This window comes from Podarcis gaigeae (genome assembly GCF_964106915.1).
Source record: "Podarcis gaigeae genome assembly, chromosome: 4".
Taxonomy (NCBI): Eukaryota; Metazoa; Chordata; class Lepidosauria; order Squamata; family Lacertidae; genus Podarcis; species Podarcis gaigeae.
This window is the reverse complement of record NC_139677.1, coordinates 88,228,557-88,372,735: the sequence shown is the minus strand read 5'-3', so window position 1 is coordinate 88,372,735 and position 144,179 is coordinate 88,228,557. Positions and strand designations below refer to the sequence as shown.

At 43.9% G+C, this 144,179-nt stretch overlaps 1 protein-coding gene across 1 annotated transcript; it reads right to left on the bottom strand.

Moving 5' to 3' along the window:
- Nucleotides 1–42,873: 42,873 nt before the first annotated feature.
- TRPC6 (transient receptor potential cation channel subfamily C member 6) lies at nt 42,874–107,626 on the bottom strand. Its single transcript, XM_083736384.1, has 12 exons — nt 106,434–107,626; nt 66,794–67,568; nt 65,564–65,743; nt 64,209–64,373; nt 57,904–58,117; nt 54,884–55,117; nt 51,266–51,530; nt 49,518–49,713; nt 48,686–48,889; nt 45,361–45,444; nt 44,753–44,828; nt 42,874–44,314 (listed from the first exon to the last, which is right to left on the bottom strand). The coding sequence occupies exons 1-12, from the start codon at nt 106,577–106,579 to the stop codon at nt 44,160–44,162; spliced, it is 2,694 nt and encodes an 897-aa protein (XP_083592510.1). The 5' UTR covers nt 106,580–107,626; the 3' UTR covers nt 42,874–44,159.
- Between the last annotated feature and the right edge of the window lie 36,553 nt (nt 107,627–144,179).

Below are 144,179 nucleotides of genomic sequence, written 5' to 3'. Positions count from 1 at the left end.
CCCCAGCCACTCTGGGTGGCTTCCAACAAAATATTAAAATACAATAGTCCGTCAAACATTAAAAGCTTCCCTAAACAGTGTTTCTGATGAAGGATTTTGAAAGCTCTGAAGACTCACAGATAGCTTTATATTTGCATTTTCCCAATGAAAAGATACCGTGTTTGCTAGTTCTATTTTCTGCACCCTGAGAAAGTGGCATGTCAAACATTTGTGTGTGTGCGCGCACACATACACACACGTCTGAGAACGGAAGAGACGCGGGAAGAGTTCCCTGCAAAACGCTCATAAAAGTTGCAGGAATAGGATCCGATCCAGATTGTTTATCTATAAGCAGCAGCCAATGTTTTATTGCTGGGAGGGGAAAGTGACAGTGGCAGTCTATTTACAACACAGGGAATTTGTACCTGATTTTATTGCTAACTGAATTATGGCTATAAACTTTTAAGGTCATGTTGTTCCATGCGTTTCCTCTGGGAATCACATGCTGGTCATTTGTAGCCCGCTCTTCATATAGCTTCCTAAAAAGATATGCTCATTTTTAGGAATCAACAGAGAACCTCCTTAAAACTCCGGTCTTTTGCATTTTGAAACTTGCTCTGTTCAATCCATTCCACTGAATTTAAAACAAAGAGTAGAAGGCAGACAATCCATGCATATTTTTTTTTTATAAAAAAAAAAATATGGATAATTTTTATGTTGTGAACTGCCCTAAGATCTATGGATGAAGGGCGGAATTCAAATTTAATAAATAAATAATAAACAAACTCATTAAAAGTGTGGTTAACAGAAGAAAGCAATGAGAAATCTGTTTATTTCTAGTAGGGAAATGAAAACCATGCCCGTCTTCTCCACTATACAGAGAAGTTTAAATTCATAGAATCACAGAATTGTAGAGTTGAAAGGGGACCCCAAAGGTTCTCTAGCCCAACCCCCTGCAATGCAGGAATCTCAGCAGGCAAACTCCCATCCTATTTAAAACCATATTAAAGGTAAAGGTAAAGGTACCCCTGCCCGTACGGGCCAGTCTTGACAGACTCTGGGGTTGTGCGCCCATCTCACTCAAGAGGCCAGGGGCCAGCGCTGTCCGGAGACACTTCCGGGTCACGTGGCCAGCGTGACAAAGCTGCATCTGGCGAGCCAGAGCCGCACACGGAAACGCCGTTTACCTTCCCGCTGGTAAGCGGTCCCTATTTATCTACTTGCACCCAGAGGTGCTTTCGAACTGCTAAACCATATTACCTTTGCAAATTACATTAGTTATTTCCGATTTTGCATCTATACATATAAACTACCGGATGAAAGTTCTGTGTGCGTTCTGATTTTGCTTTACTGACACAATTCCTTCTTTCTTTTCGAGTTGGGTGGTTGAGGTCTAAACTGTCATCCTCAGGCTTGCTTAGGAGACACTGGCCAGACCACAAGGCAAACAAACACCTCTGACTCCCAAAACCTTCACAGCCAGGCTTGTAGTTCCCACAAACTCTACTCATTCAGCTGCCGGGAGTCTAGAGGCCTGCTAGGGCTCATCGCAGATACCTTCCCAGGTAAGAATGGATAGAAGTGTCGATCTCAGTTGCTCGCAGTTTCTCATTTTTCCAATCTTATGTTAAGTGCCCTGAATTTCTACAGCCGTTTGCAATTTAGTGGTCTGTTCCACCCTGCCCTATTTTCCCAGTACAGCGGTACCTCGGGTTACAGACACTTCAGGTAACAGACGCTTCAGGTTACAGACTCCGCTAACCCAGAAATAGTACCTCGGGTTAAGAACTTTGTTTCAGGATGAGAACAGAAATCGTGCGGCGGCAGCGGGAGGCCCCATTAGCTAAAGTGGTACCTCAGGTTAAGAACAGTTTCAGGTTAAGAATGGACCTCCAGAACGAATTAAGTTCTTAACCTGAGGTACCACTGTACAACTTCTGATTTGATCCTGGAATGTCCTGGGGGGGGGGGAGCCGCCGGCCCAGATGTTTGCAGTGGTGCTGTGCTCTTGCCCGAGGCAGCTGACTCGTGCGGCACCAAAAGATGCACATCTTGATTTTCATCAGGGGAATGTTGGAAGGCATGGTTCCACGTCGGATGGACTGCAGGGGGAGGGGCAGCACTGACATGATTGAACATTCCTACCTGGAATAATCTCTGGCAGGCAAGCAAGCCCTGATAAGAAGTAATGCCTCTCCGGCAATTTATGTAGGTTTATAAAAAGACACATTCAGAACCCGGCTTCTCGGCTGCTCACATTTGCATTTGTTGGTCAGTCTGATGTTTCGCCCCTCCCACAGCAGGAAGGATGCCAGACTCTCACCTTTCCCCTCCTGCCCTTCCGTTGCCCCCTGATTTTATCCAGATGCCTAGAATGGGAACTGAGAGGCTGACCTCCCCTCTCCTCCTCATTCTCACTCGACCCAGACTCAGACCTCTGCTTATCTGCTGATTGCCTAGCAACCCTCTGGCTGCCTTCCAGCTCTTCCTCTTCTTGAGAGCTAATAGAGTCTTCCCTGGGGAGGAGGGGGGGTCGAACTGCTATTTCCTGATTCTGTCAGCCAGTTCTCATCTGCAGAGCTGGTCCCTCATTCACTTAGTTCAATCTCTGAGTCTAACTCATCGCCTGAGCTCTGGGGGGGGCCACGTTCCTGACACTACCTTTAAAAGAGATGTAAGTCCCTGGACTGTATATAGTCCAGTGCTCAAATAACAGGGCAGGTCAGACAGTTGGATTTGATGGCTTGTAAGTCTCCCTAAAATTGCATTATTCTGTATGCCCAGCATTATTAACTGATTGATTGATTTGACTGATTGAATGGATTTATCAAATTTGCATTCTGCCCTCCTTCCAAAGTAGTCCAGGTCAGCAAACACATGCACATTTTTTTTAAAAAAAAAACCACCATTCTTTTTCAAATTAATAATGTTTATTCATTTTAGTATAGCTATGTAATAATAAAATGGAGAGGGGGAAATGAGTAGCAAAGTCGTATTAGGAAGAGAGGGGAAAGACCAGATAGAAATAACACATTGCAATAGAAAATTAAATGAATGTAAATATGTTATATGGAACTATATCATCTGCCACTTTGTTGTTCCAGAATTGTCTGGGCACAGACCTTCTGATAAATTTGTTTTGATATTATTATTTTTTTAAAAAAAGATTCCTGTTTTATGTTTGCTTTATCTGCAAGACTGTTACCCTGGTTTTTTTTAAAAAATTTTTAAAATTTTCAATGCAGAATCGTAACAAAAATTACAAACATTGAATCCAAAATAATACTATACCAACAAACAAAAAACGGAACATACAAAAAAAAACAGAAAAGAAAAAGGGAAAAAAAGCAAAGGAAACAAAACTAAACAAAAATGAAAAAGCACACATCTACAGAAAAAAACCATATCATTATGTACACATATTGACTTCCTTCCTTTGTTCTAAGACCTCAAAATATTTACTCTTACTATATTGTTGTGTCTGGTTAGATTACTTCCATCTTTGTACTTTTTTTTATACTTTTTTTCTTTAACCCTGTAAAGCATCATTCATTACATACCAATATACTTACTCCAGAACAATGTTTTTTCATATACTCTTTAGCACAACTCCATTCTTTTAATAATTTCTGGTCTGATTGTCCCCTTATGAATGCTGTGAGTCTTGCCAGATTTATGTATTCACAAAATTTAATTTGCCAATCTTTCACTGATTGAATTTTTCTCCCTTTCCAGTTTTTTGCTATAAGCATCCTGGCAGCTGTTGTTGCATAAAGGAATACTTTCCTTTTATTGTTGGGAATATAATTTGTAATTAAACCTCAAAGGATTGCCTCCGGTTTTTTACTGAAAGATATTTTAAACATCTTTTTGAGTTCTTCATAAATTTCATTCCAGAATTGTTTAATAAGTCAGCATTCCCACCACATGCGAAACATTGTTCCTATTTCTTTTTTACATCTCCAACAGGTATTCGATTTTAATTTGTAAATTGTAGCCAATTTTCCCGGAGTTAAGTACCATTGGTACACCATTTTCATAAATTTTTCTCTTATTGTATAACATGCCGTGAATTTAATATCATGTTTCCATAATTTCTCCCATTGGTCCAGCCGAATTACATATCCTATATCACATGCCCATTTAATCATAACTTCTTTTACTTCTTCATCCTTTAATTCCCATTCTAATAATAAATTGTACATTTTGGATATATTCTTTTTTGAGTTTTGTAGTAATACTTTTTGTAATTTTGATTCTTTTTTTTTCCAAATCCTATTACTTTATCCTGATTAAATATTTGTGCAATTTGGTGATATTGTAACCATGTAGCACAGTATTGGGTCACCTCTTCATATGGTCTTAGTTTTAATTGGCCCTGTTCTTCCTTTAGGAGCTGCTGGTATGTCGCCTTTCTTCCTATAGTATTTTTCTTTTTAACCGATATTACTTCTAACGGTGAGACCCACCATGGGGTTTTCGGTTCTAACAACCTTCTATCTCTCACCCAGACCTTGTATAATGCATTTCTAATTACGTGGCTTAGAAATTCTTTATGCACTGCCACTTTGTTATAAATTAGATAGGCGTGCCAACCGTTACCCTGGTTTTCTTCAGCCATTCTGTAATTGTTGAGGGATTTGTACATTTCGAAGAATAGGCAATACAGAATGTTTTTGTCGTCATGAGAGTTTGCATTAGTCATAATACAAAAATCATGCTAAAACAGTTAAAATATTATACAAACTGTTACCTGTAAAAGACATTATTTCAGCCAGCTGACACCACTGTTCATTCATAGACATCAGCGCCCTGTGGTCTCAGAGCAATGGTGTTTTGCTCCATTAATAACCAGCCCTTGTGGATGAGGGAAATTGTGCAAAGTGCAAAATACAGGCAAGCCAGAAAATGATTTTAGACGCAATGCTTCTGAGGGTCAAGCCTCTCAGATTTAAATACGAGACTGTTGTGTGCCATTTCTGACATTAAAGCCTGTCTTAATGGCATCGTTAATGTTATAGGGTTCATTTGTTTTCATAGTGGCGTCCCATTTATCTGGTGTATCAGGGACATAAAAAGCAGGAAAAGAGTGCCTAGTAAACAGGTTCCTCTGTATGTAGTGAGGATGCCATCTGCAATCAACAATTTCCCATTGCAGCAACAATCCGATAATGATTCATCTTGCAGGAAAGGATGTCCTTGATATTGCCAATCTTGCTCTCTAGCAGGACCTTTTTCAGCCTGAGGGGCACATTCTATCATGGCCAACCTTCCAGTAGCCACATGCCAATGGTGGGTGTGATCAGAGGCACAATTGGTGCCATGTACTGGTTGGACGCAGAGGAATGGTGGGAGGAACCAGCTGGGGAACTACCAAGGGAAGAAGGCTCAGAGCCCAGGGAGTGGTGGTGGAACAACAGTGAGTGGCCAGAGGGAGAAGAGGGAGAAGGCAGAGAAGAGGAGGTGTCGGAAGCTGAGGAGGTAATAGGGCCTAGTGTGTTGGGAGAGTCTGTGGTAGAGAGAAGTGCAGAATCAGAGGCAGAAGCAGAAGCAGAAGCAGGAAGGTCGAAGAAGGGAAGCCAAGAGGCAGAGACGAGTCAGGCTGGCGGAGATTCACGTGAGTCTCCCCTTCCTGCTGCGACAAGCTCTGCTCCCCATTTGTCTCCCAGAACCAGGAGAGCCATGAAAAGGGTGGAGGGGAGATGGGTGATGTGCAGGTGCAGCCTCCAATTGCTGGGGGCAGGGCGGCCCTGGAGAAGATGGGACATAGACAGCTGTGGGAAGGCGGGGACCTTCAGATTCAGCAACTGCTTCATGGGGGCAAGACATACCAGGGATGAGTTGCTGCGCTCATTAGCTCCTGTGCAGCTTGTGTTTTTGCTAGTAACGAGTTAACTCCAGCTTGCATGTTGTGATTTACTGTTGCTCATTTCTGCCAAATGGTGAGAGGAACGGGTGTGGCTTTTCTCTTTGTACTTTAGGCTACATTCCAGCCATTCAAAAGTCAAAGGTTTCTACACACTCACACCCAAGTCTCCATCAGCCTTCAGCCAAGCAGGCAACACACAATGTAACACTTCAAACACACATTCCAACAGGGTAGAAACACTTAAGGTTGTGGAGCAGGATCAGTGAGGAGTGTGACCTGAGGAAGGAGGTGTGGCCTGGGGAGGGCCCTGGGGGCCAGAGAGAAGGCTTGGGGGCCACATTTTAGTCCCAGGCCTGAAGATCTCCACTCCTGGTTGAAAAAGAGCTTCTGCAGAAGGAGGGAGAGTTATAGAATCACACCAAATCATTCTAAGTCTATCCCTTTGCTCACCCGCCAATAACTTTGATCTAGTAATACTTGACTCTCACTCCCTAATTCCCTAACAATCCCCAGCATGACATTGCATTGGCGTGATAACCAGACTTTCAATGGCCTGCGTGCTGGGCACTTGGCTTGATCAACTGGCAATTCAAAGGCTGGATACATATAAACTATTATCCAAAGAGCAGGTTGGTGCATAGCCTGGACCTCTCTTTCCTGCAGCAATAAATGTGCACAAGATGACATTGGCATCACCCTGTTTGGCTGACTGGTGGCTATGAACTTCTCTTGCACGAGACTTCCAACCCAGTCATTTGTCAGCTTGTGAGCATTATATAACACAAAGAGTCTTACTAGTCTTCACGGAAGAAACACTTCGTTTCTGCAAAGCCCAAGAAAGCATTTCCAAGAAACCGAAGGCACATTGCTATCATTCTTCTTAAGGCTGAACAATACAGTCTCCTGGAACAACTAGCATCCTCCCCCCGCCAACCAGCAGAGGTTTTCAAATCACTAGAGCAAGGCTACTCAAAAAGCAGTCGGGAAAATGAAGCCAAACTCAAGACAGTAGAGTAGACCAGCTGCTAACATACCCTGTCTGGAGATTGCTTCAGGAGGCAAAACAAGACATGAGGAAAACTTAGCATGCTCAGATGCTGTTAATCTTTAGCTGGGCATCACTGGGCATGTGTTTGTGTGAATCCCTCTGCAATACAAAGTATAGAATTTACACACAGGTCCCACTTTACAGAAGTTCGCCATGCGAAAATTCACTTACTCAGACATGAGCCAATTCACCTAATTCACAACTTCTGTGGATTGAAACAAAGCCATCTTTTGAAAATCGCACTCCGCCAGATTTTGGAATACAGTTCTCCAGCCAAGTAGAAAAATGCATGTTATTGGGTAAGTGTGCCTAAGAATGAATATATGAAAATAACATGCAAAAGTGCATTATACCAAGTGGAAATTGCTTTGCCAAAATGTGTGCATTAGGCAAAATTGCATATTGAATTATATTATGAGAAAACTGCACTAACATGCTGATAAATTTTTATGAGGACTTTTTTTAAAAAAGGCAAAGTGAGAAGGAAATGTGGAGACCCACATTTAAGACTAGGGAACTGAGAAACTTAGAGAAACTGAAACGGACAGATTTGCCCATCCATTCCTGGTGATTAATTTCCTTTCCCCCTTTTCCTCTTTAGCAACACATAAGTGGCCACTCAAGTCCCTGACCCCTCATTTCCTATGTGTTGGCAAGGCATTGCTCTGTTGCCCTGCCAATGAAGTATTTCGAAGAGGTCAAAACCAAAAGAGGGCAAAAGCTATAACATTCCAACAGATTTCAGCAGAGTGATTCATGCAGGCAAGGAGTATAGAATGTAGAAGAGAGGGGAAAGGAAGAGCAGGGTAGGAAATCTTAATGTTCGCCACTAGACACCACCTCTTTTGCAGATGAGGGTGCAGTCGAGAGACCTTGTTTCATGAGGGCAGAAGAGTGTTGGACTTCTGTTTCTTAAAAAGCAGGGTCTTCCCTTCCCCACATGCTCAACAGCTTTTGAAATGCGGGCAACTTCAAGAGCAGTTTGTGATGCTGTGCGAGAGAGGAGGAGGAGGAGGAGAAAGCTAGACAGAGCGGAAGAAAAATGTGACTTCCTGCTGGATGCTCAGAGCACAGGAAATAATTAGTCCATAGCCCACCCAAATGGAAGGAGTCAATAAGCAGTGGGAAAGAGTAAGAATGAATGGGAGACAAGGAGTTTCATAAAGGGTGTGCGCAATCAATACCAATCCTTTGTACAAGGAAAGAAGGACTCCAGGACAAGGAGAGTTGGTTCAATAGCTGCAATGTATGGCAGAATAAAGGGACGCGGGTGGCACTGCGGGTTAAACCACAGAGCCTAGGGCTTGCTGATCAGAAGGTCGGCGGTTCGAATCCCCGCAATGGGGTGAGCTCCCATTGTTCGGTCCCAGCTCCTGCCCACCTAGCAGTTTGAAAGCACGCCAGTGCAAGTAGATAAATAGGTACCGCTCCGGCGGAAAGGTAAACGGCGTTTCCATGCGCTGTTCTGGTTCACCAGAAGCGGCTTAGTCATGCTGGCCACATGACCCGGAAGCTGTACGCTGGCTCCCTTGGCCAGTAAAGTGAGATAAGCGCCGCAACCCCAGAGTCGGTCACGACTGGACTTAATGGTCAGGGTTACCTTATGACAGAATAACATTAGATGACATTGCCATGTGAGAGTCAGAACATTTGTGTGTGTGTGTGGAAGCTCCATCTGTGTATATCTGAAGAGGAGGAGGATAGAATAGCTTTAACATAAAGTGGGGGGATGGAGGGGACACCAACCCTATCCCAGAAAGCCCAAGAAGTGCAGACATTTTTTGCAGGGTGTGTCCATTTTCCTTCCTGCAGCCAAATTCCAATGATTTTGAGGAAATAAAATGTCCCGTGTCGTGTCCAGAAGTAGAGCACTTAAGTCTGCTTCCCTGGTTTAGCATTTAATTTTAAGGAAACCCGGGACAAATCTTTATCCCAATACTTTACACTGACTGGGAATAAAAAGGCTATCTAGGATATTTTATGTCGGGGACATTTGTTTGCTTTTTTTACAGACAGAAAACTGTAGTTGGAGCCAAACTACATGTGACCTTAGCCACGAAGTTCTTTCCTTGAGTGCAAGAAATTTTTCTGCCACCCTCTCCCCACAAATTGTCAATGTGGGGCCCCCTATTCCAGATTCGGACCCTAGTGTTTCGGGGGTGTATCTTTACAGCTGTATCAGACCCCTCTGAGCTTGCCATCTGAATTTTTAAAAATAGAAGTATGCCATTAATTTCAGGCTCCAAACTTGAATTCAGTCTCCCACATTTCCACATCTGCATGTGAGCTGTTTATTTATTCCTCTATTTATTAAAATGCCTCCTGGAAATTCATTTGCATGTTGGTGTGAATTTCTCCTAACTCAGACGTAGTGCTTGAGTTCTGAATCCTCTTTAGAATCTCTAATGGCTAATAAAAAGCGAACGGATAAAACTGCAGAAATGTAAACACTCTCCTTTGCCTTAGTAGCTGATGACGACTTGGAAGACAGCTTGATGCAAGCCAAGTATTTCATCACCCTTGTTACAAGCCACTGTTGAGACAGGGAGAGGGGAGAAGCAGCGATAAGTGCTGAAAGTCTCGTTCGTCAATCTGAACCCTTGGCAAAGAAGGTAATCCCAGATGTTTTTCTTTAAGATAAGATTCCCTTCACTTAACATGGAGCGGGGGCGGGGAGCAGATATATTGCAATGCAAATTCTTGCGATTGAATTGCATCACGCAAATCTGACATCTGAAATGACAATATCTGTACACCAGACAGCAGACATTTCTAGCTATCAGACTGCTTTGTCAGTGATCTTAAGATCTCCATATTTGAACAGAGGAATTTAAATGTGCAGCTCCGGCGTGCAAGTCACAATTAGTCAAGACGTTCAACGCACTTTATAGAGATAATGTAGTCCTTTCCCACTACAAATGTTACTTGTTTGTGCTGGCTAACCGAGAGGCGAGGTCTGAGGTTGAGGGTGCAGTATGGAGGCAGTCCATAAAAGTTGAAGCTGGATGCAGGGCAGGTAGTCGGGTGAGGTCAGGAGCTCCGGCAGGAAAACAGGATAGGGTTCAGCCAGGAACTGTCAACCAACAAAGTTGCTCCTGCAACTTAGGGCTGGGGCTGGCTGGCTTTTATCTGCTCTGAGGCACAGGGCAGCCCTAATCCTCAGGTGACTCGCCTCTCCTGGCCTGGAGGTGCGCACTCCTCCTGCAGAAACTTAGTTCCCTCCATCTCTCTCTGCCCTGAGCCTCTGCAGCTCAGGAGAGGCTGGAGGGTTACCAGACCCAGAGGCAACCTCAGCTTCCTCTGACGGGGCTGAGAGTGGAGCACCTGCAGGCAATGGGTCTTCCACCCCCTCAGAAGCCAGTGCAGACTCAGCTGGTGCCTGCACCTGAGGATCCAGCACAGGTGAGGACCTTTCAGGCCCATGCTCCAGCCCCGGCTCAGCTGGTTCTGGAGGCGGGGGATTCCTGTGCAGGCTGGGATTCTTCAGGTTCAGCGTCTGAATCCAAATTCCAGACCATCACATTTTTTATAAAAGATGCACAGTACCTGGGGCTGTGCCCTGCTCCCATTGCTCACCAACCAACCCCCCTTAGATCTCACCATTTCTCCCTTGACAAAACCCCCCACCCCTTACAACTCACCCCAACCCCCTCCCACTGCATTTCACGAACTCCTACTCTTACAACTTGCAAGAAACCTTGCCCTTAGGTTTCCACTCTGCCCCCTGCTTATACTGCCAACCTCACACCAACAACACCATTTTGGCCTCAGCAGTGAGGAGGAGAGAAGCAGCAGGTGGAGGCCGAGCAGGCCTGTTGCTAAGGAGATGCCACAGCCTATTGTGGCTATTCGTTTACAGCTCACCTGGGCTGCCTGGCCATGTGCCTGCCTGCCTGCATCTCTGCCTTCCATTCCCTCTTCCTTTCTGCATGCCAAGCAGATGAGCTTTTTTTGCTACTGATTCCCACATTTCTGCTTTAGTGCTATTGCTCCAAACTATAAGTTTGTGGAATTCCTTGCAGGGGTATGTCCTGGTCAATGGAATCCTATGAGTGTACAGCTTGAGAGAAGGTCCGTAGCTCAGTGATAGAGTATCTGCTTTGCGTGCAGAAGGTCCCAGGGTCAACATCCAGCATCCCCAGGCAGGGCTGGGATTGCCCCTTGTCTTGAACTCCAAAGAGCCTCTGCCAGTCAATGTAAATCAGGCATGTCCAAAGTCCGTTTTGGGGGCCTCAGCAACTTTGGTTGGCCCTCACACATGTTCACGTCATCAAATCCGGCCCTCTTTGAAAAAAGTTTGGGCACCTCTTAGCCAGATGGACCAAGGATCATCTGCCAAAGTTCAAGATGATATATTCAAGAAAAGAATTAATTTCACACCACGGGGACTACCATAGTAGTATCTCTTTATCTCATGCTGAACACAAGGAGAACTATAGTACTTAGACTTCATAGAAGTGCCAGGGAAGTAAAGTGATTGATGTTCCTCCTGGATTGATTCTGCTAGAACAGTGGTAACCACTGTGGTCTCCTTCAGATACAGCTCCCATCATCCCTGACCTTTGGCTATGTTGGCTGGGTCTGTTGGGGGTTGTAGTCCAAAACCATTTCTCCAGCTTAGTTAATGAATACTTGTGTTGAATTCTATTTTATTTTCTTCCCCTTCATAAATATTTACACTGTTTCCCAGATGTTGGCTTTCCCCATAGATTACAGCGATCTGGTGTGCACCTGGCACATTGATTCAGGATGCTGGATGCTGCAAATCAGAGAGATACTGTGGCAATATCCATGTTGATCATTGCTCAACTAAATTTTCTGCCACTTTGGAAAGTCTCCCATCCAAGTACTAGCCAGGCCTGATCCTGCTTAGCTTCCAAGATCAGATAAGATCAGGTGTGTTCAGGGTAGTAATGCCATACACTGGCACAGTGGTAGGTAATGTTCTTAGTCAAGAAGCCCTCTGTAGTTATTGCAAAAGTGGTTTCTTTGCAAATTGATTTCATTAGGCCCAATGGAAAATTACTTGTCCACCAACCAAAGTTCAGCTCATCACCTTTGAAGAAGACATTCCCAGTCCAGAACAGTGAAGCTGGCAACATTTCCTTTGTATTCACTCAGCCTGTGGGAAAAGTTTGTAGCTGGCAGCTCCCAGCTGATTGCAAGCAGGCGTGAACTATAATCTCCATCTCTCATGAGATGCTATCTTGGCTGATTAACACCTTGTCAGAGTGGAATGGCCAGCTGGATGAAAGCAGTTGTGAATGTAAGACTGAATGGAGGAGGGATCATGGCCACCTTTGTGGAGGCAGTTATTAGACCACTCCTAAAGAAACTCATTGGACCACATTTGACTGCAATGACAGCTAACTAGTTACTGATCTCAATTTTCTGGCCAAGGTGCTCAAGTGGGAAGTGGTGGCCTGACGCCAAACATTCCAGGTTGACGCAGAAGATCTGGATTCATTTCAATCCAGCTTCTGACCTGGTTTTGACTAGAGCTCTACGTAAATATAGCACACCGAACTTCTCTTACTAGAAGATTTCCTCTTGACATGAAGAGATGCTGGCCAAACTGAGAACTGAGTTTGGTGGCCATAGCAGGGGCACCGACTTATAAAAAATATTGGGGGGGCCTATACCGGGGTCCTGCCCCGGGAAGTTTTCTAAATTTTAGATGAAAATTAGTGAGTTTTAAAGTTTTTTTAAAGTATTTTAGAGTCATATGATCAACATTAGAACCCCGAAAACTCGACTCTCTATAACTCCACACTCCGGGAAACTCGACAAGCCTGAAACACTTTTTGGCTTTGAAAAAAGAAACAAAACATAAACACGCACGGTATTTTCGTAAAAAGCTAATTTAATTTACAGTAACAATTATGCTTATAGACTATTACAGAGCAGTGAATATATAGCTCTGAAAAGACTGAAATGATATTTAAATAAATCCTAAACTATCATTAAAAGAATAAAACATAAAATATTGCTGTCACACAGTAATAGCACTTTGATTAATAAGTGAAATAGCTAATTTAAGCTTACTTTGAATAAGGCTGAGGGTTCATTAAATAAAAATAATATCTCAAAGTTAATGCTTTAATACAGTTAATAAAGTTAATACAGTATGCCTAATACTGTATGTAAATACTGTAATACTGTATGTAAATAACGGGCTTTAATTGGGTCTTACACCCTAAAAATATTTAAGTATTTGAAAATAACTAATACAGTACTATAGTAATATAGAAATACAGTACTAAACTAGTACTAATATTTCGAAACTGAAAAATTAACATTCTGTATGTATTTAATTCTCTATTTTATAAAGATTTTTAATATCTGACAGTGAGTTTGGAGTAGCCCAATGCAAAAATCCTGAGGATCCATGTGGATCCATGCTTTGTAACCACGTTTTTGCACCACTGTGACCCTAGGCAACAGTGGGTGCATGATTTTTTTGGTGCAAGATGTAGCCATGGACATGCTATGTGATCTGATGGTGAATTTGGGGTGACCCAATGCAAAGATCCTGAGGATCCAGGTGGATCCGTGCTTTGTACCCACGTTTTTGCACCACTGTGACCCTAGGCAACAGTGGGTGCGTGATTTTTTTGGTGCAATATGTAGCCATGGACATGCTATGTGATCTGATGGTGAATTTGGGGTGACCCAATGCAAAAATCCTGCGGATCCAGGTGGATCCGTGCTTTGTAACCACGTTTTTGCACCATTGTGGCCCCAGGCAACAGTGGGTGCGTGATTTTTTTGGTGCAATATGTAGCCATGGACATGCTATGTGATCTGATGGTGAATTTGGGGTGACCCAATGCAAAAATCCTGAGGATCCATGTGGATCCGTGCTTTGTCACCACGTTTTAAATGGGGAGGGAAGGAAAAACACAGAAGGGACAAGAAGCACAAGAGGGGTGTGCGGAGAAGCAGCTGGCTAAGAATGCAGGGGAGGAGTTTAACGGGGTGGCGGGGAGGAAAGGAAGGCAAAAGTCCCCCCCCCAAGCCAGCCCTCTCTCTCTCTCCCACCTGTTTTTCGGCTGCCTGCGAGTCCCTAGAGCACGAGTCCCTAGAGCACGGAGAGGAGGAGGTGGTGGGCTGGAGCCTGCATGCTGTGTGACTAGGAAAGAATTAGAAGGAAGGACTCGATCCTTTCCTTAACCCTCTGCTTGCCAGGAGGGCAGGGGATTCCCTGCTCTTTGTTGAGTTTGAGCAAACGCAGCAACAGAAGCGGGTGGGCAGTAAGACCCTGAGGCAGAATGCAGGAAAGCAGCAGCTTCCGCCTTCCCTCCGCCCGACCGCCCGATCTGATTTTTGCCTGATTTTTGCCTATTTTTGCCCCTGCGCTCCGGCGAGTCAGCTCCAGGGACCACACATTCGCTCAAAAACACGCACAGACATTTCCCCTTACTTTTTAGGAGAAAAAATCTGTGTGTTATAGAGCGAAATTTATGGTAATAATTTTATTAAATTATTGGGGGGGCAGAGCCCCCCCAAACGAATTTTTGAGGGGGCTCGGGCCCCCTCAGGCCCCATGGAGTCGGCGCCTATGGGCCATAGCATGCTGATTGATGGTTGTCGTTTAAATTTTTATTATTTCCCATGAAAAAAGGCAAAGAAGAAAAAAGCAAACGAAGAATAAACAAAATTAAATTAAAAAGATATAAACATAAAATTACACCTGTGTTTCTTTCCTCCACCTCAATTCGACATTCTTTATATCATAAAACCTTGTTACTGTATCACTGTGTCCTATACATGATGGTTCATTCCAGCCTAAGATTAATTTCCCCAGTTATACTTTAGAGTCAACTTTACATACTTAGTTGACTGTTGTTGCTGTTGAAGAAGTAATGGAATGGAAAGGAATCTCCTGGGAAAGGTTATGACTGGCTGGCTGGAAATCTGAACACGAAATCACTCCATATGGCAGTATTCTTTTGCAGGGCTTTTGCATTCTGTTCCATACGTACAGCTGTTTTATGATTAAACTGTTGCAAGTGGTTTTTGGGGCGGGAACATACTTTTATAATAAATATCTCTATAAATAAAGGCTTGACACTGAATCCACATTTATGTATATTGTTTGCAATTTTACTTTTTTAATTTATGGAAGCCAAAGAGAGAGAGATAAGGACAGAAAATCTATTCGGTTTGATTCATTAATCCGAAAGGGTGTGTTGCTTTTCATTTTCATAATTCAACAGGAATTTTAGTCCAATATCTTTATACATCATCAATACATATCTCTCAGGAAAATAGCTGCAGTCATCACTTTTAGACTTTATAGCTCCAGAGGGCAAAACATAATTCCATTTGTGATAGACTTGCATCTCACACAAATACATCCTAATGAACCTTGCTGGATGTGAGGCTGAACCATTCAAAGTTAGTTCTATCACTCACAAAGTTTTATTCTAAACACACACAAAAACCACCTTTAAACAAAACATATTAAACTCACATTTAATTGTCATTTGATTAACAGTTTCAAAGTACAGTGGTACCTCGGGTTACATACGCTTCAGGTTACATACGCTTCAGGTTACATACGCTTCAGATTACAGACTCCGCTAACCCAGAAATAGTGCTTCAGGTTAAGAACTTTGCTTCAGAATGAGAACAGAAATCGTGCTCTGGCGGTGAGGCAGCAGCGGGAGGCCCCATTAGCTAAAGTGGTGCTTCAGGCTAAGAACAGTTTCAGGTTAAGAACAGACCTCCGGAACAAATTAAGTACTTAACCCGAGGTACCACTGTAGTTCTATAGCAACAACAGTAACAATAAATACAAACAGTGCTATTTTTCTAGAGAAAGAGGTGCTGGAACTCGTTCTCTTAGAACAGCAATGGTGCCTACCTGAGAGGTGCTGGAACTGAGTTCTGGTGAATTCCAGCTGGGGGGGAAAGCCCTGGATACAAACATATTAACAACATTCTTCAACCTCAACCAACATGGTCAATGGTCAGAGATGATAGGACCTGCAGTCTGGCAACATTTGGAGGGCTAAAGTAGTAGATGAAATGTGGAAACATATTGTGTTGAACACAGATGTAGAAAGCCTTTGAAGCAAATAAGTGTTAGTTATTTAGTAACATTTTGTTCCTTCTGGAATGACTGCTATGTGCAAATTGAAATTCTAGCAGCTATGAACAGTAGAGCATTTTCTCAGGCTTTGTATCCTAAAATGCTCCGTATATGTTACCTTGATGCTGCTTCAGTGAGGCCCTCTAAAATTAAACCAGCTATGAATGGTTACCTGTATTCAGATGGAAAAGCAAAGTCTAGGAACTAGGAAGAACTCATGAAGGCAGAGATGTGATCATCGTTCCACCTGCTGATGTGCTAAATTCAACCCAGCACCTCTCAGGAGAGAGTGAATCTCAAAGAAGATGGAGAGTCAGATGTAGAGAGTCCACATTTTTCACCTTGGGAAATCAAGCCACGAGCTTTGCGGAAGGAAAGGGAGATAAACATTTTAAGCATTCCATAGTAATTCACCTCGCTTCCTTGAAAAGGTTGACATTGAGAGAAGCCCAGCAGGGTTAGAAGGAGGAGATAGAAATAGGGGTAACCAACATGGTTGTTCAGATGCTGCTGGGTCTCATCTCCCTTCACCCCAGTTGGCTCAGCCAATGGTCAAAGTTGATGGCAGTTGCAGTCCAACAACATATGGATGGCACCATGCTGGGTACCTAAGCTGGAAGAGACGGCACAGGTATTTTGGTTGGGAGTTCTGCAGGGTGGCTAGCCATTTTGGCCAGTCCTTGGGGAGGTAGGGTTCACATGCCAGCAGTGGGTGTGGCCCCTGCCAAAGTTGGTGGGGTCTTGGGAAGGCCAGAAAAAAATGCTTCTATGGAGCCAGGGTGTGTAGCTGCCCTGATGAAAAGTGAGAAGGGAGGGGTGGAATTAATGACCTAAAAGGAGGAGAATTCTGGCCCAGAAATGGAAGCAAGAAGAAATACCGACGAAAGAAGAATGGCAGACAAAATTAATGGACTACGCAGAATTGGATAAAATGACAGGAAGGATTCAAAACCTGCGGGACCAAAGAGATTTACAGAAGATTGGAAGAAATATACGAACTATTTGAAGAGCAACTGTATCCAACAAATTACGCTATTAGGACTGCAAGAAGTTTTGTAAGGAGAAATATATGAATTATTGCAAAGAAGAGAAAGAAGAGAGACATTAGTTATGATATTTAAATGTAACAGGGAAAGTAAGAAATGTAAATTAAGTGAAAAGATTGGAAAAATTTCAGATGTGATTGATGGAAGTAAAAAAAATAAGATATAAAAGTATGTTTAATAATTGTTGAAAAGGATATGTTAAAAAACTAATAAAAACATATATTAAAAAAATAAATAAAAGGAGGAGAATTCAGATATTAACTATTTCAACCCAGTCCTGTGAACTGAATTCAGAAAGGGCTGCCTAAAGTCAAGGGGCATGCTTAAAATGGCAGTGAGGCTAAACTCCTGGCTAAGCAGTGTAAGTATCCATTTCCTTGTAGTACATCCCATGCCAATAAGGTATGTGTGTATAAATATATCAACCACATGAGGCAGGGAAATCGCACAAGCCTTTCATACCCAGTTGTTGCCCAACCAAGAGGAAGTACTACAATTGTGCTGGAAACACACACACACACACACACACACTGCCTGTATAGTAGTTGCTCCCATACCAATGAATGTGAAAGTCACCACAATCTCTCTGTGTCCAGATTCTTCTCTTGTCCTATAATTGACCCACAGTAGGTAAATCGGTCAGGTGCTCATTGGTTCTGTGCAGTGCCACAATCTCCCTGCTTTCTGTGGTGTGAGCTTAGCTCAGCAGTACATCATCTAATTGCTACAATGGCACCTTGGGGAGGGGGGGTTGCCGCCTGCCTCAGCCCCAACTATGCAGTATGGCTTGCATGGTGAGGCTAGGAGAGAAATTTGATTCAGTTCACATTTAAAGGTGAACCTAACCCAATTCACACTTTCTGAAACAAGTTGCAAACCAAAACACAGCAGTCTTGCAAAATTCGCACTTCTCCGAATTTTTGCAGTGCAATTCTCTGGCTGAGTAATGTGTACAAAAATGCATTTGCAAGGGAAATGTGTGCATGTGAATGCATATACTAGTGCAAAAATGCATTGCACCAGCGAAAGCTTTTAAGTCCCATTTGAATAAATAACTACCTAGAATAGCTGCAAGTAACTTGTCTTGCTGATTTCAGCAGGACATACATGGCTGTGTAGATTGAAAAGGACAACTCTCTAACTTAGAAGACTTTGCAGCAGCTTGCATTAAGTCTCATCCTCCTGGCCTATTACCCTTCGTTTTCTAAATATATCTCTTGAGGAATTTGTACTCTGGAACCTGTCCTAACGCCATTCTTGGCAGGGTCAAATTACTAAGATCAGTCATTCTTGTTCTGAGAAGAAGAAAAACCGCAAAGCAACTTGCAGTGGCTAGAACAGCCCTCACCTACTGGGTTCCCTCTCCTACAGCACAGGAAGTGGTAGCTGGGGCTGATGGGAATTGTAGTCCAAAACATCTCAAAGGACACCAGGTGAGTGGAGGCTGTGCTAGAGACTATGTGTCTCTCTTCCCAACCACTGTGCATGCAATGCTTGTTGCAGAACGGGCAGCAAGGGAGTAATAATAAATAATAATAATAAAATTATTTATACCCCGCCCTCCCTGGGCTCAGGGCGGCTAATACCAGGTATAAAAACAATTGATTAAGATACAACTTAAAAAGATTAAAATACAACATTAAAATGCAGCCTCGTTTCAGTAGAAACTCAAATCCAAAACGTTTTGGGGATGAAAACGTCAAATCTTCACCAAGGCCAACTATCCAGGCTGGTCCTATGTGGGCTAGAAAAAAGCCAGGGAAGTCCCCAAATAGGAGTTCCATCACAGAAGGAGAAAGGAAAAAGGAAAGGGGGGGAGAATCAAGTTGATTCCAGTAGAAGTTCAGTAGAAGAGAAGAGTTTGGATTTGATATCCCGCCTTTCACTCCCCTTCAGGAGCCTCAAAGGGGCCAACAATCTCCTTTCCCTTTCTCTCCCCACAAAAAAAACTCTGTGGGGTGAGTGGGGCTGAGAGACTTCAGAGAAGTATGACTAGCCCAAGGTCACCCAGCAGCTGCATGTGGAAGAGCGGAGACGCGAACCCGGTTCACCAGATTACGAGTCCACCGCTCTTAACCACTACACCATGCTGGAGTAATCTGGATATATTATAATATATTTTTTTTTCAAAATTTTTATTAGGTTTTTTTAATAAAAGAGATACAAAAATGAAAAACAGCATTGTTTGTTTCTTTACAAAATTTCATAACATCTTTGGACTTCCTCGCGTCATCCGCTCGCACTTACATTGTTCATAAAATTTTTCAAGCAAATTACCATCTTATTTGTAATCTTATAACCAATCATTACAATATAGTCTAATAATACTCATCTAATTTAGTGATGGCCAATTGTTTATAATCAAGCATCCTTCTTAGCATTCCATCAAATTACAATAATTTTGTAGATAAATCTTAAATTTCTTCCAATCTTCTTCAATCCTTTCTTCTCCCAGGTCTCGAATTCTGCCAGTCATTTCCGCCAGCTGCATATAGTCCATCAGCTGCATCTGCCATTCTTCCAGCGTGGGTAGATCTTGAGTTTTCCAGTTCTTTGCGATGAGTATCCTTGCTGCCGTTGTTGCATACATAAAGAAAGTTCTGTCCTTCTTTGACACCTTCTGGCCGACAATACCCAGAAGGAAGGCCTCTGGTTTCTTAGTGAAAGTATACTTAAATACCTTTTTCAGTTCATTATATATCATTTCCCAGAAGGCCTTCACTTTAGGGCAAGTCCACCAGAGGTGAAAGAATGTTCCTTCATTTTCTTTACATTTCCAACATTTATTGTCAGACGAGTGGTATATTTTGGCAAGCTTAACTGGGGTCATGTACCATCTGTATATCATTTTCATTATATTTTCTTTCAAAGCATTACATGCAGTAAAGTTTAGCCCAGTGGTCCACAACCTTTCCCATTCCTCAAACATAATGTTATGCCCAATGTCCTGTGCCCACTTTATCATAGCCGATTTAACCATTTCGTCTTGTGTGTTCCATTTCAACAGCAAGTTATACATTCTTGAAAGTACCTTAGTCTTAGGTTCTAACAGTTCGGTTTCCAACTTCGATTTCTCCACCTGGAACCCTAGCTTTTTGTCATTTTTAAAAACTTCTTTAATCTGAGCGTAATGTAACCAGTCTCGCACTTTATCCTTCATTTTTTCCATACTCTGCAATTTCCAGTTATTTCCATCTTTTTCTAATATTTCCCAATATTTTGGCCAATTGGCTTCCATATTGGGTCTTTTTCGAGCCTTATTATAATATAATCCCTGCATTACATTAACGTCACATTCTCATAGCTAATTTGATGGTTTCTTTGACAAAGCTGCGAACACCTGGTCACTTTCCCCAGCACAATTGGGGTAGGCCAGGGACCACCAACCAGGTGCCCTCTAACTCGCATCAGCCTCAGCTGGGGATGGGAAAGCAGTTCATTTGCATCACCTTTTTAATACAAGCCTATATACTCTGCACTTCCCAAACCAACAGGTTGACTGACACAACATATTCTTTGAAATTCGCACCTCTGAATTTTGCGCTGCAGTTGTCCAACCCAGAAATGGGTGCAAGATGCATCTATAATAAGGAAGGTGTGCCCCCAAATTGTTCATATGGATTTGGGCCATTTAAAACACTGCGAGCCCTTGCGGGGGGGGGGACAGAGGCTTTTTGTTAGGCATTTTAGGTACAGAAATTCAGAAAGAGCAGAAAAGACTTTTTATGTACGTGACAACAGCAGCAAGAGTACTATTCGCCCAGAGATGGAAAGAAGACAGTTCCTTCTAGAGAGGAATGGCTGATAAAGATGATGGACTATGCAAAAATGGCAAAACTAACTTGGAGACTCAGGGATCAGGATGAGAAGAAGTTTAAGAAAGATTGAGAAAAACTTGTAAGTTGTTTAAGAGAACACTGTAAATAATTAAAAACTTTGGCAGGATTAGAGCATAGCTGTCAACTTTTCCCTTTTCTTGTGAGGAATCCTATTCGGAATAAAGGAATTTCCCTTTAAAAAAGGAAAAGGTTGACAGCTATGGATTAGAGCAGGGGTCTGCAACCCGCGGCTCCGGAGCCGCATGTGGCTCTTTTACACCTTTGCCGCGGCTCCAGGGCGGATACTAGCGAGGGGAGGAGGCGCATTGTGCACCCTGACACACCCCACTGTGGCGGGTGCTGTACTGGCTGTGACGTCGCATGGGGGCGGTGCATGCGTTAGTCACGCACCGTCTCGACGTCACCTTCCTGCCCACCCACTACATTGTAAGGGGCATGTACGCTGGTCACTGCATTGAAAGGGGGCATGTACGCTGGTCACTGTTTTGAAGGGGAGTGAAGAACACACACACAAAGGTAACTTGTTAATTTAACGTTTATTTCTATGAGGAGGAGTAATTCTGAGGGGTCAAACAAAGAAATAATAAAAAAGTGACAAAAAAGTTATTTTTATAATGACGAGTTTGCGGCTCCCAGTTTTTTTTTTTCTTCGGAAACGGGTCCAAGTGGCTCTTTTTGTCTTAAAGGTTGCAGACCCCTGGATTAGAGTAATACTTGTAATATAAAAAATATAAAGGAAAAGGTAACAACATTACTAACAAATTAGAAAAATTGGATAAGCGGAATGAAAAAAGGAGTCACAATGGAAACCGAAAGAGGATGGTGGGAAGTCAATGGATCCAGAGAATCCTATATGTAATGGTGAATGATATGTTTTAATGGGAATTTTATCAGCAAAACGTAATAAAAAATATTTATGAAATAAAACACTTCGAGCCCATACAAAACCATATTTAAGATTTTGAAAATGTGACTTTTTTGATTTTTTATGAACTGACTATGAGTCATGGGAGTGGGTAGTGTATGTGAATTCAGCAGTGCTTAGTTTGTTTTTTGCTTTCTTAGTTTGTTAATAATGTTTTGTGGTTTATGAGTGCTGGAATGCTTTGTGAACTTTATCATATGACTTTTTTGTAGTTGTGCTGTTTGATCGGTTTTTGTTTAGTTAATAGTGCTTTATAGAAGGTGGTTATTTAATTTGATCAATAATTTATACAACTTACGTTGCAATTAGGGATGCGGGTGGTGCTGTGGGTTAAACCACAGAGCCTAGGACTTGCCAATCAGAAGGTCGGCGGTTCGAATCCCCGCAATGGGGTGAGCTCCTGTTGCTCAGTCCCTGCTCCTGCCGACCTAGCAGTTCAAAAGCATGTCAGAGTGCAAGTAGATAAATAGGTACCGCTCTGGCGGGAAGGTAAACGGCGTTTCCGTGCTCTGTTCTGGTTCGCCAGAAGCGGCTTAGTCATGCTAGCCACATGTACACCGGCTCCCTTGGCCAATAAAGCGAGATGAGTGCAGCAACCCCAGAGTCGGTCACGACTGTACCTAATGGTCAGGGGTCCCTTTACCTTTACCTTACGTTGCAATTATGATTATTGACCATGTTATTACTTATTATGTAAGCCACTTTGGGACTCATGGAGGGAAAAGCAGAACAGAAATATAGTAAATGAAAATGGAGAGAAACCTAAACTGACAGATACCTGACAGATTGACCCACATGGAGAAAAAGCAGGTTTGGTGGAAGCTGTAGTGCACAACAGCTGGAGGGCATATTCCTTGGTTTCCTGAGAGGAAATGGGGGGGGTGAATCTCAATTGAATTTCCTCCCAGGAAGGTCAGGAAAGAAACCAGACACCAAAAAGACTTCTAATGAGAAACCAAAGAAACCAAAAAGACTTCTAATAAAATCTGCAGCACTGTTCCTTCAAAATTTACAGTTTTGTAGTTCTGACTTCAACGTGGACAAGAAATGAAGGGGGAAAAAAGCCCAGTACACCAAGTTAATAATATCACATATTTTTAAAAAACCTGAATCTGGTGTTAAGCAGGTAACTGTTTGCTTTTTGCACCTTTCAACGTTAGCTGAATAAATAATCCAAAGGAAGCACACGTTATTTTATATTATGATTTTAGAGCTGTTTCTAGATTCTGCTGCACAAAGACACCCACTGTAATATGCCAGCTGTTCCCCGCCTAGAGCAAGGTCAGCAGGATCCAGTTACTCATGACTTGAAATCTGTCCGCTGGCTGTTTCATATAGATTTAAAGCTCACTTTGGTTTGTTTACAAGTTCTTCCTCAACATCGCTCCAAAAGAACTATGGTTTCAATGCGAGGAACTTAAGCATGTTGTAATAAAATTATCCTGCTGGAATATAAGAGGCTTTACAATGTTTACTTGACAAGATTGCACCATAAGTATATATAACAGCCTTTCCGAACCTGATGCCCTCAAGATGTTTTGGATAAGAACTTTCCCCTACATTCATGACATGTTGCTTTCCCCTGCTTAAGGAATCAAATTGATACGCTTGTGGCATCAGTAACCAAATCTTGAATTGCCACTTGCACCTCAGGCCTATTTGCACACCAACATCATTTACACCAGAGGTGGGGAATCTGTAGCCCTCCAGAGGTTGCTGGACTCCAACTCCCATCAGCCCATGGCCAGTTGTCAGAGAAGATGGGAATTTTAGTTCGGAACATCTGGCAGGCACCGAGATGGAGGAGACTGATGTATAACATTCACAGCAAGTGCTAGAAGGATGTAAATGTCAGAGGGAGAATCTTTTTTGTACTCCTGTCCTAATCATGCTTACCCAGTAGTAAGCTGCAAGTGTGCAAAGCTTGCAGTTTTGATGGTGCATATTTACAAGGCAGAGGGCCTTCTCAGTGGTGGCGCCAGCCCTGTGGAACACCCTCCTATCGGATGTCAAGGAAATAAACAACTACAGTGGTACCTCGGGTTACATACGCTTCAGGTTACAGACTCCGCTAACCCAGAAATAGTACCTCGGGTTAAGAACTTTGCTTCAGGATGAGAACAGAAATCGTGCTCCGGCAGCACGGCAGCAGCAGGAGGCCCCATTAGCTAAAATGGTGCTTCAGGTTAAGAACAGTTTCAGGTTAAGAACGGACTTCCGGAACGAATTAAGTACTTAACCCGAGGTACCACTGTATCTGACTTTTGGAAGTTTTTAAGGTTTGCGGTTTTATCTTGTTTCTAATACACTGTTGGGAGCCAACCAGAGTGGCTGGGGAAATCCAGCCAGATGTGGGTGGGGTATAAATTATTATTATTATTATTATTATTATTATTATTATTATTATTATTATACAACCATTGCACCAGTTACAGATAGGTAGCCGTGTTGGTCTGCCATAGAAAAAAAAAAATCCTTCCAGTAGCACCTTAAAGACCAACTAAGTTAGTTCTTGGTATGAGCTTTCGTGTGCATGCACACTTCTTCAGATACACTGAAATAGAAGTTTCCAGACCCTTCTATATAGTGAGAAGGTGGGGAGGGGTATGCCATCAAATGCCAACAGTGTCCTTCAGCTCTCTATATTGGACAAACAGGCCAGACCTTACGCCAAAGAATAAATGGACATAAATCGGACATCAGGAATCACAAGACAGAGAAACCAGTAGGAGAACACTTCAATCTCCCAGGACATTCTATACAAGATCTCAAAGTAGCTGTTTTACTACAAAGGAATTTCAGAAATAGACTGGAAAGAGAAGCTGCTGAATTGCAACTTATCACCAAACTTAAAACCATGGAGACACCTGGTCTGAACAAAGACCTTGGATTCTTATCTCATTATACATGACAAAGCCATTTTTTACCTTCTCACCCCTTGCTTTTTCCTGTAAGACCTATTGCAGTCATTAAGAGTCGTCAACCGGCTCATCACAGCTATCTGCCAATCACCCATTCCCACCACCCTTCTGAGTAATACCCCTCCCCACTTTCTCACTATATAGAAGGGTCTGGAAACTTCTGTTTCAGTGTATCTGAAGAAGTGTGCATGCACACGAAAGCTCATACCAAGAACTAACTTAGTTGGTCTTTAAGGTGCTACTGGAAGGAATTTTTTTTTGTTTTAACCATCGCACCAGTTTGACAGAAATGACTGCTTCCTGATAATTCTGGGAACTGTAGTTTCGTAATGGTGTTAAGAATTTCCTGACCTCCCTCACACGCCTCACAAAAAATAGACTCTGGGAAATTACTGTTAGAGCAGTTTAGTGAATCATTATAGAATACCACAGAAAGAGCTTTCAAAAACGGTGTGGACATTATTGTTTCCTGCTCTAACAGGGGTTGGACTAGATGACTTTTGGGGTCCCTTCCAACTTTTTTGGGAAGTAGGTTTTACTCACAGTTGACCCAGTGAAATTAATGAGCATGACAATGGCCTCATCTGCACTATGCATATAAAGAATGATCATTTCACTTTAAGCAGTCTTGGCTCCACCCACCCCCTCTATAGTAGTCATCATCATCATCATCATCATCATTCTCGATTTGTCAAGGGTGCTGTGCAGTGCTATTTTTATAGAAAAAGAGGTGCCAGAACTCACCACGAACACCTCCCTTGTTCTCTTAGAATGGCAGTGGCGTCCTTCCTTAGTGGTGCCGGAACATTCTGGTGAATTCTGGTTGGAAAAAAGCCCTGGTACTGAGAGTTGTTATGAGGCCTCAATTCCCCTTACACAGCTGTAATTCTCTGAGTGGTTTAGGAGCCAATCACTCTTCCCAGGGAACTCTGGGAATTGTAGCTGTGTGAGGGGCAATGGGGTCTCCTAACAGTTCTCAGTTCCCTTAACTAACTACACTTCCCAGAATCCTTTGGGGGGAAGCCATAGCCATGACTGTCTAAAGTGGTATCACACTGCTTTAAATGTATAATACAGATGTGGCCTAAGTTAGGTCCATTAACGTCATTAGGTCTACTCTTAGTAAAACATAGTTGAATACCACCCTATGATTTTATTATCAAAGATGCACTTATGCATAGATATTTGGGGGGAATCAGCTCTCCCATAAGGCAGTTTTGCTTTCTAAATGCCACGTTTCACATCCTTAAGTAAGAAGAATCCAACCTGATGAGAGTCCATGTTGGCACCTTCCATCTTTATCTAGTACACATTTGCAGGATGCAGAAGCTCTTTGCCATTGTTCCCAGGAGTCACATATGTTGCGATTTTCTTATTTATTTAAAAACATTCATATGCCACTGACTTGACAGAAGACCTGTAAGCAGTTTCCAAAGAAAGAATTTAAATATTCATTTCTTTTTTTAAAAAAAAGATAAAAGCAAACGTGAAAAACAAGCAATTAAAAAAACCACATACCTAATTATTTATGTATATTACAAGGCAGCAGCTGTGATCTGCATACAGTTATGCATCCAAGAGGCACGGGATCTGGGGTCCAGAAAACTATATAAAAAGATTCTAAGCCAGGAAATCCTTTGAGGATCAGGGCTTTTGGCTGCTATTGGAAAGGAAAGTGAGGCACGACTGCCCCCGTGTGGTGCGCTCAATTCCTTGACTTGTTACAGTTCCAGGGGATAAGAGGCCTTATGAGAATGTTTCCAAATGAACAAGAAAACTCTTACTGCTGAAATATGAAATATTTTGTCTCTGTTTGTGATGATGGATGAGCCTCACTAGTTGCAATCCGGAAGCCAAATCAGACATACCCAAATTATCTTTCCAGACGTCCACTGGAAGTCTGCTCCAGAGTCCAAATTGTTCCTTACTATGCAAGCTGCTGTGGTCTGTTATTTAGCATGCCAGTGTTACACAGCAGTGCAAAATCTCAGCCCTGGCCTAAAGAGACAGGCACACCCATTACCTGTCACACAGCCCCGCTGTTGTATCAGGCGCCGAGAATGAAGTATTGTGTCTATTAAATGCATTACTTCTTTGTTTCTATCACATCCTCCAGGAATCAGGAAACAGAGCTGTTCCATGTGGTCTGGAGGCTTCCTGCCTCAGATTCAGGAGGGGGGGGTGCCCCTGTAGCAACCTCTGTGAGAGGTTGCAATATGTACATTTTGAGGATAAAATCACCCAACTTGGTAATGACTTCACCAGGGATTATTTTTCAGCCGGAACTCAGCAGAACTCAGTTCCAGCACCTCTCTGGTGGGTACCAAAGCCATTCTAGAAGATGTTCATAGTGAGTTCTGGTAGGGTTGCCATATTTCAAAAAGTAAAAACCAGGAAGGGCACCCTGAAAGTTGCTGAGCTTTTATTAGAAAGACAGTTTCTAGTTGAGCTGTTGTTGTTTTTACACAAACGCTGAAGAAACATGATTTTATGATTGACTTGCCTAAGATCCAGGACACTTCCCCCCTGACGTCAATTCCAGCTGCCTTTGAAATCCTGGTAATATCTGGATGAATGGCAGCCTGAGTTCTGGCACCTCTTTGTCTAGAAAAATAGCACTGGACTTTGCTGTCTCAGGCAGTTCCTCCTTAAAAAGCCAACCATGGACCTAATGGTGCATAACCAGGGCTTTTTTTATTTTTAAAAAAATGTTTAGGGTACTCTCGTTTTCCTATTCGTATTAAAATACTGTCCCTCAATGAGGCCAAACTTGTTGTTGTTGTTTAGTCATTTAGTCGTGTCTGACTCTTCATGACCCCATGGACCAGAGCACGCCAGGCACTCCTGTCTTCCACTGCCTCCCGCAGTTTGGTCAGACTCATGTTTGTAGCTTCAAGGACACTGTCCAACCATCTTGTCCTCTGTCATCCCCTTCTCCTTGTGCCCTCCATCTTTCCCAACATCAGGGTCTTTTCCAGGGAGTCTTCTCTTCTCATGAGGTGGCCAAAGTATTGGAGCCTCAGCTTCACGATCTGTCCTTCCAGTGAGCACTCAGGGCTGATTTCCTTCAGAATGGATAGGTTTGATCTTCTTGCAGTCCATGGGACTCTCAAGAGTCTCCTCCAGCACCAGAATTCAAAAGCATCAATTCTTCGGTGATCAGCCTTCTTTATGGTCCAGCTCTCACTTCCATACATCACTACTGGGGAAACCCTGGCTTTAACTATACGGACCTTTGTTGGCAAGGTGATGTCTCTGCTTTTTAAGATGCTGTCTAGGTTTGCCATTGCCTTTCTCCCAAGGAGCAGGCGTCTTTTAATTTCGTGACTGCTGTCACCATCTGCAGTGATCATGGAGCCCAAGAAAGTAAAATCTCTCACTGCCTCCATTTCTTCCCCTTCTATTTGCCAGGAGGTGATGGGCCCAGTGGCCATGATCTTTGTTTTTTTGATGTTGAGCTTCAGACCATATTTTGCGCTCTCCTCTTTCACCCCCATTAAAAGGTTCTTTAATTCCTCTCCACTTTCTGCCATCAAGGTTGTGTCATCTGCATATCTGAGGTTGTTGATATTTCTTCCGGCAATCTTAATTCTGGCTTGGGATTCATCCAGCCCAGCCTTTCGCATGATGAATTCTGCATATAAGTTATATAAGCAGGGAGACAATATACAGCCTTGCCGTACTCCTTTCCCAATTTTGAACCAATCAGTTGTTCCATATCCAGTTCTAACTGTAGCTTCTTGTCCCACATAGAGATTTCTCAAGAGACAGATGGGGTGATCAGGCACTCCCATTTCTTTAAGAACTTGCCATAGTTTGCTGTGGTTGACACAGTCAAAGGCTTTTGCATAGTCAATGAAGCAGAAGTAGATGTCTTTCTGGAACTCTCTAGCTTTCTCCATAATCCAGCGCATGTTTGCAATTTGTTTTTTTTTAATAAATATTTTTATTAATTTTACAGAATAAAAGAAAAACAGATAGAAGAAAAAAGAATATAAAGATTTCATAGATCTTTTGTCAAGACTACTGGACTTCCCCACGTCCTCCAGACCTTGCATTATTTAAAATACAAACCTCAGCAATTTATCATCTTGTTTCATAACTTATTGTAACTTTCAGTTTATCATGTTATCAAGTTCAAAATGTTGTACACCAATTCTTATATATTTTAATCAAAACACAATAAAGTTATTTCCTGATTCCACCTCAAACTTCTTATACCTTGGTTTTCATTTAACCTAATTGCTATTGCTGGGGTTAGAATTTCCTAAAAAGCGCATTTTCTTAACATTCATACAACTTATAATGTTTTTGTAGATAGTCCTTAAATTTTTTCCAGTCCTCTTCCATTGCGTCTTCTCCCAAGTCTCGGATTCTGCCAGTCATTTCAGCCAATTCCATGTAGTCCATCAATTTGGTCTCTGGTTCCTCTGCCCCTTCGAAATCCAGCTTGCACTTCTGGGAGTTCTCGGTCCACATACTGCTTAAGAATTTTAAGCATAACCTTGCTAGCGTGTGAAATGAGTGCAATTGTGCGGTAGTTGGAGCATTCTTTGGCACGTCCCTTCTTTGGGATTGGGATGTAGACTGATCTTCTCCAATCCTCTGGCCACTGCTGAGTTTTCCAAATTTGCTGGCATATTGAGTGTAGCACTTTAAGAGCATCATCTTTTAAAATTTTAAATAGTTCAGCTGCAATACCATCACTTCCACTGGCCTTGTTATTTGCAGTGCTTTCTAAGGCCCATTTGACTTCACTCTCCAGGATGTCTGGCTCAAGGTCAGCAACCCCACTACCTGGGGTGTACGAGACATCCATATCTTTCTGGTATAATTCCTCTGTGTATTCTTGCCACCTCTTCTTGATGTCTTCTGCTTCTGTTAGGTCCTTTCCACTTTTGTCTTTTATTATGGAAATCTTTGTACGAAATGTTCCTTTCATATCTCCAATATTCTTGAACAGATCTCTGGTTTTTCCCATTCTATTGTTTTTCTCTATTTCTTTGCATTGCTCGTTTAAGAAGGTCTTCTTGTCTCTCCTTGCTATTTTTTGGAAATCTGCATTCAATTCCCTGTATCTTTCACTATCTCCCTTGCATTTTGCTTGCCTTCTCTCCCCCACTATTTGTAAGGCCTCGTTGGACAGCCACTTTGCTTTCTTGCATTTCCTTTTCATTGGGATGGTTTTAGTTGATGCCTCCTGTATAATGTTACGAGCCTCCATCCATAGTTTTTCAGGCACTCTGTCCACCAAATCTAAATCCTTAAACCTGTTCCTCACTTCCACTGTGTATTCATAAGGGATTTGACTTAGATTGTATCTTACCGGCCCAGTGGTTTTTCCTACTTTCTTCAGTTTAAGCTTGAATTTTGCTATAAGAAGCTGATGATCTGAGCCACAGTCAGCTCCAGGTCTTGTTTTTGCTGACTGTATAGAGCTTCTCCATCTTTGGCTGTAGAGAATATAATCAATCTGATTTCGATGCTGCCCATCTGGTGATGTCCATGTGTAGAGTCGTCTCTTGTGTTGTTGGAAAAGAGTGTTTGTGATGACCAGCTTGTTCTCTTGGCAGAACTCTATTAGCCTTTGCCCTGCTTCGTTTTGAACTCCAAGGCCAAACTTGCCAGTTGTTCCTTTTATCTCTTGACTCCCTACTTTAGCATTCCAATCCCCTATAATGAGAAGAACATCCTTCTTTGGTGTAATTTCTATAAGGTGTTGTAAGTCTTCATAGAATTGGTCAATTTCAGTTTCTTCAGCACCAGTGGTTGGTGCATAAACTTGGATTACTGTGGTGTTAAAAGGTCTGCCTTGGATTCGTATCAAGATCATTCTATCATTTTTGAGATTGCATCCCAGTACAGGTTTCACCACTCTTTTGTTGACTATGAGGGCCATTCCATTTCTTTTACGGGATTCTTGCCAACAGTAGTAGATGTGATGGTCATCCGAACTGAATTCGCCCATTCCCGTCCATTTTAGTTCACTGATGCCCAGGATGTCAATATTTATTCTTGCCATCTCACTTTTGACCACATCCAACTTACCCAGGTTCATGGTTCTTACATTCCAGGTTCCTATGCAATATTTTTCTTTACAGCATTGGACTTTCCTTTCGCTTCCAGGCACATCCGCAACTGAGCGTCCCTTCGGCTTTGGCCCAGCCGCTTCATCAGCTCTGAATCTACTTGTACTTGTCCTCCGCTCTTCCTCAGTAGCATGTTGGACGCCTTCCGACCTGAGGGGCTCATCTTCCAGCGTCATAACTTTTATATGCCTGTTGTCTTTATCCATGGAGTTTTCTTGGCAGGGATACTGGAGTGGCTTGCCGGTTCCTGCTCCAGGTGGATCATGTTTGGTCAAAACTCTCCACTATGACCTGTCCATCTTGGGTGTCCCTGCACGGCATAGCTCATAGCTTCTCTGAGTTATTCAAGCCCCTTCGCCACAGCAATGCAGTGATCCATGAAGGGGGAGGCCAAACTTAGATTCACAAAATGTTTAGGGATATGCGTACCCATGTGTACCCCCAGAAAAAAGCACTGTGCATGACTATTTGCTAGCCACTAGTACCCCTCTTTTTGGGGGGTGGGGAGGAGGAAGTAGGGAGAGTAGTAGCAGAAACAAATTCAAGAGTTCCTGGATTGTACTGGCTACAGCATGCTGATAACATGAAGCTTTATTTCTGCACAACATCTGAATCTGCAAAGGCTGCAAAAGCTCTGGATCTGTGCCTGATTGCAGTGGTGGACTGGAAAAGGGCCAAGAAACTTGAGTTTGAATCCTGGGAAGGTGGAAGCTCTCTGAATAGGTGGTTCCTATATCTAGAAAATAGGCTAAAAGGGAGCAAGTGTGTAGCTTGAGGACATTCCAGAAGACATCTTTGCCATTAGAGGGTCAAGTGGCTAGTAGTAACTTTTACCAGCTTTGCCTGACACACCACCAGTGTAGTCCATTGAGGCTGGATTATGACAGTGTGCTCTCTATGTGGGGCTGCCCTTGGGTGTAAAGGGTAAAGGACCCCTGGACGGTACACATTATAAGGTTAGGAAGTTGCATTGGAAAAATTTGGAGGAGCGTGAATGTCAAAAGATGGCTGTGTTTGAGTTTGCACACTGTTTTAGGAATTGCAAATGAGATAGATCCATCTTTAAATGAGAACTGCATCATATTTGTTCTCCATCCTTAGCTCTGAGCAATTTTGCTCTGGAGGCTGCATCTTTATTCCCAGAAACACACGGGCCTTTACTGTAGCTCAGAATTTCCAGGAAGGCTATCTAATAGAGAGAGGGTCAGCACACTCTTGTTTATTTTCATACCTGCCCATCTCGATAGGCTTGGCCAAATGTTTGTTCTGGCAATGCCTAGCTGTAATATGTCACATTGTCCCTTCTCCGCACACATAGAGGCTGCATGGTAATTTTACAGATCCGCCTAGGAAATGGCTCCTTTACAAAGAAAGCATTAGTCAAAACAAACAGCAAACCTATAGGTCTCTTCCATGTAAGAAGTTTTCAGGTCCTGACCAGACCAACAAATTGCTAATATGCAAATAAATAGCACATTAGTTCTTCTATGGATTGTGGCATTTTATGTTTCTACTAGGAAGTTTTTCCAAGTCAGCGGTTTCCATGCTTTCCAGCTTCAGGAAACGCTTTCCGCACTAACTCGCCTGCTGAGAAGACCCACTGCCCTTGCAACAGAACTGCTCTGCATTGCAAAGGATTCTGGGAAGTGTTCTAGAGACCTTGGGCCCTGCAGAGGACAAACCAGGCCTATATGGCCTCCCCTCCCCTCTCTTAGGAACTGAGGTAAAAGGTAAAAAAGGTAAAGGACCCCTGGATGGTTAAGTCCAGTCAAAGGTGACTATGGGGTTGTGGCGCTCATCTCGCTTTCAGCCCAAGGGAGCCAGCGTTTGTCCACAGACAGCTTTCCGGGTCATGTGGCCAGCATGACTAAACTGCTTCTGGAGGAACAGAACTCTGTGACGGAAACCAGAGCGCATGGAAACATCATTTACCATCCCGCCGCAGTGGTGCCTATCTATCTACTTGCACTGGCATGCTTTCAAACTGGAGCTCACCCTGTCGCGGGGATCCAATCCTCCGACCTTCTGATCGGCAAGCCCAAGAGGCTCAGTGGTTTAGACCACAGTGCCACCTGTGTCCTTTGGGTGCAGGTAACCAGCAGCATGTGATAGTTCTGCTAAAACAGCTGCATCAGCTGCCTATATGCAACTAGGCTGGGTTCAAGTCTTCTGAGCAACACGGATACTTTCTGAGCCCTTATATCCTAGCTTGATCAGTGAGATTACATGGAGGAATACTGTTAGTTGTCTCCCATGTTACAGACACCTGACTGGCCTCAAACTAGAAATTCATCAGACACTCTCGCCGTTGACTTTGGGATGACTCCTGAAGACCTTTTTATGGTGACAGGCTTATGCAGCTGCTCAAAACATTTTTTTAAAAATTAGCCAGTCATTTTAATGACTACTTTGTACCACTTTTAATAGTTGTCCATTTTTTTATTGTATACAATCTGTCACACTCCACCCTGATGTTTTACAAGATGGCGGTATGAATACAATACAAATGCAAGGGTGATGCAGAAGATAAAGCTTTCGCTTTTTTATCAGCCCTTCATGACAAGCTACCTCTAACTGCACAATTTCAAAACTGGCCGTTGACAGAGTAATCATCCCATTTCACAGATGCTCAGGTACACTGGACAGTTAAAGGCATCATATAAGCTTAAGCAGACACGGCTTCCCCCAATGCATCTTGGGAACTGTTGAAGTTTGCTAAGGTCCTGAGAATTATTAGGAGAGTGACAATTCCCAGAGTTCCTTGCAAAGAGGGATTGATGGTTAGACTGTTCCTATTACTCTCCCACCAATCCTCTGGAAAGCCCATTTTTCAGGGCTTATGCTGGCGTAAGATCTGCTGGTGCTGGCTCAGCTGATTGAGCCCCATTCAGCTCAGCTGCAATGAGAACAGGGCTTTGCTTCAGCCGGAACTGACTCAGTTCCAACACCTCTCAGATGGGCGCCATTGCCATTCTAAGAGAATGAGGGAGATGTTCATAGCATAGCACCCAGTTCTGAGGGGCCAAGATCCCTTCCCTTCGCCCCAATAAAATATTTGAGGGGGTTGCCTCCCCAAAGTTGATGTGCGTTGCCATTCAAATGATGTGCGTGCACCACATCATGTGATCAATTATGTTGGGTGAGGATTACCCCCCCCCCCCAATATTTTATTCAAGTTGGCACTCCTGGTTCATGGTGAGTTCCAGCACATGGTTTTCTATAAAAGTAGCACTGAATGAGAGGGTTACACCAGCATAAGCTGCATGCGCTGGGAATCATGCTTTTGATCTGGAGATCTGCTAAATCCAATCTCACTCATCCCAGTGGATCTCTGGTTTGGATGACTCCCTCAGTCATTAATATAACATCTTTCCTTGTTCCTCATGCAGAGGAAAGGACTATAAATTGCTAGCTGAGGTTTTAGTGCCTTCTAAACAATGACTTGAAATGACCCCTGAAAAGATTTGCCCCTGGCAACAAGTTTGCCCCTAGCAACAGGTATCCCCCAGCAACAAGGTTTCCCTTAGCAACAGGCTTCTTTATAAGGCAGGTTTTGGAGGAGAGGTTTGCATGTTGTGTTGTGTGAAGGCTGTCACTCTGGCCAAATGGCTGAAGAGTCATGAGACAGAATGATTCTCTGTATACAGTTCTACTTTATTTTCATTTGACCAGTAGTTATAAAAGCTGTAGTGTCAATTCTACAATAAATACTTTAAGAAGAAATGAAAGGGGTGAGGCGTTTATTACCACATGGGAACTCCCCAACAGATGAGCTGAACTGAGAATGGAAATTCCTTAAGACTTTCTGGGTGACTCTGCTGACTGAGAAAGGAATGCCAAACGATTGGCAAATCGGGTTCTCCCTTAAAGAGGGATTGTGGTGAGACCTGGAAAACCGACACCCTCTGTTGTGGGTGGGTACAATTGGTCAGCCACAACACCGGATTGGTAGGTCCCTCAAAGCTGGGTACAATCTGGCCAATGGGACGCAGTCCAAACAGGGACCTATTTATGCCCATTCACGTGACCCAGAGCTTCCTCTTTCGGCGCGTGCATTCGGAACACCTGCCCACCTCTCCCTACTTTTAGGGCTTTTGCACTTGACCTTGCTATGCCGTCCGTCGTGTGTTGTCTGTCATTGGCACAGGGGCTCAGCAGGATTTTTCCCCACTTGGCTGATCGGCTGTTGCCATTTGGGTTTCGCCTGCTGCATAACAAATCATCACAACTTGTAAGGTTGCGGAAAGGCTCTGGTTCAGGTGATAGGGATGGGATAATGCTCTCGCCATCCCTATGTGAAGGGTATTCTGTTAAAGGAATCCAGGGACTCGATGGTTTGGTCAACACCTGAGAGGGGGTTGTGCCTGTGCCTGAGTCCAGGGGGTCATTTGGGTGGCAGAGTTAGCCCGTTCCCGGCTTTCCGCTTATCCAGGTGTTCACCCATGGCTGACCAATGCTGGAACTCTGGGTCAGCTCTACCTGCATGGCAGGGAGCTAGTCCAAGCAGAGCCTATGCAACCAGTCACTTTCTGCAATCAATAAAGTTGTGGCCTAAATTCTGCCAAAACCCAAACCAAAATTTTGCGTCATGTGTGCATTTATTTAGGGGGGAGGTTTCAGGGTCTGAACACGCAAACTGCACTAACATAAGAAAAATGCAAAACAAAAGTGCAAGCAAGCGGGACCGACACTGAACAAGGGTGTTTCCTTGCAGGGATATTAAGGCCTGCTTGCAGGCTCAAGAGAATAAGGAGTTTGATGGGCATCCAAAACCTGATGTCCATGGCTCAGTCACACCTGGCAGAAGTCGTGTACCGGTTGGGCACTGCAGTTTTAGAAGAAACAAGCGGTACCTGCAACAAAAGGTTGTAGCATATCGTGCTCCTCCCTTCCCTATAGTCAGTCAACATGATGTCCTCACTGAGCATTGGGATGTCTTAGAGGAGTTTTCTCTTTTAAGAGTCCCCACCCTGCCCAGAAGGGGCACATTGTCAAATCTCAGGTCCCCCCCCCCCCAAATCTGCTGATACTTCTCTCCTATGACTACATGTAGCACTTGAAGAATTGTGGTATTTACAGTGGTACCTCAGGTTAAGTACTTAATTCATTCCGGAGGTCCGTACTTAACCTGAAACTGTTCTTAACCTGAAGCACCACTTTAGCTAATGGGGCCTCCCGCTGCCACCGCGCCGCCGGAGCACGATTTCTGTTCTCGTTCTGAAGCAAAGTTCTTAACCTGAAGCACTATTTCTGGGTTAGCGGAGTCTGTAACCTGAAGCGTATGTAATCTGAAGCGTATGTAACCTGAGGTACCACTGTATTTCCTTTTTATTAAAGGGAGAGGAAAGCATTTTTAAAAGTTATAACACAACAAAGAAAAGATTTTTAAAAATTAAAAGGGACTTGGATAATTATTATCATTTTGTTTCATTTATGAATCACTTCCCGTTTAGCATCTTGAAATGGTTTCACAATGCAAACAGATACTGTATAAAAACAACTGCATATATAAACACTGAGTTTGTTATTGGTATATATGACCAGGAAAAGCTTGCCTATCTTTTGACCAGACAGGCGGTGGCAGTTGTGATTAAGCACTGCCTATAATAATAATAGCAGTGTCTCCAGGATAGGGAGGGATCGCACAGGTGAACCTGGATACCTGAAATACGTATCCAAATTTGTCTTCGAACCCATGTGTTTCTCTGTCTGCCTAACTGCTCTCTTTTTTTGAAGCTACGTCACGGGGTTAAATGCATTCAAGTACCGAGCAGGGAAATCTCTTTTCGAAAGGTCAAAACTTAAAATACATGGCTGAATAATCTGCCCAGTGCTTGCTCTGGGTGTGAGTCACCAGAGAATGATTCATCCAGGGAGAAAAACAGCTGCTGGTGGAGATGAAAAGTTTATGAGAAGGCCTGGGCTCTTGAATCAGATGGTTATCGGCTGCTACGGTTACTACCTGTTTTCCCTTGGCCAGTTGCTAGGCCTTTAACTGCAACCTGACACCCACAACTGAGGTTTCTCCTGACAAGGAGGTTGTTATACACCACCTCCCAAGCTCCACAGCAGTGTGAGATTCCAGGGAGTTCCAGACACAGTATATATGTCTCTATGATACATGGTGTCTCTATGATATATGGTTTATTTACAAATATATACAACCTGAACCTGCCATGGAGGGGTTCGGACCAACAGCATATCTCTGCTTCCCCCAGAGCCAGAATAGCATCCTTGCGTTGCAGCTCCCCTTGCTCCCTCAAGGCACATCCCACCTTCCTCTTAACTGCTGTTCTGAGCTCTAACCTTCCCTAAAACACTGGCATTGCCCTTTTAAACTAAACTCCCTGTTGAGGGAGGGATGAAACTCACCCATGGGCAAACGAGATTTGCCCTTTCATCCTCTGTCTCGCTCATGCAGGAGGCTAGTCCTGATTTCGTTGGCTTTTGTCACTTGGCTTAGCAAGGTCTCGCACACGGTTCAAATATGCATTGGGTCTATCCTGAGTACACATGAGTCTGGCTATTTCCTGGTTTTATTACGCTAAGCCTTAATTAAATTCTAGCACCTACAAACCTCTATCCATATCTATCTACAGTGGTACCTCGGGTTACATACGCTTCAGGCTACATACGCTTCAGGTTACAGGCTCCGCTAACCCAGAAATAGTACCTCAGGTTAAGAACTTTGCTTCAGGATGAGAACAGAAATCATGCTCCAGTGGCGCGTCAGCAGCAGCAGCAGGAGGCCCCATTAGCTAAAGTGGTGCTTCAGGTTAAGAACAGTTTCAGGTTAAGAACAGACCTCCAGAACGAATTAAGTACTTAACCTGAGGTACCATTCTAGCTATCTCTCTATCATCTATCTATCTACAGTGCTACCTCTGGATGTGAACGGGATCCGTTCCAGAGCGCTGTTCGCATCATGAGCAGAACACAACCCGTGTCTGCACATCTGCACATGCACGGGTCACGATTTGCCTCATCTGTGCATGCATGTGATGTCATTCTGAGCGTCTGCGCATGCGCAAGCGGTGAAAGCCGGAAGTAACCCGTTCTGTTACTTCCGGGTCGCCGTGGGACGCAACCTGAAAAGATTCATCCCAAAGTGACTTTAACCCGAGGTATGACTGTATCTATATCATCTATCTATCTATCATGATATATATTATATACAAGATATAGTCTTCATTCGGCTAGTGGTGTCCCCAGAGGCCAACGATCGTGCTGCTGTGTCGGTCACCAACCTTTGCAGAGGCCAGAAGGCACAATTTTGAAGTGCTTGCAGGTGCCAGTCACAAAAATGGCTGCCATGGCATAACACAAGGGCAGCTGCATTTAAAAAGGTGGGAAAAGTGACATGAACATAAAATGAAGAGGCTGGGCTGGTGTAAAGAAGGACTGAGCAGGAAAAGCGAACGGTCTCTGTGCCTGTACACAGAATATGCACCTCCTGTTCCCATACCTGGAAGAAAGAAGCAAGACACCAGTAGTTCAAACTTTATTTGAACATACAAAAGGAGATCTGCAGTACTCTAGTTGTGCCAGAATTGTTGGAGCTGCTCATGTCTATTTGAAAGGCTGAACCTATCCTTCCCTGGGCTTTGGGTGGTAAGTTACTTGCCTCCTTCCAAAGCCAAGGCCTTTATGAGCAGGGAAGGAGGCTCTCCCAACTCACTGCCTCCCAAGACCGTCTTATCCATAGGTGCTAGGGGTGCGGGGCACCTGGACGCTGGGCTCTCAGGGGCGCCAGGCCGAGAATCCAGGGCCCAAGAGTTGAATCCAGGGAAGAGCCTGCCTGTCGGTCGGAGCGCCATGGCAGGCTCTTCTGCTGCAGGCGGCTCTGTGCCGCAAGTTTGGGGGCGACCAAGCCAGCGAGACCCTGAGGCAGCTGGCTGGCTCCACCCTCTTGCGCTCCTGGGACTGGGCAACCGTGGGGGGGGTGCCAGGCAGATCTTTGCATCCTGATGGCGCATAAGACAGCGCTGCTGCCTCCCCAAGTCCCACGGCTTTAGGCATGTGCACTGGTTAAATCCCAAAGGGAGTCCTTTCCCTTCCCCCAAGGGCCCCACAGTCCTTGGGAATCAGTCTAGGGTTGAGCCCAGGGGCCACATTCTCTTCTGTTCAGCCTTCCAGGAACCACATGGCAGTGGTGGGCAGGGTCAAGAGGCAGAAGCAGAAACATGCTCCCAGCAAGAGCTGCCTCTGGTGATAGGCACAGGAAAAAGACACACCACAGATTTTCTTGCTGGGGCTTTTGATACTGAACTACATGCCCCATTATCCCTGGCGTGAGGAATGCCATTTCTAGCCAGTGAGCTGTAGGGCTGCAGAGAATGCCTGTGGCATCACGCAATGCTTATAGGGATGCAATTTTGCTGACAAAAAGGATCTAAGGCCGTGGCTACCAAACTTTCTATCACTAGGGAACACTTTCCAGACTGACTTCTTTGCTGAATAAGAAAAAGAAAACCTGAACAGCATCTGCCATGAGATTTCTCTGTTTCTTCGTTTTTCCAGTCTTCAATTCAGTTCCTCACATTTCCACACCAGTTTGCAATTTTATTCAAAAAGGCCTCTTAAAAATTCACCAGTATTTTAGTGCAAATTTATCGTTATACACATTTTTTTGTATGCAATTTTGCCTTATACACACACTTTTTGCAAAGCTGTTTTCCCTAATGCATTTTCATATGTACATTTATATGCAGTTTAGTGCACGCTTTAGCCTGGTGTATGCACTTTGCACACACTGCTTTGCACACATTTTGAAGGATGCTTTGCTTTGTGTGTTGCTCTGGAAAGTGCAGATTTAAATGCCAACTGAATCCAATCTCTCCTCCTTCACTATTACAGGCTGCACGCAGAGTTCTCTTAGGCTTAAGCCTCATGCCCTATGTTCCCTTTGCAGCAGGCTCCATCTGATTATTGGTTGAAAAATTTCTTCCTTGCAGGTTTTTTGCTTTTTGCTTAATGGAAAATTTCATCAGAGATTCTAATCAAGAGCACAAGAGAAGTGTGTTCTTCCAACTGCTCTGTTGCCCCCAGATAAAGGAACAACTGATGTGAGGCAAGTTTTTATTTTATTTAGGATCAATTTTGCAAGTTTTACAACTGTCCTTTCATATATTTTACAAAATAAGCTATATATTCTGTGGGCTTCCTCTGCCTTAGAGAGGCCTTTAAAGCTTCTATACACCCTGAGTTCAGTGATCTTAAGGCTCACAGTAGATGAGTCCATTTCTCCTATTAATTGACTGGGGAGGTGAGGCGAATGCATTTAAGTACAGAATGCTTCTTGACTTGAGAATCCACAAGACGACTAGCTTCAAAACACTGTGACTTCTATGATGTTTATATTATCGCAAGTGGGGCAGAGACCAAATGTAGCCTTACCACATATTAAAACCATGCACTGCTTGTTAAAAACATGTTCAGAAAAGCAACCGGCTCTTCACCAGGAAAATTGTCCTTTAGCCAGTGGGCCAGGCTAGACAGGATCCTAAATTTGTCTTTGCATTTAATGTGCACATTTTTTAAAAGTGCAGCCATTGGAGGCAGGGTGGGTGGTTGATAATTAGTTAGTTGGTTATTTATTACCCATCCTTCACCCCAAAGTCCCAAGCACAGCAGGAGGCAAAGACAATTTAACTCTTTCCTCCTTTGGTACAGTTGTGACCAAAAAAACCCCAACTCCTCTGAAGCTGCTATTTGCATTGGAGGGAAACTCCCACTGGTGCCAATGCAACTTTCAAGGGTAATGCCTTTGAAGGAGTAATTTTCATGGAGGCAGTTGCAGGGGAGAAAAGGGCAAAATTCTCCCTCTGCACCTCCTTGAGATCCTGATAATTGTCTGCCACACTCCAATGGCTTTTACGTGCATTTTTAAAATGTGCATCAATCGTGAAGATGCATTTAATGTCGTTTCTATCTTGGTTCTGTTTATTTTACAGCTTAAAGGCCACTAGAGCGGCTTTTAATCGTTTTTTTTTAAAAGCCCAGCTCAAGCCTTGGTTTATGCAAGCTGTTTATACAAGGTAAGCTTCTCCAAGTATGCTGCTTATTCTTAAACCACAAAAAGCAGTAAAATCCCAAGTACATCGTCTTGCAGCTTGAACCAAGTTAATAAAATGGTCCTGTTGATGTTAATAGCTTCCTGGTATGCATTAGGTCATATGCATGGATATGTATAAAAAACGCAGCACTTCGTTAATGGCCTTTGTTTAAACCTCCAGTATCAAATCAGAGAAATGGAAGCAGTACCTGTATACTGTGGGTACAATGTATTCTAAACAGAGAAGGCAACTGGTCAAGGAAGGTTCAACCGAATGCTTCATTTCTCCAAAGAACTGCTGCTTTCTTAAAACTCTGTTTGTTGGTGGTTATTCATAGAAGATGGGAGTGGGATGATGGTACAAATGCATGATCGCTAAGGAAAAAGGTAAACATTCTTCATCTTCCCCATTGCATCCTGGAAGCAAAAGGGGAATGTTTTGGACTTCTTATGTAAATGTTTGTATCAGGGATTGCGAACATGGCATTCACGGCTGCAGTAGCACCTTTGAGGGCTTCCCCCGGCTGCTACAAAGCCTCTGAGTGCACACACACCCATTGCCCCTTTGAGGCGGTGGGGGTGGCTACCATTTTGCTCCTTTGAAAAGTACATAGAGCTTTGAAAAGTACATAGGAGGAAGTTGGAAAAGTGATAGTCTTTCCCACTTCCTCTTTCAGCTCTATGCCCTTTTCGAGGCTCAGATTAATTATACACAAACCAGCTTTGATCTGGATCCCTTGGAAAAGCAAGTTTTGGGTGTGCCGTCTCTTTTTGTGGGGCTAATCTGATCTGGGGGAATAGGGAAAGAAGTGACCAAGACTTATGGCCTTTACTCAAAACTACAAATGCGGCCACAGACCTACTCTCTGCTGTCTATCGTTTCCACAATTCCCACCTTCTGCTAATTGACTCAGGTCAGCATTAAACTGCTGCGATTCTACACTGATGGATGGATGATTGTGTCATCAGAGAATACTCCTGGATGCCCTTGCAGGACATAAGCGGGGGGTTTTTTTGCTCCATAGCAGAGTGAATAGGGTTTCCTGGGGAGAATCATCTACCTGGTGCCGTGGGAAAAGGGGGGAAAGTTCATAGAATCATGGAAGGGACCAGAGATTCATTTAGTCCAACCCCCTGCAATGCAGGAATCTCAGCTAAAGCATCTGTGACAGTGCTTGTTATTCGTTTGGCCCACATACCACTAATTGTAGTGCAGAGGTTTTTTTAATCTGTGGTGCCTGGTTTAAAAGGAGACTTGCATGGGCACTTGCATGATTAGGTTAACCCATACTAATCTGCAGATTAGGCAGATATAAGAGAACAGGGATACAGGAGTGGGTGGTATTGCCTGAGGTCCTGCCTTCAAGGCTTGGATGCCAGTTAAAATGATCAAACAACCCCAAGATAAATCTGCCAAGTAGGAATTTTGCCTCCTTCATGGATCACTGCCTTGCCATGTCAAAGGGGTTTGAATAACTCAGAGAAGCTATGAGCTATGCCATTCAGGGCCACCCAAGATGGACAGGTCATAGTGGAGTGTTTTGACCAAACGTGATCCACCTGGATCAGGAACCAGCAAGCCACTCCAGCATCCCTGCCAAGAAAACTCCATGGACAAAGAGTGCCTGGCATGCTCTGGTCCATGGGGTCACAAAGAGTTGGACACGACTAAACAAAAACAACAGGAATTTTGCACATACTTTGGGTGCGGGTATAGGGCAACGTCCTCCAGGTATTGCTAGACTACAACTCCCATCATTCCTGACTTTTGGACATGCTAGCTGAGGTTGATGGGAGTTAGAACCCAACATCATCTCGAAGGGCCACACTGGGCAAAAGGGTTATCTGTATCCAACTTGTGTAGACATGAAGTGCAACCACCATCAAATACCTGGCCGTGACTAATGGAAGGTTTGGTTGTGGGTGGTTCTTTCAGTGGTGCTGGGGTTACTAGATGAAAGGCAGTAGCAATACAAACATGTGAAATGAGACAAGGTAGGGCTGGCTTTTGGTTTCAGTTATTTATCATAGGGCTGCACAACGGATCAGGGCCAAGAAGGGAGTAAGGCAGTCATAGACCAGGCATACAGCGTACCTCCCTAAGAACACTTATGGTTCCAGTCATTTGCTCCTAGACACAAGAGCTTTAAATATATTGGGTTGCATCCCATTGCATTATTCTCAGAGTAAACCCAATGAAACAAATGGACTGATTTTTTTTCAGAGTAGACCCACTGAAATAAATGCCCACTGATTGTGGTGTATCAACTCTATGACTTAGTCCGATGCAACTCGTATATCTCAACATATAAACATTCGCCAAGGAAAAATTCTAAACGTTGACAAGGCAGATAGTAGGAATTGCTGCTTGGCAGTGGAACGCCTTTCGTGGGATGGATTATCAAGACTCCTGGCACTCTGGTCCTTGGACATATCTGCAATCGAGACTTAAAGCATTTTAAAATTTCTCCCCAATGATTGCTGGGGATTGTAGTTCTCTGAAGAGGACTACTGATCTTAGCACCCTCACCTAGGATTCTTTGGAGAAACCCTCAGCGTTTAAGCCAATACAGGTTTGTACTGTAGATGCACTCCCAAAGAAATGTTCCAGAACGCCTTCTTGCAATGGAGGAATTTGAAGAAAACACTGTAATGTCACGGTAACATCATGGCTTTCGGATGTGTTCTATTCAGCCTTCCTCTTGTCCGTCCCAAGCGCTTAGTTAACGGAACAGAAATTATTTCTTTTCACTTTAATTAAAGCAATGTAATTGTAGTTTTGTTGTTGTTTATTTAAAGAAAGACCAGTTCATTATTTTTTTAAAAAAAGAAAGTGATCAGAACCTTATTCCTAAATGCTTAATTTGTAAACCTCATTCATCTCAGTGGAATTTACTTCTAAGTGTGCATACATCTGAAGTGTCAAAATATGTGTGCACGTTAGTGGGAGTGTGAAAGAGAGTGAGAGAACAAGAGAGCTCCCTGGCACCAGTAGAACCAGTAATCAAAGTCTTTAATTGTGCGGCTTCTCAAACCATATTTTACGTCTTTTCCTTTCAACGGTTGAGTTGGCCTCCGTGGATGGGGTTAAATAACATCTGCTCAAAATGCCGGTTTTCCCCAGTTAACCAAAAAGAAAAAGAATGGTCAAGATGTGTCTACTACTGCTGCAAAAGTGTCAATTATGATTGAAGAAGAATTGCAGGGGGAGGGGGTTGTAGATAGAACTGATATGGCTTTCACTGGACTGCCAGCTTGGAGGAGGAGTGTTCCCCCCCCCCCACTTTCTTTTTCAGAGAGAAGTCCTTTGTTCCTGTTTTGGCTCAATACACAGTTTCTCCCCAAGCTTCCGGATGAGTTCTGCCAGGTCTTCTGTGTTCTGTGATTTTTCTTCAAGGAGCTCATAACGGAGGCTTGAGATGTCCTGTTTAATTTCTTTCAGCTCACCTATAAGAGAGGGAGAGAGAAGATCAAGGGCTTACGAGAAGAAAAAGGAGAAGCCGGAGATGGGGAGGGGGAGGGGGACAACATTACGAAAAGCCCTGATGAATCAGACCCAAAGGCTCATTTGGTCCGGCAAATACAAACTTACAACCCCCTGGAGCATAGGGAACTGGCTGGCCTCAAACAGGGTTCTGCCACCATTACCTCTAGCTCCCCCTCAGGACGCCAATGATTCTATGATTCTATATATATATTTGTTCTTGGGAGAGTTATAACCCAGAAGCCACGGCAGCTGTTATGCTAGGGTACGCTGCAAATCAAAACAGAAGCATTGTAGCAAAGGTGCCATTTAAGTATGGGCTGGGGGAACCCAACAACTTTGGCTAGCCTTTTAATTCTGCTAACCCGATATTCCAAACGACATCCATTTTGGAAGCCTACCTTCATTGACTTCGTCACTTTCTTTGTCCACCTGAGCTTTCAGTACGTATCGCTTGATAAGACGTTTCATAATTTTCTGGGAAAGAGAAGCAGAAAAGCCTTTCAGATACAGTATTGGCTTGCGCATCCTGATCCTAGACAGCAGTAGTGGCACATGGGGTGAGGCACAGTTGTGTCTGACATAGACCCATAGGGTGGCCGTATTTTGAAAAGCAAAAAAGAGGACACATTTGCTGACTTGCGTGGGGGATCTCTAGGACGACTCTCATTGTCCATACCCATGAAAAAGAGGGCATGTCCGGGGGAAAGAGGACATATGGCAGCCTTGTCACTGGCACTGAGGCAGCTTACCCAGATGAGGGCAGAACAGGGGAGGCAGCAGAGCTAGATAATCCTTTAGGGAAGTCTCAGAAGAGGAGGACTCAGAGCCAGGGGAGTGGTGGTGAGAGACAGGAGACAGGTCAGAGGATGAAAGGAGGAAGCAGAATGGTTGGATGCTGAACAAGCAACAGGCTTGAGTGAGAGAGAGAAGAAGAGGGCTGTGGATAATCCTTCTCTGTTTAGCTGTCAAGTTCTTTACAGTTACTCTGTTAGCATCTAGATCCTACCTGATACTTCCTTTGAGGGTTCCTTAAGCTGTTTAAGTTGAGGTCATCTGAGCTTCTTATACTTGATTCCTTACTTTGACCTAGCTGAAAAACAGAAAGAAAAAAGTACTAGGTGAGGATTGCTTAATAAATCTCTTCTCCCCCCTTTCCCTTCTTACCACATATTTCATTAGAATACTGTACTCCCTCAGCATCGCTCCTATGCACAAGAGAGAGGATTTGGAGATATTTTGGATAAAATAACTCTTAATGGGGGAAGCTGCTGGGGAGAAAATGAAATGTAAATGTTTGCTGAAGAAATGAATGTCTTCAATGAATGTTTAAGGCCATATTCACACCATCTTCTTGAGATACTATAAACAATCATGGCTTGCCCCAAAGAATTCTGGGAGCTATGGTTTGTTAAAGGTGCTGAGAGTTGTTCTCCTCACAGAACTATGATTTCCAGAGTGGTTTAAACAACCAATCCGTCTCTACAGGGAACTACAGCCCTCATAATTCTTTGGAGGAAGCCCGGAGTGGCATCATAGTGATTTAAATGTGTGATGTGAATGGGGCCCAGCTGTGTGCTTCAACAGCAGAAATTACAGAAATCCCATTGCTCCAAGACCAACATGGAAATCCAAAGGACTGGTTGAGGGGGAAGGGAAAGGATTGCTCAACCCCTCCGCCACCCATTCACTGGAATAAAGCTTTTAAATTTTATAAGTAGCCTACAGTGAAGATGGAATCATGCAGGTCATAGAGGGCTGGGGCATTCTTTCTTCTGCAGCATCCCAGAAACACAGATGATCCCTTGGAGCAAAGTTACCTAGTAAAATGTTTTTTGAGGGCTGGCAACTTTTGTGGGTTTATTTACAAGTCTGCCTTGAGATTTTTGCAGTGCAGCTTTCAGGAAGCCAAGTGCCTGTGGGGCCATATGCAAGAATTCCTTTCTTCTAATTGTGGAAAATCTTCTTTTAATTACACAACTAACATGAGCAGACAGTTCTCACAAAACATTTGCTTGGACTGGTTAAGACTTGTTACAGCAATGTCTGGACCGATTCCTGGATTTCAGTTGTGTAAGCAAGCCATACCAAGATAACTTTATGTTGCCTTTCAGAATGTGACCACTTGGTGGCAAGCGATGCTCAGCTTCTAAAGAAGCCTTTTATTCTCTCACAGGAGCTGGAAGGCTGCAGCGAAGGTTTATATCAGCAGAATTGGACAGATAAGTAATAGCCATTCATTTTACCCGCAGGAGTGAATCATCGGATTTGGGGAGCTGATAAACATTCTTTGTGAAGATGCAGAAACGCTCAGGCTGAGCTCTTATTAGAACATCTACACATCCTAACTATTGACTTTAGCCTTTTTTCCTGAAAAGGTGAGGCAGGGGGAATCAGACAGCAGAGAATAAGCGTTTTTATAGAGCTTATCTTCCTCTGGTTCTTATCCCCTGCCCTTCTCTATTACTTTGGGTTGTATGCATGAGCAGAATGACTTTCATGAGCGCAACAGAACTTTCCCTCCATCTCTTCCTCCTGTGCAACCCGCAAATCTGCTACGGGAGTTCCCCTAAGTCTCTGGAGCACATTTGAGGGAAGTGCTGGTGGTGTTGGTGGTAGGAGAAGTTCCACTGCACTTGCATAAGTTTGCAGGTGTTTTTCTGCTTATGAAATGACTTAGGGGGATTCAACCTTACGCACCCTGGATGGTTAAGTCCAGTCAAATTCGACTATGGAATTTGACAGCAATACACTGCCCAAAGATTTTCCTGCTTACAGAATGTCCTTTTACTACGCCTATTTATAGGGTAGTCTTGTGTCCCAACATTACAGAGTCCTCTTTTGGAAGATCTGTCGGGGGCAGTCATCTAGTTGAAGGGCTGTCCACCTCAATTCTGTTTCAAAGATGAAGAACCATCATAATGTCTATGGTGACACGTTTTGCATTCTGTTTCCCTTATAGTCATTATTTCCAAAATTGCACGTATACACATAAATTAGCAAATGCAAATTCTGTGCAAACTGATACCACCTTCTGATTTCTGTGTTTTTTGGTGATTCATACATGGCCACCCTACCTAATTAGGAGTTTCCTCCCAATTGTATAAGTTGCAGGTACGAAATAGATATATGTTAACATGGGCAAAAAGGATGCCCTGGTCACTCGATCTAAGATTTTCTTAGCAGAAATTGCTATCCTGCTGATGTGGACAATAATCCTGAACCTTCAGTATTCTACATAATTTTACTTTCCACTTAGCGGCAGAAATGATGGAAAGTTGCACAGATAAACTCCTCTTCAAGTTAGTTGGGGGGAGGGATCTAGAGATCAAATGCATATGTCCATACAGATATGAATGCATGTTGTCAAGTGCAGATCTGCTGTCAGCCCTGCAATACTGTGGTCTAAACCACTGAGCCTCTTGGGCTTGCTGATCGGAAGGTCGGTGGTTCAAATCCGTGTGACGGGGTGAGCTCCTGTTACTCTGTCCCAGCTCCCGCCAACCTAGCAGTTCAAAAGCATGCCAGTGCAAGTAGATAAATAGGTACCGCAGCGGCGGGAAGGTAAATGGCGTTCCCATGCGCTCTGGCACTCGTCATGGTCCTCTGTGCGCCAGTAGCGGTTTAGTCATGCTAGCCACAAGACCCGGAAAGCTGCCTGTGGACAAACGCCGGCTCTCTTGGCCTGAAAGGGAGACGAGCGCCGCAACCCCATAGTCACCTTTGACTGGACTTAACCATCCAGGGGTCCTTTACCTTTACCTTACTCTTGGGTAATATGCACATTCCAATCCATAACTAGTAAAATGAGTCAGCAGGCAGTGCTGTTCTCTGGGATATCTGTTTGTGTGTTCAAAGCTAAGCCCACAGACATCCCTTCCTGCACATACGACCATTGGTTTAGGTTCCACATTTCCACCACAATAGATACCACAGAGGCAATTCACACTCCAGACTTCAAAACTGTAATCAAGAGAAATGAAGGATGCTTTTCTCTCTACCAAGAACCCCCCTGGCAGCATTTGCTAACTCAAGACTACATTTAGAAACCCTGCCGCCAGCAGAGCCAGGCTGGGCTAGGTGCTTGGACACCTCCACACTCCCTCCAGCATAGCAGATCCAGAATTTGGATTGCTCTGCCCGTTTCTAAAATTGCAGCCATCAAATTAACTTTGTAAGTTAGGGAATTTCTACCAGAAACCCTTGAAAGAAAACAACCCTTTTATTTAGTAGTGCAGGTCTGGCACGAATTGCCCTCCTCCAATGGAGTCATGCATTGCATAAAGTTGTTTACAATTCCAGAATGCGGTGGGTTTACTCCATTGCGAAGTTACCTTATTCATCTCAGCGTCTTCCTGGAAACCTTTTCTATTGCAAAACAACAATTTAAAAACCCACTTCTTTATTCTGAGCGACAAGTAAATCAGAGATTTGGGGCTAGGCACTAGGTTGAACGGCACCGGGAGCGTTCTGCCCTCCTCAAAATAGGAGAACCACAGTTTTGCTCTTGCAAACTTCCATTCCACATCAGCATCATCCTGGAAGGCAGAGAAAAGAGTTAAGCAGTGGTCATGTGAAATGATACGCAAAAGTTGTTTTGCTGGATGCTCAGACTCCAGCTAGACTCCTGCGCTGAACTAAACTGCAGGAAATAACAGTAACACTACTTCATAGGAAGAGCTCGCCTGGATCAGACAACGGGCAGATTGAGGTTCTACTTGTGTTCAGCCCATTTCTGACTGTGATCAGCTGGGTGGCTGGAAGAAGCTCACTGGCAGGTCATGATTCTACGGAATTGGACTTGAACACAGTCTAATGTAGTTGAACTTAGGTTCCATTGAAATCCATAGGACAAATTAATACTGGCTTAGCTCAAGTCCTGTTGAAATAATGGAACTTTTAAGCAACTCGGGGTTGTAACCAGTGCTAGTCCTACTGAGAGTTTGTTTTTTGATCATGAATTTATATTTGTTCTGAAAAATTGTACTGATTTAATAAAGCAGGGATGGAATACCTGTGGCCCTCCAGATGCCACTGGACTATAATTCCTAATATACTTTGACCACTGCCCATGCTGGCTGGGGCTGAGGGGAGCTGGGAGCCCGACCACATCATTACTCAATGATGACTGAGTAAGCTAAAGGTAGTTCAAAAGAGCATTATTACCTCAATCTCTTGGAATGAGCTGTTGATCATCGCGATAAGCATGTTCAACAGAACAATAACCATGGTGACGTTATAAACCCCATAAAGGACATAACCAATGTTCTCAATAAATTTGTGCCTATAGTTTATGACAACTGATTTCACTTCTGAGAGTCCAAATATTGCCCAGAACAAAGTCTTGAAGCTTTCTTCCACTCTGAAAGAAAGAAAAATAAATCCCAGAAACATGAACGTAACAGTGGAGTAAAATATCTGTAAAAGCTGAGTATGGGACCATCCAGGCTTGCCCTTGCCCCACTTTTCCCCCTGACTATTACTGCTGAATCAGAGCAAACATCAATCGGATTTTCTCCAGATTGCTGTTTGCTCTGATACATCGCTTAAGACTGGGTTTTCCTGGAGAAAGAGGCAGGGCAAGGGCAAAACCACTCAGACCCAGGCCTATAAAGTGCAAGAGAAGCGGAAAACCTCAGACCCATGCTTTCTAGGCATGGAACAAGCCCTATGTTGGCACCAACTTGCCTCCAATTCATGATCATAGAATCAAAGTTGGAAGGACCCTCAAGGGCCATCTAGTCCAACCCCCTGCAATGCAGGAATCTCAGCTAAAGCATCCATGACAGATGGCCATGCAACCTCTGCTTAAAAACCTCCAAGGAAGGAGAGTCCACAACCTCCCGAGGGAGAGTGTTCCACTGTCAAACAGCTCGTACTGTCAGAAGATTCTTCCTGATGTTTAGTTGGAATTTCCTTTCTTGTAACTTGAATCCATTGGTATGGATCCTACTCTCCAGAGCAAGAGAAAAGAAGTTTGCTCCAACATCCATGTGACAGCCCTTGAAGATGGCTATCATATCTCCTCTAACTCTCCTCTTTTCCTGGCTAAACACACCAGCTCCATCAACCATTCCTCATAAGGCTTGGTTACTAGACTCTTGATCATCTTGGTTGCCCTCCCCTGCACATGTTAATGGCGCAGGAAAATCAGGCATGTCATGATAATGTTAAAAATGTCCACATTTTAAATGTTCAAACAGGGCATGATCAACCTCTGCTTTGCACAAAAACCATCAGGGACAACGTGCAATGGAAGTAGCTGCAGTCGATATATACTTTAGCATGCACAAGCATAATTTAAATTTTAATGGACCTAGTGACATATATGGACACTAGCAACTAAACTATGCAGCACTGACTAAAGATGTCTACATCACACTCTTGTTATGCACAACAAACTGACCTTGTCCTAATACATCTCGCATAGGAGGAGTGCATTATGTATTTATGCAAACTAAATAATATAAAAAAGGACCTAATCTATAATTCAAAGCAGGTGCTTCTATTTGCTGGTTGTTGCAGCTGTTCAGAGCTACCATAGCCACTGCTTTTGGGAGTGACATCTGAACTGATCCTGGTAGTCCGTCTGGACTAGTAGAAATCAAAGGATTGCCCCAAAGGGATAACCAGCACTTTCATTGAATGCGCCAATCACCATGAATCCATTAACATGGAAGTGCCTTTAGAATTACTTTATAGTAAATGTGCTTGGCATTTAGATGCATCACTACTGCTAGCTTAGGAAAGATGGTTGGTAAATCAATATTTAAGAATTGCAGACCATAGCTAACCATGGCCATAGTTTGGATACTTAACATTACAACAGCGAATGCGCTTAAATCCGACTGATTGCCTTCCAACAAAATCATCTACACTTACTACAGCAAAAGCAGATTTCAACATTTACTTACGTAGTGAAGGCTTCGTTTTGCTTTGCCCCCAGGTAGTAAGAGTAGAGATTAAACATTCCTATCATGAAGGCCACAAAAACCATGATAAATATGACCATGAACTTGAATATGTCTTTCACAGTTCTGCCAAGCGATATCTGTAGAGGTCCGAAGCTTTCATTGGCTGGCAGAATATAGGCAATTCTTGAGAAGCTTAAGACCACAGCGATTGCATACAGGCCTTCAGATATGATTTGAGGGTCTGATGGATCCCAGTCTATTCTTGCTGTAAAAAACAAACAAAAGAAAACCCACAAGAACATCTGTTTAATGTTTTGATATATGTTTCCATATTTAGCTGCCCAAACGTTAAGCCAATGTCTGGAGATCTTGCTGTGCATCCCCTTGCTATCAGAAGTAAAGCGCTTGTGAACAAGAGAGAGAAGCACCATTCAGAGGGATGTCAACACAGAGAGACAACAACAAAATGGCTGCTGCTTTGTGACATTACCCACATGCCGTTTCTGTGGCTATTCATGTATGAACTGCAGCCCCTATTTAGGGCTGGGAAATATCAGCTTTTCAACATTGCAATATATCACCAGTCGAATATCGCAATATAGATACAGATACATCATGATGTTGAAAAGCGGAGGGAGGAACAAGCTGCATCGGGCCTGGTCCCATGAGGCACCGGGGTGAAATCGCCTCAGCTCCCTCAGTGGGAGTGGCAGTGGATTCACCCTGGCCAGGGTGAACGCCAGCTTGTTCCTCCATGTGCCGGGTGCTGGAGGGAGTCCCTCTGCTGTCAGTGCCTGGCGCACCGAGGGAAAAACAAGACTCGGGAGAAGGTGCCATCACGGTCTAGCCTTCAAACTGGTCCTGGGCAATGTATTGATACACCATTGCCCAGCCCACTCCTACTAATGGTTTTGCATACCTCTGGTTTTTGACATTTCAGTGTCTCGTTGTTCTTATTATTTTTTAAAAAGTGTTGGTTCATTTAATTTTATGACTATGCAGTTACCTGGCTTTACATTAAGATTAATATAAAAAAGGAGAGAGATGAAATAAACAAATGAACAATTCTGTTCACAGTTATCTTTTTATTAATCATTCTTTCTTCATTTTGAAATACAGGTAACTTGGCAAAATAAGAATAAATAAATAGAAAGGGAGTGGAAACGGGGGGTGGTCATCTAGGAAACAAGACTTTGGGGATCCCACTCATAATTGAACCCAATGTGTTTTGACTATATGCAAATTTGGCTTATGTGCTACCCCTAGAATGTAACCCCTGTGTAGGTTGAGAGTCACCTCTATTACAAAACAACAACAACATACAAACTGCATTGTGAAAGATAGAATCATAGAACTGTAGAATAGGGAAGGACCCTGAGGGCCATCTAGTCCAACCCCCTGCAATGCAGGAATCTCAACTGAAGCATCCATGACAGATGGCCATTCAACCTCTGCTTAAAAACCTCCAATGAAACTAAAAACCTAACAGCTCTCAAATTCATCCATTGCAACTGCAGTGGGTTCAGAATTATATTGCTTAGGAAGTGAAGAGCAGATCCTCCACTGTTATAAATTGCCATTGCTTCCTAGAAACTGGTGGTGGAGCCTGAAATCCTATACAGTGGTAACTCAGGTTACATACACTTCAGGTTACATACACTTCAGGTTACAGACTCCGCTAACCCAGAAATAGTGCTCCAGGTTAAGAACTTTGCTTCAGGATGAGAATAATAATAATAATAATAATTTATTATTTATACCCCGCCCATCTGGCTGGGCCTCCCCAGCCACTCTGGGCGGCTTCCATAAAAACCAAAAATACAGTAAAATACAGAAATCGTGCTCTGGCGGCATGGCAGCAGCAGGAGGCCCCATTAGCTAAAGTGGTGGTTCAGGTTAAGAACAGTTTCAGGTTAAGTATGGACCTCAGGAACAAATTAAGTACTTAACCCAAGGTACCACTGTACACGCCTATCTGAGAGAAAGTCCTGCTGAACTCTGTGAGGCTTACTTCTGAGTAGACATGCAGAGGACTGCACTGGCTATTGCTTTTCTGTCCAGCACACATCACTTTATCTCACTGTAACAACTCCTGAATGTTCATAACCTCTCGATTTTACGTGAAGAAACTAGTTATACAGTAAGGGGGGTGTATAAACTGCAGCTAAAAATGAACATTCCAGTATCTTCATTTGAATTACAACCTGCTCTATAAGCCCAGAGCAACTTACAGCACTCTTTCTACATATTAATAGTTATGTTCCCAAAAGGGTTCACAATATAAGGAAATCAAATGGTTTAAGGATAAAAAATAAGCTAAATAATTTTAAAAATATTTATTAATAAAAATAGTAATAATGATGTTGTAAACATAAAAAACTGATGTGTTTATGTATAGCTATATAACATCACAACTACATCAGTCCATAAAGCCATCCAAAGGATAGCGTCATTCCCATCGAGGCATTTTCTTCAAGCAGAAGAAAATTATTTTTATAGGATATATTAGGAAAGAAAATTAATATGAAACCCGCTGCTGCCTTGCCAGGCAGGAGTTGTAAGCTCACTGAAAGTAACTGAAAATCTCCACCACTTGCATGGGTTGTGAAAAGAAGAGGACATGCAGCTCAGTAGTAATGAATTCCCCAGGTAGATTATATGCAGACAAGAACTCATGGTGGAAAGCCTATAAGGCTCAACCATGTGAGAGGTCCCTCAGGAGAAAAAAAGACTATTGTATTATAAGCTCTAAATGAAAACATTTTATCCCACAATGGCCTTACATGTGAAAAGGATCATGGGGGTCTTAATAGACAACAAACTTAACATGTTCTACCCAGACACTGAGGTCCAGCACCAAGGGCCTTCTGGCGGTTCCCTCACTGCGAGAAGCCAAGTTACAGTGAACCAGGCAGAGGGCCTTCTCAGTAGTGGCGCCATCCCTGTGGAATGCCCTCCCACCAGATGTCAAAGAGAACAACAACTACCAGACTTTTAGAAGACATCTGAAGGCAGCCCTGTTTAGGGAAGCTTTTAATGTTTGATGTATTATAGTATTTTAATATTTTTTTGGAAGCCGCCCAGAGTGGCTGGGGAAGCGGGGTATAAATAATAAATTATTATTATTATTATTATTATTATTATTATTATTATTATTATTATTATTATTATATGAGTCAACGGTGTGATGGAGTAGCAAAAAGAGGTAACACTATTCTTGGCTGCATCAACAGAAGTCCAGGGATGTAATCAAGGGAAGTAATAGTACCACTCTATTCTGCCCTGGTCAGATAACACCTAGAGTTCTGTGTCCAGTTCTGGGTGCCACAATTTCAGAAGGATATTGATGAGTTGGAACGTGTGCAGAAGAGGGTGTGCAGAAGATGATCAAGGGTCTGGAACCCAAGCCTTATGAGGAATGGTTGAGGGGGTTGGGTATGTTTTGCCTGGATAAGAGGAGACATGAGAGGAGATATGACAGCCATCTTCAAATATCTCAAGGCCCGTCACATGGAAGATGGAGCAAGCCAGTTTTCTCCTTATCGGGAGAGTAGAACCCAAACTGGAAGAGTTCTCCTTTGCTCAGACAACACAAATCTCAATGGTTCATAAACTCACCCAAAGTGTAGTATTTTATACTGGGAGGCAATGTCACCGTTTTCAAGTTCTTCATATCCACACCTGCATCGATCATGCTCTGGGCTCTGGAAGCATGCCAAAATGCCATGAACCTCGCAATGAACGAAGCTGCAAAAATAGCTAGCATCCCGAAATCCAGCATATTCCACAACTCAAACAGGTATTCCTTGGGACCTTGGGACCAAATCTCTTTACACTCGGACCATATCATACCTAGAGGAGGAAAGAAGAGAGCACACACAGCATTAGCTTTACATAAAATGTCATAGAAAAACGTCAAATATATCTGTTTGAGTTCCGTGTCTTGAGAAGTAGAGATACCTGCTTTAAAAAATGAAAGCCAAGTTCTTATTTTATTTATACAAGAAATATTCCACCCATTGCTTTGTGGGACACCATCGGGAGAAGAAAAGCCTATGGACTAAACCCTACGCAAATCTGGAGTATAGAGTCCCTAAGATGGTTGGATGGTGCCTTGTACGCCTCCTTCCGGCAACTCCTGCAGCTAAGCTGGTACCAAACATATTGCTCTCCTTTCCTTTGGACCACATTAGCAAGGCTGAAAAGTGGGGTGTTGTCATCTGGGCAGCCCAGGACTTCCATACACACTGCCTAGGCTTCTGCGCAGGGAGGTCAGTTCAGTGCTGCTAACGCAGTAAAAACAACGCGGGAGGCAGCAGTTATGAGTTCCTGGTTACTGCAGCCACAGCAGGCGCTGTGATCCTGCAGCTCTTCACCCCCCGGAGGTTCGTTCCACTGTCTCTCAAGACAGATACCAACAAATTCTATTCAGGTTCCCTATTCATTATGTAAAAATGGTGGGGTGGCAATTGGCTTTGCGGAGAGTTGTCAAATTGCAAGCTGGGTATCGGCACTCTAGCTTTGAATTTACCAGCGCAGCAGGAGATGTATGTGGCGGCTATGGGTTTTCATACACCAACAGCTTTTATCAGCACCCCTTCTATAGCAAACACTGGTGAGAGAGGCCAGTTTACTAGCAATCCTGGAATGGCAGAGCGTGTCACAACCTCCCTCCCTGCTAGATTTGCCAAGGTGAGCTGTGCCTCCCCAGGGATGATCATTCAAATAAGGTTTCTGGTGTAGTGAATTCGTAAAGAAGCGATGTTTAGAGCCTAGCAACTGACCATGCCATTTCTGACTGCTGTGACTTGGGAGCAGAGCTTTGCTGCAGAAGCTGATATGAGCTGAGAGCTAGTGTGTGGAGAGAGAGAGAGAGAGAGAGAGAGAGAGAGAGAGAGAGAGAGAGAATTGAGCATAGAGGCCAGCCTCTGAACAATGAGCTTCTCATTCTTCTACCACCCTACACTACTTAAGAATAGTGCATGTTTCATGCAGTTGGGATCCCTTTTGAATTTAATATTTAATTCAACACTGGGCCACCTTGAGCAACTGAACCCAAAAAGCACCCCCTGCTGTTAGGTAAAGGTAAAGGTACCCCTGCCCGTACGGTCCAGTCGTGTCCGACTCTAGGGTTGTGCGCCCATCTCACTTAAGAGGCCAGGGGCCAGCGCTGTCCGGAGACACTTCCGGGTCATGTGGCCAGCGTGACAAAGCTGCATCTGGCGAGCCAGTGCAGCGCACGGAAACGCCGTTTACCTTCCCGCCAGTAAGCGGTCCCTATTTATCTACTTGCACCCGGGGGTGCTTTCGAACTGCTAGGTTGGCAGGCGCTGGGACCGAAAGGCGGGAGCGCACCCCGCCGCGGGGATTCAAACCGCTGACCTTTCGATCGGCAAGTCCTAGGCACTGAGGCTTTTACCCACAGCGCCACCCGCATCCCTGCTGTTACCATACAGCAAAAGAGGAAGATATCTTAACCAAAGTTGGAAAAGATTTGGGACAAGCTGCATCTGCCTTCTCCTGCAGCTGGAAGTGTAAAGGTGCTGCACAGATCTTCAGCTCGCTATGAGTTTTAGATGGCATTTCAAACGAATGAATGTGTGTTATAATTATTATCCTATGTTTGTGACTGTGTGCATTTCTCCACAATTTATACAGCTTTCAGATATCTACTTGCTCCTTCATGTCTCTCACAGTGCTCGGTTCATTAACTTTTTATTACATTTTATAGTAGCTTCTAATGCATAACACCTAATCAACCAGAAATGCTATCTCCTACCAATTTGGATTTCTCTGATGTTGCATGTTAGTAATCTCCAGTGCTCACTGACAATATCTGAATACCCTTATTAGCATCAAGTTACTGTCTTGCCTGCTAACTATCAACTTTCTTTTTAAAAATTGGCTTTAAAAGATTTAATTCTTATTTTAGATAATGCAGCCAGAAATGATTGGTTTCATTTGATGTAACATGCTGTCACTTCTATAGAACACTTCCCTGAATTTTCGGCACTTTCAAAGTAACATGCCACCTCTTTTTTCTGCATAAGGCTTAGAAGAAGGAAACAGAAGGTGTGTTCCTTTTCTTTCTTTCTTTTAGCTATAACAAGAGTAACATGTGTACACATTGAAACTTGCACCCCCTTTTTCTAGGCTTCTGAAATGTAAATTTTAAATGAATTAATAACAACCTGTCATCTGTACGGTGCTGGGTGCTTTAAGATGTGACAATCAACTGTGTTTTCTGAGGTGAATTGTCTTCTCTATAACCAAGAAAGTAGGAGCTGGGTTTTGGAACCAGGTTAATTGGCAGAGACTTAACAGATCTGATTCAGAATGTGTTTGCTTGTATGAATAAGTAAATCATCTGATATAATCAGAGCATTCTGAAAATGCAGCTCAAATGTTCCTTGTTTGGTGTGCTAACACATAAATGCATGTGTTTCATGAAAATCACCAAAGAGGAAAGGAAGGAAGAACGCTGTGGCATTTTCCACCCACAACCTATGAATGAATGTGGAATTCAACAAGACTTCACTTTGTGTCTCGTACTTCACCACTATAAGAGAAAAGAGTCCTAACAGACACACTGTCCTCTGCTATTGTTGCAAGACACAGCTTTGCGATATGTTTTTTACCTATTACCCATGAGATAATCAGCAACTCCATCCACGAGAAGCATGAAGTTTTCATCCTGAACAGCTGTTTTCCATCCGTTCTGCTTTCATTGGGCTTCAGTTTGGTGCCATCAAACCTGTCTGCCGCATTCATGACCAGCAAACCAAGGAAAATGGTGAAAGAGGCTGCATGTGCCACAAATTTCATAAAGGGTCCGCGCATTATTCTACCCAACTGCAAAAATAAAAAAGAGATATTTTAAAGATCACATCATTCCCCCACCAAAATAAATTTACCTTGAGAAGGCTGCTATAGAAAAGAAACAACAGTCAGGCACAGCAAAGAAACAGGAGAGAATGCTTTGCATAAAATAATTACCCCTTAATGCTATTTCTAATTAGCCTTCTGCAGTTTTCTGTACTTCCATACATCCTGTATGTTGCTCAAATTGCCCAGGGACTTCAGGATTACAGCAGTGCAGGGGACAGAGGAATAGAAATGCCAGGTGATGCTATGGCAAAATGGTTGCTGCCACCTTCGAGGTGGGAACCACAGATTGAAGAAACACAGCTGGGGAAGGGGCATAACTGAGAGGTAAAGCACATGAGTCCCGTGCGAGAGTCCCTAAGTGCAATCTCTGGCATCTTCAGGGATGGCTGGCAAAGACTTCTGTCTGTAAGCATGGAGACCTGCTGCCAACCAGCATGGACAATATTGGTTTAGATGAGCCAGAGTTTTGACTTGGTATAAAAGCAGTTTCCTATGTTTCAATGACCACAGTGTGGTCAGGCAATGGTCCACTTACAGGGCATCCCTCTCCAACTCACGTTAAGGATAATGGTTTAAATTCCTGAAAAGGGAATGTTTACTTATGTTAGATTACTGTGTACTTTTAACATGGGGGATTTCCTTTGGCAGTAGTTCTCAAGAGATTGGCTGACTGTGAGTCACATGAGAGAGGCATTCTATTCTGTTGTGACCGTTATTCCATTAACTGTCGTTTTTAACTTCTCTCTCTGTTTTCTCTCTGTGTGTGAGGGAGAATGGCTGCTGAAAGAAACTTCTCAGGAATCTGCTGTGGATAGTGTGTGTCTCTGAGATACATCTGAAGTGAAACAAACAGAGGAAGATCCCTAAACATTAATAGGGAGAAACCCGTGCAGGAGCTTCATGTAAGGAACAAAGAGAATACTGTTGAGTTGAAAGTAAAAACCTTACGTAAGAAACATCAAAGACTTCCATCTACAATTCAAGTGAGAACATACCCTTGTTTGACTAAGCATGTGATTGTAAATATATTCTCAGTTATATGTTTATGAAAGTAAAGTTCTTTTGAATTGGACATTGTCTTTACAAAGAAGCTATCAATCACCTAGAAGAGTTATTAAGCTTCCTAGCTGCAAGCTACTCTGTTACTTTGCATATCATCGAAATTTATTTTTTATATATACACAGCAACCCAGGAGAGGGCCAGGCTGTGACACTTGTGTGTGACAGGAGTGAATCATGGGAAAACTGCTTCCCTTACCCTCTGCCTCAGACAGAGTCTAGACCAGCCTTTCTCAACCTTGGGGCCCCAGATGTTGTTGGACTACAACTCCCATCATCCCTAGCTAGCAAGACCAGAGCTCAGAGATGATGGGAGTTGTAGTCCAACAACATCTGGGGACCCAAGGCTGAGAAACCAACAATAACTCCAGGAGGACCTTAGCCAAAGAAGTGGAGTGGAACCCTGTGTAGACTTTCAGCACCAAAAACCACCCAGCCCCCCCAAGAACGCTGTCTGCCCCTGATGATGCCACACACACCAGACCCCCACCTGGACCCCTGACTATCTTCCTTCGCCTGCAGCCCTCCCAGGAGCAGAGGTGTCATTGCTGGCCTGGCAAGAAGTCCAGAGCTGGCACAGATGTACTTGGCTGGCAGTCAGAGGGCTTCACTTCCTGGGCTGTAATTGGGAGGAGCCAGAGTAGGACCTGGTGCCCATTGGGATGTGGCAGATGTCCAGGAAGGGGGAAGAGCTGCCTGAGAAGAGCTATACATCCCAGTCTTTTGAGAGATTAGAGCTCCCTGCCAGGCTCTGGGGAACTGAAGGCAGACAGCTTCTTGGGTAATAAGGGTGTCAGGGCATGGCTTAAAAATGACAAATGCAGATCAATGTGAGCAAGTGTGAAGTGATTCACCAAACAGCAAAAAGGTCCTAACTCCAAATGTATGCTAATGGAGTCTGAAGTGGCAGAGACTTGGGGTTGGGATGGATAGCCGAGCGAAAATGTCGAGCCGGTGTGCGTCAGCCGTGGAAAGGTCAAACTCCACGCTAGGTTTGTAAGGAAAGGGATTGAAAACAAAACTACCAAAACATAAAAGTTGTTTTATGTCTCTATGGTGAGGCCACACTTGGAATTCCGGAGATCTGGTTGCCTCACCTTAAAAAGTATATGGTAGAGCTGGGAAAGGGTAATAAAAGGGCAGCAAAATTATTCAGTGGGCTACAACAACATCTCTGTGAGTACAGGTTAAAACGTTTGGGGCTAGGGGCTTTTTAGTTTGGGGGAGAAAGCAAGTAAAAGGGAAGAAGATAGAGATGTATAAAAATTGTGCATGGAAGCAGATAGAGAGATATTTTTCTCCCTTTTTCATGATACTAGAACCCAGGGTCATTCATAAAGCTGAATGCTAGAAGCTTCAGGACAGACAAAAAGTAATATTTCTTAACACAGTGCATATTTAAACTGTGGCATTCACTTCTACAAGATACAGCAATGACCAGAAACTTGGGCAGCTTTAGAATGGGATTAGATGATTAATTAACATGTGCTATTAAGGTGATATGGGGTATGCAGGAGAAATTATTTTGAGGAGATATGGAAGGTGTTTGTAGAATTTGTACTATTAAAACGGAAAGGGGTCAAACCATCACAAGAGGTTTTGAAATTCTGGGAGGTTGGATAGTTACAATGGAATAGTCATGGGGGGTGGGATGCACATTTTTATTCAAATTATTTATTTTTTATTATTACTTTGTCAAAGCTGGATATAGCAAAAAAAAAACAACAACTGTAAGATGTGTATAAAAATTTGGAAAATGTAAAAAGAAAAAAAGAATGGGATTAGACAAATTCATGGACAATAAGGCTATATCAATGGCTATTAGCTTATGAACTTTTTTTGCGAATTCTACAGGGAAAATGTATGATGAAATTTAAGTGGAATTAATAGGAATTAAATCTATGCCTCTTTCTATGGGAAATAGTTTTGTGCGTATACTTGACTGTGTATGTCCCTGTATGTTAAGGGTGTGTCGGTCAGGTGTGCGGTTGAATGTGGCCCTGCCCACTATTCAAATATGGCTCCTGCCAGCTTTCTAGCAGGTAATGCAGCCTTCAGCCTGAAGAAGACTTCTCACCCAAGGATTAGAGGGTCAACTCAGTATTCTGAGTGCATCTGTGACTGTCTCCCTTCTCTTGCCAAACCTATTCAATAGAAGCAAATCCCAAGTAAGTGTGCATAGGATTGCAGGTTTAGAAATTGTTTCCCTAGCCACCAAAAATGTGGAAAAGATGGGGAAGATCCAGGATTCTGTGTAAGGCCTATGGAAAACTTGAACCACCTTGTTTGCTCAGTTCTATAGGAGGGTAGCAAATTATCTTTCAGAAAGCGAATACAGTGGTACCTCGGGTTACATATGCTTCAGGTTACATACGCTTCAGGTTACACACTCCACTAAGCCAGAAATCAGGTTAAGAACTTTGCTTCAGGATAAGAACAGAAATCGGGCTTTGGTAGCGCGGTGGCAGCAGGAGGCCCCATTAGCTAAAGTGGTGCTTCAGGTTAAGAACAGTTTCAGGTTAAGTATGGACCTCCGGAACTAATTAAGTACTTAACCCGAGGTACCACTGTAAATATAACTATTAGATTGAAATTAGAGACTGTTAGAAATAGTAGGCATTGGAATTTCCCATAGGTTTTAAAATACTTTCATAGTCAGCACTCCAGAGCCAGATTAATTTGAGGGGCATGCAGGCTCTGGTCAGTTTACACGGCGAAAGGGGTGCATGACAGGTTGGAACACAAGACGTCAAAAGCGTCAGGCAGGATGTGTGCGGAGAAACTTTCCAGGATGTGGTGAGTTGGCTGCTCACAGCTCATGGGAAAAGGTTTGGGAAGAGAAGGAAGCAAATATAATATCTCACTGAATGAGGGAAACTGTACAGTGGTACCTTGGGTTAAGTACTTAATTCGTTCTGGAGGTCCGTACTTAACCTGAAACTGTTCTTAACCTGAAGCACCACTTTAGCTAATGGGGCTTCCTGCTGCTGCTGCGCCACCAGAGCACGATTTCTGTTCTCTTCCTGAAGCAAAGTTCTTAACCTGAAGCACTATTTCTGGGTTAGTGGAGTCTGTAACCTGAAGTGTATGTAACCTGAGGTACCACTGTATTTGCAATAACTCTGGTTTATATGTAAAGGGAGGTTAAATGGTTTTCATTTTTCAAAACAGAGTCAACGACAAATACTCCCAATTTTTTAATTTTCCAGCAACTATTTAATAGGCACCATTACGAAGAGTCTCGAGCTACTTTCGTTCTTTTCTTAAGCATGTTTAAACTAGGAAGGAGTGAAAGGCCGGTGGAAAATGGCCAAAGATAAATAAACTGTTTACGAAAAGTTAAGTATGGCTGAATCTAATATTAATAAAGGTTGGTAAAGCCAAATGCTGGGTACACTAGTCTGCTAAATTATTTAGGAAATCTTCATTCCACCCTCATCCTCCAGCCAAATAAATAAGTAGCAACATGCACTTTAACTCAGAAGCAAGTTTAATTCATTGAGACTAATGCTCCAGTAAGTTTGTTTAGGGTGGCAGCCTAAAAATAGTTTTGTTTTTCTTTTGCAAAACAGTCTGTCAGTCCCTTCAGAGGCTAAATGACTATTCCCTCCCCCTAATAAAGCTTGTTGTTTATACTGACAAGCTCCTTTTTAAAGCTTCCAAGGGGATGGTTAAAGACAGCAATGATTAAAACACACTTTGTAAATGATAAATAAAATACCTTGGCAGTGTCCTTTCAAATTGATTACCTGCCTGCATTCACAAGTGAGGATGAGGCTGGGAAATAGCGTCACTTGAAGGTGCCAAGAAAGCAGGTCAGAGCGGGCAGAAGACAGATGTGGCATGCAATAAGCAGCAGTAAAAATAAAAAAGCCAGTATGACTAGCAGTGGCTCTCCAGAGTTTCAGTTGCCTGGGAACATTTCTGCCACAATGGCCTGGTCCACATGCAATGCTAAGCCAAGCCGTGACATAAACGAGCAAGCGCATGGAGTAAAAATCACAGCCGTTTAGCTCCACCCAGCACTGCTGCCACCATGCTGCACAGCGCTTAGCCATGATTTGGTTCAGCATTGCTTCTGAACCCAGGCTAGTGGCTTGTTTTATTCTAGACAAACCACAAGGTTTGGTTTGGCACTCATGGTTTGTCTTAGGGATCCTGGGTTTGGACATAACACTAAGCCAACCCATGACTTAGCTCCAGCCAGCAGCAAAGTAGCCATGTTTTTCAGTCTGTGGGCACTTGCTCATTTGTGCTCAGCCATAGTTTGGCTAAGTGTTACATGTGTACTGGGCCATTGAAAAACATGTCACAAATCTCTTTATCTTCTTACTGCCCTGGGTCTGATCCCCTGGGTCTTCAGTTTAAAGGCAATTGCACAACAATGTAAACATTTAGCTACTCTGTTCGTGTAACTGGACTGCAGCACCAGCATGGCGTCTTGTATTGTGTTAATGCTGTCATTGCTGTTGATATTTCATAATGTAATGTTGATATTGGATGTTGGTATTTCATTATGCAATCAGATTTTTCGTTAGCTTCAAGCTGTCACATTTTCAGTACCAGTACACTAGTTTAAAAGGCTTAAGGCTTCAAATGATAAAATACACACACACACACACACACACACAGAGAGAGAGAGAGAGAGAGAGAGAGAGAGAGATTATATGCATGTGTGTTGCTAACAAACAGCACAGGCACGAACACAAAAGACATAAATGATGCCTTTCAGCCACTGTTTTCTCCCCCATTCCTGCCACCTTCACAAATGAAAAGCAAATTAAGTTGAACATAATGCTTTCGCTGCCTTTTATTGAGAACAAGGTGTGTGATCCTGCCTTCACACCATTACAATAAATAACTTGCTACTAAAGCATTGCTAAGTGCCTCTCTTATTTATTGTGCATGCTTCACTTTAGCCCACTTTCAAATCTGCATGCAAACAAAGTACAGAAACTGTTTTAAAAGGCTGGTGCAACCTTGCACCAACTAGTACCTTACTGCATGGAGCAATCCAATAAGCCATCGACAGGAATGGCAGTCCAACAGCAACAGCAAGAACCACTAAAAACTTCACTGCCATCGTCTGTTGTCGTAAACCTGACAGATTCTCATACCAGATAGAGAGGAGCTGCTGCTGGCAGTTTGGATGTGCTACAAACTAAACGACAAAGGAAAGGAGTACAGGAGACATTACCACCACTCATTTCATAATTAGCCACTAGTGAAGGTATTAAAACAGAAACAATGCAGGTAATCTTCATGTGATTATCACAGAGGGAAGAGCAGCGGTGTGGATGAAAGAAGCTTCTATGTGCAATACATGCCTATATAAGGCAGGAAGTTTCCTTGTCAAGACAACACACTGGGTTTTATGTTTTCTGCAATTTCATCCTTTAAAATGTTTTTTTCCCTCCAGGTTTCCCCAGAAGATTCTTACTACAAATAAAATGTGCCAGGTTGGGTCAAGCAGATGGTGTAAATTGTGTTCAGACATGGCCTCTGGGAAATTTTTCAATCTTGGCACGGTGGTAGCATCCATCCCCTTTTATTGGATCACAGCATTTTGTAGGAGAGGCCTTGTGCCTCTGAAAATGTGAGGTGCACTTTAGCTACATTTAAATAAAATCTGCACAGCAGGCACCTCGTGGAAGCTATAGAGCAACTTTCTCCAAAGTTGGGTGTCCCCCACCCATGTAGTTGATACTCACATGGACCTCTCCACACCTTCAAAGGTTTCCATTTCATTGAAATTGGGGTTTTTTGGGGGGGGGGGAAGGGACTGTAATGCAATTGGGCTATATTATAATTTTGACTGGTGCAGCCCAGGTTTATAAAGAACATGCCAATTTTGAAAGCACTTCAGTGGCAGTCTGTTAGCATTTAGGACTAGTTCCAATTATTGATATTTGCCTTTAAGCTGCCTTGCACCAAGTCACAACACTGCTCTGTTGGACTAGAAGTGGCTCTCCAAAGTTTCAGAAAGGGATCTTTCCCAGTCCTACCTGGAGATATCAGGGATTGAACCTGGGATTTGCTGGGTGTAAAACATGTGCTCTACCACTTAGCTATAGCCCTGAAACATGTACTGCATGTGGGCTGTATGTCCTGTAGGTTTCCGCTTATGTACTGCAGGATATATAAATGCTAAATTGAATGTCAAAAGCACTGCCAAATTATCCAGAAAGTTCAGGAAGGTTTATCTTCACATGCTGCTTCATTGGGACAAGGACAAATGTTCATGGAACTCTGTGTGTTATTTGGATACTTGGTACTTGGATAGGAAGATAAATGGGAAGGAAATTAATGGAAACATCTCTGACCCAATCAGCTGCTTAAACCAGAGCTTACCTTTTTGACTTCATACTTTATGGCAAGTTTTAGGCGGCTAAGGCTAGGGCGTCCGTGCTCCCCGTGGTGCAGCTCAACATCTCCGTTTAAAATAGCTTCTACTTCTTCTGTGTTTCTGCATAAATCAAGAAGTCCAACCACAAAGTCTTTGCACTGCATAGACAATTTTTTGTAATCATTCTGTGAAGGAAAAGAAGCCACAGAAATCGGCCATTTTTTAAAATAAGCAACAAGCATAACATTAACTAGTGACCCATCTAACTTTATTCAAAGGTGACTGGCACAAGTCCTGCCTGCTCCAAGTCCATTTTAGGAGGAGGAGAGGGAGGTGGGGCTTGCATTTTCCCAATCAGCAGTGATCACCTGCACAGCAGCAAACCAAGCAGTCACATAGGTCACCAGGATGCAGTCTCCCCCACTATGGTGAGATGCATGGTTAAAATTAAAGTAATTACTTATAAATTTGCACCTGTACATGCAAATTAGCATGCACATGTTTTGTGCAAACTGGCACCCTCTTTTGTCCTCATCTTTGGCAATGTGAAAGTGATCTAAAGGTGGTTCATTAGATTCCCCTTAAACTGGCATGACAATATATATTTTTTCCACTGTAGGCTGAGTAATCAATAACATCCTTAGCTGTGCTTGGCTTCTTAGCCTGTGGCCAAACAATGACAGCTCCACATTTTCATAACTAAATTGACCCCCCACACACACATGCTCTGGGGGGGCAGTATACCTCAGAATGCCAGACACTGGGGAGACAAAACTTCCATCCATATTTGTGGACTTCCTAGAGACATTTGGAGGATACGGCTATAGCGGAAAGTCCTTCTCTACCACAAAGTCACATGGCTAGAGTGGCCCATGTGACATTGAAAGGAGGAAAAAATAAGCACTTTGTAGTAGACCAGCTTTGGCGGGTGGCACCAGAATGCCTCTGGTGGGGTGGGAGTGGCGGCAGAGATGGCAGCAGCCACATACCCCCTCAAAAAAAAAAATCCTGGCAGAAGGGAAGAGTGTTCTTGTGTTTGGGTCCTACTTGCTGGTTCTCCACAGTGGTTGACCAGATGGGGCATTGCCCAGAACCATCAGGATCTTCTTATGTTTTTACATTAAGCAATGGAAACAGGAGGCTAAAGTAGATGGCTCTTTGGCTTGATCCAGCAGTGGCCTCCTGTCATAAAACTAACCCCTAACCCCAGGAGAAAAAAACCCAAAACAACTTACCTTGAATTCTTTTTCAATGTTAGCAAGCACAGCCAGCTCATTGCTTAGTTCTAAGGCAATCATTACGGGGTCCTCACTAGACAAGGAAAGGTAAGCAGGGCTGGCCAAACCTTTGTAGGCATTGATCCTGGACCTGGAATGGCTGAAGGAATCGTGCTTTTGCTTCTCGTTGCATTCGCTGCATTTGCAGAAGTAGTCGTGGGGCCTCTCGATGCGAGCGCCTTTCCTCAGCAAGGTGTGCACGATTTCATACTCGTGGCAGTGAGCAGCTAGGATGATGGGGGTCACGTCGTGAGAGAAGCGGGTGCCATCCTCGTCGTAGGCGTAAAAGTCATCGTGCTGCACCTCCGATTGGCTGGGGCTTGTGGCCAGCCTCTTGCCTTCGGCGAAGGCAGGGTGACCCAAGATGGCTTCTACTATTCTGACATAACCTTTGCTAATGGCCAGGAGCAGGGCGTCCCCAACCCGTGACAGGTTCTCCTTATTAAGCAAGAGCTCAGTGATTTCCAGGTGTTCGTTCGCAACGGCGAGCTGCAGAGCATTCTGCCCCATGTAGTCCACGCAGTTCACGTTGAGCGAGGTACATTCCTCCAGCATCTTGCGGACCACAGGAATGTTGCCATATTCTGCCGCTTCCAAAAAACGCTCCTCTTCAAGAGAAAGGCTGGTTGAGTGGTCATTAAACATATATGCCGGTCCACGATTGGCAAGCCTCCTGCCTTTCTCTCGGACAATAGTCTGCTGTCGGAGGGCATGTCTGTTCTCAGCGCCTCTACTGTAGGGAAAGAGAGAAATAATTAAGTCTTCAGCTTCGCTTTGCTTTCTTTTTAACGCATTTCTTAGACCTGTGTAAGGGAAGGTTCTTTGAGCCAAGGCTGAGGAATCCTTATCTCCACTCACACCCATGGGCTGAATTTGATAGACAGATGGGGACAACCCAAGTGATGCCAAGTGACCTATTTTTGCCTGCGCAGGTTGAAATCAGCAAAGCACTTGCAAAGCCCCTTTGCACAATGCTTCCCAAGCACCAATTATCAGCTGACTGTCATTGCTTCAGGATCTGTGTGCAAGGGGCTTTACAGGCACTACTAATAAGCTGGTCAGTGGTTTCTGCAAAGACCCTTTCATCCAAGCCCCAGCTTTACCTGGCATCAGGTGTGGGGTAGGTGGGTGCAGCTTGGACAAAATGCATAGCCTTCAAGTGTCCCGATTTTCCCAGGACAATCCTGGAATTGCAGAAGCCGTCCTGGCTTCTGATTTGATACCAGAATGTCCCATTTTCCCCCTCCACTAACACTGTGCTCGGGGAAGAAGATAAGCCAACACTTGCAGCTGGCACTTAGAGTGGTGCTGTGCTTTCATGTGTGTCAGCTGGCTCCAACAAGAGCGTGGCTCCAAAGCACACGTGCCCTGATTTTCATCAGAGGAATGGTGGAGGTTATGACAATGGCTTCACAAGCCAAATGAGCAGGCTTGCCATCTGTGGCTTCCCCACCCCTGCTTTGAGCCTTACCTCCAGTTATAGACCGACAGAACCAAATTAACTTAACATTAAAAACAAACTGTGGAAAGAACAGGTGAAAGCAGCACTCAATATGGCTAACAACTATAATAAAATAGCAAAAATGGGTACAATGGACAGCTGAGTGGCATGGCACATTCATAGGAACTCACAGAATGCCGTGTTATAGTCAATCAGACCATTGGGGTCTATCTGGCTGTGATTGGCAGTGTAGTGATAGGGTTCCGGACAGAACCTCCCAGTCCTACCTGGAGATGCCAGGGATTGAAACTGGGACCTTCTGCATGCAAAGCAGATGTTCTACCTCTAAGCTATGGGCCCTTCTCCTTCCCTGCTTCCCCCTTGTGCAAGAAGGCACCATCTCTACGCTAACCTTCCCAACTTAAGTGCCAATGTTACAGAGCTGTCCTGGTTGCAGAGGATAGGTCCCAGCAACCAGCAGATTGATCATTACATAACACCCGTATTGTTTTGTCGGGTTGCTCATCGCTGTGTTTGGGCGCCAATGCACAAAATATAACTGTGCAACAAGTGATTCCCTGTATACCACTGCATTACAACAGCTCCAACATGTTTGTTGCTCCAGTTAACCTCATGAAGAGGTTTCGACATCTCACTAATGCAGTGTGGGTTAATCATATGCATTTTGGGAACTATAATTTAAATAACCTGCTCTCCAAATGATAGAAGAAATGGGTACACCCTGCTTTGTGAGTAGACATGGGCCAATGTCACCCCACCCACCTCATGATTTCATCCAGCTCAGAGAAAACAGGAAATTTGTAATAAAATCAGCTGTCTTCTCACTCTCTGCTTGTTCTCTGTTTATTCTCAAAGAACCTCACTCAGCACCAATGGCACTTTCACTTCCAGATCCTCAGAAACGTTTAAGGAAGGAAATTCCAATGCGGAAGAGCAGGGCCGATGGCATTTCAAAAGTTACTTGCACCACGATAAGCTATAATCTGTCAGAAACGTTTCTACTGGCCTTACCTTTATCCCAGCAGCATAACAGTAGCTAATCTCGACTCACACCTGCTCTTCCATCCTCACCCCCAATCTGAATTAAGACCAAATCCATATAGCTTCACTTGCTCCCCTTCTCTCTCCTTTGCATAAGTCATCACAAATTACAAGCAAATCAAATGTATCCTTTGCATTGCATTTGGCAAAACTCATAGCAACTTGATCATCTGAAACAATAACTGAAATCGGCTTTTGTTTTTTAAAGAGAATTTTGTTGTTGTTTTTGGTAGAAGGACATTAGAAGATTCCAAAAAACAAATGTGCATATAAAACCACCACAACAACAAAATGTATGAAAAGAGCAACATGTCTGCTGAATGAAATAACTTGTCAATAAACATAAAAAGAGTTCTACAGTATTGTTGTTATCCTCATTACTGGAGTGCTGTTTGGTATGCTGGTGGTTCAGTAGAACCATGACATTTATTGATATAAATGGAATCCATGCAATTATCCTGTTTCACTTTACCCTCAATGACTCGCCTGTGTTGGGTCAAATGTTGAGATAATGCTGAGATTTGTTTATGTGAATCTTTTTTCATCCTTCTCCTCAGCCCAAAAAAAGCTCCCCAGAGTAGCTTATGTAAGGCTAATAAAAGCAAGACAGTTCATGAAATGGGAAAGAAGCAGAACCACAGCTAGAGGTTGGGTCTTTGTTGTTGTTGTTGTTTAGTCGTGTCCGCCTCTTCGTGACCCCATGGACCAGAGCACGCCAGGCACTTCTGTCTTCCACTGCCTCTCACAGTTTGGTCAAACTCATGTTCGTAGCTTCGAGAACACTGTCCAACCATCTCATCCTCTGTCGTCCCCTTCTCCTTGTGCCCTCCATCTTTCCCAACATCAGGGTCTTTTCCAGGGAGTCTTCTCTTCTCATGAGGTGGCCAAAGTATTGGAGCCTCAGCTTCAGGATCTGACCTTCCAGTGAGCATTCAGGGCTGATTTCCTTAAGAATGGATAGGTTTGATCTTCTTGCAGTCCATGGGACTCTCAAGAGTCTCCTCCAGCACCATAATTCAAAAGCATCAATTGGTTGGGTCCGGCCTACGACAATTACCAAGCCAGGTCACCGGTGAAAGGTTTCTGAGACTTTTGTCTGTGCTATGAACCACCCCCACTGGGCACTCACAGGAAACTGTTCCAAATCTTAGTTCCATGCCCAGCTGATAATTCCTATTAAACACTTCATATTATTATTCTGTTTTTCTTTTTTAGGCTTAGGACTTTTCTAGTTGCAGAGGCATAGTTGACCTCAGCCATCAACCAGTTTTCAAACTGAGCAAGACCTGTCCGAATCAGATGAAAACACACAGTTAAAACGTTTACCAACAAGTGGCAGGTAGCCTTACAAAACCCACTAGCAGAGAATTCAATCCAAGACCATTGGCTGTACTACTGGATAAGTGCTTAATGGTTATTGTATTTATTTATAAAGCAATAAAAAATGTTGTTGTTGTTTTAAAAAAAACAGTTCTTGGATTCATTGGTTCATTTATTCATGTTTGGTGGGAACGTTAAAAACTTTTGAAGATTCATGTATTCTTCATTATAATCTGCAGTTACAGGTCAAGCCCTTTCTCCAAATTCTGCCTTAGCCCTGCTATCTTTGGATATAGACTTAGACTTCAAAGCAGCACAATTTATAAAATGGGAACTAAAATTAGATGCATGAAATCATAAAATTTCCTCCTTCCCAATAAGCCAGCAGAAAAGAGGAAGCGAAGAAGAAGAAGAAGAAATTGTCAATTCTGTGGATCACCTGAGTAAGTTTGAAAGGACTTGCTTTTGATGCTCTCAATATAATAATAACAACAACAACAACAACAACAACAACAACAACAATAATAATTTTATTGATATCCCGCCCTCCCCAGCCGAAGCCGGGCTCAGAGCGGCTAACAAAAATAAAAGTAACACAGCATTCTAAAATCAATTCATTTTAAAATCAATTCAAAATCAAATTAATGGCAACCAGTGGGCTAGAGTTCTGTGAGGATTACCAAAAGATGGGGTCAGACTGTGCCAAAATGGGCCTGGCAGGCTAAGAAGCAGGACCAGATTCTGACTGAGCACGGGGCATGTAGCAATGTGCCCTTTGCTGGGTCCTCTCTAGCTATATTCTGCGATATCTTCCATTCATTTGGGGATCCCCATGACAGGCATCAGTGGTTGGCCCCACTGGGTCTCCACCAACTCCCCACGGGTGCCCTTATGCTTCCCCCAGGACTGGGAAGGACACATGTGCTTATCTTAACATCTGTTTGCATGAGAGGCCTCTTTTCACATGGTGAGAACCATCGATTTCTCTCATGACTCAGCACACTCGGGTCACTAAGGGTGCTACTTCACCTGCTATCACTCCCCGAATCTTTCTAATACCGCAATGTATGCAGCGTAAAGTATACTTGCAAGACAGCCTTTCAAAACACTTTCCTGCCAAGGCACTCTGCAGAAAATCCTTGGTAGAAGGAAAACCATTAAACCGAACAATGCTGCTTGCTTTTAAAGGAAAACCCTGAAAGACCTTCAGAGAGATTGCAAAGGCTTTTCAATCACCCACCACCACCAAATACACACACACACACATGCACACCCTGGATAAAATCTGATAGAATTCACTATCTGTTGTCCAAATCTCCTAAGCAAATAAGAGACAAACCTGGGGTGTATAGATTGGTGACGACTGGAGAATAAAAGGACCTCCACCAAATGATAGGGGGCACTGAATTCAATTTATTTTCATTCTTGCACAGGAATGCCAATTCAGCATCCAAGGATTTCAACACAGAAACACCAAAAAGCAACTCCAAAAAAGCAGTAAAACAACAAAATTAAGGCCGCTGAACCAGTAGAAAAAGCAGCAACAGCTAAGAACCCTGAAATAATATCAAATAAAACCAGCTTTGGAGTCTGCGATGCTCCACTACACTGCAGTTATGCAGAGCTTTTTCTCTTTCTGGCACAGTCCAGTGAGCTCATGCTCACATTTATTTACAAACCATAAAATGGTTTATTCTAAGATTTGCCCATAAAAACGAAACCAAGTATTTTTCCCAAAGTTCCACATCCTCAGGAACATAAATAAGGGTTTGTTATTTTAAAAGCAGAAATAAATTTTACTGATAGTCAAGTCATTTGATAATTTCACTTAGATTTCCTGTGAAATAAATATGTTACAAGTCCAAATCTATTCCCATATTTCAAACATCTCAGTCTTGCAGTATCAAGGGTTTAATTTGGGTTGTCAAGCAATTACAAAATTGGGAAAGATTAATCATCCGCCTATTAACGGTTTAAATTTAAATAAATCTGCATACTGTCAAATCCTCAATATAGATGCCTAAAGGAAGTGTGAGGCAACATATAGCTTTAATAAATAATAGCTGTCATTAATAATAAATATCATTTTAATATTCTATTTTTCACTCTATGTTACAGCAATACACCACAATCAAAGTAGCATACTGAGTCACAGCAGCCACTACGGAAAAATAATCTTAATGCTTCATTCTGAAGTATATTATTAATTAGATTTAAATACCGCCTTTCCTCACAAGATCTCAGGGCTACTTGTGTTTTTACTTTTTGTCTCAACACTAAAACTACAAAGTAAAAACACAAGTAAATAGTTGAAACAAGGACAACAAATTATTATTATTGATTTGATTCATAAGTATACACTGTAGATGTGATCTTAATCTGCAATGTAAAATATTTTCCAAGTTTGTTTTGATGCCATGTGGATGACTGCATACAAGACTTAACATCTGTGCGTGTATTTGACTTGAAGGACAACACTTTCTGCTTGGCAATTGTTTAAAAAAAAATTTTTTTTAAAGCTAGGAAAAGGGAGAGTCATTTCATCACTTTCCTGCCGTGTTCTGTAACGATCCTCAAATTTAATCGCTTCTGGCTGATGCCGGAAGCAGAATATTTGAAAGAAAGACATTCATCGTGTTCAGGTCTGATGTCAAATCCCACTGGGCTTCAAGGTGGTCAGGCAGGTCAGAAGTTACAGGACCACAGACAGCTCCAAGTGAACAGCTTGCTTTCACAAGAATCTCTCTTTTTATCATATGTGGTGGGAATGTAAGAAAGTGAAAGACTTCAGGGAAAAGATATATAATGAATTGAAGAAGATTTTAAAATATACATTTATAAAGAAACCAGAAGTCTTTCTGTTAGGAATATTAGGAAATGAGATAAAAAGAAAGGACTGTAAATTCTTTCAATATGCAGTAACAGCAGCAAGAGTGTTACTGGCCCAGAAATGGAAACAACAGGAAATACCAACTGTGGAAGAATGGAGAATGAAGCTGTTAGACTATGCGAAGCTGGACAAATTGACAGGGAAGATTAGATATTTAAGAGACCAAAAGTTCATCGAGGACTGGGGGAAATTTGTGGAATATCTGGAACATATAAGTGAGGGACAGATAACGCTAAAGGGATTTAAAGAAGCACTGTGGAAAATTAAGAAGTATTGTCTAAAGGGAATAGAAAGAAAGATATAAATAATGTCAATATAAATTTAAGAAATGTGTAATTTAAATAATAACTATGGATGATTTACGGAAAAGCTGAAGGAAGTCCTGAAAAGGAATAAGTGTGAAAAATTTGATGTGAAACTAATATGTTTTTGTTTTTGATGTAAACTAATAAAAATTTATTCAAAAAAAAAAAATATCTCTGTTGCACTCAAAACCCACAAATCCCTTGTAGATGTTAGATTGTTCAATCGCCTCACCCTAATAATGGCTATAAAGAAAGCCCTTCCAGCTGCAAGCCAGGATGGGAGTGTTTGCATTACTCCAGCTGAATGACAGGGTGGAGTTCCAGGATGTTTGCAGATTGAGCCCCAGATCCAAATTATCCAGACAAGTGCATCATCTGGGATGTGACACTTCTAATACGTTCTTATTACTATTGCTAATTTGATAGGCCATAAGCCACTCTGGGCACATTTTTGCAGGGAAGTGGCATGGGGAGAAACAGACAACAAATACAGGATTGCTGGGGAAAGGCAAGCAGGGTGGGGAAATGGAAAGAAACACAGGTGCAGTTCCCTTCCAAAAAGTCACCACTTTTCTTCCTGCTTCTTATCTCCTATAAGGCTCATTTGCTGCCAGGGCAGATGTCATTCTTCAGACATGAGGCCTTCCACGGCGCCATTAAAAGTGTCCAAACAGCTCTTCTCTAAGGACAGAAAAACGAAAGAAGGAACTCATCTCTGTTACTAACAAGAACTGACACCATCTTCCTGTAGTTATCAATCCAGATTTAAGCTCTGAAAATCTAATAAATATACAGAATTAATGAAGAGATTGGAAATGTAATTGTTCGCCATATTGCTAAAGAAAGGCTGTCATGCAGGGAAAAGGTATCGCCAAAGAAGCAAAGAATTATGTACAGTTTTGCTTTTCTAAAGAAGGAGGGTCTCCACAAAACCAGTTTTGGAATAAGTAAAGGAATTTGGCATATAGGGGGAAGAAATTATTTGGCATACCTAAGGAATCACCACCCAGTCTTAATATGGTTGTTAGAGAGGCAGAAGTATGCTCAAAGAGTCTGGGTATGACCTTATTTAAGCATCATCCATACTAAGAGCTGAAAAACATGGGAAACATAGCAAGGTGTGCAATCTTGAAGGGGGATTAGACAGAGCCCTCCTGACCAGACTACAGCATGCATCCAAAGTAGTTGTAAATCAGTTGTTCCTTTAGTGATCTCCCAGCAGCAGCAGGGCTGTCTTTGAATAAAGCTAGAAACTTGTACACCATAATTTAGGGAACAGATAGACATTTATTCCATAAAGTGCTTATTGTATAGCAAGGCACAAAGGAGTAACAAGATATGATGTGGGAGGATCTTGTTCAGATCTCTTAGGTGCTGGTTATTGATATAATTATTAAATGTAAAATATTTATATGCCACCCTTCACCAGAACTGATTTATAGAGCTGCTTAGAAGATCACAATTCTACAAGTACAGTTCAAATAAAGTGAACAACTGCATAAAATGATTTTTTTCAAAACTCTGAAATACAGTATGTGGATGCCACAGCCAAAAAACGTTCCCCCTTGTTGACGTCAACCTTGTCTCTGAAGGGATGTGGCATTGGGAGAAGGGACTCAGAAGGTGGTCTCAAGATAGGGGCTTTTAAAAAGTTTAATGGTAGCCAGGGTGGCAGCGGTAGTTAAATCCAATTGGGATGGCAAAGCTGTTCTACCTATGTCATTTTAATATTAAAGGGCTCCTGCTGGTTGAAATAAGGTGATTTTGATCTATTCCACCTCCCTCTGCAGTCCCCAGAGCTACCTCAATGCTCCTCCTACCCCTAGGCCAGTGTGGTGTGGTAAGAGCAGTGGACCCATAATCTGGTGAACTGGGTTCACGTCTCCGCTCCTCCACATGCAGCTGCTGGGTGACCTTGGGCCAGTCACACTTCTCTGAAGTCTCTCAGCCCCACTCACCTCACAGAGTGTTTGTTGTGGGGGGAGAAAGGGAAAGGAGATTGTTGGCCGCTTTGAGACTCCTTCGAGTAGTGATAAAGCGGGATATCAAATCCAAATCCAAACTCTTCTATTAGGGTGTGCAGAAGGAGGAGGGAATTGACAAAAGCCATCTTCTTCCTCTCCCTGCTTCCACCAGTGGGAGACTCCTATGAGTAGACTTCTGCTCCTGGGAATGCAGGGATCCAAGACATTGTTTCTAGTTGTTTGTGTGTCAGTGTTTTGTCTAATGTGTTTTTCAGAAAGAGTTCAAGCAGCACTGCAAGTGATAGAAAACGAGACATTCCTCTGCCACTTATCATGACACCATGTAGGCTACATCCACACTATTCACAATGACAGCTGCTTCTAATTTAGTATATAAAAGCTTCAATTGTTGTAAGTGTACACCCGGTTGCCATGTGTCTTTGTCTACATGAGCATATGCCTACACACAAGGAAAATACATTGGGGGTTTTAACCAAAACATGCAATATGCCACAGCAAAAGCTGGGTTTTCTGAGTGGTAGGGGAAATGAAGAGTTTTGAGTACAGTGGTACCTCTGGTTACAAACACTTGGGGTTACAGACTCCACTAACCTGGAAGTAGTACCTCGGGTTGAGAACTTTACCTCAGGATGAGAACAGAAATCGCATGGCGGTGGCACGGCAGCAGCGGGAGCCCCATTAGCTAAAGTGGTACCTCAGATTAAGAATGGTTTCAGGTTAAGAACGGACCTCCGGAAGGTATTAAGTTTGTAAGCAGAGGTACCACTGTACTCAGCTACGCAGTTTATTACCAAAATAGGCAAATTAAGCATATAGATAGTGTTCAGAGTAGACTAATTATTATTTGGTTAAGTCTACAGAGACAGTAGGAAGAAGAGGGCTGAGACACAGAGATGGAGCCTGCTTCTTGAGAGAAAAGCAATGACAAACCTGGACAGAATCTTAAAAAGCAGAGACATCACCTTGCCGACAAATGTCCATATAGTTAAAGTTATGGTTTTCCCAATAGATATATGGAAGTGAGAGCTGGACCATAAAGAAGGCTGGTCGTCGAATGCTTTTAAATTATGGTGCTGGAGGAGACTCTTGAGATCAAAGCAAGAAGATCAAACCGATCCATTCTGAAGGAAATCAGCCCTGAGTGATCACTGGAAGGACAGATCCTAAAGCTTATGCTGCAATACTTTGGCCACCTCATGAGAAGAGAAGACTCCCTGGAAAAGAACCTGATGTTGGGAAAGATTGAGGGCACAAGGAGAAGGGGACGGCAGAGGACGAGATGGTTAGACAGTGTTCTCAAAGCTACTAACATGAGTTTGACCAAACTGCGTGGAGCAGTGGAATACAGGAATGCCTGGAGTGCTCTGGTTCATGGGGTCACGAAGAGTCAGACACGACTAAACAACAAATGATCTAACAAAGACAAATATCTTTTTTCTCTCTAATATCTTTATTGTCATTGTCCCATACGGAACAATGAAATTGAAAAATCTTTGTATTTTAAATCAACAAGGCCTGAAACTTTACTGGGAGTTGGTATATTACAGGTTGCAGACATGTGACAAGACATTTTTTTAAATAAAACAATTACCGACCCTGCCTAAAGATGCTGAACAGTGCTTTATTTTATATTGCATAGGCCTACTTTTCTAAACATAACTGTTAATAATGGTATTTGAAATAACAATATAGAGAGATTCAAAACCAATCACCACCCCAGATCAATATAAGAAATAGGAATACTAGTCTATTAAACTGCAAGAAATCTGTTTTTCTGTTTCTTGTGTAATGAACATGCTTGAAAAGTGGATGAGAGCTGCTTCTGCTTTAGAAGTTTCCCAGAGTTTAAACTTGCTTCTGGCAGCAGCTATTAATCTTTGGTAGACTCTGTTGGAATTCGAGCTTTTATGTTGAGCTTCCAGACTTTCGGCATCTTTCAGAATATCAGTTCTCAATCTGTTTTTTCTCTTACTGACTGCTTTTCTTAACAACCACCTCCTGCTAAAAGGCTTTTAAAGTGTCCCATACAGTCAAGATGGAATACCAGAATTAGTTTTTATATAAAGAGAGGAAGAAAAGGAGGGGAAATGTTTTAATTATTCTTCCAAGTTTCTAGGCAATAAATGTAATGAGTAGGGACAGCTTAGTTCCTGGATCTAGGCTCAACATGTTTAGGTTTAATGCAACTTTCTGCTATATGCACAGTATGGCCTTGCAATGGGACCAACATTAAGAGATTAATACTATTCATGCATCCTTCAGCAGCCAGGTGCCCTTTGGACCAATGCTTTGGACTACAGCTCCCATCAGGCCCAGCTACCATGCTTGCCGGGGAAGACGGAAATCCAAATCACCCAGAAAGCACCAGGTTGGCAAAGACTACATTAGAGAATGATGATGATGAAGAAGAAGAAGAAGAAGAAGAAGAGGAGGAGGAGGAGGAGGAGGAGGAGGAGGAGGAGGAGGAGTTTGGATTTGATATCCCACTTTATCACTACCCTAAGGAGTCTCAAAGCGGCTAACATTCTCCTTTCCCTTCCTCCCCCACAACAAACACTCTGTGAGGTGAGTGAGGCTGAGAGACTTCAGACAAGTGTGACTAGCCCAAGGTCACCCAGCAGCTGCATGTGCAGGGAAGCGAACCCGGTTCACCAGATTACGAGACTACCGCTCTTAACCACTACACCACACTGGCTCACAAATGGCCCACCCGCTGCCTCCCCCAGCTCACAGCTCGCCCCATCCATGGGGTTCTGCCCCAGGCTCCCAAGCAGCTTCCAAAGTTTGGGTTTGCATGTGGAGGAGCTGCATGTGGAGGAGCGGGGAAGCGAACCCGGTTCACCAGATTACAAGTCCACCGCTCTTAACCACTACCCCACACTGGCTCTCAATGAATGAAGTGGCAGTGAAGAGACCTAATCACATCAATTCACTTAGTTCTTGAGAAGCCATGCTTCTTTGGAAGTCCATGCTACTTCATCCAGATGCTGGTTTGTTTTTAAGGCCATAAAAATGTGGTGTAGGGAACAAGTGTAGGATCTGGACATCAAAGCCACCTTCTGATCCATGTCCCGCAACTCACCCACAGCCAATTTACTAAATTTGGGGCAGTCATGGGCCAATATCCAAAAAGCTACTTTTGGTTCCCCAAGACTTGAGTGTGCCTGTTAAGATTTCTTTGGTTTGCTTACTTTGAACATCAGACATACACACCCCATGTCACTACAACACAACCTGCTTTTGAATGTCCCCCATGTTTCAAAGCAAATTTGCTATGTGGTGTGGTGAACTTTCAGCTCAAGGAATGCAAGCAAGTCCTTGGGGTATGTGGAACTGATGGGTTGGGTTTTTGGGTCCCAGCCATCAATATGTTTTTGCCTTCTAAGCAATACAGCCTTACATTATATTAATAAAATGAATTTGTTTTTAGGACTTGAGCTTAATAGGCTAGCATTGATCTGACTCTACGCTTAACTGGTTTGCATTGTATGAAATCAATTAAAGAAAATGAGTCATCCCATTTCACAATTTTTATTTAACAACATTTATATACTGCTTAATTGTAAATAACATTTGTAAGTATATGCAGAATGTATGATCCATTACAAACAGAGCTGGTTGTGCACCAAATCTCTTGTCTCATTTTCCTATTCCTTTCACTCTTGGTGAAACAGTGCAACTCTGACGCTGCGCAGCTAAACATGCCGAGGTAGTATGAAATGAAACCATCCATCTCCATTTGAAATGTCAGCAATGCAATTTAACTTCTGGGTGGAATAAATTGGGTGCTCTGCTTTGAGCAGCCAAAGTAAATGGATCCAACAGCTTGAGATTCCCTTTAACTGGATGTGTTTCCACACAATGCGGTAAACAGGAAGCTTGACACATGCATCCAGCTAAAACATTAAACACTCATTCCCTTTGCTTTATGTGAAATTATATAATGGACACTACCATGGGCTTTCTCACCCAGTTAGAAAGAATAATTACATTAGGCAGTATCTGACGAAATACTTCCACTTGTGCGATGGAACTTTCCCTTCCTACCCTCTTCCTATGCATCTCCATGCCCTCCCCAAATCTTCTCTGAAAGGCTTGGGGGACCCCGGAACAGATTCAAGAGGTGAACAGAGAAATGAGAAGGAAGGAAAGTTCCATTATGCAGCCCAAAGTATTGTGCTAGCAGATCTACTTTGTTGAGTAGCACCCATTTTAAAGCTCTCCTAAAGATAATGGAGAGAGATAGGAAAGAAGGAAGGAAGGAAGGAAGGAAGGAAGGAAGGAAGGAAGGAAGGAAGGAAGGAAGGAAGCTCCAATATGGCTACCATATAAAAAATACAGAAAGGACAATGAGTACCATTTTCTCCTGGCTCTACTAAGGATTCAATGGAGCATAGACAAAGTATGGATGGTTGGAGCCAGTCTACATTAGTTGAACTTAGTTGCTATTTAAATCAATGGGACTTAAGTCATTAATAAATTATCCAATGGATTTCAATGGGACTGAAGTTCAACTAACTTGCAGCACAACTCTTATCTATTATCTCATTGACTTGAATGAGGCATACATCCCAGGCAATTTATATGTTTGCAGCCTTCGTTTGTATCCAACCAGGAGCCAGGAGTGGCGTGGCAGAGTTCAAAACACATAATTTAGGTAAAATCAATCCATGTAATTAGATTCATGTAATTAAACATTGTAAGGCATTTAAAATGTGTTTGTGGGTAGGGGGGCTATTGGTTTGCTTTTTTATGATGATTATGTATTTTGTCTTCTCATTTTGTATTTTTATGTTGTGAACTGCCCTGTGATCTTCAGATGGAAGGTGGTATACAAATTTAATAAACAAGTAAATAAATAAATAAAATGTAACAGATATGTGCTTGCCCTTGTCCTGTTTTATGATGCAATATTTTGTTTTACGTTTCCTAACTCACACTCCGCTTCTTGAAGCAGAAAATGGCAGACATTTTTAATGGTAGCAAGGAAAATTAGCTATTATTTCTGCCTAATTGGGCATTTCTAATAAATATTTATCTGATAGGATGTCTTTAGCTTAGAATTATTTAGAGGCCTGATGTTGATTGCTGTTTGTACTCAGAAGGAAGAGAAGAAAAAATCCAGTGCTGGCTCCAGATATCAGGGGTAAACTCGCCATAAAAAACCCAAAGCACTCATCTATTTCATTTGTCTTTCAGACAAGATAGAGCAATTAACCCACTGCCAGAAAGAAACCATTGCCGCAGCAATTTATATTGCAATGCATTGAGGGATTTTGTGTTCATGATGCCTCTGACTGATGTGATAGAAGGGCAGGGAAGGCAGCGAGAGGGATGGAAATGCAGAGAGCTCAAAGGAGTAGGGAGGTAGAAACCTGAAAACAAGAGAAGCAAGCAACTGATGTAGCAAAGGAGGGTTGGCACTGAAGTCACCACTGACAGAAATGGAGATGGGAATTTTGAGCTAACAAAAGTCAGGGTAACAGCAGATCCATGATGTTTTGTCCCACAGAGCAAATACAGTGGTACCTCTGGTTACATACTTAATTTGTTCCGGAGGTCCGTTCTTAACCTGAAACTTTTCTTAACCTGAAGCACCAGTTTAGCTAATGGGGCCTCCCGCTACCGCCATGCGATTTCTGTTCTTATCCTGAAGCAAAGTTCTTAACCCAAGGTACTATTTCTGGGTTAGCGGAGTCTGTAACCTGAAGCGTATGTAACCTGAAGCATATGTAACCTGAGGTACCACTGTATTGCAATATTGGAAATATTAGTATGCTTACTACTGGAGTTTTCAAACAATATATATGCATTTACACAATAGCAAAAGCTTACAATTCTTTCCTCAATATATTTCGGAAGGGAAATCCAACAAATTCCAAGACGATGCTTAGAACTCAAGTCAAGGATGCAGTCCTGGGAAGACTAGAAAGCTTATCAGCTACTTCAAAATCAAGCCTGAAAGAGTTGTCTGTAAACTACATACAAAAATGGGTGGCTTGTTAGTGGTATGTGACAAGAGTCCATATCTTCAAGTGCATGTATGAGAGGGGGAGCAGATATTGATGGGTGTTTGAAGTTCCCCAATGTTATGCAACATCTATTGCAGGGGAACTGACTGTTGAAAGATTTCAAATCTGAAGAATAACCTTAGTCTATTTAATACACATGCACGTGCACACACACACCTTTTATATAATTTTTTTAAGTTTTCAGAAGTCAGAGCTGACCAGAGCGGACACTAACTGTTGGACCTAATTAGGGCTGAAGGTCAGACATTCCCCACTGCTGGTTTAGCATTTGGGTGAAAGAGGAGAGCGCAAAATATCAACATAAAAAAAACCTAAGATCATGGCCACTGGTCCCATCACCTCCTGGCAAATAGAAGGAGAAGAAATGGAGGCAGTGAGAGATTTTACTTTCTTGGGTTCCATGATCACTGCAGATGGTGACAGCAGTCATGAAATTAAAAGAAACCTGCTTCTTGGGGGAAAAGCAATGACAAACCTAGACAGAATTTTAAAAAGCAGAGACATCACCTTGGCAACAAAGGACCGTATAGTTAAACCTATGGTTTTCCCAGTAGTGTTATATGGAAGTATAAGCTGGACCATAAAGAAGGCTAATCATTGAATGCTTTTGAATTATGGTGCTGGAGGAGACTCCCATGGACTGCAAGAAGATCAAACCTATCCATTCTTAAGGAAATCAGCCCGGAGTGCTCACTGGAAGGACAGATCCTGAAGCTGAGGCTCCAATACTTTAGCCACCTCATGAGAAGAGAAGACTCGCTGGTAAAGACCCTGATGTTGGGAAAGATTGAGGGCACAAGGAGAAGGGGACGACAGAGGACGAGGTGGTTGGACAGTGTTCTCGAAGCTACTAACATGAGATTGACCAAACTGCGAGAGGCAGTGGAACAAAGGAATGCCTGGCGTGCTCTGGTCCATGGGGTCATGAAGAGTCAGACACAACTAAATGACTAAACAACAACAACAACAACAAAATGAAAAGTTCTGGAGAACTCAAAGTTTGCACACTATTTTTTGATGCTTTGGTTGGCCTAATAAAGGTATTGGCCCAGTATTGATTTGGAATGTAACCCAGGATTTGGTTCCATTGAATTCAGAGGGCTTACCTCTGAGGATACATGCACAGAATTGCCCTGCTAGTGTTGTTATTGACAAAATACTGAATCTGAAATTTTATGGACAATCCTCAAGAAGGAATGGGACCGTTGTCTAAAGCAGTGTTTCCCAACCTTAGGCCTCCGGCTGTTTTCGAACTACAATTCCCATCATCCCTGACCACTGGTCTTGCTAGCCGAGGATATGGGAGTTGTAGTCCAAAAACAGCTGGAGGCCCAAGGTTGGGAAATTGCTGGTCTAGAGTAAGCTGTCACTGACTTAAACTGCACCAATATCTGAGTCTGAAAATAGAAGAAAACTATTAAAATTTCATTAGCAGCAGCTTCGTGTTTATTCCAAACACTGCATCATCCACTATAAATCAGAACACAGCAGAGAACTCAAGAAGGCACAGAAGCATTAAAAAAATCACTGCCATGAAGGACTTTTAATTGCAAAGACTCCCACTGTGGCATTTGGAATTATTTTTCCAAGAAGACAGTGAAGTCCAGAAGCAGAAGACCTCATTTTGATATATTTTCCTACTCCTAAGGCTCATAAATGATTATTTGGAACCAAAATACTAAAATAATCTGCTTCTCCCATGTTTTTATATGAAAACAAGCATCTTACAATGGATGCAAACATTCCTAAGAGAGTTCCAGTTTCTCTTGAATGAGACGGATTTTCTAGATTCATTTCAATCAGGGTTTTGAGCTGGTTTTGGCATGGAAACTCCTTTGGTTGCTCAGTGTGATGACCTCTGCGGGACAACAGACAGGAAGTGTGAGCCTGTTGATTCTTCCCGAATTGGTGAGGGTTTGTTTGACAACAATGAGAAACCAAGCCCTTAGTGTCATCGGCTGTCAGGGCTGGAGTCAGACACATGTCAGCAAGGAAAGAAGCAGATCTCCGTTGTCGGTGAATTTAACTCTCTATTCAAGGAAACAAACATACAACTTGGACTAGTGGTCTAAGCACACTTTCCAGTAGGTGTTGCCCCTATGGAGCAGTTGCCAGGACTGAAGATCTGCTATCCACCCTTTCTAAGGTTCCTCCTCCCCTGGATGTTTTCCAAGCAGTCTCAAACTGCATCTGCACACCTCTGGCCTCCGTTCTGCTCTCCTCATAATTCTGCATGTTCTTGGAGACCAGGATGGAGAGGAGCTTGTTGCAGAAGGAGATGGAGACTCCCTGGATTCTTCTGCAGCCTCTTGACTCCCCTCCTCTGCTTCAGCCTCCGAGTCTGAACTATTCCCTGTCACAGACTCTTCCTGCTCACTAAACCCTGTTGCCCCTTCAGCATCTGGTACCTCCTCCCCACTCTTCTCCATCTGACCTCTCCTCAGAGTCCCACCACCAATCTCCTGGCTCTGAGCCTTCCTCCTTTGGGGTTTCCCTTGGGGGGTTTCCCTTCTGGTGCCTCCTACCACTCTTCTTCATCCAGCCAGTCCCTGACATCAGCCAGTCCTGTGCAACACTCTGAGATTCAACAGGCACCTTCTGTGCCAGCTTTTAAATACCTCCTGTAAACTTTTCTATTCCACCAGAGTATATCCCCTACAGTGGTTTGTTAATGTTTGCTTGTAATTTCTTTTTAACATTTTGTGCTTTTATTGCCTGGTTTTACTTTTTTATATTGTTGTAAACTGCTGCGATATATTTTTATGATACAGCAGTGTGTAAACATCTGGAGGGAACCACATTGGCTACCCTGGCATGTAACTTAACACATCAGTATCAAAACCCAAAAAACCCACACTACAGTAAAATCTCAATTGCTACCAATACATTGCTGCAGCCAGTTACCACCAACAACTGAAGCAGAAAGGCATTTGGATCAATGATTTTGGTTTTTTGTTTCTATCAGGCAAGTTTCATGGGGAAGAAAAATCCATTCCTAGAATGACATCAAAGACTGATGCTGGTAGATTAAGGTTGAATCCATAAGGCCACATAATATCTAATTAGCAACAAACCCCCTTGAGTTCAATGGGAATTCATGCCAGCTAAGTGAGTACAGGACTGCAGTCTTAGTGAGGATTTGTAAAATCTTATCCTTAAACGCTTATTGTGTTCCCATGATCACACTTACTTTAAAAAAATCCATATTTACAATTTTTCTTTTCTTTTCTTCTGAAGTGCATTTAAACGGGTAAGTGGTATTAACCTCCAACACTGTCAAAATATGTTGATTGATGTGAGGTAAACCACAAACTCCAACAAGTTTGTCAGCCGGCCCCATTTGTATAATCAAGTCCTTCTTACTCTTCAACAAGCACCTATAACGCTACTCAGAGTACACCCATAGAAATTAGAGTGAAAAGTGAAAGAAATATAGATCAACAGAGTATTTCAGCTTGCATCTTCAAGGGGAATCTGGAGGGAAGTGTCTGTTTAGTGTTTCAGGGGCGTCCCATTCCACTCTGCAATTCATGCCTCAGGAAACACCTACATCTATGATTATGAAGCATAAAAAGCAAAGGCAAGTGGTCTCAAAAGTCCACTACATTTTGCAATCCAATCTAGAATAAACCCAAAAGCATGTCTTCTTTGTGAATTGCTTCCCGCTTTCTTTGCCCCGGGTTCAACTTTGTGGGTTGCAAGTTGTATGGCTTTGGTCTAACCCAAACTTTGGTCTCCAGCTGTTTGGGGGCTGCTATTCCATCATCCCTGACCACTGGTCTTGCCAGCTAAGGATGATGGGAATTATAGCCCCAGAATAACTGTGGAACACTGGTCTAACCTAACTGACATTTATTATGTGGCTAAACATGCTTCTTTGATGTCCTTGGTGAAAAAGAAAGCTATCCGCGCAAGAAACAAATAAATTTAGTGCTGCCCTACGACCATTAGCAAGCATATCGGTGTTAACCCAAGACATCTCTTAACTAGTTCCCTAGTGACAGACATCCACAGAGACAAATGGGCATTAAGGCTTTCCATTTAAGACTTGAGACAGCATTATCACTGGCACACAAATTGTTTTCATGGTAGAAATATGACGGAATGGGATGTGGACAGGATCTATGCTAAAAGCCTTTATGTTATTAACTTTATCTTGAAGACATTAGTAAATCCCAATGAGGGAAAACCATGGATCTGCCACTAAACACACTGGTTGGGTGTAAAGTGAGCTTCCCTGAGCTTATCTGCTTGCATGTTTCAGCCTCGATAACACTTTCAGCTGATAATAATAAATAATAATAAAGAACCTGGAGAAAAGTCGGGAGGTTATATGTGCTATTTAGCCACAATTTCCCACAATCCTTCCATTTTTCTTTTGAGGTGGATAGTAGAAAATAAACCATGAAAGGCATCATCTGCATGGATGTCAGCAAAGATACATGTCATGATTTAAGCACCAAGGTGAGTGTCCTGAGTGACCCTAGTTATAAGCAGTAAACTAAACAGAGATGCAGAGTAAAAGGTTGCAGTAGCCAGTGATGCAGGTTTGCAGAAAGGAATTCAGGCCCAATTAGAACTAAGGAACAAATCATCTCTTTTTGTGATCTGTCCAGGGTGCTGAAAGACCTGCTGCCCCTGACCACCTTTGCTCTCTGCTCCCTGATTCCCAACCTCGCACAGGACATTCAGACCCCTGTGTACCAACTACCCACTGACATCGGCTCAAGATAACTTGCTGAACCTCGCTTTTCCCAACCCTTCTGTGGGCTCTGCCTCAACAGAATTGAGCATGTACGTGCACTGACCCAACATTGCTGGATGAACCAGCATGAGAAGCAGACCCAAATTCTCACATGTACTACTATTATCACTTGGATAACTGCTACATCAAGGCATGAATTAGACAGTGTGAAAGTGTAATTGCAAAGGGCACTTCACATCTCAGGAATAACTTCATATCACCTTGTCTGGGCAGGTACACCTTCAAAAGCTGGGTGAGTTGGTACCAACCTGAGGGATGCTTCCATGCCTTTGGCCCAACGATGGGCAGCAAAAGAGTTAAACAAACAAAGTCTGGCAAAACCAATTTCGAGGTGTATGCTCCCTTCTTCCTGTGTGCTCTAAAGGACTGCTACATGGAAGAAGGAGTGAGCTTGTTTTCTCCTGTTCTGGAGCATAGGACTCAAACCAATGACTTCAAGTTACAAGAAAGGAGATTCCAACTAAACATCAGGAATAACTTTCTGAGAGTAAGAGCTGTTCAACAATGGAACAGACTCCTTCAGGAGGTGGTGGGCTCTCCTTCATTAGAAGTTTTTAAGCAGAGGTAGGATGGCCATTTGCCATAGATGCTTTAGTTGAGATTCCTGCACTGCAGGGGGTTGGACTACTAGATGATCCTTGAGGTCCCTCCTTCCAACTCCATAATTCTATGATCTGACGAGCGGGCAAAGGCATCCTTGACTGCAAACTAGCACTATGTACAAGGAAAGGAAGGGAATATTGGAAGGCCAGGTAGCTTTCTGCCAGTGCTTAGCTAAGGGACACCTGATTAATTCAGAAGCCACCCTGTTTTATTACGCTGTGCCCATTCAATATAAACCTAGTAAAGTGCTAATAGAAAAGATCCCACTTTGTAGGCAGGAAAATATACAAGTCGTGCTCTGCTTAAAGCACTATTCAATACACAGGAAACAAAGCCTAAGGTGTTTGCTCAAGCAGGACACATTTTTATTAGTCGTATGGAAAATGCTCATAATTTATACCGCCTAGGATGCTCTGCTAGCTTCAATCCTTAGAAAAGTATCAGAGGGAACCTAACTGACTTTTCACATTGTAATATATACTGTAGATCAGGAGCGCTGTCAGGCTTGGGCAGGGTGCCTTTTTGCAAGGTGGGGGCTGCATCACCTCACCCTCTGCTGATCTGTCCCCACCCATATAAGCAGTGGTTGGATGGCCATCTGTCATGGATGCTTTAGTTGAGATTCCTGCACTGCAGGGGCTGGAATACATGATGCCTGGGGTCCCTTCCAACTCTACAGTTCTATGATTATATGATTCTACATAGTCCTGGATTGGCTGCTTTGCTCTCTCTTTGCCTGCCATCCCCTTGTTCTGCTCTCCTAATAAGCTTGCTAGATGGGAAAGGATGGCTTCTAAAGGGTCCTTCCCCTATATGCTTAGCAAGCAGGAAAGAGTTCTTAGATGGGGAGGCTGGGTCACAAAGAGCTCACTGCAAGGAGTTTCCTGCTGGCAGATGCTTCTCCAGCTCCCTGTCATCTTCGTTTGCTCACAATGTCTCTGAGCCTCATGGCTCAAAGGCATTCCATGCAAGAGAGGATGATGGCTGGCTGGAGGCACATCGACTGCCACTTCTGCTTTGCTCTGAGGCCTCCTGCCAATGTCCTCATTATTTGCCATCATTCACTCTGGGAGCCCCTTCATCTGTAAGGTCCTGGACTTCTGCCCTGAAGCCCATTCGCAACAACAACACCGACTGTAAACTCAACCTCCGAAGTAAAAGAATGCTATATAAGATAGATGCACATTTCATCGCCTTCTAAATCCAGCCTGCAGGCTGTTCGGGAATCAGCATGTTTTTACATGAGTAGAATGTGTCCTTTTATTTAAAATGCATCTCTGGGGTATTTGTGGGGAATAGGAATTCGTTCATTCCCCCCCCCCCATATAGTCTGGCCCCCCACAAGGTCTGAGGGACAGCGAACCAGCCGCCTGCTTTAAAAGTTTGCTGGCTCCTGCTTAAGAGGGAGGAGAGATTAAATCAAGAAAGAAAGATAAATAAATAAATAAATAAAATAAAGTTGCTGTAATAGTATCTAGGGTTTAACGTAAAATCTCTTGCTGGCCCATGAAAAGTTGCAGGTATTGCCTTGGATTAAATTAGGGATGGTGAACATTTTATTAGCCGTTAAGACTTATATTACAATGCATGAATAAAGAAAGTGACTGAATGTGACTGAATAAAGAAAATGACTGAAGTCATCACAGCCTCCAAAGAGAAACTATTACGGTCAATATTAAATATATTGATCTATGTTTCTGCCCAGTTATGTATATTCAAGTGTTTTGCTGCTGCCTTGCTTCCAGCCTCTCCACAACAAAAGGAATTATCTATATTAGGTAAAGAGAAAGGTAGAAGGGTGAAAATGAAGATGGATACAACCCTCTGAGAAAAACAAAGAAAGAAAGCCACTGAGTCATTGGCAGTCACTGGTGGGGACAAGGAAACTTTTGATGTCAGCAAATAACACATTGAGTTATGCTGGTATTATGGTTGCAAGGTAGAGCTAAATCACAGGGGGTGCCAATTTCCATGAAAAGTGTAATATGTGAACAAGGCCACTGTCGAGGAGTTTATTTCTTTTATATCTAATATATAAACAAGTAGTGAATGCAGTCCATGCTTTCCCCGGTTCTGCAGTCTCCTGTATCTCAATCACTGCAACTCTCCCCTGTGTAGCTAGGATGCTGTTTTCGTCATTAGTGTTGAATTATTTGGTGTCTGTAGCCGTGCATTACACATTCTGCAGTGATCTGTGTAGCCTTTGATCATCTGAATCTGACACAAGCGCCAATAAAAAGGAGGAGAGGCCTTTTACTTTTCTTAATGATCAGGCTGCCCAAATTTCTCAAACCCCTGGGTTGCTGACATTTACACCATAAATTTATCAACAGTTGTAGCTTACCGCAAGTCAAATGTCTATCGCACTGATCCTCATAGCTTGAACTAACATTTGTCTGTTCTGCAAGTTGCTGCTTATAAGCTGAACAGCCTGCTTACGCAGTTATGAGCTTGCCATGCCTCAAAGGCTGTCTTCAACCTTAGTCAGAATTGATTTTACCCACCACATTACTGTCTCGTTTGCCACCTTTGTTCACATTTGTGTTGAGCTTTAATCTTACAGTACAATTGTGCAGAGCACAGATGTGGAACCTTCAGGCATTCCTGCAGTCCCACATTTCCCCTGCCTCCCAGCTGCTTCCCATGGATCAGTTGAGGGAGGAGATTGTGAGAAGAGGCTGCTTCAACCTCCCACCTCTACTATCTTTCCCACATGATCTACATGGAGCACCTACATGAAGCAACCTCACTGAGTTACAGAGCCAAGCAGGCAAGGGAGCAAGATTTGTCTCTTCCTGCATCAACAGCTTGCTGTGTTTCCTCAATGTTCACACACCATCTTAAGATGGAAAATCGAGTAGCCTGCTAGCAACTGAACTAGCGAATATTTACAGAGGTTTTACTGATGTTTCTACAGGTGTTTTTACTCATAATGTTGCATGTTGTATACTGCCTTAATATACTTTTATTGAAAGTGCAGGTTAAACATATTTCAGTAAACAAAATAGAATTTGCCCAACTCCCTTTTAAAAGTGTCTGTGTTGATGGTCATCGCCATATCCCGTAGCAGCAAATTCCAGTCTAATTATGTGCTGAGTGAAGGAGGACTTCTGCCCTGCATTTCTCATCTATCAGCTTCTGCTGAAAACTGGAAAGCTCCAGGACCTGACCCTGGAGAGAGAATTGTGAGATGTTTCATATATCATATGTCATGAACAAACTGTGAGGAACCACAGACTGCATACAAGGAGAGAGGTGAATCTACATGTTGAGGTTCCTCACTGCTCATTCACCAGACCATGGTGTTTGCTGTCTTGTCTGAACTGGCAAACAATGCTCTGTGCTTGCTATGCAACCCTGGACAGGAGACTACCCAGTTGGGCTTCTGTGTGCCTCTAATATCAGAAAGAAGGACAGTGATATTTTCCTAAGCTTTAGAGAAGTACAGGACTTGCTAGGCTTTGGACCTAGAGCCTGGACTCAGGACCTAGAGCCTGAGAGAAGGGCAAGGAGTTGTCCCTGGTAAGGTGTGTGCTTTGGGGAGCCTCCTTGCTTCCACGTGCCTCCAAAATGACTCAGGAAGCTCTGACTGACAGTAGGTGACCTGCCAAGGCTGGTCTTAGCAGGTGCCCAATCACATAGACCACTAGTGCTGGACTTGGATGGGGAGTGAGACCCAGGAGTGGAGAATCTTTGTTCCTCCAGTTGTACACCATTTTCCATAGCCATTGGCTAGGATGACTGGGGCTGGTGGAAGCTGGAGTCCAGCCAGATCTTGAGGTTCCCTATCCTTGTTTTAACCCTTTCCCCACAGGGAAAGAGGAAAGAGGAAAAACATACATTTAGGGCAAAGCCTCCCCCCCACTTTTTGCTAAATGTATATTATCACTTCTCACATAACATGTACTTTGTCCCTAAGAGGGGAAGGAAAACTGAGAGCGAAAATGGACACAGAGAGGTGCAGTTGGAACTGCAGATGTGAGAAAAGCTGAAGTTCACATATAGTTTTCAAATAACCAGCCAAAATATTTGGCTGCAGGCTTCTTAACTCCATGCAGCAGGGATCCAAAGGGCGGGGAAATGTCATGGCATGTTCTCGCCCCAGAAATGCTTAAGCTTATTCCAGAAAACCACAAGAAATTGAGTTTTCTATCCTTCTTCATATCTACCTATCTATACATCAACTTGATAAAATTGTTTGATTTTCAATTTTTTCTCACATTTAAGAGCAGGCAAAATGAGTTGCGGTGAAGTGTAACTGAGAGGTCCAAACAGTGTAGCCAGCTTGAAAACTGGCAAACACCCAGTTGAGCAACCAATAGCCATAGAAGGAAATTTTTGCTATGGGAAGAAGGTCAGATTGTAGCAAGCCTGAAGTGAATGCACTTAGGTATACACACAGCTTTTGTGGCGGAACAATTGCTTGAGTAGGCGGAAGACGACAGGGAGTGGTGGAGATTTAACAGGACAAGCAAAGGTCCAAAACAGGTGAGCATATGATGCCAAACCGGGTTTGCCTTTTGCTGGACTCTGGACAGGAAGAAAGCTACAAATGAAGCCGTCTTGGAGAACATGCTACCTTATCTTGTAGAAATGTCTTAGCATAAGGGAAGCAGCTTGAACATTCATTATCTCTATTTGCATCAGGAACAAGTAATCTCTTATTTAATTTTTTTTGGGGGGGCACAGGTTTTGGTGGGTGGGTGGGTGTATAATACCACTTTGAATCTTCATGTGTTAGTGCCAAAGCTAACACACACACACACACACACACACACACACACGAGAGACAGAGAGAGGGGGAGAGACAGAGATAGAGGCAGAGAGAGAGAGAGAGATCTGCAAAGTACACCACAAGTTCAAAAAAACCTGCAATAAATAATTCAATGGACAATAGCCCCCAAAAACATCTTGATAAGAACTCAATGCACAGAATACTGAAAAACTTGCAGAGAGGAATGATAACTGGGTAGGATTAGGCTGGAGTGGCTGGAAGAGGAAGGCGCAGAAACAGTCATAAAGCCATAACTTTGTATGCATGCATGTTAGAAAGAACCATGGTCTGGCTAGGTCACTTCCTGGTTCACTATTTCTAAATGTCTCCAGGGATGGAATTGAGAATGTCCATATAAGTCCATGGAGAAATCTAAGAAGTCCATGTAGCTGGGACTGACACAAATGTGTCTTCATTTCATTTCACTTTTATTTTGTATACTGCCTTTATACAAGGTGGTTTGCAAGCTGAAAAAACAACAAAACAGACCACAAGGATCACACACCTAATAACAATCAGATCCAATACAAAAAAAAAGTCATAAGAAAAACATATCTTTAAAATAAACAGCTTATTTCAAATAAAGAATATTCAATAACCCATTAGAATATATTAGTAAACAGTAAAATTAAATATAATCAAATAATAACTAAACAGTTTACACTTAACAATTACAATAAATAATTGCTAAACAATAATAAATAAAAATAACGGAAATTCACAGTGCTTGAAATACCAAAAAAAAACCATGTAAAAGGATCCAGTTGTGAAAACAAGGACACACAACTTATAAAATTATTTTTAAAATATTTAAATAATGTCTTCCAACCCACCAGGGGCAAGAACACCAGGGGTAAAGAGAACACAGGACTTGTCATATGCCTAGTGTGGAGAAACTGAAGAAAGAGAAATCCTTCTCATAATATTAAGGTAAAAGGTAAGGTAAAGGACCCCTGAACGGTTAAGCCCAGTCAAAGACAACTATGGGGTGTGGCGCTCATCTCACTTTCAGGCCAATGGAGCCAGCGTTTGTCCAGACAGTTTTCCGGGTCATGTGGCCAGTATATGACTAAACCACTTCTGGTGCAACAGGACACCGTGACGGAAACCAGAGTGCACAGAAACACTGTTTACCTTCCTGCCACAGCAGTACCTATTTATCTACTCACACTGCCATGCTTTCAAACTGATAGGCTGGCAAAAGCTGGTACAGAGCAATGGGAGCTCACCCCATCACACTGATTCGAACCACCGACCTTCCGATTGGCAAGCCCAAGAGGCTCAGTGGTTTAGACCACAGCGCCACCTGTGTCTCTCATAATACTAGAACTAAAGAGCAACCAATGAACCTGAACAGTGGACTATCCAGAACGGACAAAAGGAAGTACTTACTCATACATCACACAGTTAAACTATGGAATCTGCTACCGCCATGGGTTCTCTATGCCTGGTTTACCTTTGAACTCTGATGGGGCAAGGGGAGTTTACGTGCAATCCTATCCCTGTTCAACAAGAATAAATCAAGATTAGGATGGCACTGTTCCTGGAGTGCAGAAATATAAGCAACAAGTCAAAACCCACATCCCACAATTTCCAAACCATTAACTATAATCAATTCGATATGAATCAGATCACATACCCATAAGAACCAAGAGCTCAGGGACCAATAGGTTGTGGACTTGCCTGGAAAGGGGAAAGAGTGAAGCTCCTCAGGAGTCATTAGCCCCTGTTTCTTGCTTCCCTGTCGCCAGACTAATGCAATTATCATACTCAAAATGCCAAAGTTTGCATAAGTAGGAACAAAAATGAACTTTATTGGTTTAAGTAATACTGTTCTAATGCGCACACTGCATTACAAGGCATGACTTATTTTCGAAATGACCGAAGCAGTGTTTTCTGCAGGGACAGTGGAAACTGATTTTATGAGCAATTAAAACAAATAAATAAAAACCCTTCCAGTTCATTGTGACGGCAGGACTACAGTGTAAAATGTGGTTTCTAAAGTTTTATGTGGACCTTTCTGATACAAAAGCAATGGAAGAACACTTGCAGTTCATGCCAGACCTGTTCTGCTCTAAAAGCATTGGGAGATCTAAGTAGCAAGAAACGATCCTATGATGTGGCTACCACGTCCATATTTCCAACTTTAACCTTGATATAGCTGTCTATGGCATGTTGGTGGCAAGGAAAAAAATAGATATATAAAAGATGAATTCCTGGATGCCAGAATTCAAGTTTGGGGCAAGTACTCTTTGGTGAGAGTCACAAAATCACAAACATGCAGCAAAGTAAAGCATGGAAATATAGGCTGTTAAAAATATGCTCTTCTAAGTTCCTTCCAAGGTTCCCCATTTCCCTTAGCATAGAAAAAGACACATATCTGGTAAGTTAAAAATAGCTTTACTTACAAACTCTTCAAGGGTCCAGTTCATGTGCATTTCCTGGGGGGGAGTCACTGTTTTGTTTTTGTTCTTGTTTTTATTATGTATTTTTTTGTTTTGTTTTTTGCATTTTTATCTTGTGAAAACTATGGATGAAGGGCACCATACAAATTTAACAAATAATAAATAAATAACTTTCCATATAGCCATCAGAACACACAGGCAGTGAAACCCGGCTTAGTTAAAGTGATGAAAGTTCCTAAATTATTGGTATAGGAACAGAAGAAAGGCTTGTTAGAGCCATGTGGCTAAATTGCAGCAACCAGCTTAGCCTCTTCACACGCTGAGCTTCTCTGGTAGACTGAGGTGAACAAAGGCCTTGATTGCCTTCCTCCCAAGGTGAGGGGGAGTAGCCTAGCTAAGCCTAGCAGGACAGCTTACTCTATGGCATTAACCCCTTCGTGCACTAATTAGACTTAAGCATGTTAGTTATATGAAGCTGGATATCCCACAGCTTGGTGGTGTTGTGGTGAGATTACTAGAATGCACTTTATGTGCGGATACTTGCAAAGACTCTTTGAAGCCTGCAGTAAGTTCCAAGCACAAGTGCTTGGCTGTTAATCACTACTCACCCTTGTTAAGTCATATTTCCAATCCCCAGTGTTAAAAGATCATCACTAGATTAAGTATCATCACAACCGAAAACATTGGTTTTAACCTGTAAAGCCCCAAACAAGCGACCATCTTCTTCTTTATGAACCTGCTCTTTGTAAATTTATCCTTTGGCAGTGAGACAGGTTTCTTTCAAGGAAGGAAAGGCCGTGTGCATTGTTTTCCATTCAGGCACTTCAGAGTCTTGAGTCTGCTTAGCTTCAGAAAAGCTGCCAAATCCTAGACTTTCAATGATTAAATGCACGGGATTCTTATCCTGCACTGAATATTGCAAGAAGGGTATATGGATCACTGCTCATAATATTTTGTTGTAACAGGTGTTTTTTTTTTCTAACATCCATGTTTTCCTTCTTCACAACTGAAACTGTTCGTTTTAACAATGCCACAAACAGTTTTCTGATGAGGACTGGAATGTTTCTGGAAATGTTTTTACCCTGTGAACACATTTCCCCCCCAAACTAGTTTTAGAATATTGTTTGAAAGAGATGAGAGAACAATCAAAATCACTTAGGGGTAGGGGGGTGGGGAAAGCAACATTATTAAAACTAGTTCAGAAAACTCAAGAAATGCATATACTGTACTGGGGAAAGAACAGAATGCCTCAGTCAACAATCTAGAATAATGCAGTGGAAAGTGCTCTCCATCACTGCTTCCACTAGTGATGGAACAAGCGATCAGTGCTGTGGCATTAATAGCAAGCAGATGCTCAGCAGCAGGAGCCTCACTGAGAAAACAGCATGTAAGCATTTGCAGATCGGGGGAAGCTAACTGCAAGGCTTGGCAGCTTATAAAGTGCATCTGCAAGAGCAGAGAGGGAGGAAAAGGTACTGAAATGTAAAGGGCAGGAAGTTGAGAGCCAATCACAATGGGAGTGTGCCTTTAGCAGCAGTGCAGGATTTTAGCAAAAGTTGATATTTAGTAATTTTTTATATCTCACTTTTCCTCCAAGGAGCTCAAGGTAGTGTACATGGTTCTTCACAGCTACCATTTCATCTTGACAACCCTGTGAGGGAGGTTGGGCTTAGAGAAAGTGGCAAGCCAGTCTAAGGTCACCCAGTAAGTGTTATGCATAGAATGGTAGAACTGTCAAGTTGGAAGGGACCCTGAAGATCATCTAGTTGAACCATCTGCAATGCAGGAATACGCAGCTGCCCCATACGGGGATTGTACCTGTGACCTTGATTTTATCAGTACAATGCTCTAACCATCCTGTGTATATTTGAACCCTGGTCTCCCAGTGTGGATCTACACACGGGCAGGGGGATGCTATAAATAAGTCATAAATTCAATTGTTATAGCAAAAGGGGGGGGGGGGAACTGTATGTAAAATCGCATAGAAAAGTTTTGTGCTCTACAGTGCTGTCTGGTGTTGCAAGTGTATGATGCATTTAAAACGCTGGTTGTTTTTTACTAATGTAGCTGAGTCCTAGTCCAAACCCCTCACAACACTGCACTGGTTCTCACCTGTATTAGAACATTCAGCTGCCAAAATGCTCTTGTCTACAGAAGAGTTTGAAAAGTACAAGAGGAAGCATAACTGCACAATAGACACTGAAGGCAACCAACAGCCTCTGCCTGGCACTACTGGAAAACTGCAGCATTACTCTTATATGCCTCCTTTGCAGCCATTCCCCTTAGCCAGACATGAAATACAGTAATGAGAACTATGGATACACATTACAACAAGCAGGGTTTATTGTAACGTATCATTTCATCGTTCATTATAATTACTGTGTAAAACTATTAAAAACTCCTCTAACAGGCTTGCTAAATTTGCCATAATGGCCTTGCCAGATTTATTAAATTCTATTAGGGTGGGTGGTCATACAAACAACTTGCGACACCGAAAGCCAGCATCAGCACCCAGCTCCCTGAAGAATTATTATCTCGGGCATGCTCTTTCAATAAGGTCTCCTGCACCAAATCCTTTCGAAATGAATGGGGTCTGTGCAAGATTCAAGTATTGCAGGCTTGAGTGAAAATGTCAAGCAAAATATACAGAGACAGAGGGGTGAGGGGGGGAGAGGCCACTGTATGATAACTGAAAAGGAACACTGGCCATATTTTCTGAACAAGCTAATTACATTTTCTGCTCAAAGTTGATTCATTATTTTAGCATTTATGAGGAAATGAAAGTCAGCCATGCAGAAATATGACTACAAATTACTGTTGCTCCAGACAAGTTTTTCAAGTTGTGCTATAAACCATTTGTGCATTAATGTTCCACAGAGTTTAGCAGGGCACTATTCAGAGAATGTAACTGCAATTAGGAACACACTTTCGAAATATCTGAGATTCAAAGTATTGCAGCATTTTTTTGATTAACTATCGATCTCCTCCTTATATTGTAATATACAATCGAGGGCTTCTTTTATAGGTAAAGAAGACAAAGAGAAACAGCTATCCCCTATAGCTAAATACTCCAATCTTGACCATTTTCTCACTCTCTTAGGTATTCACAAGCAGGTTTCAGGTAGTTTCCATGTTAAGAATAACATGAACCTGTAAGGTGGCACTTAGCAGAGTTTCGGATTAATAGCTGGATCCATTCCTGACACTTACATACATAACTTAGGATCTCCAGGGAGCACTAAGCCTTCTGCCCCTTTCTTGACAGCACTTGGACAGGCATACTACTAGCACAGGTAATGAAAGTGCAGCTCTAAGGAGGGATGGGACGTCTGGAGTTGTCAATGAACCAAAAAGATGCCTTTTATGAGGACTATTGGTCACATAGCCTAGTATTGTTGATGCTGATAGGTACCAGCTTAGTTCTCACAGCAACCTTTGTGTGAGTTATGTCAGGTGGAGAAACAGCTAGATGCCCAAGACCACTCAGTTTGTTGAGAGATCCTCCTGACGAGGTTTGCTGTGCCCTCCAGATATTGTTGGGGCTACAACTCCCATCAACCTCATCTTACATGGACAACAGATGATGGGAGTCATAGTGTAACAACATCTGCAGGACACCATTTTGGCTATTTCTGCTCTAGGCAGACCAATGGCTATTGAGGGGTGAAACCTGCAGTGTGGGAGGTTGGACTGCTGAGATCTGGGTTCAAAGCTTCACTTGAAAGGCTTTCTGGACAAACGACTTCCAGCACATGGTAAAACAGTTCTCAAACTATACCATAAACTAGAACAGGATGGCTGAATATACTCCTAAGAGCATATAGTGCTTAGTGCTGCAAAAATCTGCAATCAGCCAATGGCAGAAGGTGTGGGATTACTGTGGAGTTTTTGAGCATCTCTTTCGTGGGAAAGTCCTACCCATTAGTTTGGGATTATATGCACACATATCCATTATATATGTTAGCAATCATTAGCCTATGGAATTGCCCCATTACGGAGAGAGAGAGAGAGAGAGAGAGAGAGAGAGAGAGAGAGAGAGAGATTCCCAACTGAGGCTATGGTGTAATTTCAGTACTGGAAGATAATATAATACAGCTGTTGGCCAGTAAGTCACTTACAGGTTTTTCTAGTCCTTGGGAATTTATGCAATTTAGTGAAATGATGAACTGAGAGAGGATACTGGGATTGTATGGCAGGCAGTTTTCATCATCAAAATAAGTACTGGATTGTTTACATCTTTCTGTTTACATTTTCTGCAATTTTTTGTATCACCTTGGCTCCAAGCATTCATTTGAAACCTCAGCTGTACTACTGTAGAAGCCAAAGTGTTAAAATAAAAAATGTTAAACCAACCTCAGCTGGGACCTTCTATTTTTTTCTTTTCTTTTTGAAAGAAAACCAAAGCACCAAGATTAAAGCTGAGCCTCAGCATTAAACAGATGGCGAAGCTGCAAACGCTAATAGCTCTGATCACCTGCTGGAATGTGGGCGTGGCTGCAAACAACCTCCCTGACTCCAAACAGTTGATTAGGGCACATCACTATTTTTCTCTCTCATTATGGATGTGCAGATGTCTCTGGCAGCCCCTGGATAGCTCTATATGGCATCACAAATGGAGCCAATCTGCTCCATTTGCACCCCTGTCACTAGGGTAGCTTCATTTTCTTTCATAAAGGTTTTTGGAAGGGTGTGTTTTCTACGTGGGTTTGTTTGCTAAATCAGGCACAACGCCTTTGCTGTATTTCCTAGCTTCACTGGATGTGAATTGCTGCAATGTGCCGCTCATTCAGCAATACGGTCTTCTAAAAAGGAGCCGGAGAAGGACTCACAGGAACCATTGGCTCATCTAGCAAAGCACTGTCTAATTCTGTACACAACATCGAATCACAGAACTGTAGAGTTGGAAGAGACCACGAGGGGGTCTAATGAGATGCAGGAATCTTTTGCCCAAGGTGGGGCTCAAACCACCATCACCCTGAGATTAAGAGTCTTATGCAGCGGCTCTCCGGGGTTCCAGACAGAAGGTATTTCCTACTATCTGGTGATCTTGGGACGTGAACCTGGGAACTTCTGTGTACGAGGTCCTCCCCAACATTTAAGATTGGCACTTAAGATTTTAGAAAGGAAGATGCTTCTGTAAAGGTTGGTGACCACTAGAATGTGCACCTTCCTGTCCAGTTGTTTTTGGGGGCGAAGGTGCATAGCATATGTTCTCCCAATGGTCTATGGCCCTTCTCTTCTCTGGAACTGACTCTGTTCAATTCCACACAATGAATTTTTTTCAAGTGCCAAAGCAACACTTCATCCCTCCTGAAAAGGCAATCACATAACCTCTTGCCATGCAGCAATCTCTACAGAGCTCCTTTCCACACATGGTGCTCTCCATAATCGTAAGCAGCCCTCTGTAATGTGGAGGCTGGCTATAACACTGCCCTGGATTTAAAGAACCGGTGGCGCAGTGGTCTAAACCACTGAGCCTCTTGGGCTTGCCGATCAGAAGGTCGGCGGTTCAAATCCCCGCGACGGGGTGAGCTCCCGTTGCTTGGTCCCAGCTCCTGCCAACCTAGCAGTACAAAAGCATGCCAAAAAGTGCAAATAGATAAATAGGTACCGCTCCAGCGGGAAGGTAAACGGCGTTTCTGTGAGCTGCTCTGGTTCGCCAGAAGCGGCTTAGTCATGCTGGCCACATGACCCAGAAGCTGTACGCCGGCTCCCTCGGCCAATAAAGCGAGATGAGCGCCGCAACTGGACCTAATGGTCAGGGGCCCCTTTACCTTTACCTATGTAAGTATGCATGACATTGCAAGCGTAATCTAGGTTTCATGGTATCGCGCTGGAGAACTTAGCAAAAACAGCACATTTATTACAACTGGGACATTTGGCCCACCTCATTTGCTACCTATGCATCCTAGCTGTTATTCCTCTTCGGGGACTGTTCCATTTGTATGAATTTGAATTTCTCCACTTTCTTGTTTCATGCAGTATTAAAAAGTACCACCATTCACCAGGTTGCCATCAAGGGATTATATATGTTTGGCCTTAATAAAGCATAGAAATGCAGTCTGCAAACACAGGTAAAATTGTATGCTTGGTGGGCGTAATTAAATACAAAGGCCAGCTGGCTCTCTGGGCTCTTAAATAAAAAGGAATTTAATCTTAGTTTAACAAGATATAAAGGAAACACATTTGTATAAGAAAGCCTCGGGATTTGCCCTCCTCTAATTACTACTTCACCCTCAAATCCTTTCATCCTCCCTCCCCAGTGCCCGGGGCACTGGAAGTATGTTTTGCAGGCAAACAGCACCCTGTTTATCATTCATTGCAGAATGAAGCTGCAGTGTATAAGTGTCTGTAAAGGTGAATGTAGCCAGGAACTTACCGTATTTTTTGCTCTATAAGACTCACTTTTTCCCTCCTAAAATGCAGGCTGCGCAGCTATCACAAAAGCCAGAACAGCAAGAGGGATTGCTGCTTTCACTACGCAGTGATCCCTCTTGCTGTTCTGGCTTCTGAGAGTCAGAATATTTTTTTTCTTGTTTTCATCCTCTTGCTAATTATGTTGTTTTAAATGTGCATTTTGTATTTGACTTCCTTTAGCCATGTTTTCTTTTGAAATGCTTAATTAAAAAAAACTGTATCTTAAAAAAAGGTATCTGAAGAAGTGTGCATGCACACAAAAGCTCATACCAAGAACTGACTTAGTTGGTCTTTAAGGTGCTACTGGAAGGAATTTTTTTTGTTTTAAAAAAAACACGTTAGCCATGTTAAATGTCTATTCTGTACTTGACCTCCTTTGCAAAGTTTTATTTCGAAATCTTCAAGATAATATTTTAGTTTCCTGTTACCTATGTTGTTTTGAATGTATACTTCATATTTGACTTTATTCAGAAATGTTTTAATGATTTTTTTTATGTAGGCTGCAACCTGTCCCACCCCTTAAAAATATAAAGTAGTATAGAAATGAAATGAATAGTGATGATAATAATATGTAGACTTATAGCCATTGAACTCCTTAATCTTAATCCTTTCCTATTACTGCTGCCTCCTATCAACAGTCCTTTTCTGTGCCAGGCTGTGTTAATAGGTTTTGGCAAGTTTAAGTGGTATAAATCAGAGGAGGTGGATAGCAAAATGACTCATGTTAAGTAGTTAAGATACAAAGGGAAAGCATTAGCGAAGAAGAAACTATGCCTCTTACAGCCATCACTGAATGTTTCAGATTCTTGTCATGTTACATAGTGTAATCAGTTCTTATTCTGCACGGAGGAATGACTGTACCTCTCAAATGCATGAACAAGTTAAAGTTGTCACCATCAAATCAAGAAACAGAAAAACAGGAAGCACAGCATGTAAAGTTCATGTAATTTCTCAGAAACTCTATTCCTTTAAACATCTGTATACATTTCTATGCATTATTTTGAATGTATATACAGTGGTATCTCAGGTTAAGTTCCGGAGGTCCGTTCTTAACCTGAAACTGTTCTTAACCTGAAGCACCACTTTAGCTAATGTGGCCTTCTGCTGCTGCTGTGCCGCCAGAGCACAATTTCTGTTCTCATCCTGAAGCAAAGTTCTTAATCTGAAGCACTATTTCTGGGTTAGCGGAGTCTGTAACCTGAAGCATATGTAACCTGAGGTACCACTGTAATCTGGATTTTAAAAAATAAATAAAGGTAACCAAACACAAATGCACCATTTAAGATAGCTTCATTAATTTATTTCTAATTTGGCTACACTGAAAGGTGCTTTCAGATTTCCTCATCCAGAGGCAAAATTGATGAAATCTGATTTTCCTGGCTAACCCAGAATGTACCAGGTTTGGCAGCTCAGGAGGCGTGGAAAAGTGAGGTGCTGTGCTCGGTTTGTTTCACACAAAATTTTGTGAGAAGATGTGACCTAAATCCCAAACTAAGTGTCAACATTTCCAAGGAATTTTGCATATTGAGCTGCAGTCTGCAACAGCTTGATGTCAGCAGTCTTTAACCTCTGCGGAGATTATTCTGTTTGGAAATACCAGTGTATATGTCTTGGTAACTAGAGTGTTGTTAGGATGGATAGCCAACTAAAATCATCACACTAGGGTGAGGGAATATGCCATGTAGATTAGCAAAATAAAATTACTGTTGCAGATGGCAGTGGTTCGTGGCCAACTTTCCCTTATATTCACAAGGCATGCACAACTGGTTGTGACCCATTCATGCGTGGCATAGACTCCTGATGTTACCCCCTACTCCTATGGGGGGAAAGAGTTGACATGTTGGTTGGGAAGGGAGCAAAAACATCTGTCGCATAACTGGATTATGCTTCAGGGGATGTTAATAATGGTCTGCTGAAAAGAGAACTCTCTGGCAATGACCTACACAGATATTCCATGCCAGAGAGCGCTCATCTCTCCTTCTCAGCAGACCCTTTTTAACATTCCCTGAAGCGTAATTCACTTACCTGACAGATGCTTTTGGTTCCCTTCTCTTCCCCACCCCCATTCCCCCCAAAATACACATTTCTGCTCCATTTACACACACACAACGCCTTCCTACACGTATGTCGAGTCCAAGACAGACTAGCGTTACACAGCAACTCCTAGTTCTGACACTTGAAAAGAGATGCCTCTTTTTTTTTTCTTTTGCATCTATCATTTCCTTTTTCCTCTCCACTTCCTGCACTGGGCTGTAGGCAGGAGATAGTATTACTCATTGCATCTGGCGAGAATTTGTCAGTTCTTCAAATCTTTTTCAAGTATGTGTACTGCAGTAGAGTGGGAGGCCAAAGACTCAGGTTGGCTGTGCCTAAAAGTGCCTCTCAAGAATACAGTACAGTGGTACCTCGGGTTACATACGCTTCAGGTTACATACGCTTCAGGTTACATACGCTTCAGGTTATAGATGCTTCAGGTTACAGACTCCACTAACCCATAAATAGTACCTCGGGTTAAGAACTTTGCTTCAGGATGAGAACAGAAATCGTGCTCCAGCGGCGCAGCAGCAGCGGGAGGCCCCATTAACTAAAGTGGTGCTTCAGGTTAAGAACAGTTTCAGGTTAAGAACGGACCTCCGGGACAAATTAAGTTCTTAACCTGAGGTACCACTGTAACTGAAAAAACAGAGTTCTCAGTAAAGGTACTTCTGGGCACCCTCCCTTTCTTTTCCACCTTCCTGGTGGTGCCCCCCCCCCACACACACACACACAACACACTTTTTTTTTCCTTTGGAAGAAACCACTGAGTGTCAACCTGGGGGGAAAGAGGTCTCTGCATCATTACCAGCAGAAATAATGGGGTGGGAGGAGGGGAAGCAGATAGTTTGAGGTTTCGGAGAGGCATCTGGGTGACCACAATGCCAGCTGAGAGATTTCTTTTCCAGCTTCCCTTGGCCAGAGTGCAGGCTTCCCCCAGGTCACCACGAAGCAGCGATGGTCTCTTCTCTCACCACCCCTCTGTGAGCCATTAATTCTTCATACTGCTGGCAAAAAAGCAACCCAATCACACACTCCTGGTGCCTTGCAGCCTTCCCAGTGGCGTAGCCTTCCCATCTGGGGGGGGGGGGGCGCTCGCACTCACAGCTCTCTGCCCCTACCTGGCTCACTCTCTCTCACTGCAGGGGGCGCAAATTACTTGCCTTGCCCTGGGTGCTGACAACCCACGCTACGCCACTGAGCCTTCCTCCAGCATGCAGCAGGTAGATCAACTCACATCTTTGCATCCTGTTCCCTTAGTTTGTACTCGCAATCATTTGTGGACATTAGGAGTCTCGCTCCATGTGAAAATGCACGAGGAGAGAGAGAAATCTGTCCCACCCCCACACACCATCCCTTATTTGTAACTGCCCTAGTTAGAAGGAAACTGTTATTCATTTCATTCCACTGGAATCTTTTCTAGCCTACAAAGGACCTCAGGATGTTTAACGCTAGTACAGTGGTACCTCGGCTTAAGAACTTAATTCGTTCTGGAGGTCCGTTCTTAACCTGAAACTGTTCTTAATCTAAGGTACCACTTTAGCTAATGGGGTCTCCCGCTGCCGCTGCACGATTTCTGTTCTCATCCTAAAGCAAAGTTCTTAACCTGAGGTACTATTTCTGGGCTAGCAGAGTCTGTAACCTAAAGCATCTGTAACCTGAAGCGTCTAACCCAAAGTACCACCGTAATGGAACTGCACCGTAGGATCTCTAGAGTAGCTACACACTCTCTCTGACAGCAGCCCCTGACAAACATCCTGCCATAGTATAGGAGTTCCACACATTCACCTTATTCCCCCTCTTCCAAACACACCTGTAACTGTAACAAAAAGCTCACGGTCAGTCCTGTGTAAAAACTGTCGCCTTCTTTATGCACCCTGCCTTGTTAAGAGCAGGGATGGGGGAACCCGTGGCTCTCCAGATGTTTCTGCAACAGAAATCTCACCCTCCCTGACCATGGCACATGCTGGCAGAGCCTGGTGGGAGTTGGAGGCCACCAACACCTAGAGGGCCATACAGGCTTCCTCATCACAAGAGAGAAAGCACCTGCATCCCTGTGTGTCACCTCCCTCCTTCAACATACAGTTTACATACATTCTCTTCCTCACATTCCACTTCCCATTGATTGCCACACACAAATACGCTGCTCACTTACAGCCCTCACCAAAATACTCCCGCAGACACACATCCCTAAACCTGGACAGGAAGGTGCATGCTCAAATGGTTGCCAACCTCGATGGAAGCAGCAGCAGTGCTCAGAACCTCAAATCTTAATGTGTTAAAGAAGAGCTGTGGGAGAGTGCATGCTTTGCATGGGAAAGCTCCCCGTCATCTCTGCGCAGGGCTGGGAAATCCTGGACAACTGCTGCCAGCCAGTGTAGGCAATACTGAGTCAGGTGGAACCCATGATCAGATGCAGGATTAGGCAGCTTCCTCTGCTTGTAAATAGGCACTACATAAATGTGTTGGTGTAAGTTTTCCCTTTGCCTGTTCATTCAACCGGGCTGGGAAGCAGCCAGCAGCTACCAGTTCTGGAGTGCCAGGCAGGCAGGAGCCCTTCCCGTGCCACATCCAACCCACAGGGGCCTCCATTCCTATGTATGGGGTGCCCCAAATTCTCCTCTGCTAGTGAACAACAGGTTGGCTGCCTCTGCCCCTTGGGCATGGCATCGGCTACCTTCTACAGCCCATCATTTCCTCAGTTCCCACGCCTAGAGAGCTGGGCAGCGAGCAGCCCACATCTTTAATTCTTAGCTGTAGCTAACGCCACCCTCAAACTCACACACCACCCTGTGATGGAAAGAGGGGCTGCCCCCCCCCAATCAATCAACATCAATACAAATCTGAGATTCTGCACCCACCCCAACAAAAATCCGGGCTACACCCATGGGGATGCCTCTCTGGAAGAGGAAAAACACACAGACTCCATTGCGCGAGAGAAACCACCAGCGCCAGCCACCTATTCCCTATCTTCCCTCCACGGGTGCCGATTTGAATAAAATATTGAGGGCGGGGGCGCCCCAGGTAAGCCCCGCCCCGCATGATCACATGACATGGCACGCCATTCGAATGGCAATGCTCATCAACTTGGGGGGGGGGGCCTCAGATATTTTATTGTGGGGGACGAAGGGGGCCTCGCCCCCTAGAAGTTGGCTCCTAGGCTTCCTTCAAACCCCACGGCGGAAAGGCTCCCTAGATAAGGATTGCCCCCCCCCAAGGCCTCCCACATCTTCCCGCGCTTTTTCCCTTTCCCAGCGGGGGAGGCTGGAAGCCACAGGTGCAGCTCCGTGAGGGGAAAAGCTCCGCGCGCCAAGAGGAGCTCCCTGAAGGAAGCTCTCTGGATCCGGGAAGCGAGTCAGCCCGACCTCATAGCAGCCCCGCTACTGTTTCACACGACCCCCTTTGAACTCTTGTGTTTCGAAAATGAGAGAGAGAGAGCAGCTGGCTTCTCTCTGCCCCATTCCCGTACCGTCGTCGTCGTGAGGGAAAGAGACGCGCCTGACTTCCCACCCCTCTCCAAAAAGCGGCGCCCACCCCCTCGCTTTGGCGGGAAAAAGCCACTCACGCGGGGTAGTAAGCGTAGGGCGCCGTGCAGTTCTCCTCACACGCCTCCGAGTCCATCAGCAGGTAGTCGCGGCTGTAGTTCCTCCGCGCCCCGCTCGCCGCCGGGGAGCAGCTCGGCCCGAAGGGCGGCTGGCCAATTTGGCTCATGGCGCTGCTGCTGCTTCTTCACCCCGCTCTTGGTTGGGGTCGTCGTCCCTGAGAAAGCCCCTCGTTTCCTTCTCCTCGAATTGTTATTTAAAGGATGACCCGCCCCCCCCCCCAAAAAAAAATAAAACCTGACACACACACAAAGGGGGGGGAGTGGGGCTGCTGCTTTTCCTTCAGAAATAAGGAGAAAAAGTGACCCCGGGGTTCCCGCCGCCGAGGAGGAGTCTCGCCTGCTTGGCGCGCCCGCCGCTCACAGCTACGGGCAGCGCGGTGTCCCCATGGCGAAGGAGGAGCCGGGGTCGGCGGAGCTCCAGCGGAGGCAGCGAAGCCCCGAGCAGCCCTTCGCCTTCGCTTTGCTGCCGGGGTCGCTCGCTGCAGTCCATGAAGGTAGCGGTGGCGGCGGCAGCAAGCGAGCAGCCCCTCAGACACCGACTGAGACGAGCAGAGAGAGGAGTTACTATGTCAACCAGCGAGATCCGCCGCCGCCACCCCTTGAAAGTCGTCACTGCCCGAAGCCTTTGCCAAAAAAAGGAGGGGGCTTTAAAAGTTTGCGCGGCTCCCGCTGTCGAGGAAGAAAGAAGGGGGAAAGGGGTGGAGGAGAGAGAGAGCGAGAGGAAATCACACGGCGCAGGAGGAAAAGTTCTGGCGCGCTCGGCTGAGATGCGAGGCGCACCATCCTCGGAAGCCACACCCCTCGGTTCCGCCCGCCCCCTCGGAGCCGTCGACGTTCCCTTTCTTCCCCCGTTGTAGTAGCGCAGGCACGTCCAACAGGTAGATCGTGATCTACCGCTAGATCACAGGACGTCTGTGGTAGATCACTGGTAGATCACCGGCTCCCCCCATAGAAGCTCAACAACTTTGGCTCGCCTAAAAAATAGCTCATCATTTTCTCCCTGCACCCCCACAAAACGGGGCTTTCCTCCTCCCTAAAAAAAGAGCCCAACAACTCTTTAACCTGAAAACCCCCAAAAGGGGGTAGATCACTGCCAGTTTTTAACTCTGTGAGTAGATCGCAGTCACTTGGGAGTTGGCCACCCCTGTAGTAGCGCATCATAAGGAAGCATCCTGTTTACAAGCTGCCTCCCGAGGGAGCAGCTCTTCCGGAGGGTCTCCTCCTCCTCCTGCGTGCAAAGGCATGGAGGCGGCCCAAGAGCTAGGATAGTCCCGCTTCTGGTTTAGACTCGCCACCTCTCTCCATCGCCAAACATCGTGGAAAGGTGTAGCTCCGTCGGTAGAGCAGGAGGCTATTAATCTCAGGGTCCTTGGTTCACGCCACACGTTGGGCAAAGAGATTCCTGTGCTACAGGACTAGATCAGTGGTTCCCAACCTTTTTTTTTTTTTTGCCATACCCCACCTAAGCATCTCTAAAATCCTGGTGGCTTCCCCCCCAGTGGCGTAGCGTGGGTTGTCAGCACCCGGGGCAAGGCAAGTAATTTGCGCCCCCTAACCCATGGATTTGCGCCCCCTAACCCATGGATTTGCGCCCCCTAACCCATGGATTTGCGCCCCCTAACCCTAACCCCCAGATGTTGCGCCCGGTGCGGCCGGCCCCCCCACACTACGCCACTGTTCCCCCCACCCCCAATATAATTCTTATTATTCAAATAATGAACTACTCACATGGAGGAAGCCTAAATGTCATTCACTGTTAATAACTCATTCTCGAATTGCCCCCCCTTAAAAATCAAATTGCCTCCCTGTAGGGTATGTGCCCCATGTTGGAAACCACGGCACTAGATGATTCTTAAGGTTCCTTCCATGTTCCAACACTATGATTCTATAATAGGTAAAAGTAAAGGTACACGGAAAACTCTGGGGTTGCGGCACTCATCTCGCTCTATGGGCCGAGGGAGCCGGCGCTTGTCCACAGACAGCTTCCGGGTCATGTGACCAGCATGACTAAGCCGCTTCTGGCGAACCAGAGCGGTGCATGGAAACGCCGGTTACCTTCCCGCTGGAGCGGTACCTATTTATGTACTTGCACTAGTGTGCTTTTGAACAGCTAGGTGGGCAGGAGCTGGGACCGAACAACAGGAACTCACCCCGTCACGGGGATTCGAACCTCCGACCTTCTGATCAGCAAGCCCTAGGCTCAGTGGTTCAGACCACAGTGCCACCCGCGTCCCAATAATTCTATGATACCCTCAGCCAAAGAAGGTGCAGCTGCTCCAGTGTTTGCCTTCCTCTTACCCTCTCATTGCTTTTTTTAAAAAAAAATCCAGTATCACGATTGTTAGATAATGAGCCTGTGGCAGAGACTGCCTTATCCTTTTAATATCTGCACAGCGCTTAGGAAAGTTTCGACACACTTTATAAGTGTGCCATCCATCTCTTTTTCACTTTGGCACAATAGCTGGCCATTAATCTGTCTTTTCAGGAAACACATTTGATAAATATGTTCTACTCATCTTTTATTTTTATTATTTCTTTTTAAAAAAATAATAATAATCCACAATGGCCTGTAGTCTTTTTTTCTTTCTTTTTTTTAAGCAGGAGGGCAGAGTCATAAAGGATAACAAGGGCTTGTTACAGGATGACTTTCATGTAAATAAAATGGATGGCTTGCATTACCAAAATGTATTTCAGCCCCATGATATGCGGCTGACTGGAAATTGTGTTTATCTGACACAGATGCATCCGTCTTCATACTTGGCATGGTGCATGCCTTGCAATTAGGCATCTGGTTGTCTATTCTGGACAAATATCTAATTCACCAATTTCGCATAAGGGCCACAGAAGAGCCTGCTGGATCAGGCCAGTGGCCCAATCCAGTATCCAGCTCCCATAGCAGCCAGCCAGATGCCTGTGGGAAGCAGGCAAGGCAAGGCACAAGAAGGTTCTGGCGGAATGGTTATTGGAAGCAACACAGCTCTGCTGAGTGCAGAGTTAAAGGGTAGGGGGAGGAGAGATTCAGGACGCGAAAAGCTAGGAGGAAGAAAACAAAGCAAAGAAACTCAAATCACACATCTACCACACTAACTTTAACTCACTGCTGTAACATAACATTGGGGAAAAGGGAAACGTCAGAGCTGGACCATAAAGAAGGCTGATCGCTGAAGAATTGATGCTTTTGAATTATGGTGTTGGAGGAGACTCTTGGGAGTCCCATGGCCTGCAAGAAGATCAAACCTATCCATTCTTAAGGAAATGAGCCCTGAGTGCTCACTGGAAGGACAGATCGTGAAGCTGAGGCTCCAATACTCTGGCCACCTCGTGAGAAGAGAAGACTCCCTGGAAAAGACCCTGATGCTGGGAAAGATTGAGGGCACCAGGAGAAGGGGACGACAGAGGATGAGATGGTTGGACAGTGTTCTCGAAGCTACCAGCATGAGTTTGACCAAATTGCAGGAGGCAGTGGAAGACAGGAGTTCCTGGCATTCTCTGGTCCATGGGGTCACGAAGAGTCGGACACGGCTAAACAACTAAACAACAACAACCACACTAGCTTTAACTCACTGCTGTAACGTGACATGGGTGAAAAGGGAAAAGTTATCTCTACGTCACGTCCAGTTCATTAGACGCCACATTTAAGGTTCACAAGTAATTGCAATCATACTTGAAAACGATACAGCATTTTCCAAACTCATTCGCTGTTGCAAAGAAATACTAATTGGATTGAATTTATTCCACTTAGGCTTGCCTTCCTTATTGTAAAATTCCCATCTTTCAATAAGATTTTTAGGCAAGTATGCTCAATTTTGTAGGGATTTCAGTTTCTTTTACTAGCTGATATCAGTGCACCGAGTTAAGGATATTGTGCTGAATATCAAAGGCTAGGAGTACTTAGTGGCTGTGTTTACTTGCTTTGGGGCTCAAGAAAGACAGAAACATAGGATTAAAAAAACCAACCGAAATACTCTGTAATTGCTTCTCCCTGAATTATAGCTATTGAACATGTTGAAAATGCTGCTATGGACAGATCACAGTTTTGTGTGTGATGATTATTTTTAATTCTCCCCACAATTCAAAACATTGTGTTTGTTACTTTATTGCTTAAAGAAGGGTGTAATCAAAACATTATTCAGCCTACTGACACAGTACTTATAAACAAGCTTCAGCAGATTTTTGCTGCTTCATTGCCCTCCAAAATTTATAAACAACTCATTGAAGAGAATGAATGAGTGAAAGAAGCGCATTTGGTTTCTGTTGCAAAATGACATTGTAACCCAGGCTCAGTTGTGGTAAAATTATTAATCTGTAATATTAATTATGAATTTGTTTAGTCATTTTGTACAATCAAAGCTCAAAGTGTCCTAACAAAATTAAATACCAAATATAAAATAATTTTCGCTTTTAACTATTAAGTTTACTCGCTTTGTTTTTTATAAACTTGTTTTTAACCTTGATTTTTATTTACAGTGTTAATATATACTGTATATCCTTTGCAAACCATTTGGAGGTTTTATTTAAATTTAAGAGGCATACACATTTTGTTAAATATAATAAATGTTATTAAATATTAAACAATAACAATAATAATAACAAACAATAAAATTAGTATGGTATGAATATCATTGGGTCCAATCTAAGTCTGTGGCTTTAAATACTGTAAAACAGTATTCTAGAGTAAAGGAACTGCTGAACGGCTGTTAAAGAATCCTTTTCAACATGACTAAAGAGTTGACCATGTTGCCACCACAAAGTGATGCTTCCAGAAGCACAAAGCATCCTCCACCCACAACCTGGCTGAATGCCACACCATCCTACAGATGGCTCCCTTAACCAACTGCATTCTTTCTGCGGCACCCCTGTGGGGCTCAGGAGCCCAGTTCTGTCACCCCTGGCCTGCAGAGCTGGCAGCCCTTCACCCTTTTTCAAACACCCTCTCTTGTGGAGTGTTCCCTCAGCCTCTTCTGCTCTCCCATCTCTTTATAGCTAGGGCTTCTGCAATAAACAGCCGTGCAAGCCTTTTGGAGGCAGAGACGCGAGAGGGCATCAGAGGAGGGAGGAAAGGAAAGAGGGACAGGGTTGCCTGCGGCACCTCTGACCATCATTCAAGGCACCCCAGGGTGCCACGGCACACTGGTTGAAAACCACTGTCCTAGGGGTAGAAGAATATTAGACCAGGGACTAGTTAGAGCTAGTTTAATCTGAAGCTGGGGAGACCCAGAGACTTGGCTTGACTATGCTGGAATCCAATTGTGATGACTTTGGGAACTCCCATAGAAACCTAAGTGGGGAGTAAGATCTGTTGGAATGTTAATGCTATATGAGCCCTGTCCTCTTTATGTTCAGCATATAGGCTCAGTCAATTGAGACCAGGATGGAGATGGACCACTAACATGCTCCAGAAAACTTTCCTTATGTTATACAGTGGTACCTCCTTATGTTGTACAAGTGGTACCTTGACATCTTTCCGCAGGGCCTGCAAGACAGAGCTGTTCCGCCAGGCCTTTGGCCAGGGCACAGCCTGACTCCCTCCCTTGGCAATCTTTGCGGAGCTCTGGCCCAATGGTGGCCAATGGCTTGAATTTAATTAATTTTATAATGAATGATTTTAGAGTGTTGTTTGTGCTGTACATTTGTACTGTTTTATTGTTGTTAGCTGCCCTGAGCCCGGCTTTGGCTGGGGAGGGAATTTTTATTATTATTATTATTATTATTATTATTATTATTATTATTATTATTACCTCGGGTTACAGACGCTTCAGGTTACAGACTCCGCTAACCCAGAAATAATACCTCGGGTTAAGAACTTTGCTTCAGGATGAGAACAGAAACCGTGCTCCTATGGCGCAGCGGCAGTGGGAGGCCCCATTAGCTAAAGTGATACCTCAGGTTAAGAACAGTTTCAGGTTAAGAACAGTCCTCCAGAAAGAATTAAGTTCTTAACCAGAGGTACCACTGTATATGTGATACCATACATCACAAAGTCACTGCAGTCAAATTTAACAAAAAAGATGAAGGGTCAAGAAATCTCTTTGTTAACTCCCCTCTTCAACCATGTGAATCCAACTAGGCAGTATGTATGAGCTGATCAGTCGAAGTCCTAACCATGTGCTTAGAAATGTTTTTACCAAGTTCTGTAACTGCGTTTTTCTTGCTGTTGCATGGAAAAGCACATGAATCTGGCCTTTGAAGTTTGTAAGTAAAACCATTATTTTAAACTTACCAAATTGTGTGGTCTTTGCCGTTCTGAAGGGGAAGAAAGGGGAAGCTCTTAAAGCAACTTATAAAGAGGATATTTTAAAGCTCTAACAGTGTGCATTCCATGTTTTACTTTGCTGCATGTTTTGTGTTTTAAAACCTCCGCTGGGGCTTTCTCTCACTGGAGAGCATTCTGCCCCATGTTTGGATCTAGGGATCCAGAGAATTCTTCTTTATGGACTAAAACTATCTTAAACTGACACAGACCATGATTATTATTATTTTTCATTTTCAAACTACGGTATTTGAGAAATTTAGGCAGCTTGTAATTGGATTGCTAAGAAAGATGTCAAGGTGTCACCAAATCTGGAATAGATGAGGGGATTCAGATTTAATGTGTAACTTTACACCAGCTTAATTCACACTGGTTTGCTTTATGCCAACTTTCTGTAAATAGGGTTGCTCCCTGTGGCAGCATGCTAAAATCCTGGGATCCACTAAGAGCTATGTTGCAGATTTTAAATTTTATAATGAAATATAAAGGCCAGGGACTGCTAAAAAGGGAACTCTTAGTGGTCTCATAATTTACCCAGTTTGAATGCTAAACGTTTCTCCATTAGCACTCATATTTTATAATGGAAGATCTAATAAAGTAAATATACTTGGAAGCTTTGTCTTATGGGAGGATTGTGGTTTTATTAAAATGATGGGTTTCTCTTTTAATGGAACCGTGATAAATACAATTAGATTTGTATGAAAATGAAAGCTCTGAGAATTTTGTTGTATAAGGTTTATTTCATATCAGACATTGTGTAAAAGGTCATAATATTCCTCAGAATTTGACTACATGTGAGATATTACTCTGTGGTTTGAAGGAAACCAGAAGCCTGTTAGTGAATCATTATAACGTCTTGCAGGAATCAGAAAATGTAGAATTAGGTTTTGAGATACAATGGCAGCAGAATATCAAGTGCAATGTTTCAAGGAGGAGATTATGTTGCCTTTTTCCCCCAGCCAGGATTTCAAAACACAATTTATTGACACTTAAAAAGGGGGGGGGACCCTTCAAGATTTTATTTGACACATCTCTGGTGTTCTGTCCTCCCCACTCCATGATACATCCACACATTTGTCTGGTATGCAGAATGGGAAGCTGTAATCCTTTCCCTCCTTTACTAGGTCAAGGAATGAGAAACTTGGAGCTCACATTCCTTGGCCAAGCGAAGGGGGATGGCGAAGGAGAGATATGGGGAGAAGACACTGGACTTGCATGTTGAGATTCCTGCATTGCAGGCGATTGGACTAGATGGCCGTTGTTCTCCCTTCCAACTCTATGATTCCATAAAGTCTTCGTAGATTCAACAAACCAATAAGTAGTGGGCTAAATCTTTAGGCACATTACCATCCCACCTCCATTTAGCAAACTCTTTCTTCGTAGGGGTTCCAGCGATAGCATCCTTCAACGACGGCAGAGTGCATGCACTGGAGCCACAGAGCTATAAGGGCTTTTCTCCATCTGATATTTTTGTCACTGGTTACATAGCGAGGGCGAGGAGTCTGGCATCGCTTCTCAGCCTTTGGGCTAAGACCTAGTGTGTTGTGAGCAAGTGTGTGCTAACATGCTCATAGGATTACAACTTCCCATGAGTATCTGGCTGGCCACTGTGAGAACAAAATGCCAGGTGACACGGACCTTTGGTCTGATCCAGAAGCTCTCTTCATAGGCCCCATCACCCCTGACTGTCAGCTATGGCTGTTAGCTGGGGCTGGTGGAAGATGGAGTCCATCAGCATCTGGCAAACAACTTGCTTGCCATCCATATATACCCTGTAAATCATTGGTAGGCAAACTACGGCCCAGGGTCCGGATCTGGCCCAATCGCCTTCTAAATCTGGCCCGTGGACGGCCTGGGAATCAGTGTGTTTTTACATGAGTAGAATGTGTCCTTTTATTTAAAATGCATCTCTGGGTTATTTGTGGGGCACCGGAATTCGTTCATTTCCCCCAAAGGAATATAGTCCTGCTCCCCATATTGGTCTGAGGGACAGTGGACTGGCCCCCTCCTGAAAAAGTTTGCTGACCCCTGCTGTAAATGGATCCCTGCATTGCAGGGGGTTGAACTAGATCTCCCTTGGGGTCCCTTCCAACACTACAATTCGATGATTCTACGGAATTAGTAAGTTCAGGATTCAAAGAACTGTATAACTACTTCTGTACACAAGCAGGTTTGTGATTCTCAAATTGCAGTCCCTGCGCAATATGGCAACCCTCCTTTGAAATCGAGGATGCATTAATTTCTAACTCCTGCTCTAAGCCAAAAGCCATGGGACATGCCTGGAATAGTGAACTGGAGCCAGACCTGTGTCAAAGTGAGAAGCATTAACTGTTTCACAACATGCCCAGAAGAAAACATTTTACAACCCTCCTCCTATGTACTAACAGTTAATTCATTCTCTGAGTGACAGCCCCAATGGAGCTGAAACAGCACAGACCATGTGCAAGGGATTGGCACTGGCAGAGTTGGAGGAACCCCAATGTTTGCAGCTGCCCATGCATGCTGCTATTGCAATGCCTTGCTGGTGCTATACTACAATAAAGTGAGGAGATCTATTTATGTAAAAGGAGAAAGAGAGGCTTGCATAAGTCCAAAAGTATGCAAAACATCAATTAATAAATTCAGGCTGGAATCCAGGATAAGATTGGATTCATATTGCCATAGCATACGCGCGCGCACGCACACACACACAGTGACTGCAACAATAATCTGACACGGGTCATCTGAAGCCTGGAAGAAATGGCTGGGGCAGTTTGCACGGTAAGAGACAAATAACATTCAGATGGCTTGTTTATCTAGCCATATAAAATCAACTTAAGATCTCTAAACATGACAGCACTGGCATTTAAGGATGTCCCTATAAGGCCACAACCCTACGCTCATTTGCCTGGGAATATAAATCCCACTGAAATGAGAGGGCCTTACCTCTGCTTGAGCTGCGAAGGCAATCTCTTTGGTTTCAAAACTCGGCTAGATGAATGCATGAAAATGCTGAATGTCAATTCATTTGGCTGCAGGCAGGGGTGGAGGAAGGGGGGTGCGGTGGGTGCAGGCCACCCCGGGTGTCACCACTGGGGGGGGGTGACAAAATAATAATAATAATAATAATAATAATAATAATAATAATAATAATGATTTATATCCCGCCCTCCCCAGCCGAAGCCGGGCTCAGGGCGGCTAACAACAAAACAGTACAAAAGTACAGCACAAACAACACTCTAAAATCATTCATTATAAAATTAATTGCCAAGCAGCACTCACCGCAGGGTCTGCAGCACGCCTGAGACACACATCTCTCCTGGGAGAGACGCAGTGGCTTGGGCGCACGCAGAAGAGGAGTTTAGATTTGATATCCCGCTTTATCACTACCCAAAGGAGTCTCAAAGCGGCTAACATTCTGCTTTCCCTTCCTCCCCCACAACAAACACTCTGTGAGGTGAGTGGGGCTGAGAGACTTCAGAGAAGTGTGACTAGCCCAAGGTCACCCAGCAGCTGCATGTGGAGGAGCGGGGAAGCGAACCCGGTTCACCAGATTACGAGACTACCGCTCTTAACCACTACACCACACTGGCTCACAAATGGTCCACCCGCTGCCTCCCCCCAGCTCACAGCTCGCCCCATCCATGGGGTGCTGGCTGCCTCAGGCTCTCAAGCGGCTTCCTCCACCGCTGGCTGCAGGTCAGTGGGATCAAAAAGGAGCCATGTCCATCTATGTTTGCAAAGCTCTTCCCTTCCTCCATTACTCCCAATGTGCATTTCCACTGCTTTTAGAGTGGAAGGGATTTCCTTCCCTATTGCAGCACTGGAAGGGTTGTTTGAAGGGAGAAGGTGGAATCCTGCCCAGTAGCAGATCTTTTCCCACCTAAGCACACCCTTCAACATTTCGGCAGAGCAAATCTGGACACACACCCTACCCGCTCACTCACCAGCTGCTGTCACCCACCCACCCACTCCTTCGCAACTTTGCCACAGACTCCTCCTCCTTCTCCAACCATAGGCGCCGACTCCATGGGGCCTGAGGGGGCCCGAGCCCCCTCAAAAATTCGTTTGGGGGGGCTCCGCCCCCCCAATAATTTAAGAAAATTATTACCGTAAATTTCGCTCTATAACACGCAGATTTTTTTCTCCTAAAAGGTAAGGGGAAATGTCTGTGCGTGTTATTGAGCGAATGTGTGGTCCCTGGAGCTGACTCGCCGGAGCGCAGGAGCAAAAATAGGCAAAAATCAGGCAAAAATAAGATCGGGCGGGCAGGCGGAGGGAAGGCGGAAGCTGCTGCTTTCCTGCATTCTGCCTCAGGGTCTTACTGCCCACCCGCTTCTGTTGCTGCGTTTGCTCAAACTCAGCAAAGAGCAGGGAATCCCCTGCCCTCTTGACAAGCAGAGGGTTAAGGAAAGGATCGAGTCCTTCCTTCTAATTCTTTCCTAGTCACACTGCGTGCAGGCTCCAGCCCACCACCTCCTCCTCTCCGTGCTCTAGGGACTCGCAGGCAGCAGAAAAACAGGTGGGAGAGAGAGAGAGGGCTGGCTTGGGGGGGGGACTTTTGCCTTCCTTTCCTCCCCCCCACCCCGTTAAACTCCTCCCCTGCATTCTTAGCCAGCTGCTTCTCCGCACACCCCTCTTGTGCTTCTTGTCCCTTCTGTGTTTTTCCTTCCCTCCCCATTTAAAACGTGGTGACAAAGCACGGATCCACATGGATCCTCAGGATTTTTGCATTGGGTCACCCCAAATTCACCATCAGATCACACAGCATGTTCATGGCTACATCTTGCACCAAAAAAATCACGCACCCACTGTTGCCTAGGGTCACAGTGGTGCAAAAACGTGGTTACAAAGCACGGATCCACATGGATCCTCAGGATTTTTGCATTGGGTCACCCCAAATTCACCATCAGATCACATAGCATGTCCATGGCTACATCTTGCACCAAAAAAATCACGCACCCACTGTTGCCTAGGGTCACAGTGGTGCAAAAACGTGGTTACAAAGCATGGATCCACATGGATCCTCAGGATTTTTGCATTGGGCTACTCCAAACTCACTGTCAGATATTAAAAATCTTTATAAAATAGAGAATTAAATACATACAGAATGTTAATTTTTCAGTTTCGAAATATTAGTACTAGTTTAGTACTGTATTTCTATATTACTATAGTACTGTATTAGTTATTTTCAAATACTTAAATATTTTTAGGGTGTAAGACCCAATTAAAGCCCGTTATTTACATACAGTATTACAGTATTTACATACAGTATTAGGCATACTGTATTAACTTTATTAACTGTATTAAAGCATTAACTTTGAGATATTATTTTTATTTAATGAACCCTCAGCCTTATTCAAAGTAAGCTTAAATTAGCTATTTCACTTATTAATCAAAGTGCTATTACTGTGCGACAGCAATATTTTATGTTTTATTCTTTTAATGATAGTTTAGGATTTATTTAAATATCATTTCAGTCTTTTCAGAGCTATATATTCACTGCTCTGTAATAGTCTATAAGCATAATTGTTACTGTAAATTAAATTAGCTTTTTACGAAAATACCGTGCGTGTTTATGTTTTGTTTCTTTTTTCAAAGCCAAAGAGTGTTTCAGGCTTGTCGAGTTTCCTGGAGTGTGGAGTTATAGAGAGTCAAGTTTTTGGGGTTCTAATGTTGATCATATGACTCTAAAATACTTTTAAAAAACTTTAAAACTCACTAATTTTCATCTAAAATTTAGAAAACTTCCCGGGACCCCGGTATGGGCCCCCCCAATATTTTTTACAAGTCGGCACCCCTGTCTCCAACAACACCACAGACATACTTCCAGAAGCTGGCAGGAGAAGGAGGAAGGAGGGTGGTGGCACAGGGGAACAAAGTAAGTTTTACTTCCATTTTTTGGTTCTGCGCTCTGGCGTGAGCCAACTGACTTGGGCCACAGGGTGGGACAAAAACCAGCCAGTGCATGGGAGCCAAAGCAGGACACCCTGGATTGGGACCAGAAGCCGATGCAGCTTCTGTCAATCTGGGATATCCTCCTCAAAATGAGACACTTGTACTGTATGGTATGCATATGTTCAGGGGTGGGCCAAGGTTTAATTACTGTTGTAAACACACAGTCAGGAGAGGGTACTCTCGTGTATCCTTCTCCTCCCTCCTGTTGAACAGAGGGGCAATTCTGAGGGTTTCCTAAAGTAAAGCTGCTAGCAGAGCATCACCTGTACTTTGCAGGATCGCCCCCTCTGATCCATAGCTGTTGAGTGGAGGTAGGGATCCAGGGAATCACCCATCCTATGCAGGATCGCCCCCTGACATTTTCATTTCTTCTTTTTTTCCATTTTACTTTTAATTTGCACAATGCCTTTCTATATTGCTATACGCAAGGCGGTTTGCAAGCTGAAAGAAACGACAAAGATCACACACCTTATAACAATCTGATGCAGCACACACACAAAATAGTCATAATAAAACAAATTGCAGTAACAGGGATAGAGTGGGACCTGATAATGTGTATCTCAGATGCCAAAGGCCAAGATAAAGAAACTACGTAATGCTGGGAACTGTATGATGAAGGTTTCAGCTTTCAGTCTTGATTGCAACCATATGGGTGGTCACACTGGAGAAGCAAGCCCATAGGAAGAACAACTGACAGAGTGGAGCATCTAGAAAGAGACAGAATCGCATTAAAGTGGTACATGCCCTTTCAGTGAAACGGAGGAGAAGCGAAAACTCACCTGGAATAAAAGAGGAGAGGAAGGGTAGAAAACAGCATGGAAAGGGGGGAATCAGAGTAGTTTAAGGGAGTCACCGAGTGTTCCTAGGATTGCCTGGGTAAATCTGAGTCGTCTTTTGAGATAATGGCAGGACAAAGACAAGAACAGCCAAATGAATGTAGCCCCAAGTCCTAAGTGACCAAGGAACTGAAAAGGTTTGAGATGACCAGCACAGCAGAGACAGGGTGTGGGAACTCTCAACATCTCAAAAAAAAAAAATCAAAGCTTGGGGGAAGCGGGAAGGAACGCTTAATTCTCTGTAGGCAACATTTTTATGGCTCCAATAAATTGAGAGGGTTTAATCAACAGCATGTTTTCCCTCGTAGCAGATTTATGTTTTTGCGGCATCTCACAACTGTGAAATGGCAGCTGAGCAACTGCTGTAAATTCTGACAACGGCTAACTTAATGGCTCAAGTTTTACAGGGGATTTTGGGGTGAGTAAGAAAGCCTCCTCATACTTTACGAACAAGTCATAAGAGTGGGGGACCTGTGGTCATCCAAATGCAACTGGACTACAACTCCCATCAGCCCCGTGGTCAATGGTTGGGGTGATGGGAGTTGTAGTTCGGCAACATTTGGAGGGAAACTGTTTCCCCATTCCTGGAGTACCGAGATTTAGGCTGAAATGCTAACCGTGTCTACTCAGAGAGAAGTTGAATGGTGTTTGCTCCCAGGTAAGTAGTGTTAGGATTGTGGCCTAAACTGCTGTGTGTGAGGGAAAGGGAGAGGCAAGATCACTGGGCAGCTACAGAGGTACACATCTTGCTGGGCGAGACTGTACGCATATAGCATTAGTAACAATAATAATGTTCTTGTAACTAGGGTGGGTTTCAACAGTTTAAACTGCATCATTAAAAGCAGTTTTTAAAGCTGGCAGCTGCAAAAAAAAAAAATGTCATCATGAAAATTAACTTGTCGATACGACAAGTTAAGAGCCTAGAACTTGCCGATCGGAAGGTCGATGGTTCGAATCCCCGCGACGGGGTGAGCTCCCGTTGCTCGGTCCCTGCTCCTGCCAACCTAGCAGTTCAAAAGCATGCAGTGCAAGTAGATAAATAGGTACCACTCCGGCAGGAAGGTAAACGGTGTTTCCGTGCGCTGTTCTGGTTCACCAGAAGCGGCTTAGTCCTGCTGGCCACATGAACCGGAAGCTGTATGCCGGCTCCCTCGGCCAATAAAGTGAGATGAGCGCCACAACCCCAGAGTCATCCGCGACTGGACCTAATGGTCAGGGGTGCCTTTACCTTTACATACAAGATGAAAGCAAACTGAGGTCCGATTTCCATCTTTGTGCACAGAACTCTGTTTTTTTTAAAAGAGATTGTTCGTGATGATGGGATTGGCACTGGAAAGGAAAACATTCTCTCATGAGTTTACCCAACCCACATATTTTCCCCTGGGTGGTTAAAAGGCTTAAGAACCTTTCCAGTAAGCATCTTCAATAGACATGTATTTCACATGCACACAGAGATGTTTATTGCACACAAAGAGAATACAAATATACACATTTAACACTTCAGTGGGGAATAGCTCAGTAAACAATGTGTTTCTATTGTTATACACCACCTCAACCTCTGAGTGGTGCAAGATTCCAGGGGTTCCAAGCTTATCCAAGGTTCGGTTTCCTCAGAATAAGGGACAGCAGAGGCTGTGGTGTGTTAGGATATGTGGTTTGTTTACATATATATAGAAGAAGAGTTTGGATTTGATATCCCGCTTTATCACTACCCGAAGGAGTCTCAAAGCGGCTAACATTCTCCCTTCCCTTCCTCCCCCACAACAAACACTCTGTGAGGTGAGTGGGGCTGAGAGACTTCAAAGAAGTGTGGCTGGACCAAGGTCACCCAGCAGCTGCACGTGGAGGAACGGGGAATCGAACCCGGTTCACCAGATTATGAGTCCACTGCTCTTAACCACTACACCACTACGTGGAGAGACTCACACCATTAACACCCCAAGCAGGTCTTGCTTCTTCCATAGCTGCAGCCTTGGATTCCATCAGAAATCAGGCATGGTTCCCTCTCCCAGCTGCTCACCCCCAGCCTTGCTTCTAGCTTGCAGACGCAACTCTCCACTCTGGCCTTTGTCTTTCTAACTACCAGCAAGTTGAGGGTAGGAGGCCCATACCTTTTTTCATCTGGCACAGAGCCATTTCCTTTGTTACCTTAATGGCCCATACTTAAGAGAGCAATTACCTCACCAGGAAGCTAGCCTGGCTAACTGGATCCAGGAAGGGGCTCAGGCATACAGCCTACCACCCCTCCCCAACCCCCTTAAAAATGTGCCCGGGGCCATCGCCCCCTCATGCTACGCCTATATATATATGCACATACACACTCACACACACATATAAACACACATTTATTTATTCACAAGATGTAGGATGTATCATCAATCGTATATGAGTCACCTGTTCATTTCAAGCTGGCAAGATACAGGAATCTTCAAAAAAATATAAACACAATGCTTACGCCATTTCTTTAAAAGCACTTTATAATGTGATCTCTATAGTCGACTCATCCAATTGTAGCTGCCAGTTGAGCAAAGGATGTGCTCGTAAGGACACCGGGCCTTTTATCACACAAAACAAGCTTGTGTTCAGTGGAGAGTGTATCCAGTTATCATTGCTTGATCTCAGGAAATATAATTGATAAGTCTCGCAGACAGTGTTTCTCAGAACCTGAAATATTTCAGCAACTGGTAGCTCCACGTTTTTGGTCAAAATTGAAGATTTGTAGTTTCTAAAATGTGTGCGCAGGTCAGCTGTTTACTTACGTACTGAATATGACATCTTTTTTTGCACTTAGTGATGTGGATAATATTATAGGACCTGATGATATACATATGTAGATATATAAAGTGTGGTTTTAATCCCCCATCATTCCATCATCTGTCGTATAGCTTAAATCGTTTCCAGGAAGATTGAAAAATCTCTGTTTATATGCCATTAAGAGATGAACAATAACATTTTCACTCTGTATGATAATCTGACAGTAGCATGATACGGACATTTCCTATTAGGGGTGACAAACAATATATGGAAGGAGAAAAACATATACTGCATATAGAAATGTACTTTAAAAAAACATTTCTGTGACAACTGAAGCCACAACTAAGTATTAATTTCTAGTAGGAAATATTGGGTTTTATTAATTTGTTCGTAGCTGTTGGGACGCGGGTAGTGCTGTGGTATAAACCACTGAGCCCCGTGGGCTTGCCAATCAGAAGGTTGGCAATTCAAATCCCCGCGATGGGGTGAGCTCCCGTTGCTCAGTCCCTACTCCTGCCAACCTAGCAGTTCAAAAGCATGTCAAAGTGCAAGTAGATAAATAGGTACCACTCCGGCGGGAAGGTAAATGGCGTTTCCGTGCACTTCTCTGGTTTCACCAAAAGCGGCTTAGTCATGCTGGCCACATGACCTGGAAAAACTGTCTGCGGACAAACGTCGTCTCCCTCGGCTTGTAAAGCAAGATGAGCACCGCAACCCCAGAGTCGTTTGCGACTGGACTTAACTGTCAGGGGTCCTTTACCTTTTTTTAGCTGCCCAGAGTGGCTGGGTCAATCCAGTCAGATGGGTGACATATAAATAATACTATTACTATTATTACACAGAATAATCCATATAAAAATCCAAGCATTTTTTATCTTTGATTTTTTGATCTGCATCCTTGGGTCACTGAAGAAGATCTTTATCAAACAGTTCGTCCCTCCTGGATGAAACACAAATTCTTCAGTGTGGCATGTGCTCATGTCTTGGCATGTCTAAGAGCCTGAGAGTGGGGTGCCATGGGCTGAAAGGTGGGGACGACGACTATTGAGGGCCTGAGTTGTGGAGCACACTGAAGATGCTTATGCAAGGCTACTTCTCAGTGCTTTTTATCTAGAAAAAAAGGTGCCAGAACTCACCACGAAGTTGTTACAGTAAGTGCCACGCTTTTAACCAGCGCTTTCTTTCTAGAAAAAAACAAAACAAGGTGCTGAAACTGCACTCTGGCACGCTCTTGCTGGGGGGGGGGGGGGAGAGACACTGCTTCTCCTGAACCCGAGGCTAGGGGTGTAAGAAGGCATCATTGCTCATTGTTTGTGTACACCACTGTTTTCATTCCACTGCCATCCATCCACCAAAAAGTATGTTACCCATTGCACTTTCAGTGGGTCTACTCCGAGTAGCACTAGCATACAGTGGTACCTCGGATTACATACACTTCAGGTTACATATGCTTCAGGTTACAGACTCCGCTAACCCAGATATGGTGCTTCAGGTTAAGAACTTTGCTTCAGGATGAGAACAGAAATTGTGCTCCGGCGGCGCAGCTGCAGCAGGAGGCCCCATTAGCTCAAGTGGTGCTTCAGGTTAAGAACAGTTTCAGGTTAAGAACGGACCTCCGGAATGAATTAAGTACTTAACCCGAGGTAGCACTGTACTGGAAATAGTCCTAGGTATAGAAGACCTAGCTGTCTATCAGACCAACACCTTTTTGGGTGAGTATAAGGACTGGATGAAAAATAGTGTCTCCATGGTGCTATTTTCCACTGGCAGGTTTTTGCTAAATCGGGTCCTCCTCACAGAGGGCACGTGTTGCGGTGAGATCATTGGGACTGACCTCATTGTTGTGTGGGTGGGAGAGATTGGATAGCCACAACAACTCGATTGGAGGTCCCTCGGTTGTTGGGCAAATCTGGCCAAGGGAATTTTGTGTATTAACTGAGGGATCTTTATCTACCGCAGCACATTGCGTAGAGCTTCCTTTGTGCACCGATTCCCCTCCCACCCTCCCTATATTTAGGGTCTTGCTATGACCTTGCTATGCCGACGTGGGTCATCTGCTGTTGGGGCAGCAAATTGTCACAACTTTGTAAGGTTCGGCGGTTAGGCATTGGTTAAATGGTGATGTGGAGAGGAGGTTGAAGAATCTGGCCCCTCCAGTGGCCAAAGGTATTCCGTTAAAGGAATCCAGGGACTTGTCATGCTTTTGTCGACCCCTTTCGGGGGGTCCCTGGGAGCATTTTGGGGTGAGCTTAAGTCACGTGACCGTACCAATGCTCCCCCACGGTGTTTACCTCGGGTTAAGTACTTAATTCGTTCTGGAGGTCTGTACTTAACCTGAGACTGTTCTTAAACTGAAGCACCACTTTAGCTAATGGGGCCTCCTGCTGCCGCCGCGCTGCCAGAGCACAATTTCTGTTCTCATCCTGAAGCAAAGTTCTTAACCTGAAGCACTATTTCTGGGTTAGCGGAGTCTGTAACCTGAAACGTATGTAACCTGAAGCGTATGTAACCCGAGGTACCACTGTACTGACGATATGGTGGGGCCCAGTCGTCAGTGCTGTCCTGCTGAGGTCAGGTGCAGCTAGTCAGGAACCAATGCCTAAACAAACCACTCACTATCTGTAATCAATAAAGTTGTGGCCAAAATTATTCCAATAACCTAAAACTAAATTCTGTGTTAATTATTTATGGGGTAGCTCCTGGGGGTCTTCATACGCAATAAGTCAGCTGCAGGCCATTGTGTAAGAGCACTGCTGCATACGGTGGCGAACGTTTTAAAAGTTATTCGTAACATTTTGACGGCATGAATTCACCTAGAGATTTCAACCAAAGATGAGGATTTATAAATATTGATACTGCACCACCCCCCACTGAGTTGTTTTCTTATCTAAATTCTGCCTTGCTTCCTCCTTTCTTCCATTCCCTTTCACTCAATCCAAATAGGGCTACTTTAATAACAAGTGTCAAAGTGAATCAGATAAAACATTTCTGAAGGATATGGAATTTGGAAATAAGATGGATATCCATTTTAAGTGTGAGGAATTAAGAGCTGAATGATAATATATAAATTAGAATTCCTGTGCAGGGAAAATACTGCAATAACTTTTACCACTTTTGCAGAAAAATTTGACCCTGTGGGCAATGTTCACTGAGTTTTTAACATTTATATTTGAAAACATTTTATATTGCTTTCTAATATGTTTTATTTATGCTTGCATGCATTTCTGCGCTGCCTCTCTATGGGAATACTCAGCGAGGCTTCCCAGTGTACACAACAGAATATCATTTTTGTTTATTATAGTTACATTGCACCACTCTTCCAAACACAGGGTTTCCAAATCGTCTCCCGTCCAAAATGCAGACCAGGTCCCGGCCTATTTAGCAAATGTTTTGCAGCACACAACTGTCAGGCCACACTCCGAGACACAGGAAATAAAACTGCAAAAGCCATGCGGTCTGAGCCCTTGAATGTTTATTCAGGAATCCCACTATAGCAAATGCCTCTGACTCACAGCTGTATATAATTGCGCATACATTGAAAAGTACAAGCATTGAAATAAGCACCAATGTTTTAAAAGGTCACTGAAAGAGTACAGGATATCACAAAAAGGGATAAGCATTTAGATTTATTTATTTTTTTAAAAAGCATCTGTCAGTGTAAGATTGACACTGATGTGACCTGACTTTTGTCTATGAGCAGAGTTCCACACTGCATGCATTACAATTGAAATGCCCTTTCTGGCATTGTTTGCTATCTTTGCTGGGATTCTGGAACAGGTTTGGGTATCTTAAAACAAATAATGCTCTTCAAAAAATAATAATCGACCTCTTGTCAGCACCTACCCACAAAATATTATGTTCCCCCACATTATCAAGCATCTTGGCTCTCTGGCCTGTTTATCTGGTTGTACCAAGTTCCCTGAGGCTTTCTAACTAGTCCATAATCTAAGCCAGACAGAGAGACCAGAAGGCCATTTTGGACTCCTGCCCTAAGACAAGACAGGAATGAGTGGGATGAGGTGGACTGTATGATTTTTACCCAAAGGTTGATGGTCAAAGTTTTAGCATTGGTTTTTTTTCCAATGTGTTGATTCATAACCTCTCATAAATGGCCATTTCTGGGCGGCAGGGGCGGCAGGAGGAGGTTCTGTATGTTTCTAGGGACGTGGGTGGCACTGTGATCTAAACCACTGAGCCTCTTAGACTTGCCAATTAGAAGGTTGGCCTTTTACCGTTACCCTTGTATGTTTCTAACCTTTTAAACCTTTCTTTAATTGCAGATTGCTCTGATACAATTGTATAGATGATGAATAAATTAACAACAACAACAATCCTTATATAATGTGGCTATTATATTCTATTTCTACCACCACAACAATATAATCAACAACAACACATGCTAATGAAACCATGTGGCAGGAAGCAATGTGATATTGGTGAGCTATTCCTAAATATTCTCTTTTCTTACAAGTGGACTTTTTAAATACTTTTCTTTTCTATCTCATGGATGAATATCTCAAAAAAAAATTCTTTTGTGGGAAAAAGAACCCGCCCCCAATGAACTGTTCATTCCAATTTTGTTTGTTGCCAGTGCAACATCACCTAACATTGCAAGCTGTTATTCTGTGGCATTATGAATATTGCCAAGCTGAATAATTTGTTGGTTTTTTTAAAAAAAAAATGAAAACGTCAAAAAGAAGTTCCCTCTCCCATCTTGTTTTCAACACTGCAGCAAAGGCAATTTTTAGGGAGTGTAAATGTAACTAACACCTAATCCATAGTGCTACAAAATGACCTCAGTGCAAATAGATATCAAGACTATGGGGTGTAAGTACAGAACTCTGTAACTTTGTCTCTGCAAAAAAAAAGAGGTGTTTTTTCGATGTGTGGAGATGCCATTATGAAAAATTCCTGCAAAAGCTGCAGTTTGCTGTCTGTAGGTTTCCAATTTGATGATAAGTCTGAGACAGTGTGTAGCCACCTTCTGAATCTTGAAAGGGTGGGAAGCCAGCGACCCTCCAGGTGTTGCTGGCCTCTCAACAAATTCCTACAATTACCATCTTATTGTTTGTTGTTTAGTTGTTTAGTCCTGTCTGACGCTTTGTGACCCCATGGACCAGAGCACACCAGGCACTCCTGTCTTCCACTGCCTCCCATGGTTTGGTCAAACTCATGTTGGTAGCTTGGAGAACACTGTCCAGCCATCTCGTCCTCTGTCGTCCCCTTCTCCTTGTGCCCTCCATCTTTCCCAGCATCAGGGTCTTTTCCAGGGAGTCTTCTCTTCTCATGAGGTCGCCGAAGTATTGGAGCCTCAGCTTCACGATCTGTCCTTCCAGTGAGCACTCAGGGCTGATTTCCTTAAGAAGATAGGTTTGATCTTCCTTCAGTCCATGGGATTCTCAAGAGTCTCCTCCAGCACCATAATTCAAAAGCATCAATTCTTCGGTGATCAGCCTTCTTTATGGTTCAGCTCTCACTTCCATACATCGCTACCATAGCTTTAACTATATGGACCTTTGTTGGCAAGGTAATGTCTTTGCTTTTTAAGATGCTGTCTAGGTTTGTCGTTGCTTTTCTCCCAAGAAAATATAGAGACTGGGTCTTAGGTGTAGTGGCACCAACTCGTTGGAATTCCCTCCCCTTGATTAATAATGATAATGATAAATAATTTTATTATTTATACCCTGCCCATTTGGCTGGGTTTCCCCAGCCACTCTGGGCAGCTTCCAGCACATCCAAAAACATAATCAAACATCAAATATTATTAACTTCTCTGCGCAGGGCTGTTTCTCTTGTCTTTTCTTGCCTGCTGAAGATCTTCCTCTCCCAACAAATATTTCAATTTGAGATCTTTCTCATTCTGCTTCTGCATCGGAATTGTATTGAAGACGTTTTTAATGATATTTGAACTATTCTATCATTTGAGTTTGCTGCCCTGGGTTCCTTTGCGAGGAAGGTCAGGATATAAATTTAATAAATAAATAAATGGTGGTTACCACTCATAGTAACAACACACACAACGTAGCAGGCTGTTTTTGACTATGTAACTTCTATTTTGAACACAATTCAACACATAGTATCTCACTATGTGTAATTCCATAGACCAAGACATCATGTAAACTGAACATATCCTGAGAAATTAAAGTCCAATGGATGGTCAGGAGATAAAGTCCATTCAGTTCCTAAATTGGCATATTGGCAATAACCACAATATGGTATGCTTATCTTGTCGTGTTCCACGTGTCGCTGCTTTGAAGATTCTAATGTTCCTTGTGTGTAGATATCAGATCAGATGGAAAACTTGAAGATATGGCATGATGTGTTGTTTTATGGAATTACACATTGTGAGATATTATATGTGGAATTGTGTTCGAAATAGAAGTTACATAGTCAAAAACGGCCTGTTACGTTGTGTGTGTTGTTACTAGGATTGTATTTACATAACCTAAGGTTTAGTAGTGTTTTGCATTTGGTGACGACTCATAGTCTGGATTTGTAGTGTCATGACATTGCAGTTTCAAAACATTAAATCCCCTTTCTTATACTATCTGTTTACTGCCACGCATGTACTTTTTTTCTTTCTTCTTTCTAAAGAACATGTCTCGTCACATCAGCTGCGTGAAATGAAGGCAATTTTTAATGCATCTGCTAAATGGCTCAGAGATGTTTATGAAGGCTCTCGCAACCCGTAAGCAAAACTGTCTTCACAGGTTTCACTGCAGAACTTTGCTTTATGTGCCATGATAGTTTATAAGGCGTATCTCAGTATACTGCTTCCCACATCGACCCAAGAACTTTAGGTGTTCAGTCTGCCTTGAGCTACTTTTCAACAGCTTGCTCAAACGCAACTTCGAAAAGCTTTTTGCAGGATTCGTCAGCTTTGCCAGAAGCCCTTAACAGCTTTCTGTAAAAAGAGCAAAACTTTAAACTTCTTATTAAATGTTCACCGTAATGCCCAACAGCCATAAGTTGGACCCAATCACTATCCTAGGTGAAACTCATAATAAAAACAGAGATCTCAGATGTGCTATCTTTTTATATGTTTCTTCAAGTTTCTCGAATGTTATTTACTTAAACTTCTGTCTGTTTTTTCTTAAACCAAAATCAATGGATTCAACCACCCCTTGGCAGAGGTGAGTCATGGAAGTAAACATGAAGGAAAGGAAATAATAAGAAATAATAATGGCCCTACCCCTTTCCCAGCTTGGGATAATGTGTCTTCATAATTACAGGACAGATACAAGGTTTTCTGTTTGGCCCCAAGACATCAATTGCCTATTGCTACAACCACTGGCTGTCTGGGACCCCTGTCTTAACAGCTGACCCAATGGCAGTCTGAGGCTGTTCTGGCAAGGTTTTGTGTTGAAAAGTGCTCAGAAACATCAAGTGTCTCAAAGAGCAGCAGCCAGACTGTTGACCAGGGCTGGTTATAGAAAGAATATGACCCTCTTGTTAAAGCAGCTCCACTACCTACCCGTCTATTTCCAAGCACAATTCAAAGTACTATAAAGCACTTATAAAGTCCTAGAAAGCCCCTGTGGTTTAACCCACAGCGCCACCCGCATCCCTTTTAATAAATATATAATAATATGATAATAACTCACATCGCTTCAAGTTTGCTCTAATGCACTTGAAATCTCCCTTCAGACTTCCACATTGAACTCAGTGACGTCTGCACTGGAGCTGGCACGCACTCAGACATTATGGGATAGGCTTGCATGCTCAGCTCACACCCTCCCTACTTTGAACCCGCATGCATTTACCTGAACACATGAATAGGGCTCATGAGTGCCGTAGACTGCACTCCTATGTGAAAAATATCAGTATTTCTCCAGGTTCACAAAATTACTAAACATAATGCGGGATGCTGAAAACTCTTCTCATGAGATACCTTGGGGGAGTGCTAGATTATATGTTTTGATATAAATAGCCCTTGTCACGAGAGTCTCAGAGAACTAGAAAAACAAAATGAGGAAGGTCACTGCATTTATTGGACAAATGCCCATTGCTGTAGGGGTGTGTTTGTGTTGAATTATATGGAAATAAAATTCCAGAGGAATCATCCTGTTATTCAGCTTCAGGTGAAACAACAGAGACTTGTGGCAATTTAAAGACTAGCAAATGGATTGTGGCATAAGCTTTCCATTAAATAACTACTGTGCATACTTCTACAACAATTGCTACTTCTCACTGTAATTCTGTGAGAAGTGAGGTTACAGGGAACCAGGCAGAGGGCCTTATCAGTAGTGGCACCCACCCTGTGGAACGCCCTCCCATCAGATGTCAAGGAAACAAACAACTATCTGACTTTTAGAAGACATCTGACGGCAGCCCTGTTCAGGGAAGTTTTAAATGTTTGATGTTTTATTGTGTTTTTAATATTCTGTTGGGAGCCACCCAGAGTGGATGGTGAAACCCAGCTAGATGGGCAGGGGTATAAATAATAAATTATTATTATTATTATGCAATACCTCCAGCAACTGAGGAAGTAGCTGGGGATCACAAGTAAGCATAATGTTGTTGAACCCAGGCTTCCCATGGGCATCTGATTGGCCACAGTGAGAATATATTCCCACTGTCCCCTTTCCAGTCTACATACCACCTGGTGAATGTCTTCCAGGTAAATACACCTGCTCCATGCTCACTTTAATGCCATGCAGATCTAATTCATACATTAATTTATGGCCACATTCATGCCTTACATTTAAAGCACTAGAATACTGCTTTAAACAGTCGTGTGCCCTCACCCATAGAATTCTGGGAGCTGTAGCTTCTTAACCCACGTGGTTTTGCACTCCCAAGATTCCTGCAGAGTGAGTAAATCTCTCAGGTGAGTGTGCCACACCACTTCTTTAAAAGCATGTTTGGTGGGCTGTGGAAACTTGTTGGTACGTCTTCATTGCCTTCTGTCCAGTTCTGAACTTCTTGCCTTGTTCCTGAGCTCCTGGATCGTGTCTCCTGAGCTCTGTACTTGAGCTCCTAAACGGTACTATGCCAAGCTCGTACAGTGGTACCTCTGGTTACCTACTTAATTCGTTCCGGAGGTCCGTTCTTAACCTGAAACCGTTCTTAACCTGAAGCACCACTTTAGCTAATGGGGCCTCCTGCTGCTGCCGCACCGCCAGAGCACGATTTCTGTTCTCATCCTGAAGCAAATTTCTTAACCCGAGGTACTATTTCTGGGTTAGCGGAGTCTATAACCAGAAGCGTATGTAACCCAAGGTACCACAGTACCACTATTTGCTTAAATAAAATCATTACACACAGGTAAGAGCCTCTGTCTGTGAATGTTGGATGGGAGCAGCACAGGCAGACTCACTGAAGTCGGGGAGCTCTTAGAGGGTGTTTTGCCCCTGGGTCCTCTAAAACCTGGTTTCATACAGTGGTACCTTGGGTTAAGTACTTAATTTGTCCCGGAGGTCCGTTCTTAACCTGAAACTGTTCTTAACCTGAAGCACCACTTTAGCCTCCTGCTGCTGCCACGCTGTGGCTGCGCGATTTCTGTTCTCATCCTGAAGCAAAGTATTTAACCCAAGGTAATATTTCTGGGTTAGCGGAGTCTGTAACCTGAAGCATATGTAACCTGAAGCGTATGTAACCTGAGGTACCACTGTATATTCTAATATGCTGTGCTAAAAGACTCAATCAGTTAGCCAGGTGGATTAATCATATAAAACCCCTCTTGACTGAATATAAACATGTTCCCCACTAAACCTGGTCACCATGTTTGTAAAAACTATATTTAGCACAATTACTTATAAAACCAGCAGATGGCAAATGCCATCTTGGAGAAGTATGTGTCCCCCGCTCTACTTTTCTTTCACGCAGAAGCCTCTTCTGAAATGATGCCTGCTGTGACACACACACACACACACGTTTCACTGAAAAACAAAGCAGGCATTCTTTTCATTTCCAAACTGTTACTTCTTCCAAGAGAAAAGGAATATATATTCTTTTACATTTATTCACTCAAGGAGTCGGCTAATTGCAGTATGTGATTACTTGATGGTGATTTCTTCAAATATCAGATGGGGTACAAGCAGCACATATGAAAAGAATCTAGTGGTCTTAGTGGATCTGTGGCTTTCTAAACAGCCCCATAATGGCGCTGGATCCAAGCCAGCTCTCAGAACAACCCCAGCTCCAGGCTGCTGCAGTGATCTGCCTTTAGCCCTGGCTGGCTAGCATACACTGCTCTGTTAAGCTCTGTAAGGCAGTGGCTAGTATCAGGATAGCACCCTAATTCCATCTTCTAGATCAGAAGCTACCCAAGCTGCGGGACACAACCTGCAAGTAGGTCACAAAACCTATGTCAATAGATCATTGGCTTTATATGCAAACCCAAAATAATTATTGCTTGTAATTCCTTAGCTGGAACAAGCGATACATTTTGTTTTTGTTGGCATATTATTATGATGCTGTGACAATAAATCAATGGTCGCCATTAAGGTTGCCATATTTCCAAAAATGAAAATCTGGATAGAGTTGTTGTGTTTTTTGTTTGTTTGTGTGTGTGTTTTGTTTTTTGGCACACACATGGGAGGAGGGAAGCCAGGGATGGAGAGACAAGCCAAGGACCCAGGAGCGAGGAAAGGACGACTCTCGATGATGTGGAAGGAAGAGAGAGAAAAGACAGTGGGAGAGCCAGTGTGGTGTAGTGGTTAAGAGCGGTGGACTCGTAATCTGGGGAACCGGGTTCGTGTCTCCGCTCCTCCACATGCAGCTGCTGAGTGACCTTGGGCTAGTCACACTTCTCTGAAGTCTCTCAGCCCCACTCACCTCACAGAGTGTTTGCTGTGGGGGAGGAAGGGAAAGGAGATTGTTAGCTGCTTTGAGACTCCTTCAGATAGTGATAAAGCGGGATATCAAATCCAAACTCTTTTTCTTCTTCCACAAGCGATCCGGAAACAGCCGCTGCTTGCTTGCTCCACCTCCAGCATCAAGATGCAGCCTGCTTCTGCTTGGGGCTGCAGAAGAGCAGGGCACTTCCCTCCTCTGAAACCTGCTTGTTCCCTCGCAGCCTTTGCCCTCGTTGCCTCTGCCGTCCCTCCACCTCACCTGCCCACCTCACAAAACCCTCCCTGTGCTATCACATGCAATCTCTCTCCCCCCCCCCTCCGGTCTACCCAGCCTGTCCCCCTGCTTCCTCCCACCTCGTGAAGTGGCTTCGGGCCTAGTTTGTGAGAAACAGCCTGCGCTCTCCATGCCCACCCCACTCTTGCCCGCAAACTGCCGCCACCGCCTTTTGACTTCCTTAACGCAGGCTTACCAGTCTGTGGGGGGTGGGGAACCTTGGTCCTCATGCGGATGCCCAGGCCTCTGGGTGACAGCATGCGACCAGCCTCAGCCTTGGCATTGCTGTGGGGGCCGGCGCAGGTGCCAGCAATGTATTCTGCCCCCTTCGCCATACATCCTGTTTTTCCCAGACATTTTGCCGATTCCGAAAAATTTTCCCCTGGACGCCATTTTTAAGGGCAGAATCCCGGATACATCCAGGAATCTCTGGACATATGGTAGCCCTAGTCACCATACCATGTAACTTTGGCCTTGGGGGTTTTCCATATCAATAAGATTGGGAACCAGTGTTCTAGATTACCTACAAAGAACTTTAAATTAAGGCCATCCATAATCCAGGGCAGTATAATATTCTCCCTGCCTCCCTGCCAGGAGCAGCTCTTGACATTATGGTTTCTTACATTTACAGTCTTGCGGTCATTTCTCATCCCTGTGGCTATGTTCATCATAGCCGACTGCCTTGCAGAATGCACCTCACCAAGTTATTTCTCTGATTTAAGCGTCCAGTTCCAAAGAATTCTGCCACCAGACGAGATTTGTCTGAGACAGTAAATCAACACTTCAAGGTCTTGCAAACAGCACAAAAAAGAAATGCATTCTGCCAATAAGCAGAATTACCAGACCTTCGCGTTGCCAGTGCAACAGATAACCACAGACCACAACAATTAGCTTTTATTTTACAGAAAGCTTGTCCAGTCCCCAAGCACTAGCTGATGAATCACAGCAAAAAGAAAGCTATTTTGCTTTCATCTAGCTGTGAGCGGGAAGAGAAATAAGTATAAGAATAATGATGCTGTAAAGTTCAATAATATCTGGCTCATAATGTGAATTTGCACAGCCTGCAATGTGTGGATCTATTTCAAAGCAAGATCCCATGCCAGTGACAACTATCTTCTCACAACCTTCATTTCGCACCAGTGCCATGACTTCACACACACCTATGCCAGGCTTCCCCAACCTGGGACTCAGCTACATTAGTCAAAAAAACAGTGTTTTGAATGCATTATAAACATGCAACACCAGATGGCGCTGGAGAACAAAAAAAATTCTATGTGGTTTTCCATAGCGTTTTTTCCCCTTTTGTTATAACCAATTTAATTTCTGACTTATTTATAGCCCCCGTATGTAGATCTACACCTGGTGCCTTCTGGATACATTCAGTTCTTTTCTGGTTATAACTAGAGATGGGAAAGGAATCTTCTCCTGTCAAACTCAAGTAGAGATTATACTGCGGTTTGCACATTCACACTGCATTGAGGTTGTACACAAATCCCAGCTGGCATGGATTTAAAAAAGTCAGAAAAAATTATGACATCATTATCAGAATGAGCTCTGTTTTAACGTTGGCTTTCTCCCCTTACGGTAACTTCTCTAGGCGTCTGTCCCATGGACACTTTGGCCAATCCAATCCATGAAATGACAAAATAAGAAATGTTGCTTAGAGGTCTGGTACTTGAAGTGAGGGACGCGGGTGGTGCTGTGGTCTAAACCACTGAGCCCCTTGGGTTTGCTGATCAGGAGGTTGGTGGTTTGAATCCCTGCAACGGGGTGAGCTCCCATTGCTCGGTCCCAGCTCCTGCCAACCTAGCAGTTCGAAAGCACGCCAAAAAAGTGCAAGTAGATAAATAGGTACCGCTCTGGTGGGAAGGTAAATGGCGTTTCCATGCACTGCTCTGGTTTCCAGAAGTGGCTTCGTCATGCTGGCCACATGACCCAGAAAGCCGTCTGTGGACAAACACCTGCTCCCTCGGCCTGTAAAGTGAGATGAGTGCCACAACCCCAGAGTCGTCTGCCACTGGACTTAACTGTCAGGGGGCCTTTACCTTTACCTTTACTTTAAGTGAAAGGTCTGAACCTATTGGATGGGGGTGTGGGGTGTGGCTTGGGCCATCATATAATCAGAATGAAGATAATGGCATTCTATATTTAGGACTTGATTTATGGCATTCAGCTGCCTGAGGTGAAGGACAAAATGGTGTCCCTCCTCCTTTCCAAGGAGCACTGGACTGGCAGTTATTTCACAAAGCGTGTTCTCCCTAACAGAGAGCACGTGTTGCGGTTGGGGTAACAAGCCACCATGCCATGACTAGGCAGATTGGTGAGAGACCAAGCCTCTTAAGGGGTTAAGATTGGGTTGCTGGGGCAGATTTGCTGTTGCCAAATTGGAGGAGGGGTCAGAGTCTTTAAATACAGGGGACAGACGTTAGACGTCCTCTTGGCCGTTTTGCATCGGATCAGGAGCTGCGCTGAGACGGTTGTATACTGCCTTTGCTTTCGATTTCATTGGGCCTAGTTTAAGTTAGCTGCCACCCCGTCCTTCCCCTGCCTTATTTTCCCGTTCCCCTTCCTTTGTTCCCTCTAATCTTCCTGTGATTTATCCTTATTATTTCTCTTAGTTCCTTCTTATTTATAAGTAGGGGGAGCATCCAGTACTGCAAGGCTAGAGGGTGGGTCCCCCCCCCGCCTTGCGGGCCCTGCCTTCGGGCCGGGCGTCGGGCTGTCGCCTGCATTGCGGAGCGATCGCTGCCGGCTGCCCGCGGCTGTTCAGGCTCGGACTTGGATCTCCCCCCCCCCGGTGCCCTCTGCTGGTGGCTCAAGGCAGTGCAGTCATAACTGGTTGGTTTTCCGAGCATTTACTTTTAAAGCAAAAAAATAAATAATAGTTTAAAAATAAATAGTTTTAATACTAATACAATTCTTGAATAAATAAATAAATATATTATATACGTTGGATAGATAGATAGATAGATAGATAGATAGATAGATAGATAGATAGGCAGCTAGGTAGTCTTGGCTGCCTGGAACATCCCCGGTGATTATATTATTTGCTTTATTTATAGTCAGCCCTGGTCCGTGGCCACTAGTGACGCCTGGCTTTGATAATAATTAAGTCTCACTTTGATTCCTATTAGCAGGTATGGCCCCTAAGAAGGTCGCTGCCCGTCCTGGCCCAGCCTCCGGGGCGAAACGGCCTATTAGAGGTCCATCGCAGGCACTTCGCTCCCCCACCCCAAACCAACCGGTGGGACGCGTGCAATCTTTGGTGGATAGTATGGCCGGTGATCCAGTGGCCTTGTCTCGCTTCGCAGCTGAATTGGATGGTTTCCTTCAACAGCGTTCTGCTCAGCTGTCAACGTCAGGAAGGCGCCCTTCCCCAGTGGTGGCGCCATTCGCAGCGTCACCGTCATCTAGTGAAGAGGAGAGAGATGGCTCATCATCTAGGGGTTTGATGACTGATTCCCAGTTAGCCCAGCCCCGTGACTTACCTGCTACTCGTGGACGTGCGCGGGGGCCACGTCGTTCCTCTGGGAGGGCCATGGGTAGAAGAGGCCCTTTGGCGGCCTCCACCCGCCAAGGTATCCTCACCCAACCATCAGGTGAGGTGGCGTCGGGTTCCGGTATCTCACTTGTTGTTTCTCCTCACTCAGCTCCAGGTACATCTCACATGAGTCCCGATTCTGAGTCTTCCATGGAGGACAGTCTGCCGGTTCCTGCCAGGAAGTCTTCGGGTGGTAAACATCGCCGCAGGAGGTCTTCCCGGAAGCGTGCCAAGCGGAGGAGAGGTGAATCATCTTCCTCCTATTCTGGTACGTCATCCTCCAGTTCCGATGATGAGTCTGGCGCTTCAAGGGAACTCTATTGGGGTTTTGGAGAATCGGCTGCAGGGCTTCCTCGGTGGGCTTGGGAGCGTAGGGCCAACACGCATCGGGCAAGGTATAGTGCCGTCCAAGAGTGTAAGGATGGCGTGCTGGTACCTGACGTTAAAGTCTCTACCAACTCCGCCAGAGACATTATCCCAGGCTCGCATTTGTCTACAAAACTGCGGTCTAGAGTCTTGAATGGTCGTTATGTGGACATTTTCAAACTGGCCCCTCCTTCCGAGGACCAGGAAAAGGAGACTTCCTCAAAAAAGCGCCAGGGCGCCCCAGTTTCAGACAGGACTTTCGAACATTGGCTCGATTGTTTCCAAGTCTTTGCCGGAGTGGTGGTGGCGGCTTATCCGCGTAGATCCCTGCATCTCATAGTTTACTTATCTATTGTTCGCTCTGCTTTCACTAAAGCGGGTGAAAAGCTGCGATAAAATATGATGAGAATTTCAGGCGCCGAGCTGCCAGGATTCCCTCAGCTCGATGGGATCGTAAGGATCTAGACGTGTGGACTACCTATGTAGCTCCACTCATTGATAAGAGGGTGTTGGAGCCTCAGAAGCAGAGGGCTCTGCCTTTTAGGTCTAGCCGTCGCCTGCCATGCTGGGATTTTAATAAGGGTTCCTGCCAGCACCAAGGGTGTAAGTACGCCCACATCTGTGAGAAATGCAATGGTTCGCATCCGGCTTCCTCGTGTTATGGGAGTAGGCGGCCTTTTCGTGGAGGAAAGGGGGGTTCTCAGCAACCCCCCAAGCAAATCACACCTCTCCCTTCCACATCAGGAACAGGGAAATAGGGTATTGACCTCTTTGGCTCATTCCCCTGTTCGTTTGCCGGCCCTACAATTTTGGTTGCAGTCATATCCTGATAGGGTTGCTGCAGGTTACTTGAGTGATGGTTTTTCGGTTGGTTTTCGCATTCCAGTAGCCATGCCTCCCGTGGCACGGAATCCTCCTAACCAAAAGTCTGTTCGTGAGCTGCCTGAGGTCGCTCGCAAGAAGATTGCGAAGGAGCTGGCCATGCATCGCATGGCTGGTCCTTTCAGTGCCCCCCCTTCGCAATTTCCATGTATCCCCATTGGGTATAGTGCCAAAAAAGGAGCCAGGTGAATTTCGTTTGATTCATAACTTGTCACACCCCAGAGGTACCTCAGTCAATGATGTTATTCCTCCGGAGCTCTGCTCCGTGAGGTATGCATCTCTTGATCAAGCGATCAAGATGATTAGGAAGTTTGGCCATGGCGCTCTGTTGGCGAAATGCGATATTGAGTCGGCGTTTCGCCTCCTCCCGATTCATCCGGATGACTTTTGGCTGCTGGGTTTTCAGTTTGAGGGCAAATTTTACTTTGATAAGGCCATGCCTATGGGCTGTTCTATTGCGTGTGCTGCTTTTGAATCCTTTAGCACCTTTTTGGAGTGGGCCCTCAAATTTAAAACTGGGTTGGATGGAGTCACTCATTATTTGGACGATTTTTTACTGGCCTCGGCTCATGACACTGGTGATTGTTCGGTGTTGCTGCACGCCTTTGCCGACCTTACGCAAGAGCTGGGGGTCCCGCTTGCAGCGGAAAAAACTGAGGGCCCATCAACCCAGCTTACTTACTTGGGTATCCTGTTGGATACGGTTTCCCAGACTTCTAGCTTGCCAATGGACAAGCTGCTAGCCTTGAAGAAAGTCATTGAGGAGCTGCTCCCTTTAAAAAAGGTATCTCTTAAGCAAATCCAGTCATTACTAGGGCACCTGAACTTCGCGTGCAGGGTTGTGGCGCCTGGGCGCCCCTTCTGTTCACGCCTGGCTCGTCTTACGGTGGGGCTGAGGGCCCCGCACCATCGTGTGCGCCTTTCGAAAGGGGTGAAGGCTGATCTTTCCATATGGTTGGAATTCCTGGAGGAATTCAATGGGGTATCGTTATGGCAAGACACGCTGAACTTGCGCAATGACTTTCAGGTTCAATCGGACGCTGCAGGTTCCCTGGGTTTCGGCCTTTTCTGGAGAGGGCGCTGGTGCGCCGAGCGTTGGCCGCCTTCGTGGCAGGGGGGAGAGATTACACGGGACCTAACATTTCTCGAGTTTTTTCGCATTGCAGTGGCGGTGCATTTGTGGGTCGAGGAATTCAGGAACCGTCGAGTCTGCTTCTGGACCGATAACCAGGCGGTGGTGAATGTGCTGGCAAAGCTGTCGTCACACGCACCCAGGGTGTCGGCCTTATTGCGGGTTTTCGTGTTGCATTGTTTACGCTATAATATAGTGTTTTCTGCGCGTTTTATTCCTGGGGTGTCTAACGAAATTGCTGATGCTCTGTCCCGTTTTCAGATGGAGCGGTTCAGACTTCTGGTTCCAGAGGCGCGGATACGTCCGGAATATTTCCCGGATCATCTCTGGAACCTTGGCAGCAATTAGTTTTGCAGGGAGTAGCAGCATCTGTTTCCCCTTCTACTCTTAGATCTTATACGAAGGCTTGGTCCGATTTCTTGGTGTTTAATTCCCGGCCGGCCAGCAATTTAAACGGCGTCCCGCCCACCTCTACAGAGGTGTTAAGTTATTTGGCGCATTTATTTCAGCTGGGGCGTGCTGCAAAAAACTATTAAGATGCATGCAGCTGCTATAACATTTTTCTGTAGAACAGCTTTCGACAAAGATCCCTGTGCGAAGTTTATGGTCCGCAAAGCCCTAGAAGGCTGGGGCAGACTTCGTCCTTCCCAGCCAGCTTCGCGGCGCCCCATATCCTTTGACTTATTGAGCAAAATGCGCAAGAAATTGCGGGAGGTGTGCTGGTCGGCGTACGAGGCTCGCCTTTTCTCAGCTGCCTTTTCTATCGCCTTCTTCGGAGCCTTGAGAGTGGGTGAGCTGGTGTTGGAAGATATCAGGGATGGTCGTTCCAGGGGCCTTTTGCTCAGGGACGTGCAGTTGTTCCCTGCTGAGCTAAGAATCACAGTTAGGAACTCAAAGACGGATCAAGAGGGCAAGGGTGCTCTCATTCATCTCCCTGCTACAGGAACAGATGGCCCTTGCCCTGTAAAGGATGTAGCCAAGTATTTAGCAGTGCGTACCTCTGGTGATGGGCCCCTGCTTCGGCATGAAAATGGGTTGCCCCTTACTAGACACCAGTTTGCTCACGTGATGCGAAAGGCGATTAGGGCCTGTGGTGGCTCGACTTATGGTTTTGCCCCGCATTCTTTTAGAATTGGGGCTGCGACGACGGCTGCCCACTGGGGCTTGTCGGCCACTAGAATAAAGGACATGGGTCGCTGGAAGTCGAATGCGTTTAGAGGTTATGTCCGTCAATAAGCTTGGTTCCTTACATTGTTGTTTTGTATACCTTAGGTCTGGAGGCTGTCCGCATCTGGTTGGTGGGGCACAGCATCGTCCATTGGGCTGGTGTTGCAGCACAACAGTCCGGTCTGGGTCCAGATCTTGGCTTCCCCCCACATGTGCGGCTGTCGTGGCTGTCCAGACGGGGAATGCGTTGGCCAGAGTTCCTGCCGCGGATACGTAATCAGTTGCGTTTGGAAGGCCCTCCTGCGGCTGTGGTGGTGCAGCTGGGTGAGAACAACTTGGTTTCCACGGACTGTCTTTCACTTCGTGCTGCAATTTTGGGTGACCTGGAGACGCTGCAGGCATGGATGCCGACAGCAAAAATATTTTGGTCTAAGCTACTGCACCGACGCATTTGGATGGGCAGTCGTTGCCCGGTAGCCACAGAGAGGGCCAGAAAACGTATCAATAAAGCGGTGGCAAAAAAGGTTGGGGAGTTGGGTGGTGACGTAATTTCCCATCCTACAATTCGTTTTCAGGCTATATCCCTTTTCAGAGATGACGGTGTGCATCTTTCGGCCTCAGGGAATGAGGCTTGGCTGGGTGCAGTGGTGGCCAAGCTGAAAGCTTGGTTGGGGTTGTGAGTGGTTTGGCGGTGAGCTGTGGGCTCCATGGCGGTTAGGCATTGGTTAAATTGGTGCTTGGAGGGGTAAGTGCCTACCCCTCCAAATGATGCGACGGGAATTCCGTTAAAGGAATCCAGGGGCTTGCCATTCTTTCGTCCTTTTTCATGGAGTTGAACTTGGGCCGTGCAAGCCCCACAGGAACATGAGGGTGAGTAGTGGGAGATTGATGCCCGACTTCACTTTCTCACCCAATACTTGTTTCCCACCCTGGCTTCCGTTGGTGTCCGGAATGCCAGCTCTGTCCCTGAGGGCATGGACAGATAGTCATAACCAATGCCTAAGCAACCACTCACATTTTGTATTTAAATAAAGTTGTGGCCAAAATTATGCCAAAAACCTAAACAAAAATTGATGTGTGAAGTGTGAATTTTTTGGGGGTGGCAATTGTGGGACTCAACACGCAAAGCGTGTTCTCCCTAACAGAGAGCACGTGTTGCGGTTGGGGTAACAAGCCACCATGCCATGACTAGGCAGATTGGTGAGAGACCAAGCCTCTTAAGGGGTTAAGATTGGATTGCTGGGGCAGATTTGCTGTTGCCAAATTGGAGGAGGGGTCAGAGTCTTTAAATACAGGGGACAGACGTTAGACGTCCTCTTGGCCGTTTTGCATCGGATCACCCGCCCTCCCTCCCCTTAATGGGGTGGTTCTACGGTTTGCTTGACCTTGCTATGCCTGTCATGGGGTCGCTAGCCTTGGTGCGGGGGCCTGATAGGAATTTTGCCATCTGGCTGATTGGCTGGTGCCACATGGTTTTCGCCTACTGCGTAGCAAATCGTCACAACTTGTAAGGTTGGCGGTTAGGCATTGGTTAAATTGGTGCTTGGAGGGGTAAGTGCCTACGCCTCCAAATGATGCGACGGGAATTCCGTTAAAGGAATCCAGGGGCTTGCCATTCTTTCGTCCTTTTTCATGGAGTTGAACTTGGGCCGTGCAAGCCCCACAGGAACATGAGGATGAGTAGTGGGAGATTGATGCCCGACTTCACTTTCTCACCCAATACTTGTTTCCCACCTTGGCTTCCGTTGGTGTCCGGAAGGCCAGCTCTGTCCCTGAGGGCATGGACAGATAGTCATAACCAATGCCTAAGCAACCACTCACATTTTGTATTTAAATAAAGTTGTGGCCAAAATTATGCCAAAAACCTAAACAAAAATTGATGTGTGAAGTGTGAATTTTTTGGGGGTGGCAATTGTGGGACTCAACACGCAACTAGCAGCAGCTAGTTACCTGAGAGGAGCAGCAGGGTAGTTATGAAGGATCTAACCAGAGGGTGTGAGGACTCAGGAGGAACAGCAGGCGGTTGCCTCACTCTGCCTAATGACAGAGCTGGTCCTGGCTGTGTTATTGGTATGTGATTCTATTATTGTATGTTCCAGTGCTTATGCTTCTTCAGAGTCAACATTAAAAATAAAGGCAACAATTGACTTCCTAGTAAGAAACCGCAGAGGTTGATAACTCATACAGCAGTGAAGTGGAAATCTAATGTAATCACAGCCTGAAGTAGAGAAATAAACCTCCACACATCAAACTTTAATGTGGGTTTTTCTCCATTAAGCATTTGCTTCCTACAAAGAGAGTACCTCTTCCTCAAGTCAATAAGCTAAGCTGCTGTCTAAAAAGATCCCTTTCTTCAAGTTCTTGGGGGTGGGGTCCCCATAAGGAAACCTGCAGCTTTGAGGAGCTGAAGCGTGCAATGCCAACAAGTCCCACTGACCTGATTCCAAACATCGACTGACTTTGATGCATGCTGATGCGTTCTCCTACCTCTGGATAGTTTGGTCTTTTGTTTCCTTGACCGTCAGTTGTTGTTGTTGTTTTTCTGGCAGCTTATAAGCTCATCCCATTCCTTGCTGAAATATACTCAGAGTCGCAAAGTGATTTCATGCTCTTTATTCAGCTCATAGTGGTGAGGAGGAATGAATGAAAGTCCCCTCAAAGTATCTGCTTTATATACATTATTTACACAATGGGCTGCACATGATTGGCTAATTCTGGAATTCTACTGTAAGCCAATCAGGTTGTGGATTCACTTCTATCCGGAGCATGATTGGGTGGTTCCTGCCAACCAATCATATTGCTGCATTGTTCTAGGACCAATCAGACTGCTGCATTCTGAATCCTATTGTTCTAGGACCAATCAGACTGCTGCCTTTTGGATCCTATTGTTCTAGGACCAATCAGACTGTTGCAGTTTGGATCCTATTCAATTCAGTACATAACACCTGTCATCCATTTTGTATGTCAGAAGAGGGTGGGAAGGTTGCTGTTTACCATCTCTTGCAAATGCCATAAAATGCACAAGTAGCTACTATCCAGAATTTGGTGTGGCAATAAAAAAAAAAAAGTGCTAGCACATTTGCACATTTGCAAAGTTAAGCAGGGTCCGGTATGGTTTCAAATTGGATGGGGGACTGCATGTTGAGATTCTGGCATTGCAGGAGACTGAACTGGATGACCCTATGATTCTACTCTCTTTCTGGTCTGGGATATTTTCTTATTGATCAAGAGGGACCTTTGCTTGCTCATAGAAAGTGTGTGTGTGTGTGTTTGATTTTTAAGGGCTGGTATGACATACCACTCATTTATACTGACTTGAAACTTTACAGGACAGCTGTACACTTCCCCTCTGGCTTTGAGAAAGTCAGTGATCCAAAGGTCCACAAGGGAGTGCATTATTAAGCATGTTCACTGTAGGGGAATATGTGAAGCAGTTTAATTAGGGCTGCACTGCATGTTCATCTGGGTGGGTGGGTGGGTGGGTGGTGGTTCGATCAAACAAGCAATCAGGCAACCATATGGGTGGCCCCAGCAGGTCTTCATGTGCCCCCCTTTTACTGTCATCAAGACCCGCAGTTTGCCCCAAACTCCCCCATCTGCTCACAGCTTGCTTCAATCCTAAAATTCTGTTGCTGCTGCTGCCATTCGCAGAGGAGAGGGGCAGAAAGAGGAGAAAGTCTTTCTCCCCTCTGTGCCATCAGAACATTCTTAATGCTGCAACCTTATAAAGACATAGCTGGGAGTAATCTCTATATCAGGGGTCAGCAAC

Coding starts and splice junctions, on each gene's coding strand:
- TRPC6 (XM_083736384.1), bottom strand. CDS start 106,579: ATGAGCCAAATTGGCCAGCCGCCCTTCGGGCCGAGCTGCTCCCCGGCG. Junction 48,890..49,517: donor GCTCATTCCAAGAGATTGAG/GTAATAATGCTC, acceptor TCTGCCTTCCAG/GATGATGCTGATGTGGAATG. Junction 44,829..45,360: donor ACCCTCAAAGGAAGTATCAG/GTAGGATCTAGA, acceptor TCTCTTTCCCAG/AAAATTATGAAACGTCTTAT.